The sequence below is a fragment of the Heterocephalus glaber genome, unplaced genomic scaffold, assembly GCF_053883595.1.
Source record: "Heterocephalus glaber isolate CG9 unplaced genomic scaffold, H.glaber_assembly_v1.0 deba00001537, whole genome shotgun sequence".
NCBI lineage: Eukaryota > Metazoa > Chordata > Mammalia > Rodentia > Bathyergidae > Heterocephalus > Heterocephalus glaber.
The window spans coordinates 4,202,761-4,345,346 of NW_028258332.1; the positions used below are offsets into that span (position 1 = coordinate 4,202,761).

The 142,586-nt window shown below is 51.2% G+C and overlaps 2 protein-coding genes and 1 long non-coding RNA gene across 4 annotated transcripts; 1 reads left to right on the forward strand and 2 right to left on the reverse strand.

The window, feature by feature from the left end:
• Positions 1-5,020: 5,020 nt before the first annotated feature.
• Med10 (mediator complex subunit 10) lies at positions 5,021-10,117 on the reverse strand. The gene is made up of 4 exons (XM_004845151.4): positions 9,981-10,117; positions 8,743-8,826; positions 6,423-6,525; positions 5,021-5,361 (listed from the first exon to the last, which is right to left on the reverse strand). Exons 1-4 carry the CDS (start codon positions 10,100-10,102, stop codon positions 5,257-5,259), a joined length of 414 nt encoding a protein of 137 aa, XP_004845208.1. The 5' UTR covers positions 10,103-10,117; the 3' UTR covers positions 5,021-5,256.
• Positions 10,118-27,640: 17,523 nt separating this feature from the next.
• Positions 27,641-52,657, reverse strand: LOC110349248 (uncharacterized). Of its 2 annotated transcripts, XR_015442170.1 has the most exons (4): positions 50,494-52,657; positions 49,789-49,928; positions 46,302-46,419; positions 27,641-38,370 (listed from the first exon to the last, which is right to left on the reverse strand). It is a non-coding gene; the product is annotated as an uncharacterized LOC110349248 (long non-coding RNA). The 2 variants fall into 2 exon arrangements; XR_015442169.1 differs by having other exon boundaries at positions 46,302-49,928.
• Positions 52,658-61,695: 9,038 nt separating this feature from the next.
• Ube2ql1 (ubiquitin conjugating enzyme E2 QL1) lies at positions 61,696-96,583 on the forward strand. The gene is made up of 2 exons (XM_004845152.3): positions 61,696-62,507; positions 95,333-96,583. Exons 1-2 carry the CDS (start codon positions 61,770-61,772, stop codon positions 95,462-95,464), a joined length of 870 nt encoding a protein of 289 aa, XP_004845209.2. The 5' UTR covers positions 61,696-61,769; the 3' UTR covers positions 95,465-96,583.
• The last annotated feature ends 46,003 nt before the right edge of the window (positions 96,584-142,586 follow it).

The window sequence follows — 142,586 nt, forward strand, 5'->3', positions numbered from 1 at the left end:
GCTCACTTGCTAGTGTGACTGTAAGGGGCTGGGGCAGCTTCTCTGTGCCCACTAGGGGCTGCTCTAGGCAGAAGCAAAGGTGAAGCCACCAGGAGAGGCCAGGGCAGGGCAGTAGGGACAGGCAGTGGGCATAGCCCCATCTGCTGCTCTAGGACGCCCAGAGGAGGGAACCCCTCTGGTTGTGCACCGATATGGACGTTATGATTGTTATGGTTCAGATCTACATGCCCCGCAAAGGTCTCGTGTGTAGGGAGGTAATCAGATCATTGGGTGCTATACACATCCACGGATTCATCCACCCATCAGTTCAGAGCTAAATGTGATCCTGAGATATGGGGCCTGGTTGGAGGTCACTGGATGTGACCTGAACTGTGTGTGTTCTTGTCTCTCGCTCCTCCCTTCTCTGTCTGCTTTCTGGTCGCCATGATGTGAGCATCTTTCCTCCACCCAGGCCCTTACGCCATCCTGTTTCTGCCTTGCAGCAAGCCAACCATGGACTGAACCCACTGGAAACTGGAGCCAAAATCACCGCCCCCCTTAAATTGCAGGTGTCAGCTATTTTGGGGAAAGGTGACTAGTACAATGGCTTAGTGCTCCCAGAGAGCCCTGTGGCTTAGAAAAACCATCTCAAAAAATAAAATAAAATAAAATAAAAGTGGCTTGGGGGTGTAGCTCAGTGCAAAGTCCCTGGGTTCAATCCCTAGTGTCAAAAAAGAAAGGGGAGGCCAAGGGAGGGAGGGAAGAAGGAAAAAAGAGGGAGAAAGAAGGGGGAACAGAGAGAGAGAGAGAGAGAGAGACTCTGCAGGCACAGCTTCCCCTGAGGACTGCATGAGGCCACACCCATCACACCTGCTCTCAGAGCCTGACGGTTGGTGACCGGGTCCTGGATGCTCTTTGGCCATGATGGAGAACCGTTTGGGGATAGTACCGAGGTCTCTCCATGGAGGTGGTGTCAGGGACCTCGGCCTCCTCTGTATAAAGGCGCCTTCCACACCCGCCCCTCGCGGCTGACACATCTGTCTCAGGATCCAAGGGCTGCGATGGTCGAACATCAGATGACAATGGGATGGTGGGACAACTGAGGGACGCTGCCCTCAGCCCCAGGCTGCGAAGGCCCCCGAGGGGAAGGGGCAGCTGTGTCCTGAGCTGCATACACCCAGGTAGTAGGTCACCATCAAATGGGTCAACGTGGGTGGTTCCAGAGAGTGATTTTGGAGGAAGCGTGGATTGTGGCCCAGTTGCAGCTCCTGAGCTCACACCCCAGGCCAAAATGCAGGGGTCTGAGACAGCAGCCCCAAGAAGCCCATCAGGGCAGCAAGCACGAAGGCTTCAGGGCGAACAGAGCCACCAGGCCCGACACTGCATGAGGCCAGTGCCTCAGCCAGCCCGGAGCCTGGGGTCCTGCCCTGCAGGAACAGAAGGGTTAACTGTATTCGCCCAAGATACTGATGTCCTGTCTGCCAAACTCCTGGAGCAGACATGGACCTCAGGACAGAACTGCCCCACCCTTTAGTCTGCTTGATGCTGGAGCGTGCAGACGTCTGGGGGCGCTGTCCCCGCAGGAGCCGCAAGGAAGAATCTGCCGCTGTGCAGTAGAGCGCTGTGGTCTGTCACGGGAGTCACTGCACCAGCAACGGCCCCCAGACCAGGACCAGCCTCCTGCATTCCTGACGCGTTTGTTCGCACTTAAGGACACGCGCATCCCATCTCTATGTGTTTGCCACACACACCAAACTTCCAAGAAGAAATGGCCCATGTGTGCCACGTCTCTGAGCCTGTGCTCCCCAGCTTAGGAAGAGAGCCCTGGTGTGTACCCGGGGTTCAGTACCCGAGGCGGAAGCCACATCTTCATACCCAGCCTTTCCCCTTGCAGGGAGCCAGATGCGAGCATCCTGCTCTCGCTCTGCCAGGGAGACCGCGAATGCCCTCCACACCCCGCCCTGGGCTCCCCGATGGACCCCACAGTGCCCGGCTGCCCTCACTGGCAGCTCCTTCCTGCACTGCCCGATTGTGCCTGCACATCTCCACCTGTCCTGCCCTCAGCAAATCTGCAATAATGAGGTTCTCCTGAAGCATGTGAGTCTCAAGGCTGTCCACGATTCCTGCTCTCAGCTTTGGGTTCCCACTCACCCACAATACTGCTCCTTTCCCTTCAAGTCAGAGAGAGAAGACAAATGGTTTCTTCTGCCTGTGTGGACAGGCTTGAAGGCAGTGTTTCTGCCAGGCTTGGTCTACTCTGGCAACTCTCAGGCCATGCATAAGGCTGGGAAGAGCAGAGCACATTGCCATGGGAGCAGCTGAGCCCCAGCGGGCCTGGAGCACAGGCTGAGACCTGCCCAGCCCGGCAAGGCCACTCGACCTGGGAAAGAGGTGTCTGATGGCCAGACCCGAGGAGATGGCAGTGGACAGGGCTGGGTGGTGGCACCCCCACAGGCTGTGTCCACCGGGAGTCTGACTGCAGCCTTATCTGGAAAAGATCTAGAGGGGATCCCAGAGGAGAGACATGGCAGAGACAGCGAAGATGCAGCTGTGGCCCAGGAGCGCTGCAGCCACTGGAGCTGAAGAGGCAGGAAGGAGCCTCCAGGGGCAGTCAGAGAAGCCCTGACCTCCAGGCCGGGGTGCAGGCAAATCCGGGCCGCTTTACAGCCCAGTGCATGGCTGTTTTGACTGCAGCCCCAGGAACCAACCGAGGGCAGCACACAGGGACCTGGGGACGCAGGACTCTCAGCTGTCCCTTCCACCGCAAGGGCTCCTCCTCCGAACACAGGGATCAGAAATACAGTAAAAGTAGAATTTTAAAAGATTTTATTATATAGTAAAAGATAGACTGCCTTATCCCCCCTCGAAGTCCTCCTTGTCACTTAGGACACATACATCCCATCATTTTTGCCACTTTCTGAAACAGTTCTGCAGTCCTTTTTCCTGAGTCTTCATGATCAAAAATGTGGTGAATGCTGCTGCTGTGAGCTATCCAATGGAAAGCCAGACTGGTACAATGATTAGTGTGTCCTCAACCACCTTACTCACTGAACTGGCACCGTGCTACCTCTGGCTCTGCCCCAAAGTCAAAATGACCATGAAAGGGAAATGTTTTGAAACAATTCAGGACATTGAGGCAGCCAGGACAGCACAACTAGACACTCGTATTTTCAAAAACAGTAAAGAGTCGGCCTCTTCTCTCTCGTGTCCCTTACCTGCTTGGGCAAGCGGGGTGTTCCTTTCTCTTCGCTGCTGTAAGACATCACCACACGCCTAACAATGGGAATCTATTTCCGTGCAGGAACATCAAGATTTCTGCAGGGCCACAGTTCTCCTGGGGGCTTTGGGGGAGCTTTTTCTTGTCAGAGCCTTTCACCCTGCAACCTGAGTGGGCCGAGGGCCAGGCCAGGGGGTGAAGTGTGACACAGGCATCCACAGGGCATGCATGTGGCAGACTGGGAGAGGAAAGGCCAGCAGAGCTGGTCAAGAGGGGGAAAGAGAAAAATGGGAAATTCAGGAGACCCAGCCACGGCTTTGCTGCAAGGACACAAGTGGGAGGGACAGAACGGAAGGTGGTACAGCCAGAAGGTGGCACCATTTGCTGGGGGAACCGAGGTAGTGGAAGAGGTCAGTCCAGTTCTGGGGCACCACGTCTCAGACTCCTGGGAAGTCTCCTGGACAGCAACCAGAAGTTGGGATGGTGACAGGCAGGACTCAGGATGGATGGGCAGAGTGAACCCAGGATCTCAGCCCAAGATGGTGCCTGGGGCCAGGAGATGGATGAACCTGCCTGTGTAGGACCAGGCAGGCTGCTCCCAAGGAAGCCAAGGCCGAAGGGGCAGGAGGGCACAGCCTCGGGCCAAGAGAAGAGGGTACCAGACAGCCGCTGAGAGGGCTCACGACTGGCATGTGACAGCCACAGGCAGACCGCCTCGGGAATCCCTCGCTGTCATGGTTCCTGAACAGCACGTTGTGGGGGTTTCCGGTTATTTAGGGTGGGGCTGGGGACCGACCCAGGGCCTTCACACAGCGCTACGGCCCCAGCCTTTTTTTGAGACAAGGACTAGGTTGCTAAATTGCCCGGGCTGGGCTCAAACTTGGGATTTTCCTGCCTCCACCTCCCAGGGTATGTGCGAGGCCTCAGGCAGTGTGGTGGGAACCAGCGCAGCTTCCCATCTGTCTCTCGCAGGTTCCTCACTGTCACCACTGCGCAGCACTGTTAGAGGCCACAACCTGAGCCACAGCCCCTTTCTCTTGCTCTAGCAGCAGCAGAGCAGAGAACACCTGTCCCTTCTCAGTGGGGACACTGACTCCCGGCCCGGAGCAGTGAGGTGACCTCATGCTGTCCGAGCGGCCCGGGCCAAGGCCCGTGTCACACTGCCCACTTGTCAGCAGGCCGGGCAACAGGGGGCAGCAGGGACCTGTGAAGGTCCCTGGCCCAGCCCAAGCCTGACTGCAGAGCACAGAACTGGACCTCTGCACTCTGAGGAACGGGTCCTGCCCAGCCCAGAGCAGGGCTCCCGGGGCCGAGAGGGCAGCTCTGCCACCCGTGCCGAGTCTGGAGCGCGGTCTACAGCTCCCATGTGCCCAGCGCACCCCGAAGCTGCAGTGCAGTGGCCTGGGGCATCTTCCGAGTTCCAAAAGCATCTGTGGCTAACTGTTCTTTAGTGCTTCTCAGGGTCTCCAAAGAATTGGAGAAAAACGTGAAAATTCTGCATTTCGTTCTAGCTTTTCCTGCCTTTCATATGCCCAGAGAGAAAAAAATTTCTCTCATGATTATTACTAACACTTTGAGGAAGTAATAATTGTGTTCATAAGATATGCTGCAATGTCTTGTAAAAATACGAAGAAAATAATTACATGGAAAGAGCCATATAAATAGGTAAAAAAGACTTTACTATCCACATGTCTAATTGAAATTATGAACAGTTGCATAGTCTTATGCACTGCACTTGAAAATGTAAAATACAAAAACATTTTTTTTAGCTTTCTGATGCCACAGTAGAACAGGACAGAAAGAATACATAAAAAATTCAAATGGCATTTTTAAATTTTCAATTTATCGAGCATATGGACTATTTCCAAGGCTGTGTCCTGTGCTGTCTCTGAGGACCAGGACCTCCAGGCTGAGGGCTCCAGGACAGCAGCCCACAGCTTAGGCCTCTCCAGCTCAGCCATCCCAAGGTCACACGATCAGTGGGGGTGGGGATAGCCCAGTCCACGTCGGGAAGGAGGATGGACGCCAACAGTCCTGGGAATTCACGCTGACCTGGGGTGTCACACACAGGATGGCGGGTGGTCCTCCCCCCGGATGCTCCGGTACTTAGCCATGTCTTCCGGAAATACTTTGGAAAGCTCTTGAATCAACAGGCTTTTAAATTTCTAAGAAGAAAAATACACACTGTCAAAACATTTGCATTTGCGACCCAAGACACCGCCCAAAGGAGCCCTCAAAATTCAGCCAGGTCCCCAGAGGAGCAGGAACCAGGCTCTTCTCCAGGAGACCAGGGACAGCTGCCGTGCGCCTGCTGTGCAGCTGCTCCCCCAGTGCACACAGGGCTGGGGACCAGTCACGGAAGCGCATGTGCAGCTGCAGGTGGGATGGCTCTGCAGGCAGCGCACGGAACAGGAGCCTCAAGTGATACTTAGCTGCGCCCTCACTCACTGGAACCACCCTAAACACTGTGTGCAAAGAGCTCAGTGAGCAGCACGCAGATCAGCAGCACGTTATCTACCGCAAACCCCAAGGCTTTGGAGGCGACTCACTGCCAAGTTTGCTGCAATCCAACCTTAGGAGCAGTTAACTCTACCAGCAGGCAAAACTGTTCTTACAGGCGGTGCTCAGGCATGGAAACAGGCCACTTCAAAGTCCATTCCCAGAGCCCCTCCAGTCTGCCACTACGTGACTACTAAGTCATTTAAGATGGAACATACAGAGGTCCACTGGCAGGAGGCGGCCACAACTGGGACCTGAGACCCTCAGAGGACTCGAGCAGCACGCGTGAGGGGCAGATAAAGCAGACTCCCTGGTCCCAGCCGCAGGACGCCCCTGCAGGGCCAGAGCCTGGAGCTCACTGGGCAGCCAGGCCAGGTGCCAGACTCCACAGGGAGGGTGATGCTGTTGGTGACAACTCAGTCACCTTCACCGGGGGCTCGAGCACTGAGACACCACGGCTCGCTGCTCACACAGCTGTCGTCTGTCCTCCTCGAGTAGAGCAGCCAGAATCAGTACAGGAGGAAAGAGAAAGCATCAATACTAACACAGGGCAAAGCTCCCGAGCAGACTAACGGAAAACACCCAGGTAGCCGGTGATGATTGCGGTCGCCAAATTAACCTAGGTCTTCCCCACAGGGAGGCTACCGAGCACACAGAAGAGCAGCAGTCTGTGGGTAAGGTCTCCTGAGTGCGCGTTCTCACAGCACTTGCTCTTCATGAGTCTCACCTTCATCGTGTCGATCTTGCCTTTCACTTGCTCATTTTTGGCTAGAGCCCTCTCCAGACACTCCTTGGTGTAGAGCTGTGGGTTCCGACCTTGATCGATGTACCTGGAACAGGCAACATCCCAATCAAATGCTCAGGGGAAGCCGATTCTCCAGTCGTCTGGGCACTACAGCCAGACACAAGGTCACCACCTGGCCCTCCCATGGCCCTGCGGGAGCCAGAAGGACTGGGACTCTCATTTCCACCGCATCTCTTCTTGTTTCTTAGAAGAGCTCAGGAAACCAAACCCAGACAAGCTTCCCACAGCACAGCACCTGACGTCCCCAAATGCTGTCATGCTGTGACCTCTGTGAGCCCACAACAGCCAGCATGGCAAGGAAGCTCCAGACAGACAAGCAGGGGTGCCGGTGCAGGGGTTCAGGCCTCCGGGACAGAGGGCTCCACTAAGCTATGGTGGCCCCTCCAGGACCGCCCCGAGGCTCAGGACGCAGTGTGGAGGGCTTCAGGGGCCACCAAGAGGGAACAGAGGGGACAGCCACAGGCAGAAAGGCCCCAGCCCTGGCTGCCCCGAGTCATTTTACAAACTCTCCAATGCTTTAAAAATGAGAAGGGATGAATCAATATTACTTTTTACTACACTAAGTAGCTGAAAAACGAGAGATTCTCTCCAATTATTTCTAAGCAGTGCAAAATTGTTTCCTGACAGTTCAACACTTCTCCCCAAGATATCACCATTACCCTGAAGATTCCATAAATCATACTGCCTAGGTCAACATCTGAATTTTACAAATACAGACAACCTGCTCATTTCTGTATTGTGAGGACATCCTATCATTTAGCTAAACTGAATTATTCATTATAGAAACTATTTTTTAAAACACATCACACTAACTCTGAGTCCTATCTATTTATTTACTTAAAAATAGGACAAAACATGGTATAACCACTTTGGGTTAGTGGAACCATTAAGTGGCAGTAATGGTATAAAACCTGCCCTCTATCACTGATAGGAGAACATAAATAACAATTTCTCGAAATTCCATTTTATTTTAATGTTTGTGAAATGATGTAATGAGAAAAAATTTCATTTCAATCAAAATAAAATGCATCCCCTTTTCAGGAAATGAGAAGGAAAGAGCAGACAGGCTCACACTGGACACGCATCTGGCTCAGTCTGGGAGCAGCTCCTGCCCCTGCCAGCACACAAGCTCTCGAGAGGCCAAGGGCAGGGCCGAGCTTTATTTCTGTCTTGGTGTCAGTCTCCACGAGTCAGCTAACAACGCCACAGGGACCTGCTGGCTCCTCCTGTCCCGAGCCCACGCCACTGGCAGTGTGCAGAAGCCCCAGCATTTGCTGCCAGGAGCCCACCGCCTCCTTCCGAGACCCCAGACTCATCCCCGTGCCACCCCCCCGCCCACCACCTTGGCTGCTTCCGCTGCCCCGAGCAATCTCCTCCCCTCAGCCCTGCTCCCATCGGCCCCACTGCATCAGCTGTGAGCCATTAGTGGCTCCTGTCACTGCACCCACCACACGGATTCACAGCCAGAGCTGCACTGATAAAGACTCTTCCATCCCCGCCAAAGCCTGAGAGCCCAGAAAGGTGCCACCAGTGCGGGTGCCAGCTGCGTGGCACAGGGCTCGGTGGGGTGCACTGATGGAGAACAGGCAGGGAGCGCTGGCGGGTGCCAGCAGGCCGAGGGAGCAGCAGAGACCATGAGCACCACAGCCTGCGTATTCTGCCTCGGTGGCAGCTGCACAGCTGTGTTCTAACCAGAACTTGTATCTCCTCTGCCTTTCGGGGTGAAACACGACCACAGCTTTCCCTGTGTTGTGCAAAGAAGTCTAGTGCAAGTCTCAGTGCCAAACACACTAGGATGCTCTGGCCGCTCGGAGCCGGGAGGGTAAGGCTGTGCTGCAGAGCAAACGACAGGCACAGGGGCGACTCCCAGGGTTCAGCCTCAGCTCTGCCCTGCAGGCGCCAAGCAACCCCGACGCTGCCCTCAGTCCTTCTACCTGTGAACCCAGATGCGGCCGAAGAGTGGGATGAAACCTAGCACTTCCTTTCCGGCAGGTGCTCCGGGCCAAGGCCGTGCAGGGCACAGGCACTCCAGGGAGGAAGGGGCCCTTGGACCTGGACCTCTCTCCTTCCCAAGAGCAGTAACGCCCTGCCCTCAGCTCAAACACCGGCTGCTCCCCAGGGGTGTCTAGCGGTCACGTCCCTGTCTCAGTTTCCGGCAAAGCCTACATAAAGGCTGTTTACCTCTCGGGAAAACACTGGACCTGAAGGTTACACCCAAGATTAAGGCAAGAGTACTACTTACTCAAAGACTTCCAAAGGAACAGTAATGTCATGAAGCTGCTGCCTGCACTTATCAATATCCTGTAAGCCGGTAACGATGAAATTCCTGCAGAAAGGCAAAAACAGGCATTTGGTTAATTCCAGAGGCAGCTTAAGCACCTCTACAGGGCCACCAGGCCACACCAGTGCTCTAACAACACACAGCTCACAAAGGCCAAGTTATAAAATACAGTGCCCTCAAATATTTGATTTTTCCTTTTAAACTAGGGAAAGCCAGTATGGAGGAGGCAGCTTTTTGAGATTCAAATGAAAATAGGAACCTCTCAAAAACAGAAACCCAGTTCTGCGTATGACTTTGTATAGGGTTAGTGACCACTACAGGAGGCTCCTGCTTCAACACTGGCATGCAGACTCTGAGGGAAGAAATATCCTGTGCAGTTTAACTTCAGCTCCCTCCCGGCCACGCTAGGCCAGCCAGCAGCCCAGACCCCTGGTCATTCCTACAGCACTCAGCAGCATATCTGGGCCCCATGTAAAGCGGTGAGCCCTTCTCCAGAGCATTCTGTACATGAATGTGATCAATACAGTTAAGGTTTTGATTTTTTTAAAATTTCTTACAGTAAAGATACATGGCCACGAATCCCTCTCAAAATATTCCGCTCGCTTTGAACACCCTCATCCCATCGTTCTTGCCATCTTCTGCAGCATCTGGGAGTCTTCTTTCTTCAGTGTCTCTAGTTGTGCTGTCCTGGCAGCCTCTAGGTGCTAAATCAACTCAAGTTTCCCTTTCATGGTCATTTTAACTTTGAGATGAGCCAGAAGTCGCTCAGTGCCTGATCTATGAATAAGATGGATGACGACCCAGCCTAAAGGTTTTATGAGTCTGCCTTTCTGTTGGATTTCACTGGGCAGCAGCACTCATGCATTTCTATTTCTGATCACGCCTGTACAAAGGCACTGACAAAAGAAGACTCCCAGGGCTGCTTCAGAAAGTGACAAGAGCGATGGGATAAGTGTGTTAGAAGCGAGAGGCAGTGCTCGCTCGGGGGGACTCGCGGCGATGTCTTCTACTGTAACAAATGTTTAAAACTTTAAACGTACGCCACGTTTCTGATCAGCCTTCGTGCCTGCTTCTTTCTGCCTCTACAGCGCGGGCCCCGCCGCCTGACACCGCCTCACTTAACTCCGGGTCGGCCGTCTGCGTGGCTACGGCCGGTGCCCGCGGGGCACGCAGGGACGCCGGCCCCGACCGCCACTCACAGCTTCTGGTTGAGCCCGGTCTGGCTGCTGGGCTGGAAGTCGCTGACGATGATGCCGAGCTGCCGGATGTTCTCCACGAACTTCTCCAGGTGCTCCTCCAGGTGGTCAAACTTCTCCGCCATCTGCCCGGCGCCCGCCCAGCTCTGCCGCCGCCCGGAGGGTCTCAGGGGTCGCCCTGCTCGCCACTTCCTGCTTCCGCCCGGGCCGAGGCCACTTCCGCTTCCGGGGGCGGGGGAGTGGGCGGGGCTTACGGCCGCCTAGGTTGGCGGTCTGCGTGTGCAGCGATCCCCAGACCACAAACAGCCGAGGAATAGTAAGCTAAGGGTGCATTTTAAAAAGAAAAAGAAATCAAGAGAAATCACTCATACAGAATATTTATTGAAGGGAATGATAAAAGTAAAGACAAATAGTGAGCCAGGCAGGATCTGAGGCTGGAGGCTTGCAAGTTAGAGCCCAGGACAATTTAGCAACCCTTCGAGACCCTGTATCAAGATAAATAGATAGATAGATAGATGATAGATAGATGGGAATGTAGCTGATTGTCCCGGCTTCAATCCTCAGTACTGAAGGGAGGAGAGAGGCATTGACAAAGATGAAAGTTAGTACATTGGTTTTCTTTACGGTGGCCTTAGAAGCTAGAAAGATGAACAGCAAAGGAAAGCTGCCTCGTCAAATGTTGAACCAAAGAAACATCCTTGTGTCCAGTCTCAGGAAGGAACCAGAAAGAAGAGAAAATACATACAAACGAGGAAGGAGATCCAACTCAGTCACAGCCAAACTTGTATGCATGTTCGTAATTTTGAAAACTTGGAGGATATGAACAATTTTCTAAGAAAGTCCAAAAGAACTGACGTAGGAAATCAGAGTAGAGCCCATCCCCTTTCAATAAACTTCCCAGTGAGCGAAAATCTCCTTCAAAGAAAGAAAATGTGTAAGCCCTAGCGGCTTTCTACACAAGGGGCTTTTTAAACCAAACATTAAGAACAAATAATTTCAAACTTCCCTGTGGGACTGTGTGATTCAAAAGTTAATTACTCCCCTAGATTCTGGTGTAAATTTGATGGTTGGAGTGTGTTTGCCTCGGGACAATGGACAATCAGTAATAGGGTGAGGTTACTCAGCCATCTGTTCGCCCTAAATCCAAATGTCCCGGGGCCCAGTATCTATAGGACAATCTGTAAACAGGGTGGTCGTAACTGTCAGTCAGGATGTCTGCTGAACATCAGCATGTGACAATGAGCCACTAACCTTTGTTGTTGTTTTTTTCTGTGAATCCACATGTTAAACCCCACCCCTTAACCCCCTATAAAACAACCTCGGACTCTGAGCCAGGTGCCTCTCTGAGCTATTTTGCTTCAGGAGTGCCGTCCGGCCAGACTAATAAAGGTCTGTTTCCCAACATGGCCGGTGTGTTCCTTCCCGGGTGTGCTTCACTCCAGCTCCTCGGAGCGTTTGGTAAGGCCCTCGGTCTTACATCCCCAGACATAGACAGAGACTAGAAAAAATAGAAACACATCTCATCTCCCTTTGAAAGCATGGTGTGGCTTTGATATGAAAATCAACCTTCAAGGACAGTGGGGAAAAATGTTGGTCGATCTTCCTTATGGAAGTAGGTGCAAAAATATTAAAATATCAGCAAACAGAATCAGGTTTCACGTATCAGTTACGACAAATGTGACTTCCGCATCTCACGTTGCTCTCAAGGCTGAGAGGTAAGCGGTGGGTGACGCCCCAGCACACCTGCCCACGTGTCCCCGGTCACCGAGTGAGCTGAAGTGGCCTGGCTGGGGCCCACCACCCCTCAGGGTGCTGGGCCTTGGCTGAGGCTGGAGACCACGCTGCTCCATTCGAGTCTCGGCGGGGCCGGGGACTTTCTGACCAGGTGCTGTCCAGAGAAGCAGCCCACCTCGCATGGCCAGACGGGAAGCCACCACAGCCATGGAGCATTCAGAATCCCACAGAGGATTCAAAGGAAGATGGAAAACCCCATGCTGTTGGAACAGCCAGCGAGGTGGGGGATCTGTGGAAGCCATTTTTACAAAGCTTAACTGTCACTCAGCACACGCAAAAATAACCATCGTGACCCACTGGGATTTTCCTAGGATCAGATGAATGATTAAATGTCATAAAAGCTATTCATCCAAGCCTATTAAACAATATAGGAGAAAAAGATCTCAGGCAGATTTTTTTTAAAAGATATTTGATAAAATTCAACTACATTCATGATTTTCTTTTTTAAAAATCTGAGAAAACTAAGGACAGAAGAGAACTTTCTAAAGGTAATAAAGGATAGCTACTAAATCCTGCTAAAGGGCCTCAGATTGATAATAATACTTTAGAAACACTGACTGGAAGGTCATGAACCAAATTAAACTCTTTACTGTTGACTATTCAGCGCAGCAGAGGACCCAGAGGGCAGGGTGGGGACCACCAGTGACCGCAGCAGGCAGCCTCCCAGGCTCCTCCCTTCTCTCTCGGTTCCCAGGGCACCATGCCTGAGCAGCTTTCCTCCGCCCAGGTCCCTCTACCAGCCCTTGCCTGACAGCCAGCTGGTTATGGACTGGAACCCTACAGACTGTGGGCCAAAATGAACCTAGGCGTTGGACAAATTGTCCCAGCAATGAGGAAAGTGACTGAGACAGTTGGTCAGGGCTAGTAGCAGTAGATTAGCTCCCCAAAGGCAGGTTGTTATCAACAAAAATATGAAGTCTGGTTCCTTGCTTCCTGTTGTGCCACATGGCCTTTCTCTCCCTTCGGCACATGGCCTGCTTCCTTTCTACTCATCCACCCAGGAGGCCTGTGTACCCTCCTGCCACCACAAGCCACGAGCCACACCAACCTCTTTACTTTTTAAGTTCCCAGCCTCGGATGTTGTGTTATAGCAACAGAAAACAAAGACACTTAGCTTCCTGCTCTATTTTAAGCATTTTGAAGACAGTAATCTAATCTTCCCTAACCCATAGAGTCCAAAACATATATGAACTAGTTCAGCAAATAGCATTTGATCATCTAAAGGCTAAGGAAAAGGCGACTGGAGAAGTGGCAGAAAGAAAGCAAAGGTTGCCCATCCTCCTCCCGTGGATATAACTTCCCTGGAAGTCACTCGCTGTGGACAAGGGCCTGAAAACCAAGTGCCTTTCAAATAATTTAGAGAGAAGGGTGTTTTTGCAGTTGTATCTCATGACCTAGCTGTCACGTCCCCCTGCTGTTTATTCTCACACTTAGGTTGTTTCTGCTGTCTCCAGTGCACGTACATTAGCACCTGTGATACAGCCAGCCTCTCAAGAGCAGCTTTGGCCAGAGAAGTATTTTGTTTGTTTTTGAGACAAGGTCTTGCTATGTCGCCCAGGCTGACCTTGAACTTTCGGCTATCCTCCTGCCTCAGCCTCCAGAGTGCTGGGATTGCGGGAGTGTACCACCACACCTGGCTAGCCAGAGAAATATTACACAGAGATGTCCTCCCAACAGCTGTCCCTTGTCCTTGCTGTCCTGCCTGGTTATGGTCACCTAGTGTCGACAACCGTGGGATCCATTGGATCCATTCCCTAGGGCTCTGTAAAAAATGCCACAGACTGGAGGGCTTGGACCACAGACATTTATCATCTCTCAGATGTGGAGGCTGAGGTCAAGATCCAGGTGTTTGCTGGGTTGGTTTCTTCCAAAGCTCAGAGAGAGAATCTGTCCCATGCCTGGTCCCTAGGTCCAGTGGCTTACTGGTCATCCTCAGTGTTCCTCAGCTTATACACAAGCCACTCAGCTTGTGCCCCCATCTGCCCATGGCATTCTTCTTTTGTATATGCCTGTGTCCAGATTTCCCTGTTTTGTATGGATACCAGTCATGTTGGATCAGAGCCCACCCTGAGAATGTCCTCCTCACTGGATTGGCTCTGCAGAAATCCTCTCTCCCTGAGTTTGGTACCCAGTACCAAAAACAAAAAGTAAAAAGAGAAATCCTCTCTACAAATAAGGTCAGTTCTGAGGTACTGGGAGTTAGGATCTCAGCATATCCTTAGGGGGAAACATAACAGCCCATAGCAGCGTTCCTCATCTTATCAGGCACAGTGGCTGTGTTGTGATCCATGACGACAGGATGGTGAATTCAGGACAAAGTCATGGGGCACATTTATGCTATTAGGCCCTCCTTTTTTGTTGTTGACTACTCATCATCTCCAATTTTCATGTCCACAAATATTTTCCTCCGCTCTCCTCTTTTTGATAGTGGTTAGAGTAAGATCAGAAGCATGAAGTCTTTAAGTCTGGCTTCTGAAACCAGCCCAAACTGAGCCCCAGAGGCATGCAGAGGGTACAGAGATTTACAGCATCTCTAAAGCCCTTGTCTTCTGATGGCTCCAATGCCTGCTCTTCTCTGCTGAAAATGAAGCCATCCAAGCCATCGGGCTCTGCATTGAGATGCTCCCTTCCACCCCTCAATGGCCATCGTGGCTGCTTCTCCTTTATTTAAGCTCCTCACCTCTGTTATTTGTTTGTAGGAAATGTTCTAAAATGTGGACACTCCAGGCTCCACACATAAATGGAATTAGCCTGGAGAATCCCATCGAGCCAAGAGGCATGCCGGGTAGGATGGCGTATGCAAAACATGCAGGGCTTGCTGACTGCGGACGTGGCCACCTTGCTGTCCCTCTGAGGTTGACAGCAGCTGCCACTGGGAGATTTCCTCGTCCCTGATGCTGTGTGACCTTGGAATCAGAGGCATTTTTCTTTCATTTTTAAAAAATTTTCATCATTATTGCTCCATCCACATTCAAAGCCCCTAGTGATGCCATTTGGAACATTTTTGGCCTTCGTTCTAATTTATTTTAAGAACCAGATTCAGCTTAAGATTTTTTTTTAATGTAGCTCGCTTAGAAGAGGGTGAAACAGCTGGTTTCTGCTTTTTATTTTGTGGATTTTCAGCATATTCAAGGTTCAAGCACAAGAGAAGATTTGTAATGCTGTTGCCTTAATGATGACGACAGTGATAATGACTGGATCATACCGATGACAACATCTCATTTTGTGGCGTATGATATGGATGATCTCACTTACTCTTCATAACTCTAAGAGAAAGCTATTACAATCTGCACCACGCATGGTCAAACGTAAGCCAAGACGTTTTCCTAAGCAGAGAATTGGAAGGCAGAATATTGCCAACCGATAAAGGATGATAATGGTGTGTTTCCCCGAGTGCCACATCAACACACAAATGTTCAAGCAAATTAGGTTTCCTGGTTATTCCACCAGGTTCACATAGCAACAACAGCACATAACTTATGCACTGAAGAATAAAAACTGTGACACGCTTTAATACCAACAAGAAAAAGTAAGGTTTCTCTCCTTGTTTCTTTATGTGTAATAATCATAGCTCTACCTGGAATTTTGTATAATGTATGTGTGGGACCAGGATTTGAAAAAAAAGAAAAGATGAGATCACACTGGTAGGGCCTGCAGGTTGGTCTGGGGCCTGCTAAGAAAGGGAGTGTCCAGTTGACTTTCTTCTCAGTTGAGTTTCTCCGTTGAGTCGGAGCTCGCTGAACACCCGAGGACAGATGCGCTGTGCTCGGGTGCGCTGTGCTCCTGAGACAACCCGGAGAGCGAAGCCCTACCTGCAGAGCACACAGCGCACCTGGGCCCGCACACCTGGGCCTGCGCATCTGCTCCGGTTCTGGCAGGGGGAGACGGAGAACCGGGAAGCTGTCCGGCAAGGCACTCGGAAATCAGGAGAATGTGCTTACACGGAAGATGGACACTCAAGGGCCCTGAGGAGGTCTGTATGTCCGGGAAGGGGCCTGGCTGTGAACGGTCAGCACAAGAGAACTGGGTTCTCCTCCTTCACTTCCCAGAAGGAGGCTGTAGCTGTCTGTGTTCCTCTGGCGTCTAAGAAGCACGTTCACTGAAACATGCAGTGATTATTAAATATTAAATATGCAAGATGAGTCTAAATATGATTAACAGTTAAACAGCAAATGATAAGAACTGAATGAGAGGTTTCTCAGAAGTACAGTGAGAGAGAGTGGGCGGGATGAGGAGGGGCTGGCGACCCCCTGGGAAGGCAGGGCGGGAGAGGGGCGGAGCTGGGGCGCCGAGAAGGCGCTCCAGCCCTGAGGAGGTGGGCGGGACCGGGAGGGGCCTCACACCGAACCCCGCCCTGACTCCCGGAAGGGGGCTTGCCTCAGAAAGAGTGCCGTTGATTTCACAGCTGTGAAGCCCATGGCCTTGTCCACCCTGCCGGACACCCGAGAAGCGCTTTCTCACAGACCCCACCTTGGACCAGGAGTCCTGAAAATAATAAGTGGGTGTGGTGGGACAAGCCTGTCATCCCAGCACTTACTCAGGAGGCTGAGGCAGGAGGACCCCAGTGTGCTCAAGGCCAGCCTGGGCTGTATAACGAGGCTCTGTCTCCAAAAACCAAAAAAGTGAAAAGAATAGCCTTGGGGGTAATGCAAGGGAAATGCTGATCACCGGGTGGCCACCGCAAGCCCCAGCCTCCTGTAGCTCGCACTGTAGCAGGGTGTCATGTGGTCACCTCAGTCCTCATCGGGTCCTTCCTGGTGAGCATCCTGAGAACAGAGGCTGCCATTTATATTTTTTGTCTCTTGTGGGGGAGGTGGAGATTGAACCCAGGGCCTCTTCACTGCACTGCATCCCCAGCCACTGGTTGGTTTATTTAATCTTGAGGCTGGGTCTCGCTAGGTCACTAGCTCAGGCTGGGCTCGGACTTGAGAAACCCTCCTGCCTCAGCAGAGCTGGTGAGACAGGTGGGCTCCTTTTCATGCCTCTGCTGAGCACAGGGAAAGATCCTGCTCCATCCTCTGTGCCAATCCGATGGCTGATTCGTCCCTCTTGCAGGGCTGGCCCACCTGAAATCCCTGCTTCTGAGACTCTAGGGAGCTCAGACCCTGACAGCTACCCAGACAAAGGTGTTCTGTCCTCCCCTCAGACCTCAGAGGGCCGGGCGGCACAGGAGGGATGGGAGGGACGGCCTCAGCTACACAGCCCATGAGTTTCTCTGTTGCCCGCCCAGTACTAAGGCTGGGGGGTGCGTGGGACATGCCCTTGGGGGGCCTTTGGTGGGACACAGAGGGGGCCCCTGTCATCACTGCTGCTTCCGTGTGCCCCAGCACAGGTGCGGGAGGTGGAGACCTCAGTGGCCCCGGAGGGTCTGGGCAGCTCCAGCCCTGTCGCCCCAGCCGCTTGCCTCTGAACAGAGCTGGCACGGAGCCTGGCTGCAGGGCTGGCAGAAGAGACCGAGACTGGACGCTACCCTGGGTCAGGCTGCAGGGGGAGCTGAGCAGGGGCCCAGCGCATGGCGTGAGGCGCCTCAGGAATCCTGTATTTACTGTTGCCATGTTCTCCCTCTTCATCCTGGGGCCTCATTCCCAGTGGAATCCGTGCTCACCTGGCGCCACACCTGCTCAGAGCAGGCTGGCGAGGGTTTTTGGTGTGTGGGGAACATCCCCAGGACTCCAGAATGTGCTGGGCCAGGGAGCAGCATGACGAGGGGCCTAAGTCCCGGAAATGACGCAGGTGCAGGGAATTACGCACCTCATGGCGCTCACCTGGCCAGGCAGGTAAGGCCGGCGGGCGGGTGCCAGCACCCGAGCTGACTGGCAGCTGGGCACAGGAAGTGCTCATCCACGGAGAGGGTGCCGCTGCTCCAGTCTTGAGGTCTGGCCCAGACTGCAGAGGAAAGGAGTAGCAACAGCTGAAGACTGCACGCCTTGCGGAGGGGCAGCCGCTCCTCGTGTCCACCTCCACAGAGGGTCCCATCTCACGTGCTCGTGGGGGACACAGGCTCGGGTTGCAGGCATTCCTCTCTGCATGGAGGTCTCGGGGAGAAGAGCCCTCAGCAGCCGGGCAGGAAGGAGCCAGGAGAGCAGATTGCGACAGAGAGACAGGCGGGTGGGTAGACAGGAGGAGCCGCTGTAAGGCTGAGGCAGGAGGTGGAGTGAGAACAGGCAGACAGAAGAAAGCCGAGGAACCAAACAGAGCAAAGACGGCTGCATCAAAATATCAGAAAACCGATGCATAAGGCTCCTGAGTCCCCCAAGGCCCCAGGCATGCGGGAACCCAGAAGGACACAACCCTGGCCCCGCCGTCAACCTCTCCTGCCTGGTGGTGGGGGCTCTGACACAAGGACACTTCTTCAAAAGACCTGGTGTGGTCAAAAGCTCCCCCTCCCACAGGCAGGCTGTCAGGTACCCCTTTGGGCCACGACTCCTGTCCATCCCAGCTTTGGGTCCCCCATTACCCCAGGACCCTCAGGGACCCAGCGCAAGGCCGTATCGGGCCATGAGCACTTCTCCCTGGCCACTCCCACCCGGCAGAGTGGACCTTCGCTTCTTCTCCTTTAATAAATCTCACTTGCTTCTCTTTTCAGTGTCCTGCTCAGCCCTCTGTGCCGGACACCCAGAGCCTGGAAGCCACACCTGGAGACTCTTCAGGGGAGAAGTGACAAGGCTCGTTCCAGCTCCTGGCCGGGAGAGCTTGTGGCTTGCTGATGGAGGGGTTGGAAGGGCCTGGGTTCCATGCCCAGCACCCCAGAAAATAAATAATGTGTAAGAATTAAGGGCCGCAGTGGGAGGCTGGAGTCCCTTCTTCTCTCACTTCTTGGTGCTCTTGATGAGAATAAAGTGGCATTTGAAGGACTGCTACTGACGCAGGCATCGTTTAGGAATGCAACATGGGACAGGCATGTTTTGTTATCACAATACCCCGGGACTATTTCAGTCTGTTGCCACTGCAGCAAATTACAAGCAACGGCTCAGATCAACTTCGCTCGCTCACACCCTGAAGGTCAGAAGCCTGTGCTGGGCTCCCTAGGGCGGGATCCAGACATGGGCAGTGCTGGGCGCCGGCCTTTTTCTGCTGTGAGTGTCGTTGGCTCACAGCCCTGCCCCTCTAGAGAGCCACCATCCGCATTGCTCTGACCTCTGCTGCTAGCCTCATTCCCCTTCTCTGAGTCTGTCCTCCCTGCCCCCCTTTCACTCAGAGACCCTTGGGATTGACCCTCTGGGTCACCCAAATCCACCTCCCTGTCTGCAGTCAGCCGATGAGCAACCTCCTCACACCTAGGACCTTAGTGCCCCTTGTACGTGGTCACAGAAGACGCTCAAGGTGCTGGGGCGCACGATGTCTTGGTGGGGGGACTTTGTTCTGCCCACTGGAGGGTCACCATGAGGCTTCGACAGCTGGGAGCCAAGCCTGCAGGTGATGGTCACCCCAGAGGCCTTCTGAGAAACACAACTGCAGACCTGCTGACCCACGTTTCCTGGAGCTGGTGAGGCAGGAGGATGGTGACGCTCGGCTTTACATGGCAAAGCGCCCCTAACTCTGCAATTACAGCCTGAGGGAGGGAGTGGGGAGTCGGGAGGAGGCAGGCAGGGTGTGCACAAGGGAAGAGACTCAGAAAGCAGCAGAGATGAGGCAGCCACAGCAGGGCCTGGAACCCCCCTCAGCCCCTTCATGGCTGGACCTGGCAGGGTGCTGTGGGCCTCCATGTGGGGCAGGGTCAGAGGTTCAGGGCCTGTGTCCTCCTGCCGGGCTCCATCCACAGCTGGGTCTGGGACTCCCACAGGTTTCCCAGCACCCACCGGGCTCCTTGCAGCCTTCCCTTTCTGCCTTCACTGGCTGTGCGACAGTCACACTGCAAGCTGACGGACACAAGGTTCCCACTAGGAGACATCCCTGGGGCAGTACCCTCAGGACAGGTGGGACCTTATTTATTTGCAGTACTGGGGATTAAGCGCAGGACCTTCACGCTGAGCTACATTCCCCAGCCCTTTTTTTATGTTTTTATTTTGAGACTGGTTCTCGCCAAGTTGCTGAACTGCAACTTCCCTAAACATGGCGCCTCACTCTTGGACTTCCCAACCCACAGAACCTGGAGCCAAGTATCTGTTTGCTGTAAACTACCTACCTGGCAGCCCATGTTCTATAACAACAGCAGAAAAATGGACCAGCACACCTGGTGAAAGGAACCGACAACCCATGAAGAAAACAAAGAGACTCAACATCACGTTTTGCCTCTGTCGACTTTTGCTTGGCAACAGCAGCTTGGCCTGCTGGGGCCCACCATGAGCCGTCCCATCTCGCCCATGAGACAGACACGAGGTTGGCAGTGGGCATGGTATGGAGGAGGCTGCCACCGAGTGGGACTTGGCTCTGTGCAGCCCAGCTTGGCAGATCCCGTGTCTTTGCATTCTAGAACCCAGGCTGAAGGGACAGCCATGTCCAGGGCAAACTATTCCTCCTGTGGAGGCAGGGCCAGACCTCAGGCTCACATGCAAACCCTCTGCTTGGCTTTGGCCAGTGTCAGCCACTTGTTTCTAAGTGACTGGGGCACTTTCTGCAGCCAGGCCCACTCCCCGTGAGGTGTGCTATGCTCTTCCCAGGAGCCGGGGCAGTAAGGAGCTGAGGACTCATATTGGCTCATCCGCTCCCACAGGAGGATAACCCAGGCACTGTTCCACTGCTGCAGATTCTCCGGGGCCTGCTCTGGCCAATCCCCCTAGGTTGGAAGGACTCCCTTCTGCTTCCCAGAGAATTTCTCACACCCTGGCTGTATCTGACTCCCAGATGGAAGTGTCCCCGGCTAGAGGACGCATGACATCATCTCCCTGCAGAAATGTGGCTCCTGACATCTGCAGGCACCACAGCACCCCTACCTCCTGGCTATCAGACCCTCTGGTGGGCTTGGGGGTCTGCTAGGGAGGGCTCCTCAGGGCAACCCACAGCTGCAGAGGATGGAGAAGGGGTACAAGTGCTGGAGACCCCAAATGCACCACCTGCCATGTGGGTAACTAAGGCACAAGGCCCGGCTGCTGCGCCTCTTGGGCCTTCCCTGTCCCTGTCCCTGCCCACATGGCAGGATGTCCTGAGGACCAGGAGCAAGGGCCCAGGCCACTTTCCCTCCCACACGCCCCAAGTCCCGTTTGCTAGGAACCCTGAGCACATGGCCACTGCTTCAGCACAGAACCCAATGTGAACTGATCATAAGGCTGATTGAGTCTTCACGCAATTACATTATCTACACATCTCTCTTAGTAAGTAGGAGTGGATGTGGTTACTGAGTGCTGCCCCCTCCTACCCATAAAACCTTATTTATGCACCATTGTAAGGGCGGCTCCAGAGAAGCAGAACCAGTAGGGATGTGTGTGTGTGTGTGTGTGTGTGTGTGTGTCTGTGTGTGTGTGTGTGCCCACACATGTGTGTACACATGCATGAAGTTCACATCTGCAGGGCAAGCTGGAGGCCACAGGAAGAGCTGGTATTGCAACGCAGGAGTGAACGCAGAGTTCCTTGTTCCTTGGGGAAGGTGTGGGTCCTTTCTTCCTCAGCCTTTTCACAGGCTGGAGGAAGACCACCTCTCCTGAAGAGGGGATTCTGCTTTACTCAGGTGACAGGACTTCACTGTTGATCTTGTCTAAACCACGTCGCCCTCCCAGAAACATCTAGAATAGCGTTTAACCAGATATGTGGACGTCATGGCCACCCAGGGTGACACATAAAACCCTGACCATATTACTCTATAAAACCAGAGACACTACATGCCTGGCAGATGTAGGGTTGTCCCAGTTTGGGGCAACGATGTGTTTTGTCAGCTGAAGCGCAGGTCCTACAAGATGGGGGGACTCCACGGGGACATTTCCCAGCCCCCACAGGAATGCAGGGTGAATGTGGCCCCAGCCCCAGCACAGAGTGACCCTGGATACCACTCAAGTCCACGGGGAAGTGAGCAGGGCATGGCTGGAGGGACGCGGAGGGGGCGGCTGTGACGGTGACCAAGGTGAGTGAGAGAGGCAGGGAAGAGCTGCCCGGGACTCTGCCAGGTTCTGGTTGAACGTGGTACAGAGCGGACGGTGTGCTGCCCGTTAGCCACATGGAGACCGAGGTGCTCGTGGGATGTGCAGTGGGAAGGACTGGCGGGCAGCTGAGTGCGTGGCCCTGTGCCTGTGGGACTGCAGGGCTGGGAGGGCTTAGCGGGTGGCGGAAGCGGGACCACTGATAACCTTGTGGCCTAAGAGGTGCAAAGACGCTCAAGGCAGGGAGAGCTTCCGAGGCCTGGGATGGGATGCAGGAGGCCGGCTGTCCCCAGAAGGGGCAGCAAGGGCCAGCAGAGGGGGCGGGGCTGTGGCGAGAGGAGACCTCCCCACAGGAGGAGCTGCTGCTTCTTGTAGATGCCCCAGATGCCCCAGATGCCCTTCTCTGCGCCTCTCTGAGGCCCAGACAAGCCCTGCCGCCACCATGCTCAGTGGCAGAGCTCTCGCTAGGCATGCAGGGGGCCCTGGGTTTGCTCCCCGGCACCACAAAATAGATAAACATGTAAAAATAAAGTGGAGAAGAAAAGGCAGGTACAGAAGCAAGAGGACCATGGGAAGGAGAGGTGCAGACGAGGGTGGGAGAGACCCAGCCAAGGGCCGGCTGGAGCCAGCAGAGGCTGGAGGACACCAGGAGACCTCTGTCTCTCCCAGAGCCTCCAGAAAGAGCGCCCACACGGCGACTCTGAGCCCGGCCTCGGAACTGCCTCCGAATGCGTCTCTGGGGCTACACACAAGAGGCACCCAGGTTGTGGTCATTTGTTATGGCAGCCACAGGAAACTTAGCTCAGCATTTAGGAGTTAGGATTCAGGGTTCCTAGCATCTGTCCTCGGTCACTCTCGGCTACCTCTGAGACCTGAACCATGTTACCACATCTAGATCAGGAAAGCTGGGTCTTGGGGAGGTGTTAATGTTCCACGCACGATGGGGATGTCACCCTGGACCGCCTCTCTAGAGGTTTTGCTTGCTGGGACATCTGACATCACACCAACAAAAATCAGGTTTTCATGAACTGTGTGAAATGCGACTTGGTGAAGCTCGCCCTTAGTAAGAATGAGAAGTCCGTGATTGGGTGAAGAACTTTCTCAGGCTCAAATGCTCACCAATGTTATAGTGTGGTTTCTATAGTACAATTTTTGCTCCCAACACCCAAACTCATTCTTGTTACCTGAAGTCATCGTGTCCTATGGCAGGAGAAATGACCAAGAACAAGTCCACCACCCACCAGGCCACATGTCCTAGACCCTCTGCTACCCACCTCCTACATCCGGGGCTCAAAGATGCCTGAAGTACCTTTGGGTCTAGATGCCCCCCAAAGCTCCTGCAGTCAGGGGTGGCTGAATCTGGACTGTGTGATGCTGGGATTAAGGGCGTGTGATTGCTAAACCACCATACTGACTGGTTTAGCCCCGCCCTAATCCCAGTAGTCTAGGTAAAATAAAAGGTGCAGAAAGATGCTGTTAAGGTCCCTTGTTGCTTTTGTTGTCTTCCGCCACCATGAACTGTTGCCCCTCTGCCATGTGCCACCCTGCCTTGAGCCAGCTGACCATGGACTGAAACCTCAAGTTGTGAGCCAAATAAACCTTTCCCCCTTTAACTTTGGGTGTCGGGTATTTGTCTCACAAACGAGACAAGCAACTAACACAAGCCCAAAGCCGCGGCTGCATCCCTCCTGTATATGACATCCCAGATCCCCTAAGGCCTTTCCAGTGTGTGCAGCAGTGAGCTGTAGAGAGTGCTTCGCAGAGCTGGATGTTGATTCGTTTCAATACCATCCTTCTTCTAGATCCTAAACAGAGATCGAATAATTTGTTGAACACATACAACTGCTAAGGAACTATCACAAAAGTAGGGCTGAGGGTGTAGCCTTGGTGTCCGTTATACTGAAGTCCATGTCTATATATATATACATATATCTATCTCCACAGGCAGAACATCACCCTCATCTCAAGAGCTGTTTTTCTTATCCTTTCATCTTTCCATGCTAATCTCCAGCCGCTGATGTGTGAGGAATGTATTTCACAAGCATCATCATGGTAGAAATGTTCCAGCTTTGGTTCTGATTAAAGACGTAAGTGACACTTTTGTGCCTAATCACCACACCCACTTGAGCTAAGAAGTAGCTGGTCATTCTCTTCTCAGAGACTCTTGCACTTAACACAAAAACACTCTGTCCATTGTCTCTCATAAAGTATATATTTTATCCAGCTTCTGTAATAATGGCTAGCTTTCAGGATTCTATATTTTCCATATAGAGTGTGATTTCTCATTCCTTGAGAGGGTGAATTAACACTTCTCAAAATGCAGCACCATTTATAGATGCTAAGCTGGGGACCGGGATTCTTATTTTTCTGTCAAGGATTAAAGAATTATCCTGTGGCAGGCATTTTTACATGTGTTGTTGTAATTAATTTTAGAAATCCCCCCTTGCTTGGGGCAGGTCCTTGAGTTCTCATCTTCTCCTTCCCTTGTGATGTGCTCTGCTTCATAGGTCACCTCTGAATAGAGCCACACAGGACCCCAGGACCCTCTGCTCTCAGGCACTGGATCCTCTACCTTCGTGCTGAGGCCCGGAAGCTCACAGCTGATTAATGAGCAGTGCAGGAGTGAGCCCTCATCTCCAGCTTGCTTAGATGAGGGAGCCCAGCATGACTAGGAAAAGTCCCCTGAGGCTGTGTCCTTGAGGACCCAGAAGATGCCAGGAACACACACACTCCCCATGCATGTGTGAGTGTATAAAGAGTGCATGTGTGAGTGATCATGTGAGTGGGAGAGTGTGTCTGTGAATGCCTGTCAGTGCGTGTGTTGATGGGAACATTCTGAGTAGAGGAAGCCACAGCACTGGCATGAGAAATAGTCTTTCAGTCTTCACTATTTCTTCACTCCACAGCAAGGGTGGATGCACCTACTATACAGGTTCCCTTGGGCATCCAGGAATCAGGGCAGGATGAGGGCCTTGTGCCCCTAGAGGAAACTCGCATAGGACCTGACACCTGTGCCTAGGGCACCAACAGCTCCCTAGGGTAGGTGGCCAGGGAGTGGTAAGCAAGGGCTTGGAATCCAGACCCAGAGCTGGGATGGACACCGAACAGACAGGTTCACGTCCAACCCCACTAGCTCAGCGTAACCTGACAGGAATCCTTCTGTTGTTCTTCCTCTTTGTGTACACAGTTGTGAAAATTGTTAAAGTTCTATCCAATAATACAGAGTGAATGAATTCAACACTCCAGTATGGCAGCAGGGCTTACAAGGAACAAAGCTCCCTGGAATCTGTGAACTGTGCCCATTCTTAGCTCTTCTGGTGGCTCCTGCCAGCTAAGAAATATGTTTGTATTAGCATTGCTTAATTCACCAATTAAAGCATTATCTATTGATGGCATGCTTTGAGATGTTGAAAGTTTAATAATATATACTCTACTGCTACACCCAGACATGTACATCACATCACCATTGTTCCTTTTCCTGTTGGTTTCTTTGTAAATTTCAGTAATACACAGTCCTTTCTTACTCCATTGTGTAAGCTGGAGTTGCTGACCTTCAAATGTGCAAGCTCCCACACCGTGAAATCTCCAGTGCCTTGTCTATGAGCCTGGTTCGAAATGTTATCAATCCGTCAACAGTTGGAACTGTTATGCCAAGTCAAACAGGGAGCTTTGATTTAACTTCTTTTGTTGTAGCATTTATTGCTTTTCCCAAACTTTCTAATGCCTTTTACTTGTTAAGAATTTCCCTTCTTCACTTCCTTTTTTAAAGTGTTTCAAACTCTCCAGGCTCCATTCTATGCAGCTAACTCCTCCTGTCCTCTGAAACCCTCAGAAAGATTTTGTCCACCTTGGATGCCTTTCCAGGCCACAACTTCTTACCCCAGAGCTTCCCACTGCCATTGTCTCCACTCTCGCTTTACTTGAATATAAACTAAAGTGCCTGTCTATGAAGAACACAGACAGGTAACACTGTCAATCTATACCCATCTGAGGTGTTGCTAACACTGCATCATGCTTTATTGTTAGTTTGGCTGGGTAGAGAAATCCTGGCTCACAGTCATTGTCTTACTTACTTTTCTCCTTCCTGAAACAAAATACCTAACATCCACAAGATAAAGGAGAAACCGTTTATTTTAGCTCACAGTTTGTAGAGGTTTCAGTTCATAGTTGGCTGGCTCCAAGGCAGGGTGGCATGGAGGAGGAGAAACAGTCCATGGCAGGGTAGGCAGGAGGCAGGAAACAGTGATCTTTCCTTTCCCTTTTATCGCATTCAGGCTATAAGCCCACTGGATGGTACTACCCACACACAGAGTGGGCCTTCCCCTTAATCACATGGAAAACTATGCCAAACCAATCAGTGAACTAATTTAGTTACCACACATTCTTAATCCATATTCATACACCCTAAATGCAGCCACCCCAGAAAAAACTCCACCTATGAGCCATGAGGCTTTGTGGGGACATCAAGATCCAACTACAATAATCACTTTCCTTCAGAACTTGGGAGATATTACTTCATTGCTTTAGCATCCACTGTAGATAACAAGAAACCTATGTCAAATAGATTCTCATTTTCAGAAAGAAGCTTCCTGCATATTTGATTTTCTGAAAATTTCCAGGAATACATCTGGGCCTCGATCTCATTCCTGGCTCTGGGAACTCAGTGGGAATTTGCAACCTAGAAAATATTGACCTATACTTTTTATGTGATCCTTCCACTCTATTTCTTTTCATTGGCTTTTATTGGCCATATTTTGGATCTTATACATTGTTCTTCCAGATCTTTTACTTTTTATTATATATACTCAATCTCTTTTGTTATTAACTCTCTTGCATGGGAGATTTTTCCCTACCTACCTTCCAACACTTCATTAATATCTTTTATTTCAACAACTCTTTCTTGTACTCTACTCTCTTTTCTTATAAAAACTCTCCTTTTGCTTAGCAGAAGCAATTTATCTTGAACATTTGAGAAAAGAAAATATGGAGTTTGATTATTTTTACTATAAAAAAGAGTGTTTTTTATTCCATGGTTTAGTCCTGTTTTCTTTGCTCTATTTCTTTTCTTGTCCTTCTAGCTTGGTCTCTCTAGTCCCTGACGTAAGTTTTCCTCATCAGCTGACTCTGACCCATTGTCCATTGAGAACTGAGCACCACACAGTGCCTGTGAGCTCAGTCCATGAGAGGGGAGCTCACCATCTGGCCAACTTTTCTCATTTCACTTGTCTGGGAAGGGGGAGGCGCACCATCACACTTCAGGGTCTCCAAATGCCAGAAGACAGCATGTCCACCAGATTCCATGATGAGTTACCTGCTGTGTTCTCTCCAGATATTTCACAGAATTTCTTTGGAAAATAATTCTTCTTCAGAAAGAAGTGTAGATGAGGCTATGGGATTATGTGTGATTATGGTTGTTATTGTTGTTAAGAATGAAATTCCTAGGGACTGGAGAACATTTCATCCTTAGAAAATATAACATAGCCTACAACCATGTCAAAAAACCTTATAGTAAGGTGCAAGGAAATTGAATTAGATATTTCCATGAAATGAACAAAATCAGTGGAATTCAAACCCAGGCTGAAAACTGGCAGTGAGAAACTCTTCCAAGGGCTTCCTGGGACCTTAACAACAGGTGGTTGCATTGAGAAAATATTTTCATTTCATTTCTTCAGAAATCCACTCTGATTACTAAAGTGTGATATATATTTACTAGTTAAGAAATATATTACTTAAAATACAAACAAAACAAAAACAAATGGATTACTATTTTATTATTATCTTTCTTCCATTTGGTTTGCAGTAAAATTCTGTGATGGAACAAAAGTCAATTCAAGAGTTTAACTGAATTTGGAGGAATCACCTTTCATTTGGAGCATTTGAACAGGACTATATTATACACTTACAGGGGACATTTATACCGCTACCTTAAACATTTTGTGAATTATTAAATGAATGTTCTTCAGGACACAGTATCTTCATGAGAAACGTTTACTTACCAACTGGCACCCACAAATCGGGCCTCGACCCAGCCATCCAGCCCCTCCCACCATCCCTGGCTTGAAACAGGTAGTTTCTCATCAGAACCGTGTTGACCAAATATAGGAGATGTTTTGGACCATCCTGTCTCATTATTCCTGACCAACGTTTGTAAAAAGTGATCTGAAACTGACAGACTAAGAGGAAAAAAATGTCAAAATATAAGAAAAGCAACTTTGAGAATAATAGGAGCTGGGGGCGGGGCTGCCCAGAAGCTATTTCTGAAGCCGCAAAGGCCCCATCACCCTGAGCAGACAGTGGCGCCCTGGCCACTGCCATCAGCCTCACCTGCACCAGCAGGGATCCACTCACTGTGGCTGCCCGAGTGGGTCACCTGCTCGGAGCCCCGGGCCTGTCCTCCCCTCAGCATCCCGTGCTTCTACAGCACAGTTTAAAAATTATTTTCCATCAAAGCAGCTCAAGTGCAAACCAATTCAATGTCCCACCTGGCCTTTGCAGCAGTATTTTGAAATGGATCCTGCAGAGTTCTTTACCAGCATGCGCAGTGTGTTTCGGATTGCACAAAAGTTGAAAATTCCACATACGTGGGTGAGAAGTGCATTACAAACATCTTAAAAGCATTCGTGTTGACTTCAGTCTTTATTTCAGGCTCATATTTCATCTTACATTGTGATGTTGACATTGAATGATAAATACACTAAGTGCAAATATATATACCCAGTTATCTAATGCAAGTGAGTGATGTTATTTAAATAATTAAGTTCAGTTTTTTAAAAAACCTCAAGCATATTCATGGACATTCATATCAGCACTTTGAAAGTGGACAGGATGACTCACATTGTGCCAAAGCCCTGCAGAGCTAAACCTTGGTGATAAACTCACTTCCTCCCACTTCAGTGGGGTCCAAGTTAATGACATGGTCCATCTCAGCTGCCCTCAGCCTTAGCCAGGCGACAATTGACTTGTGAAAACAATACTGGAGGGGGCCAGGAATTTAGCTCAGTGGTTCTGCCTCCTGCCTTGCAAGCTCAAGGTCCCAAGTTCAATTCCTGGTACCAAACAAACAAAAGCAATACTAGAAAACAATTTGATCAGGTATTTTGTTTACAGTACACTCCCCAGGCTGGGGGGTGTCCTCCTGAAGGTCACACAGCTGTGTTACCCCCACATCTCTGCAAGGACACCCCTAAAGAGGCATCTGGCCCACAGCCTCCTCCTCACTCACAACTCCAGTGACTCCAGGAATGTCCAGTCTAAGCCAAAACTTTCTCTAGAAAAACGCAAGTTAAACCAGAGCCACCTGCTTGTTGGGCAGTGACCAGATCCAACATCACAGCAAACTGGACAACATCAGGCTGGAGCTGGTGACAAGAACAAAGACCCCAGGGAGCCACCCCGCTCGGTGACGCCCACTGCATCTTGTGAGCCCTCCGGACTTGGCTGCTTTGGGGACCCAGAGGGTTCCACTCTAAAGAAGAAATGAATTTATTCAAAGACTCACTTTAACAGCAGCTCAGAAAACTCGCGGGAATGAGTCGTTTGCCATAGACAGAAGGGCGCTTGTTTTCAGGTGAAGAGAGGAAGAGAATACCTCTCACAGCCTGGCAGTCAGCTGAGCCTGCCCCGGCCCCTGCACCCTGCCCTCAGCACCCTGCAGGGCCACTGCTCATCAGACTGAGAACAAAGCAACCCTGGTGTGGAAGGGAAGAATGCTCCTGCTCCCAAAGGATCTCACAGGGAACGGTTGTCTTCTCCCCATCACTCCCCACAGTCCCTCTAACGTGAATTCCTCTTAATATTCCAATCCCAGAGCAGCCTGTCTTGAGAAAAAAATAAGTCAGGCCAGACTAGCAGCACTGATGGAGCAGGCTTGGTGTTCGGAGCCACTGCCCTGTTTTCCACGATCTTGGTAGGATGATGTAATCTTACAGTGTCACCAGCCCTGAGCAGCAGCAAGGTACAAATCCTGCCCCTGTCCACACCACATCACGAGCCTGCACAAGCAGCACAGAGGGACAGAACAGCGGAAAATGAGCACTCAGGCCTGGGCTGAGTGTCTACGCCCCACAGGGATGACTGTGTCTGAAGAAATATGAGCTTTTGCTTTTCTGTCTTCCAGGGGTTATCAACGGGCATGGCCTTCGGATGAAGATGCTTCCCCTCCCACAGAGTGATTCAACAATAACTAACACCACGATTAAAAGCTACTGCACCCGGAGGGTTTAAATCAGAAAAACAGAAGCCAAGACTTCCTAGGCAGAGCTCCGGGAATGGCTTCCAGGCTCCAGTCAATTTTTGCTAACACTGTTGATCTTCCCATGCAAAAATTAATAGGAAGAAAATGCATCTAAAAATGTTGGTATTCCAATGAGGTTGCTCCCAGCACAGTTAGCTGGAATGATTGATAAAGACATGAAGTGGATTTGCTTTTCTTTGAACTGTCACCCTCCCATGGAAGACCTGGATAGCCGTTTAACGACATAAGTGCTCTGTTGTACAAGTATGAAGAGCCAGCCCTCTCTGTGAGCAGGCATTCGAAAGTGACAACCGAGATGAGAAGTAATGTCTGTGACAGATAAGTTTGGGTACGAAGGATTGGAAAGATAGCATTTCTCAATTGCCTCTTTCACGATTGCCTTGGAAGAGGAGGTGGTGAGCTCTACCTCTGATCAGGAAATGGTGGGTGATGACTCCATTAATTGTGATGGCTTACACTGTCGGGGAGGCTCTCTTTTCCTGTACACCACGAGTGCCCGGTGGGGGTCTCAGGCAGGGGCAGAACTTCATTCCACAGTCAGTGGTCAGTGGTCTGCAGGGCATCCTCTCAAAGTTACACAGCTCCAATCCTTACCTTCAAACAGATGTCCCTAGTACCAGTGCCATACTCAGCACTGGCCACCAAACAGCAAATGCCGGTATCTGTCACGCTATAGGGGAACAAGAGCTGTCTGACTCACTTACGTTTTTGTCATCTGTTGTTTGCAAAAAAAAAAGTAAGTTCAGGAAACACTGGGACCTAGCTATCAAAAAAATAATATATGTAAGTATTTTTCCTCTTTGGTGTGGAAATTAGCATCTCCTATACCACCCTTGAGTATGGACTTCTTAACTAGTTTCCAAACCGCAGAGCATGGAGAGAGGAAGTAGTAATGTGACAGTGGTGGAACCTGACAACCACCACCCACACCAAAGGGCCAAGGCTATCAGCCCCGAGACGCCATGGTGATGCCCTGGCCCCCCGATCTGAGGCAAGGCGAGAGAGCCTTCGCCCTTGTGGTATTCATTCCCCCAAATTCCCAGAGCCCCAGAATACACAGAGGAAAACATCAGAGAAACAAAATCAAGGGAAATTCTATAAAGTGCCTGACCAGAATTTCCAAAAATTGTCACAGTTGAGGAATGCAACAAGGGGAGACGGAGAAACTGTCACAGACAAAGCTTAGGAAACATGATGAGAAAATGCTGTGCACCACCTGGCTGGGTTCACTGAAAAAACAGTGATGTTCAAAGAGTCTGGTGTTTAGTTATTAGTAATGAACCAGTGTTCGTCTCTTAGTTTTGACTAATGTCCTGTAAGACGCTAGCATGAGGGGAAAGTGGTGCATCTGGAGCCCAAAGCTGAGACCACAGTGGGCCGGCCAGATGCCTACCATGCAGATGTAGAGAGGCTCTCACTCTGAGGTCCTGCGTGTGCAGCTGTGGATGCATGTATGCTGTCTTTGCAACTTCTTTGCAAGCCTAAAATTGTTCTAAAACACAGAGCTTACTAAGAAAAAGGCTCTAGAATCTTGCAATTTTCTCTTGAGGATATGAAACTGGCACATTCTTGGCAAGGGAAAGCAAAAGTCTGACACACCATGTCCAGGCGGGTCCAGCCTACTCCTGGCCTGGGGTTTGGGATCATCCTATTGTAGCTGCCATTAGGGGCACCTGGACCTGCAGTAAAAGGTGTGGCTCAGAGACAACAGTGTTAGATGTTCAAACAACCAAATCTTGGGCTCAATTGTCAACTGGGAGCTTCCCAGAGAACATACTTGCATTTCACAGTACCTAAACGGATTCCTTAATGTGGGACACATGTGGCCCCAGAAGAGTATTATGGGCTACACTAGCTGTTCATGGGCACCCATGGATGTATACCGTGGGTTCAGATAAGAATTGCCAAATGGCTAAAATCTATAGAGTATGACAAAAGTAGTATTAAGAGGGAAGTTTATAGTGACAAACACCTCCATCACAGATGTGGCAGTGTCAAATAAACAGCCTAACAGTGCAATTCAAGGAACTAGAGATGCAAGAACAAACCAAATTCAAAATTAGTAGAAGCAAAGAAACAATAAATACCAGAGCAGAAATAAATGACACTGGTACTTTAACATACAAAATACCAACAAAACAAAAAGTTGGATTTTTTTAAAAGATAAAACTGACAAGCATTTAACTAGACAAAAAAGAGAAGATTCATATAAATAAAAGAAGGTAAATGGGGAAAGATAACTAGTACCACAGAAATATAAGGTGTCCTCGGGGACAACCTTAGGAACAACTTTGTGTATGCAAAAGAACGGAAATCCTGAAGAAAGTGTATACATTTCTAGATGTATAACCAGCATGGAACTCTGAAGAAAATCTCAATAGACAAAGAGCAAGCAACAAAGTTGAAGAAAATCCCAAATCACGTGGCTTCATTGCTGAATTCTACCAAACCTTTAAAGAGTCTCCTCAAACTATTCCAAAAGGAATTGAAAGAGAGAGAATTCTTTCAAATTTGTGGTACAAGACCAGATTACCCAAATACCAAAAACCAGACAAGGACACAACCAGAAAAGAAAAGTACAAATCAGTATCTTCTCAATGAAGATAGATGCAAAAATCTCCAACAAAATACTAACAAATCAAATCCAACAGCACATGAAAAGGATTATACCCCGTGATCCAGCCATTGACCCTAGAGGTGTAAAGATGGTTCAACATACACAAATCAATAAACATGATACATTGCATCAACAAGATGAAAAATAGTATGATCATCTTAATAGACTCAAAAAAGCTTTTGGAAAAATTTAACACCACTTCATAAGAAAAGGAAAAACTGTTGACAAATTAGGCGTAGAAGAAATATACCTCAACATAGTCAAGGCCATATATGACAAACCAACAAGTAATATACAACAAGGAAAAGTTGAAAGCATTTCCTCTAAGACTAGAAATGAGAAAAAGATACTTTTACCACTTTTGTTTGGCATAGTACTGGAAAATGCTTCCCACATCAAATAGGCAAGAGAAAGACAAAAAAGAACATCTAAATTGGAATTGAATGAATCAAACAGATAAGATCTTATGTACAGAAAAATTAAAGACTGCACAAAAACTCTGCTAGGACTAATTGAGAAATTTAGTAAAGTTGGAGCATACAAAAATCAATATATAAGAATGACTAGCATTTCTATACATCAATAATGGATTATCTGTAAAAGAAATCAAGAAGTAGTCTCATTTACAATAACTACAAAATTAATAATGAAACAAATGAATAAATATGTAAATAACTAAATTACCTAGGGATAAAATTAACCGAGGAAGTGAAAGAACTCCATAATGAAAACTATAAAAACACCGGTAAAAGGAATCAAAGAGGACTCCTCCCAAAATAGAAGGACATTCCATGTTCATTACTGGGAGAATTATATTGTTAAAATATTCATACTATAGAAAGCAATCTATGAATTTAATGAAATCCATCTCAAAATGTCAATGGCATCTTCACAAAAAATAGAAAACATTCAGAACCATGAAAAAGCACAAATAGCCAAAGCAATCCTTAGCAAAAAGAACAAAGCTGGAGGCATCACAACACCTAACTTCAAAACATAATACAGAGCTATAATAATAAAAACAGCACAAAACTGGAATAAAAATAAACACAGAGACCAATGGAATAGAATAAAGAAGCCAGAAATAAATCCACATATTAAAAGTCAATTGATTTTCAACACAGGCACCAGATCATATTTTGGAGAAAGAACAGTCTCTTTAGTAAATGGTGCTGGAAAAGCAGAGTATTCACATGTAGAATAAAACTAGACCCATATCATTCATCATTTACAAAACTCACATCAAAATGGATCAAAGACTTACATGTAAGATATGAAATGATGGAACTACTAGAAGAAAACATAGAGAAAATTCTTTAAGACATTGGTCTGTGTGAATATAATTTGTATATGACTCCAAAAGCACAAGCTACAAAAAAAATGGACAAATGGAATTATATCAAACCAGCTTCTTCACTGCAAAGGGAACAATTAACAGTTAAGAGACAATGGAAGAATATATTTACACACTGACAATGGATTCATATCTAAAATACATAAGTAATTCAAACAACCCACTAACAAGAAAAAGCAAAAAGAAAATTACAATTTTTTTAATTAGGCAAATGACCTGATTATGCATTTCTCAAAAGAAAACACAAATTGCTAACTGGCATATGAAAAGAATGCTAATTATCTGAGAGATGCAAATCAAACCCACAATGAGGTATCATCTCAACCCAGTTAGAATGCCTAGTAACAAACAAGATTAAAAAATGGAAAATATTGGCAAAGATGCAGAGAGAGGGGAATTCACCTATACTCTTGGTGGGGATGTAAACTGGTACAGCCATTATGAAAAACAGTGTGGAATTTCCTCAAAAACCTGAACTACCATCTGACCTAGAGATTCCTCTATATACCCAAAGGAATATACAGAGCATCCCTATCAAAGAGACTTCTGCACACCTGTATTCACTGCAGTACTGTTCACAATAACAAAGATATGAGAAACAATCTAAATGTCCACTAACACACGAACAGACAAAGAAATTCATTGACCATGCCTTATCTGTGCAGTGGAACATTATTCAACCCAAAACAAAACAAAACAAAAAACTATGAAATCCTGTCATCTGGGGCAACATAGGTGATGCTGAAGGATCATATTATGTGAAAGAAGTCAGGCACAGAAAGACAAAGACCACATGTTCTCCTTATATGTGGAAGTTTAAGAAGTTGACCTCATGGAAGTAGAGACCAGAAAAGTAGTTACCAGGTGTTATGGTTCATGTCTAGATGTCTTCCAAAGCCTCATGTGCACAAAGGTGGGCCTTTTGGGAAGTGCTTAGATCCTGGAGGCATGATGCTCATCCGTGGATTAGTGATATTGGGAAGTGGTGCCTAGTTGGAAAGGTGGGTCACTAGGAGTGTGGCTGGAAGGGTCTGCCTCCTTTCTCCTCCCTTGATCCCTCTCTCTGCTTCCTGCTACCCTGCCATGAGCTGTTTCTCCTCTCCCATGCTGCCCTGCCTTTGGGCCAGCTGAGAGTAGACTGAAATCTCTGTAAACTGTGAGCCAAAATAAACCTTCCCTCCTTAGAGTTGTGAGTGTTGGGTACTGTGTCTCAGTGACGAGGAAAATAACTAAGACACCAGATAAAATGAAATGGGAACAGAGGATGGTTATCAGGTACAGAGGTGCAGTTGGATAAGAGAAATGACTTCCACTGTCCTATAGCACAATAGGTTTACCATGGTTGACAGGAATTAATTGTACATGGCAAGGTGGAGAGAAGTTTTAGTCCTCCCAATACAAAAAAATGATAAGTATTTAAGGTGATGGGTCATTTACTCCATAAATGAACACAATTATGATGTTTATTTTTTTAATTTAAACATTTTTTTTAAAAAAAATTTCATCTTGTCTTCCATAAAAGATCTAACTAGGTGGACAGTGTCCAGTTGGACCCTGGCTTCTGAGACTCATACTTCTCTGGCCACATCCAATGTGGCCCTCTTAGGATGCTGCTTTGGGGTGCTCTGGCTAGGGAACCTCTCAGCCTGCACTTGGTTGTCATGACTGTGAACCACATTCATCCTAGCCACTCATCCCCGGAGGATGAATGCTCTCGTTGGCTGCGTCCTTGTTGGAGGACAAGCAGGTATGGAGCATGACAAAAGAGAGAGGGAGAGAAAGAAGATATTCAGATTCTTTGGGAGAAAGAGTCACCTCCTACTTCAACTGAGAGCTAAAAAGAGTTCGACCATGTGTTCAGCGCCACGTAACTTCCGGTGGAATGCCACCAACACCTACATGTGGAACTTGGAGTTGCCAGTTCCTCCTCCTCCTCCACCATCCAGCTCTGAGGAGCTGAGGGGAGCCAGCCACCTTCTGGTGCTCGTGACAATGTGGACAAAACAGTGAACAAGTAGTACTTTTCTTCAATGACAGGGGGACAAAGAACATTTAGGCGGAGAATCTTGCCTGAAGAACAGCTGAATGTCAGTGAGGAGAAAGAACATCATATAAACCCAAAATACGTTTTCAAGTAGGCCCCCAAATGCCTTCTGCATAACATTATATCTCCTTCTGCTGGAACTGCCAATTTCGAGTTTCTCACTATTTTTATTTTCTTGAGAACTGATCATTTTATAAATAGCCTTTTAAATGTCAAACTAACTGGCAGAATGATGTATCTCTTCTTCCTATCCTGTGCAGGTTAACCCTTGCATCATTTTCTTGGTCCTATCTAAAGGGTTGCGAGAGTGAGATGCTCAGATAATGGGCATTCAGAGTGAATGGTTCTTTGGTTTTCTCCTCTCTTACTGCTGGGGCTCTCCGGGGCAGGTGGTGGTCAGCTTCTCAATGTCCCGTTTCTGCTCGGCTCTGATTGTTCATCTTCGCCACACCGTCAGTCAAAGTCAATCGAGGCAGATTGGAACCACCAACATGCAACAAATCTGGGATCACAGAAGCTTCCCTCACAGCCACAGCAAGACCTTGGCTTTTGTTCTTCAGGGCAGCAAGAGGCTGCTGCCCTTTACCCCTGCCCAGGACCAGGCTAATCTGAGAAGACTTCCAAAAACTCCCATTGAGTTGTCTTCTCATGTTTCTCTGGTATTATTTCTCAGGTAATCCTCATGTGCAACCAAGGTTGAGAATCAGGGACCATGGCCCTTGTTTCTTCCCTGGGTAGACATTCCTTTTCTCCCAGTGTCTTAGTCACTTTCTCATTGCTGGGACAAAATACCTGACACCCATTACTTACAGATGTTTATTTGGCTCACAGTTTCAGTGGGTTCAGTCCATGGTTGAAGCTGCTCGCAGCATGGTGGCCAGGAAGCAGAGAGAGAAGAGAGGAGGTGGGAAGGGAAATGCAACTATCTAGGTGACACCTCAGTGACCTGCCTGCCTCTTCCAACCAGGCCCCTCCTCCTGACAGCAGATTGCGCTATGGGTTCCCAAGACCTAAGCTCCTTCTCAACATGTAAGGTTCTAGGGGGACACCCCTGATATAAACCTTAACCCCTAGCAGCATCTGAAATTACCTCTGAGACCACTTTGGGTGGAAGCTGCCCCCAAAATACTTCTCTTCTAAGTGCTTTGGGATGCTCTGGGCTCCAGTTGTCCCCAGTTGCCTGAGCCTGATTGACATGTCAAACCTGTCCCCATTCCTGCACCCACCCTAGAACCTGGAGTCACAGGGAACAGGGAGCTCCTTAAGAAATGCCTTCCAGGACACCAACCTCCTGGCCTGGCTGCCTGCCAATGCCCTCTTGCTCGTGGCATCCTTCTTCCACACAGCAAAGCAGGAAAGACATCTCTTTCTCCTTCAGTGCTCCCTTTTTGAATCCAGGAGCATCCCTAATGACAGTAATTTCATAAAAATCCTTAAAATAAACAATCCCAAATTGCATTTTAGCATAGCAAGATTCACTATAATTAAATTGCCCCAGTGGATGTAAATGACCTAGAGAAAACCAAGGCCTCCATTAAATTTCCAAGACAAGCAAGCCTGTTCTTATTTCCAAGCTGCTCCTCTCAGCTCTTTTCCTCCAGGGAGCTCTCCTTGGATTTCTCTCAAGGCAGGTGAAGTCCCTGGTCAAAGGCCTCCTCTGTGTGTGGACCTCTTCCAGGCACTGCACCGAGTCTGCAGACCTGAGTCCTCTGAGATTTGACTCCTTTCTCCAGCAAGCACAGGGCAGAACTACTTGGCTCCCTCTGTCCCCAGGGCTTGTGAGAGTGGCTGACACACCTGTCAGTTTGCCTCCAGCTCCCAAGAACTCGTGTTCTCCTCCCTTCCAGCAGCCTCTCTGGCAGACGGAACAGGCTGCTCCTGCAGGAGGGTCCATGGGAAGACGGCTCTCCACGGAGGTTTCAAGGCCGGGCGAAGGACAGCGCTCCTTCCTTCCCAGCAGCTGGCTGCTGCACAGCACGTGGCCGTGGGTCTGGGCCTGTTGTGTGCCAGGTGCCTTCTGCTCAAGGTGACCAAGCATGTAGCAGGAAATACAACGTAACTGTGGGGATCAGGTCCTGTGCTTGGGTCCGTCAGAGAGGCCAGGCTGCAAGAGGGCGTGGCTCCAGCCTGCCCACCTCCCTGCCCTGGCCAGTGCAGGCCGTGCTCCGGCTTCTGCAGTGCCCAGCTTTGACTCTCTCCAAGTCCCCAGCGCCTGGCTTCGGTCATGGCTGCAGATGCACATTTTCTGTTTGCAGTTGTTCTCTGTATTGGTCAGCACAGGCTCAGAGGGTCACCACACCCAAGTGAGTTAACAGAGTCTCTGGAAATACAAGACAAATCCATTTTCACTGGTTGTTTTAAAAGGTAGTCAGACTCTGAATTAAAAAAACTACTGTTCCACTTGCCCTCACACCAACCTCTGACGGGGCTGGCACCAACGACCAGAGGAGTCACTGAAAACTTCACCCTTTGCCCTCCAGCCTCACCCACTGTGATGGAAATCGCCAGCGTGGGGCGGGGGGAGCACATGTGCTATCTCAGCACTTTGGGAGGTTGAGCAGGAGGACTACAAGCTCAAGTCCAGCCTGGATAACTTAGCGATTTAGTGAGAACTTGTCTCAAAATAAAAGATAGAGGAGAGCAGGGGATTTAGTTCAGTGTGAAAGTTCTGGGTTCAATCCCAAGGACACGGAGAGGGAGAGGGAGAGAGAGACTGGTAAAGAGCAAAAAGTAAAAGAAAAAAAAAAAACCAGAGCAAAGCATTGGGGAAATTCTCTCGAACAGCCAGAGTTGCATTGTAAAATAAAAACTGATTTGTTTTTCCGCACGCCGCAGCTTGCACAGGTAATGTAGGTCCCAGAGGGAGGATTCAGTGACTGGTGTGTGGGTGTGGTATCAGCACGAAGCACCTGATCATCGGCATCAGTCTGTGGTGTCTCACAGACATCACCCACGGCACAGCCTAAGTCACGCGCGAGAAAGGAGTCAGCCTTCCCGAGGCTCGGGGGTGGAGCCAGCTCCAGGTCTTCCAGTCCCGCCGCTCCGAGAGCCATGGCCAGATGCTGCACCAGTTCAGCGACTCCGAACCCAGGGCTCCATCACCCACCTGCGGCGTGGGCTGGACTGAGCTGGAGGACGGGTACTCACTCTGCTCCCGTGCTCTGCCCTAAACTCGGTGGCTGCAGAGCCAAGGGACCGGCAGCCCTAATCCCAGGAGTCCACGGGGCTGTGCCCTCTCCGGAGCTCTAGGGCAGGGTACTTCCTGCCTCTTCCTGTTTCCGGGGTCCAGGCTTTCCTTGGCTTTCAGCTGTCTCGGTCCATCTCTGCCCCATCTGCACTTGGCTTTCTCCTCTGACCCTCTGCGTCTTCCTTGGCCTATTATAAAGATTTCTTGCTGACTTAGGGCCCACCCTCATCTGATATGATACCGTCTTGACCCTGATTACGTCTACAATGACTCTTTCAAAATAAAATCCCCTTCTGATGTACAGGACGCGCCTTTGGGAGGGAGGGACACAGTTCAACCCCAAATACACTATTCATGGGCAAAATAGCTGCTTGGACCCATGTTGCACTGAGGACATCCATTACTGAAGTTTCTGAGCAAAAGCCCTGGCTTGGGGGTCTGCCAGAGACACCTGCCCCACAGCAACCAAGGAGAGAGGTGCTGGTTAGGGCAGGAAAAGGAACTTGAATCAGTACAACCAAGCAGAAGGCACCACAATCTGTCTCTGAGAGCCTGGCAAAAGCTTTGGGGTTTTCTAGCAAAGGGGAACCAAGGTAAGAGGTGGGGATTTACATCACTGTCAGTTTAGACCGTTCTGGTCAAGCCGTGGGCAGGCGCATGGGTGCCCAGGACTGGTGCTGGGAGGTCCTGGGAGACCCAGGGGTCCTTCTGTTCCTGGGGTGGCTTCCGATGAGGGGCGGCCCTGGTTCGCCGTGCTCTGAATGCTCCTACTTGGAGGGTGACCTCATCGTGGGGTAGTCGGAGAGGCTCTGCTTTTTCTGGAATCCAAGGTGGCTGTGGGATCAGGACAATGGCTGGGGACATTCCAGGGAGTCTGGAACTGCTCGTTGTAAAAGCTGTGGTTGCATGTCCCTGCAAACCCTGCAGATTACTTTAGTTGCTCTTATCTTGGTGTCCTCAGTCTGAAGGGGGATGACACAGCCAGGCAAATTCACAGCCAGGACGCTGTGTCCTCATGTGATTCCCATCCAGTGCTGCTTGGGGACCGAGGCAGAGATCTAAGGTAATAGAGGAGACAGATGTAACAGGAAGGCAGAGACGAGCTTTGTCCTGCTTTTGATGATGCACTGGGCACCTGCAGGCCCAGGGCCCTGTACAAGTGCATGCTAGTCTGGCCAAGGTGACACTGAAAGGTCACCTGCCTGGTGGCCCCTCTGCTGCAGGTTCTAGAATGAGTCCTTGGCTGTGTTTCATACTAATGATGCTATGCTTCTCCATAGCTTCCAAATGCTCATCCCCAAGAGAAGCCACCCACACCACCAGTTCTGCAGGACAGCTGCGTCACCACACCAGTGGGTCTTGGAGCTCCTCGAATGCAGCCCCCCAGTCGAGCTGGAGGTCAACGCCAGCTGTGCCCGGCAGAGCCAAGGGCATGCTAAAGCAGTCCCAGAGAGGCAGGCTGATGCCCTGGCCATGCCTGCTGCCTGGGAGGGCAGGGAGCCTGGTGTCTCGGAAGGAATCCACAGCATACGTGCATAAAAGGGGGAGAAAGTGCCTTTCAAGTTTCCTGTACTTCCTGGTCCCATGGGCCAGAGCACAGAGAGGAGCACTGTTCTGTTCATTCAGAAGCATCTAAAGAAACCACGTTCCACACAGTACTTCTGGCTTAACTTGAGACATCTTTCAGCTCCCCAGCACCCTCCACCCCAGAGAGGGGCCTTGAGGCTTTCACAGAATGGACATCCCCATCCAAGGCAGGTCACCTGCTGCACTGCTTTTCCTGTCCTGCACGTGAAAACCCAGGAGCTCCCCAAGATGCTGCAAGGGAACCTCCGGGCCAGATATGCTGGGACACCAGCTGCCCATCTCCAACGGGGCCAGTGCCCTGCAGTGAGCAGACTCCTAGCCATCCGTGTGCGGCCCCACTGGGGGTCCCACAGAAGCCTCCTGAGCACAGTACACCCCCGCTGTCCCCAGCAAGACAGCAGCTGCCCCACCCCTTCTCTGCACCCTCCCTGGGGAGAAGCACGTTTTCCCTGAGAAAATGCGACTCACTTGGAGACCTGGATCTGCTCCTCCCTTCCATCACAACCAAGCCTGACCAAAGCCCTCCTGGATGAGAATCTGGAGTGGACTTCCGGGTGGTGGACAAATCTCAGTGTCCACGACAGTCTTTGCATCTCCTACAAAAGCGCATCAGTAACACATATGCTTTCTTGTTTGTTTTAGGGAGGTTCTTTCCTGTCTCTCTTTCCCCGCTTCTCTCCTCTTCCCTACAGACAGTGCGATGGTCTTGTGGCTAAGCTCAAAGCTTCTAGAGTGATGCGGGACCACTTGCTTCCGCATCCCAGACTCTAGTCTCCAAATACAAACTGCAGCTCATGTGAGATAAACCAAGGAGCTGGCACACAAGGTTAAATTAACCCAGGTCATTCCGAATGTGTTCCACAGGGCGCGGAAGGACAGGGAGGGGGTCAGAGTCAAGCCAACATGCAGGCAGGCAGTGTCTTCTCTAAACATCAGAGAAAGGGTATTGTCCACGGGATCAACAGGGATTCCTCGGGAGAGCAGGCAGGGAATGGGCCTCTGCCTTCGATAAATTTAGTGGCAAGTTCATATATTTACATCTTACTTTGGCGATTAAAAGTAACTCTGTGAAAGGCCAGTGAGGTCCTTTGGCCCTGACCAGAGGATAAAGCCCCCTCTGAAGGAGAAGGGCAAGAAAGGGGCTCTGAGCCAGGCTGTTCTGGGGATGGCAAATCTGAGCCAAAAAAGGAGGCTCGTCGGGAGCAGGGCGGAGTCACGTCCACCTGAGCTGGCCTGGGGGGAGCAGGCCAGGCAAAGCTAGGGCCCCCGGAAGCCAAGGCCTCTCTCAAAGAACACCTAGGAAGGGGCCGTCCAGGGAAAGGGTACTTAAAGGGAACAAGGGCTCAAAACGGGGAATTTTCCCACGGATGCAATTCTGCTCAGGAGGCCCTGGGGCACGCTCCTCAGCTGGGTAGGAGGGACCCGCAGGACACTAGCTCTGTGAAACTGTCTCGCAGCAGCAGAGGAGGAATGGGGACAGGAGGCGTGCTGGGCTTGTCCAGAGGCCGTGAGCGAGGCCGGCGGCCCTGCAGGAAGGGGCGTGTCCATTGGGGAGGTGCCCGGACCCGGGAGACGGGCCGAAGACAAACATGGCAGGACCCAGACTCCAAACAGGGAGGGAGTTGGACCACCCTTGACCCCACTGCCCACTTCACAAGAAAGCTAAACTGGAGGGAGCACCGGCCACACGGGACATTTGGGGACTAGGAGCCACCAGCCCACCCTAATAATCTCTTGAGATCACTTTGAGGGCAAGAGGAAAGCAGGAGGGCAAGGTGCTGGGTGACTGACGAAACCAGCTGTGGGTCCCAGCCTGCAGTCCAGGAAGACCTGCTCAGCCCCTGGCCTGACACGGCCCCTCAGACCTAGGGGCCCTCCTCACCAGCGATCTGCACCACATTTCAGCATTGCTCACTCCCAAGGCCATGTGAGCTGATGTTGATCCTCAACTAACTGACGGGTGATCCAAACCAACTTACCTGGTAGCCCTGGGATAGACTGGTTGCTCTGACTGGAGAGCCCCAGACAAAATGTCCCTGAGTGCCACCGTGGGGCAGAGCCTGTGGGAGGACAGAGCCCCTTGAGATCCCCTGTGACTGGCTCCATCTGGAAACAGTTCTGCACAGAAGTATAATCCTAGTACTCGCCTCAGCTTTATCAGTAGCTGTGTTTGATTTCATCACACGAAACCAGGGAAACAAACAAGACAGCCGACCTGGCCAAGCGCCCACAGATGGAGGCACACTGATCTTTCTCATACTCCACCACCAAGCACTGCAAACTGGCAGCTGAGATTTCACCGCAAATCCGACCTCCACTCTCTCCTCCTCACCTAACCCTTTGCCCTGTTCGTATAGGCCCCTGACTCCACCTGGGCAGAATTTTGCCTCTAAAGCTCACCGGGCAAGGTCTGGAGACACCGTAGCCATCACACGGAGAGCAGCTGTGGCTGCTGACGTCTAGCAGCTGGGGCACGCGATCCTACAAACACTGTAAGTGCACAGCTGGCAGTGGCCCACCCCGAACCTCACAGTGCTTCCTAACTCCAGATTCGTTCATTCCAACCAACCCAAACTACCTTACCTATTTAAAGAATGATATTCCAGAAACCAAGGAGCCTGCTACAGACAAAGCCCACAGGAGAAAGGGGAAAGGCAGGCAATAATTAATCATTAACTTTCCAGGTGGCTGTCATTAAGACAGGACCATCAATCTTATCCCAGCATAATGTAAACAGGAACCAGGTCCCCAGTAAGATAGTGTTCCTCCTGCCTCTACCTCGGGCCCTCGGCCTTTCTCCTGACGCATCTCACATTAGAAAACATTCCAGGGGCCCAGACCACATGCGCCCTGTAAATACAACACTGACCAGAGGAGAGGCATGTCATTACTCCAGGCAGGAGACAGAGCTTACCAAATGACATGTTTTTCCAGCTTCCCATTTTACAATTTAATAACATCTGTAATTATACACTGCGTGTGACATCACAGATGCCGTCCAACTCCCTCTTTGGAGGGAGTTTCAGCAGCAGTGCTGCGCTCACATGCCTCCCCAATCTTTGAGATGTGCTGCTCTTTTTATAGATCCAACTAATAAGAATAGAAAAAGAAACCACAGGGAGGCTGCTAAAAAGGGCGCCTCTGCGGCGAATGTTTCTGTTTTCCGCGGAATCGACTGCATGTCACTTAGGATCTGACGCTGCTCCTGTGCAGGGCTCGGGCAGAGACCCTGCAGGGAAAACAGCCCCGGCCCTGCAGTGCCAACCCCCACAGTCCCTTCAGTCCCTGGTTGATGTGCTGGGACGTCACAGCAGCCCGCAGACGGGGATTGAAATAACAGAAAGGTCCTGCCCACACTTCTAGAGGTGAGATGTCAAGATCGCAGCTGTGGCTGGGCCATGCTCCCCCCGGAGGCTCTGTCCTTCGCTTGTGGACAGCCATCTTCGGCGTTCCATCTCCTTGTCCTCTTCCCTTGGAGGTCAGTCTCTGGGTCCGAATTTCCATTCTTCATAAGGACACGGGTCATATTGCTTTAGGCCCACTCTGATGACTTTCTGTAATCAAGTCATAATCTGTAATACGGGAGGTCAGGGTTTCCACTTGGAGGGACACAGTTCAACTCACGACCGCGCCTTTCCTTGGTTCTTTCCTTGACAAGTGCGCTTCGGGGAGTGCATTTGCCCGTGAACTTCCAGGCGTCAGAAGTCCTCAGTCCACATCTTCAGATGTGATCCCACCATGCCGAAAGTTGACGCCCACTTGTATTAAGTGACATGATTCGTTCACTCCACTAGAAGTTGTAGCACTGGGATTAGAAACTGGGTCTCACCAGTTGTAAAGCTCATGCCCTTCCCACTCCAGCCTGCGCTTCCTGCTGTTTCTCTCTCTCCTTGTAATTAAACCAAACCAGCTTTAATTTAGCTCTGATGAGCGCCAGCTTGCCCTAGCTCCTCTAGAGAAAACCAGAAACCTCTGTGTGTCACCAATGTGTCATCGGGAAACTCCCTTCTTCAATTTTATATTTTTACCTTAGGAGGAAAGTATCAGCCTTCGCCTTTGTCATTATTTTTCTAAGTCCAGTTATTATGAGATTGGAAATCCTGCCTGTGATTATCTGCTTTCGATTTTTGACTGATGCAGCGTTCCTCCCCTTTGGAGCAGGAGTGGTGTTAGGCAGGAAACCCGTGCTGCGTCTGAGGGAGGGCACTGCCCAGGGCAAGGCCATGAGCATGTGGACGGCAGAGGGCAGGTAGGTCCAGGAGGTGCCATGCAGTGCCCAGCCCGAGCTTGGAGTCAAAGTTCCCGCTGAAATCGCCGCTTTCTTTCTCCCTGGTTCCTGTTCGCCCCAGTTCTGCCCACCAGTCTGGGCACCACTCAACCTGGAGGACAAACCATGTGCTTTGCCCCACAGAGCAAGATATTTAAATTCTACCAGTGACATAATGCTGTATTCCCGGATGAAAAAGCACTGGGATGGAAATCAGAATATGTGTCATCATTTCTTGGGACACAGCAGACGACGAGAGCTTGCAGTTGTTAGTACCTCGTCTCTGGCGTCTCCTGGCCCCTGAAATCCTGCACACCACTGCACCGTCTCACTTATTCCCTGCCAGCTTCCTTACAAGCCATCCCATTCATGTCTGAGCACTTTCTGTTGCAAGTGGAGTTGTGGCCCCTGAGGATATGTGAACGTCCTAACCCCTGGGACACAGAAACGTGACCTTGTTTGGACATAGGCTCAGGTAAAGATGAGGTCCTCAGGGCAGGGGCTGGTTCCTCCCGAGAGAACGGAAGTGCTAAGTGACGTGGAGACACACAGGGAAAGCAGTGGACAGTGACAGCCACGTTCGGGCTGCGGCCCGGCTGCCCCCACTGGTGGGGCACAGACCACTTAACTAAAGATCACCCTCAGAAACTTTGCTGGTGGTAAGAAGCTGAGTCCGGTTTAGGGGAAAAATAGATTATTTACTCTTTTACAGGCAGAACACCACCATATTCCACCACTGCCTGCAGCCCACGGGTTTTAGGGGGCAGCAGCGGGCATTGGCCGTGCAGGCTTTGGGAGTGGCAGGCGGCCCCAGGCACGCTCAGCGCCACAGCCCTCCTCTGTCCTGCACCCCTGCCCGCGTCACCAGGACCCCGAACAGCACTGGGTCTCTGCCTGGCCCAAGCTCTTCCTCACCAGGGAGGCTCTGACCACAGACATGAGAGACACACACTCTGCCGACCAAAGGGGGACCCAGAAAAGGCCACTAAAAGAGAGGCAGAACCCTGAAAAGCACATCTATGGATGAGGTGGGGTAGAAAAAGGTAGTGTATGTTTCAACATTTTAAAATCTCTCACAGTAAAAGACACACGGCCGTGAATCCCTCTCAGAACACTTCCCCTCCTTTCAAACACGCTTCTCCTGGCCCTCTTTCCTCCTTCTGCACTGTCCTGGCTGCCTCGGTGTCCAGGATTCATTCAAAACATTTACCTCTTGCAGTCACTTTGAGTTTGGGGAGGAGCCGGAAGTCACAGGGTGCCAGATCTGGTGACTGAGGTGGATGAGGACGCCGTCGTTTTCTAAGAGCCTGCCGTCCCGTTGGATGGCTCTAGGTAGCAACATTCAGAGCATGTGTGACCACTGTAAAGACACTCAGGGAAGAGGACTCCGAGATGCTTCAGAAAGTGGACAGAATGATGGGGAGAGTGTGACTGGAGGGAGGGAGGGCGTTGAGTGGGGCTCTGGGCGATGTGTCTTTTACTCTAACAACTGTTTAAGACGTAAGCATTTGCTGTATATTGTGATCACTCCACTTCTCCCTGGCAGCAAGGCCTCCTGTCCCCCCAGATGTCCCTCCGGGTCACCACGGACCCAGATGTGCCAGTGCTTGTCTGCCAGGCTGCTGCGTAACGTCCGCTAATGCCCTCATGGTCAGCCTCAGGAAACACAGGGGCAGAAGGTCTGACGGCTTCCATCTGTCTCCACAGCCCCCAGGGAAGGCGCCCAGCACCTGTTGTCCCTGAGGAAGCCCCTGTCTCTGCCTAGGATTCTGGACCAGAGGCAGTCGGTTCTCCCTCTGTCCTTGCTAGGCACATCAGTCCCCATCCAGGGCAATGTGTCTGCCGCATCACTGAGACAGAAGCAGGCAGCAGCGACCTCGAGGGCCCAGCCAGCTCCCTCCTCTGTGCCGCTGCTGTGCTGGCTTGACCGCCTCTCAGAAGCCTTCCTGTACCCAGCCAGCTGCCTGCAGGGCCCTGGAGCCCGGGAATGGCCCTAGAGGAGGGTACTGTCCACGCCGGGCCCTCTGAGCAGCCACACCGGCCATGCAGGACGCTGGACCAGGGAAGGGCAGGTGTGCAGGTTGGACTTGGCAGACTGCGTGCTCACAGCACGCCCCGCCCACCCTCCTGCTCCAGTGCAGACACTTGCTGAGGCCCTCAGTGCCCCCCAGCCCCTCAGAAGCACCCTGCTGCCTGTGACAGCCATCAGCCCTCCCTTGGGGAGTCGTGTCCCCCGCCTCTCTATGGAGGCTCTGACACCAGCCTGGCCATGTTTTACACCTGAGGACATCTTCAGATTACCTGTGCTGCGCCTCCCTCGAGCAGATGAGGCTGGTTAATGAGCCCCCGAGGGGCTGGGCTTCTGCAACATGGCCCCACACCCATGCAGCAGGGGTGCCGGGCCAGAGGGAAGTCCCAGGAGGCCACGCGGGCTCTGTTTTATTCTTTCCTTTCCCCTTCTCCCTTCCTCTCTTCCTACCTTTCTTCTTTCCATTATAAAAGACTAGCTCAGTCTGTCACACCTGACAAATGCTCAATGCATGAATGAATGAAAGCTTTCCTTGCTTCCTCAGTTTAAAAGGAAGAATTTAAAAGCAGTCGTGTCCTGTGTATGGAAATGTGAAGGTTGCTTGTCTGTCAAATTCTGACCATGTAGAACTTGCCATCTGACACAAAAGGGCAATGCTGTGCGAAAAGGGACAATGCATTTTTCACACCTGTAGAACTCGTTAAAGGCGGACCTCATTCCCACGTAAACCCAAATAATTTGATGTTGCAGTTTTGGAGATAAAAACCACAACTTGCGAGAACAGGAAGTAGATGAAAGCTGGGAGCAGAAAGCCTTCCTAACAGGGACATTTGTAAGTGTGGCAGTGACACTGAGCACACTGCGGGTCAGAGCCTGCAGCACAGCCGCTGATTGCTCTCACTCGCTCTTTGTGCAGCAAGAGCCCCAGCGCATGACATCTTATTTATCAAACTTCAAACAAATGGGGTCTCATTAAACCCAAACATTTATGCAGTGTGGGGAAAAATATCCACTGGACAAGCAAAACATTCTGAACCGATTTTGAACACGTATGAAGCCTGAAAGAGAAGGGAAAAGATTAGATGATTTTGACCAAGGCAGGGTCTTCCCAAAAGAGGGTCCAGCACAAGGCCATGGCTTACAGTGAGCTAACTGAGCCTGCAGGATGCAGGGTCCCACAGAACACAGGGATGCATGGGGAAGTGTGTTTTCATGAGGAAAACAAGTCTCCATCTTTGTTCTCCCTCGGGAGCAAACATGTACACTTAATGTTCTTATTTCCAAGTCCTCCCTGTGTTTAAATTACTCCGTGCTAATTCACACGCCACGCTCCCTGGGGCAAGATAACCTTGAGAACACTTGCAGGCTCAGTGCCCAAGGCCAACTGACTGGGAAACGCAGAGCCAGAGAATCTGGTTCTAATCCCATCATTATGACGACATACGCAGGTATGCATTGGGCATATAAATAATCATGTATTACAGCTTTGCACACTCAAGTGTATCAACATATACAGCAAAGGTTTCAATTGCATCAAGTAAAAGGCAGACTGCTATTGCTCCCCCTCCCACTAGTCCCTCTCACTTCCAACACACTTATCCATCATGTGGCCACTTTCTGAAGCAGCTCTGGAAGGCCTCTCTCATGAGTGTCTTTATGAGGTGTGATCAAAGCACAGAGAAGGCTGCTGCCTAGCGCCGCCCCACAGAAAGGTGGGCTCATAAAAACATGACGGTGCATCCTCAGATCCCTCAGTCAACAGATCTGGCACTCTATGACTTCTGAATCTTCTCCGAAGTCAAAAGGGCCATAAAAGGTAAACACTTCAAATTAATTCAGGACATCGAGGCAGCCACCACAGAGCAACTAAAGACACTCACAAATAGAGGACTGCAGAAAGTGGCAACAGCGATGGGATAAGCATGTTGGAAGAGGGGCAGTGTTTTGAAGAAAATTTGTGGCTATGTATCTTTACTGTAATAATTTTTTCATTTAAACATTCACTGCTTTTCAATCACACTGCATATATACATATATGGATGTGTGTGTGTGTGTGTGTGTGTGTGTGTGTGTGTCATCTTTAAATGCAAATCATACTGGAGATCCTGCAGCTCCCTGCACGTAACTGAGACACATTTAGCCTTTTGTGTTTTGAGCTAGGCCATTCCTACAGACCTTGGAAAGATGGACGGATGGATGGAAGATGGAAGGTGGATGGTGAATGGTCTACTGATATCCAGGCTCATCTCATGAACCAGTGATATTTGTGACATAGCAGCACTATAAAGGTTATCATGCTCGGTACAACTAGAGTTTATGAAATAATTCTGTCATTTCTCTGGAGAATTAAGGATGGTCAGAGGATCTAAAGGGTGGCAAGATCCCGTGCCAGCAATGTCCTGTAGAGGCAGTCAGCACCTCAAAGCTGCACATTTCTCTACTCACATTTCTTACCCTACACTATTGGACCCCAGGGTGGTTCTGGACAGGTCTCTCTTCTGTTCAGCACCTTTTCCTCTCTTGACCATGTCAGGTCCGGTAGAGACAATCAAGGAGGCTCGGGGTGCTGTCTGGGGACCCCTCAAGCCCACCATGAGCCTCAATCTACAACTATTGGATTGGTCAGCTTTCTGCTGCTGGGAAAAAATACTTGAGGTAAACAACTTACAAGGAGAAGTATTTGTTTTGGTGCACAATTTCAGAGGTTTCGGTCCATGGCCTGCTGGCTCCATTATTTTTGGCCCCGTGCTGAGGCTGAAATATGGTGGCATGGACTGTGAATGGATTAAGATGTTTACCTCCCGGCAGCTGGGAAGAGAAAGAAAGAAAAGAGCATGGGATCCCAACATCACCTTCAAGAGTTCACACACAATCACTACAACCTCCTAGCGACACCACAGGACAGTGACCGAGCCTTTACACACGGGGACATTACAGACTCACCCACTTTGGGGTAGAGCAGAGGCTTTTAATGGGGTGACCTTGCTCCAAGAGGCTGAGAAATGTCCATGACACTTTACGTTGTCCTCATTATGGTTGTGGGTGCTACTGGCTTCTAGTGAGTGGAGTGCAGGGAAGTCACTAGATGCCCACTAGTGGGCGAGACACCTCCCCAACCAAGAATTTCTGCACCTGAACTGTAAGAGAGCCGAGGAGGGAAAGTCTGGGGCGAATTGCTGCAGACTCAGACATCTGCGATGAAAAGAAAGCTGGAGGGAACCATCATCTGTGTCTTTTGAACACTCTGGGAGGGACCGCGGACATCTGCTGAGTGGCTAGTATGTCACCTATGTGGGAAAGGTTACCATACATAATACCTACAGCAGTCACCGTGAGTAGCTATTATCCGTATTTCACTGTTGAGGAAACTTACATTTCACTGGAGGTAAGTAACTCTCAGGGTGCTGTCCAGAGAACAGACGCCACAGAACAGCCTCTAAAGCCGGCACTTCCAATGCTTCACCAGAGCATGCGTGATGCAAGCTTGAGGAGAGAGGGAAGGGCCCTCTCACAGCAGGGCCCGGAGGTTGGCGGGGGCTGAGAATGAATCCGGCCGGAAGGGGCTTTGTGAAGTCCTGGAGAATGGTGCCCATGCTGTGCTCGGCGTGGGAGAATCTCGGTCTGGCCACAGTCGTGACACTGATGTCAGAAAGGAAGGGCACATCCTCTGGAAGCTATGAGGCCTAATCGTGTATCTCATAGTCAATCGTCAATCAACCACAGCTTGTCCGAGTCATCTGAAATTCCTGGTACGCACTAGTACGAGACAAAATGAGGTTGAGTGCATCGTGGATTTTTCCAAGCGTGACACCTTGTGCATTCAGATATTCCCATTTGGAAAGAAAGGAACGAGAAAGGAAGGGAAGAAGGGAAGTGGAGGACGAAGCAGAAAGGAGGGAGATATTTGAACTGGACCCAGATGAGTTCCACTGAGCAGATGGCAAGACACTGGGTAGTTAACTTCGTGATAAATAAACAAACCTCGCACAGCAGTTCAAAGATCTCGTCCTTCAGAGGGGAATATTTTCAGGCTTGTTTTCCACACTTCTTCTGCTTAAGCATTCCTAGGTTAATACTGTTCCCAAACCTGAATAGGTACAAATTTTTGAATTGTATACAGTCCAGTAAATCTTGACCTCTCAGAAGCCTGTCTTCCTCCTTTGGTATTCCCGACCTCAGCTGACGTGAGGTCTGGAGATCCTCACAGGCTGGGCCGCGTCTCCTCTGCACGCAGCTTGCTCTGTGTCACAGCGTCGCTTTGGGAGACAGCTTTTAAAAATAGCCCGGTTGGGTTCCAAGCCCGAGCTGGCTCATCACTGCGTCGGCAGCTCCTTGGAGAGTTTCCGAGGCTGGGGCCGGCACGGAGCAGTCTGCAGAGCAGAGCCCTGTAGGTCCGTCAGCGGGGAGCTGACGGCGCCGGAGCGCTCACAGACCCTGCGGCGGCCTCCGACCGGGTTGCCACTTGGGAGTGTGTCTCGCAGGTCAGCTGGGAGACAGGGTGGCCCCGAAGCCCATTCTCCAGCCCTGAGCGAGCAGCTCTCCTTCTGGTTGGAGGCCTCCTTCCTCAGTCCTTTCCATCCGAGCCAGGCAGGGCAGCAGAGGGACGAGCTTTGGTCTCTGGCTCCCGGGGGAGGGGCCGGGGAGGAAAAGCCAAGGCCTTTGTCCCGCCTCCTCACGGTCACCTTTGGGAGCACAGCCCCGTCGCCTTAGCTGGGAAGCTCCTTGTGAGCTCTCACGAGGGCCGCTGAGGGCCGCCGAGGAGATGAGATCCTGCTCACAAGCAGCTCCAACCTCCTTAGGGGAAAAACTGGGAAGACCAGAAACCAAAAAGTGTTGTCAAATGGAAGGACATGGAATTACACAGGACTGCAGCTACACCCAGCCAGGGAAGACAGCTAGAAATGGAGCCCCAGCTTTCCAGAGTAGGCAAGGAATCTGCGCTGAAGATGCCAATTGCCATTTGGGCCGACAGACAGACTCCTTGGAAGCTGGTATTCGGCTGCTCACGCTGCCATAACAGGATGCCACGTGCTGGGGGTTAAAGAATGGGAAGTTAATGCAGTGTCTTGCACTCCAAGACCAAGGTGTGGGCAGTTGCCGATTTCTTCTGAGACTACTTCCCTTGGCTTTTAGAGGTCCCTCTTCTTCCTAGGACTTGCCATGCCCTTCCCTCTGTGTCTGTGTCTGATCACTTCTCACAGCCACAGCTGTCATTGGATCAGGGCCTACTTATGACCTGCTTTGACCCTAACGTCCTATCTAAAGGCCTTGTCTCCAAATATTGTTACATTCCGAGGAACTAGGGGTCAGAACTTCCACATAAAAACCTTAAGAGGGGCACAGTTCATCCCCTAAGAGAGGAAACTGTGTACTTGAGAAAGAACAGGGTAGTTACAGTATTTCCCTCTTCCCCATCCCGCGTTCATTTAAACATGGTTGTACTGAAACCAAATAAATTTGGATTAAGCCATCTTCCATGCCTGGATGATGAGGTGGGCCCAAAGCAACCTCCTATACATGATAAACTATACCCTAGCTTGAGGTGTGAACAAATTTTCATCTAACCTAAGTGTATACTCTTGTAACCAAGCAACAGAATTTCAGCCAATCACAGGCTGCCAGTGATCAGACCATGCCCATATAAGGAAGGTGCTCATTGCAGCCAATCAGGTTGTTTGTGTATCCCACTTCCTCTTTGGCGACCAATAGAACCTGCACTGGTGGTGTGGGTGCATTCGGATCCAGCTTTGCTCTGGACTGTGGCTCGGTTCTAGAGCCTTTCATTCTTGCTCAAGTGAACCGTGAAAGTGAGCTGCTCTCCACTTTTAGGAGACCGAAGGTGGCAGAGGAAAGTGACACGAGCTGATCCCAGGGGCAAGTCAGACGCTTGAGGCTATGGGTGGATCGTTTTCCCCATCCGAGAAGATAAGCAGGAGGAAGGCGGGAAGAATGGAGGCAGTGGAGGAGGCGGGCAGGAGCAGAGACAGTGGGGACTATGGGAAATGAGGGTCGGGTCTCCCTCGGCTCAGCCCAGAGCTGCCCCTGGTGCAGGGAGTTAACACGCAGCTGGACACGTGCGCTTGCTGTGAACAAAATGGAAGATATCGATCAAAAACGATCGACTTCTCAACTTGAGTAGCTCCTCCACCCCCCAAAGCCTTTTCAAAAATAGGAACATCTCCAGAAATGCTCTTCCCTGCAAGAAACCTTCTCCATCCTAAATCCTTCTGGTGGAAAACCAAATGCTCTTTATATAATGAGTTGGAAAATAAAAAGGAAATATTAGAAGGCGTTCTTTATGAATTCTGATAATGATATTATTCTGTGCTGTGGCATCCTAATTATAAAGCTGCACAATAAAGCTCAATCCCAGCGGAGATTCTTCTCTATCAGGCAGATGGTAATTGCTTTTAAAATATATGTCTGTGTGTACAACTCTTATCTTATCTGTTTAACTTATATATTTTGAGAAAATAATATCTATCTTTTTAAATTGCCTAATTTTTTATTCTGCAGACTAACTCTGAATAGAATCTCTTTTCAGAAAAATGTTGCTGGCCTAGACAAAAAAAGGAACACTTAAAAAACACAATATTTTCTTAGAATAGATGAAATTGCACAGTGGTAAGATTCAGAAGGGGAAGTATTTATTATAAGCTTTTGGTCCCAGCTACTTGTGAATGCAGAGAGAAAAATTAAGATGTTTTTAGCTATTCTGTCTATAAATGCACGCTGGGCAGGTTGCAGTGGGCCCTGGGCTTGACTGCACCCCAGGTAAAAGAGGTACACGTTAGGAATAACTTAGTGTGGTTACTCCTGAGTCTTACTGGGACAATTCCCTTTCTTAAAAAGATAGCTTCACATCCATACCCCAGAATAATACTGGCCCACCTATAAAATGTTTCATAAAAATAAATATTTGGTGAGTGTGTGGTGAAGAGGCTGTTTTATTAAGGAAAGATGATGTAGGATTCTATCACTGTGCATAAAGCCTATCAGATAGGAGTGAAGTCCATTTAGCATTCTCTAAACAATGCAATACATTGGCACCTCAGTTCATGAATTTAATTTATTTTACAATTTGGGGGAAGATGGCCATAGTTGTGTTTGCCACTCAATGTGGAGTTTGTGAATGGAAGCAAATTTCTGGTGAACGCTTTTGTTTGTAAACCGAATCATTTGTGAGCAGAAGCATTCATGAACCAAAGTGTTACAGTGATAGGATGCTCTGAATTGGATTAGGATAGGACAAATAAGAACATATCTCAGTGCCTGGCTAACAGAAAGGATAAGAGCTGTGACCTTTTCAAAGTTAAACAACAGTTCACTCTGGGGTCCACCCACCCATCACCCGCCCTCTGAACAGGGCTAATGCTGCCTGATACTGTTTCCTGCTAAGACAGAAGGAGCTGTGACAATTAAGTGTCACATCCCCGACAGGACACCACATGCTACAGCGGGAGCCCTGAGGTCGGACGGAAAACTGCTCGGTGACCGAAAATGACAAACGGGCTGGCCTGGCTTTGTCTGCGGCTTCCTGAGCAGGTCTCAGCAGCAACCGAAGCAGCACAGTGTCCACACGCAGCGACACAGGCCACCTTCCACACGTGAAGGAGGGACGCTGCAGACACATTTGAGGAGGAGTCCATCCACTTCTGATGAAGGACTGTAGATTTTTCTCATCATTGTGCATGTGTAAGTTGGAGCTCACTCCATATCCCCTGTGTCCGGCATGCATAATTTCTTACATAAATGTTGGTGATTAAAATTTACACTTTGAACAAGATAAAGGACATCATGAAGCTTCAATATGGATACAGAGGCAACTCAAACTCAAGCCAGGCAATCCAAAATATCATTTATTTCTAACATATGTATTTGAGATCTCTACTCAACACCAGCATCTCACACCTCTACATATTCAGATTTCATTCAGTTAAATAAATATTCTTGAGCTTTGACAAACTATTAGATTCTAAGTCACGATGAGACAAGACGAGCCATAAGCCCCAAAGATGACTCTCCAAAGTGGCCATCATGTTTGGCACATTTTTCCCATTTTTTCTACTAGTTAAGATTTTACCTAAATTAAGGTAAAATTCAGTTCATTGTTCTCCCCACACTTCCTGGGCATGTGAAGGGCTCCGATGTGTCTATCAGTAGGGTCAAACTGCAGGGAGACAGGTGCTTTCTCTTCCACATACTGCAAACTGTTTGTAGGGGCACAGCCGCCAAAACAAAGAGGCCTTTGCAGGAGCAGCACGTCACAGGAACCAGGACTCACACGGAGAACTGCTAATCAGCAAGTGCAGAGGCCAGGGTGGGCCCGCAGTAACTGAATCGGCACAGTGAGGACCCAGAACCCCACTCCTCCCTTTGGGTCTGCATGCGGGAACCAGCTCAGGTCACTGGGGGAGCATTATGGGTGGGCATGGGTTTGATTAGGACCCCAGCTGCACTGTGAAGTGTTCATCTGGGGCTCATCACTGAGGACAGTCGGTCATCCAGTAGGAATGCGTTCTGAGATGTTATGCACTGAAGTTAGCAGGCTAGATGTTAATGCATATCTCTCTTGGAGATATTCCTTGCAGAGATTAAAATCCTCTGTTTTCCTGTAACTCCATTTCCTTCGGTGTTGCGTCATTGGTCAGGGCTGATTTTCCTTGGGCATTGGTGGAGTTGTGTTGCCTGCGAATGTTTGGGTGTCTGGGGTTGCTGGAGGCTGGTTCTGTATTTCTCATCTTCCACTCGCTCTGGAACAGCTCCAGCCTCAGTTGCAGAGGTCTCCTGGCTCTGTTCTCTGGCTTAGCTGAACCTATCTGCTGCGGTCTTCAAAGGATTCCTCCCAATTTCATCTTCCACATTTTCTAGCAGTTATGTTGGTGGGAATGGAAAACGCTACAGTTAACTCAGAAGTTTCCTATGACAGTCAAGTGTACCTAGCCTTTCACACAGCAATAACTCTCTCTGGGAGGTAAAAACATGCATCCAAAAAGACTGTGTGTGACCCTCCTGCAAACAAGGAAGCAACCCACATGTCCTTTGGCAGGATGACAGGTAAACAGGTCATGGTGGATGCATACCTAGGATACTACTGACCAGCGAAAACCAAACTTCCAACACACAGGAGCACACAGCCTGGCCTCACCATGAACTTACATATCGATTAGCTATTATTTGATAGGAGCTAATTAAAAAGCACATACTGTATTACTCCATTCCCATGACACGGAGAAAACCAACAGAATTAATTTATGGTGGTAGACATCAAAACCAACTGCACTCAGGGGAGAAGTTCAGATGGGCTTTATCAGAAGGAACATCTGAGAACATTCTAGAATGATGGAAGCAGCCTGTGCCTTGACTGGGGTGTAAACTGCACGCGTGCACATAGTTTTCTAAACCTACCAAGTTGAGATCTGTGCAGGCCAGACATGGCGGCTCACATCTGTAATCCCTGCCATGCTAGGAGGCTGAGGCGGGAGGCTTGAGCCCAGCCTTTGCTACATGTTGACTTATCAAGTCCCTGTTTTGAAATAAGCAGCCAAAAATGCCTGGGGATGTAATGGAATGTGGAGGCCCTACATTCAAACCCCAGCACTGCCAAAAAAAATCTATGCACTTCCTTGTATGTGCGTTACTCCTCCATTTAAAACATTTCTCAAATTAGTTACTATTTTTGAGTACCAAAGTTGGAGAATTTATTCTTAATTATATTTTTTCAAAGCTGACACAGGAGCAATAAGACATTTACTGTCATGTTCTGCCGGTAAGGTAACCAGCAAAAATGAACTCCAGGGACTCCATTACATTCTGATGCTTTGAAAATGCATGATATAAATATAATACATGCTTTCAGTTTCGACTAATTATAATATTTTACTCACCACCCCTCTGTGTGCTAGGAACGGGAATCAAGTCCCCTTTCTCACAGTACTGCACCTGGACCTATATTTAGTCCCACTGTTTAAGGTAGGTTGAATAGAGATGCCACCTTGACAAGATCTCAGCTGTCATTTCAGACTTCCCCACAACCAGAAAGGTGCTGTCTTTGCCTCAAGCAAAGATGAAAAGGACAGGGAAAATGAGATTATCATCTCTGGAAATCTCTTTAGGACCAAGCAGTTTCTTCTTCAGAAAGGAATGTCTGACTCATTTCATCATGCAAGAGCTCCTTCAACTGCCAGAGAAAATCTTCCTAATTACCAAGCCATGTCGGGCCCCTGCTTCGCTGCTCAAAAGCTAAAAAGAAGCCATCCGTAGTTTGTCACCGAGGTGGTCCACAGGGAGGCCATGCACACAGCCGCGCCCCAAAGCGGCCTCCTGTTAGTCAGAGTTGCCAGAGGAGCTGGCGATGCCGCAGTGGCAGCGGACGGATGCACACTGTGGCCCTAGCAGCCAGGGTGCCAGCCCTCTGCAGTCCCCCATGGCTCTAGGTGTGGGCCTTTGCTCTGGGAGGTCGAGGTCGGCAGCTGAATCTCCTCTTTCGCCGGCTTCTTCAGCGCTTCGTTTCTCCTCTGGGCCTTGAACATGTCAGCGTTTTTGGAAGCAATTACCCGGGCTGTCTCTGCTGTTGGAACACCTAGCATATCCCATGTTCCTGACTGGACCTGGCTGTCCAGGGATCCAACCCAGAAGCCGGTTCAGAGATGGAGAGGAGTAGGTAATCAACCTGGACCTTGAGCCCCGTCACCAGGGGGACAGCAGCGGTTAGCAGAGCAGGGGGCTCTCGGTTCCACCATGAGCAGCACCATGGCGACCTGAGGAGAAGGACACGCGGAGGAGAAACTACAGAACAAGCAGAAGATGCCTCACTTGACCACCGTACAGGGGCCATGGGGGACGGCCCACCTCTGCCTGCACCTTTAAAAAGCAGTTTTTCAAGAGAGACGCGAACAATGATGCATTCCTTGCCACCCTCAAGCTCTTCACTTTCACATCTACACAGCAGCTGTCTGCAGGGCAGTTGGGAGATGGGGAGACCTCTGCCCGGGGACCCCAGCTCCAGGAGGGCAGGGCTTCTTCAGAGGTAACTGGACACAGCAAGCACTCATGGGGCAATGAGGGCAGGCACCCCCTGGGGCCACGCTGTGGGCTGCAAGCCTGGCTCTGCCCAGTGCTCGCTACATGATTCGGGGCCAGCTTATTTCCCTCTGTGCCTCAGTTTACCATCTCTACAGCAGGGGTAGACACATAGACTACCTAATGGTGACACAAGACTAAACAGGTCCAGTATGCAAAGCACTCAGGACGGGCCCGAAGGCACGGAAGCACCATCCAAATGCAGGCTGTGCTCCTGGAGAAGGGAGTGGCACACTTGGTGCGATGACCCTGCAATGTCACCGAGCCACAGGGGGTGCAGCTGTCAACACAGACCACTGTCCGTGACCCCTTAGTCCAAAAGTACAGACCACACGTACACTCTTGGAGCGGTTAAGGTCTTGATGACCTCATGAGACTGGGCTTCATGGGGAAACAGGATCCAAAAGAACTGCAAGGGAGTCCTTTGAGAAAAAAGAATAAACAGACAAACCTGAGTTCTGTCTCCTTCTAGAAGCTGGGCTGCAGAGGGTGGCACCTTGGACCATGGGCTAAATGCTCACAGGTGAAGCCATTGGCTGGTGTCCAGCCTATGGTGATGACCAGCTGCCTCCCCCGGCCCTCCTTGCTAGATGGGTTCAGGCTGTGGCTGCAGGTTCCTTACCCATTCATTGTCCCTACCCCATCCTGGCTGAGACCCATAGTCGTCCTTGAAGATTATTTCATTGGGCACAGTGCCCGAACTTCAACTCTCCCAGTGTTGCAAACGTAACCTTTAAGACAATCATTTTTTAAATTTGGTTACAATTTTTTCACTGTAACTGCAACACATTCTTTTCCTGAATTTTGAAAATCAAGTAACTATAACAACAAAATGTACCCTGTCACCATCAGGCTGGACAGATACTGTCTGCTCATGACTCTGGGGAGGTGGAACTTTCTGTGATCTTCTGGAACGAAGGAGGGGAAGTGAGGGACACCAACCGTACCATCCTGTCTCCGGAGTGGCTGTCTGGGCAGAGAATATCTACCCACTCTAACATCATTCAAAGTCTTCTCCCAGTGTTTCTTCCAAGCGTTCCATAGTCTTGCACTGAGCTACAATGTAGCAATAGCTTTGCACTCTGATCTCTTAAATTCCCTCCTAAAATTATGGAGATCATAAATATTTCCATTTTTGCTATGTAACCCTGTGTTATTGCTGCATAACATACTCTCAAGTGGATTAGATTTTCTCTCTTAGAAAGTTGCTTGTTTCTAATTTTTAACATTTGGCATTTTTTAGCAGATTTGAGATTCTAAAGGGAAATACAGAAGCCACGGCCCCCATGGGTCAGCCAGTCCCAACTGGGCCTCTTTCCCAGCACAAGTATTAATCCTGATCTTTTCACTCTGGAACAAGGTTTACAACCAGACGAGTTATTGAGTCGCTGCATTAGTCTCCATTCTGTTGCTATGATGAAGTGCATGAGGCCAGATGACTTGTAAAGAAAAGAGGTTCATTGGGCTCAGTTTGGGAGGCTGAAAGTCCAACAGAATGGCACCAGCTCTTTCGGGGCCTGTAGGCTATGTCGCCTCATAGTGAGCAGCCTCCCAGTGGGAGAACTTTTGGGAGGAAGAGACCACGGGGAAGACAGGAAGCCAAAGACCAGGAGGGGACATCCCCAGCTCCCAGCAGGCCCCCCGGTAACTTCGTCACACGAAGAGCCGCATGTCCAACACATGAACCTCGGCGACACACAGCCTACCAAGAGATTCACTCAGAAGCGCAGAGCGTAGAGGCAGCTACCTCCAAACCACACCCAGTGCCGATCCCGCTCCCTCCAGGTGGGCCTAGTCCCCCTGCTGCAGAAAGTCCCCGAGGCCTGGTCTGCGGTCCAGGCTGGCCCCAACCTAGTGACGCCCTGCCTGTGCGGGTTTCTCTTCCCCTGAGTCTGAGACTCAGCACGCAGCCGTCAGGGCAGCTGGGTCAGAACTGCTGGGGACGGGTGTGGGTGCCACTCAGCTGAGCTGGGCCTCCTAGAAACTCAGTTTCTTCACGAATAAAATGGGTTGGACAAAAACCTGGGGGAGCTTCCATGGAAGTGGAAAACAGAGTATGGAGTGCCTGCCTCCCTCCCCCCTGTCCAACTCCTTATGGAAGTGAACTCCCCGGCTCAGCAGAAAGCAGGGTTAGATGAAGTCCATGATCAAAACAAACCATGAGGGCAGGACAGACATCTGTTGTACCCCAACCTGGGTCTTCCTGGGCCACCCCTGGGCCAGCCAGTCTTCTTGACCTTTCCGTGTGTTTGTTTTTTGAGACAAGGTCTCACTGTGTCATCCAGGCTGACCTTGAACTCACTATGTTGCCCAGCCTGGCCTCGAACTCAAAAGGATCCTCCTGCCTCCGCCTCCCCAGCACTGGGATTACCCAAATGCAGTAGCATTCCAGGCTCTCTTGCCCATTTCTGCAGTGCCTGGGAGGGCAGGTACCCCCAAAATGTGGGACCCCAAACCCTGCAGGCCTGCAAGCGTCTCCAGGGTGGGCTGGGGTTACTTTCACAGTGAAAATGTCTAAGGATTTGGGAAAAGTGAAAAGGGTGAAACATGAAGACCCCAAGGCCAAGCCATCGTGTTGGCGCTGCGCTCTGCTCCGATGAACCAGACTCCACTCCAGAGAAGCGCGGGGTCCCAGAGGTCACGGCAAATCCCAGCAGCGGGGAGCAGCCTCCTGAGCCGCCGGGCTGTGCCCACTGCCTGCTGCGACGGGTCCAGCGCGCCCGGGCCGCGCGCACAGCGGGACACGCGCGGCCCCCTCCGGCCGCGGCCCAGCCGGAACTCGTGGGGAGCCCTGCAGGGTGCGCCCCGGTCCCCGCCAGCGCCCCCCCCCCGCTCCCGTGCAGCGGCGCCTGGGAAAGGTGCCCGGCTCGCTCGGCAGTCCCTTCCCCGGGACCCTGCGGCGCGGCCGGCGGGAGGACGTGCACTGGCGAACCACTGGCCTTTCGCAGCGTCCTTTCTGGGGTGCGAGTAGGGGCTCTGCGTCCCGTTCCCGCCCTGAGCTCGGACCGTGGATCGTCTCAGACTGCCGGGCCCCCCCCCGGGGCGGTGGGGCGCAGGGAGACGGCGCCTTGGAGACCCCCACGCCGCCGGGCCCCTGCCGGAGCCGCGCCCTCCCGCCCCGGAGCCTCGGAGCCTCGGAGCCTCGGAGCCGGGCCGGCGCGCGCCAAGGTCGCCCCCCAGCGGCCGAGCGCGCGTCGCCGCGGGAGCCGGGCGCGGGGGCGGCTCGGCGCGGGCAGCCGGCAGCTCCGCCCCGCTCCCCCGCCCGGCCCGCGTGCCCCCCCCTCCGCGCCGCTCCGGCTCAGACGGAGCCGCCGCCTCTGCAATGTCAGCAGGCGCAGCGGCGGCGACGCGAGCGGCAGCGGCCCGGGCCCCGCGCTAGCCGGCGGCCCCTCGCTGCTCCGGGCACCGGCTCGGCTGCGGCCGCGCACAAAGCCCCGCGGACACCGGACCCCGGGGGCCGCGCGCTGTCCACGCCGCTGCGCCACGGCCGCCGGCCGGGGGTGGCCCTGGCCGCGCGCGCTGAGGGGCCGGGAGCCCGGGGGAGCCCCGCGCCGGCCCGCGCCTAAGATGGCCACGCTGCTCCGCAAGATCGGGCTCATCCGCCTGCACAGCCGGGACACCGAGGACCCCAAGCACCCCCACAACCGCGGCGGCGGCGGCGGCCCACAGAGCGCGTCGCTGCGCGGCAGAGGCGGCGCCAAGAGCGGCGGCCACAAGCAGGCGCCCCTCCCGGGGGGCGCGGGCGACGCCAGCCCCGGGCCCGGCAAGGGCAAGGGCAAGCGCGCGGCGGAGCCGGGCCCGCGCGACAAGCAGCCGCCGCCGCCGGGGGCCGCGGGCACGGCGGGGGCCTCGGGCGCGGGGGGCCCCCGGGATCGGGCGGCGGGCGCCAGGGCGGGGCCCGGGCCCGCGGCGCGGCAGCAGCACTGCACGCAGGTGCGCAGCCGGCGGCTCATGAAGGAGCTGCAGGACATCGCGCGCCTGAGCGACCGCTTCATCTCCGTGGAGCTGGTGGACGAGAGCCTCTTCGACTGGAACGTGAAGCTGCACCAGGTGGACAAGGACTCGGTGCTGTGGCAGGACATGAAGGAGACCAACACCGAGTTCATCCTGCTCAACCTCACCTTCCCCGACAACTTCCCCTTCTCGCCGCCCTTCATGCGGGTGCTCAGCCCGCGCCTGGAGAACGGCTACGTGCTGGACGGCGGCGCCATCTGCATGGAGCTGCTCACGCCGCGCGGCTGGTCCAGCGCCTACACTGTGGAGGCCGTCATGCGCCAGTTCGCCGCCAGCCTGGTCAAGGGCCAGGTAAGGGGCCGCGCGCACCTGCCGGGTGGAGGGGCCAGCCGGCCGGCCGCCTTCTCGCCCGGGCTCGGTTCGGGTGGGCTCGGGCTCAGAGCTCCGGCCCGACCTGGAGCCTGGCGCCTGCTTCTGAGCCCTATGGCTTCTCTGTCTGCTCCCTCGCTTTCTCTCTCCCCCCTCCTCCACTTTTCCCTTCCCTTTCTCTCCTCTCCCCATATTCGCTCCCCTTGCTCCTCTGTTCCTTTCCTTTCTCCACCCCTTGAGTGTCCTCCACTCCCCTGTCCCTCTCCCCCTCTACCTCTGCATTCTCAGTCCTCCTCCTGGCCCTGCGGTCTCTGAGGGTGGGAACTTTTTGTGTGCATCAGGGTCTAAGCGTCCACCCTAGTGTCTCTCTCTCTCTCTCACACAGAGGTTTCCTCTGCAGACCTCTCGGAGCCAGCTGCCTGCTCTGAGCTCTCTCCCGTGCCTCCTTCTTCTGTGAGGTGAAAATTGTGCTCCAGAAACCGCTCCCGAGAGGCCTGGGTGTGGGTCGAGCCCTTCCTTAGGGGGCAGGGCTGGACTCCGCCCGCCCGGGCACTGCGTTCTCCCGGAGGGCTTCCCCTCCGGCCTGGTACCTGTCCCCTCCTGGGCTGTCACCTTTGGGCTAGACCCCGGGGGCTGGTCTCCTCCTTGTTTCCTTGTCCCTGGGGCAGGGGCATTTATCTGGGCGGGGCAGGTCGCTGCGGCTTCTCACCTACCGCCCCAGGGAGCAGCTTTAGGGAAAGAAACCCGAGTCTGAGTTCGAGCGCGAATGAATGAATTCTCTGAGATGTGGTCTCCTGGCTGCAGCCTGGGGCGCGACGGTTTTGTCTTCCCGTGTGTTCCTGACCGAGTTCCGCTTCTGTGGTGTTCTCCTGAATCAGCATCAAACCTTACTTACTGAGGCTATATTTCTGCACAGGTGCCTTTAAGATTTGTGGAAAATGCTTATTTCCTTGAAAAGCCCTGGAATGACCGACCTCCTTTTGGTCTTTCTGCAGCCGGCTTCTCAGAAGCGATCGGTTCCTCCTGCCTGCCTCTGTCCCTTTCAGTGCAGGCTGCTTCACGCTCATCAAATGGTGCTGGTTCTGCCCATTGCAGGAGAACTGGAGCCCCTGGGACTCCAGACAAATAGCCTCCTCGCACCAGCAGAGAAGGTGACCTAAGTCTTGAGCCGTCCCGCGCGTCCCTCTTTTCTGGGGTTCGGGTCGTGCCTGTTTTTTGAGTCAGCCAGCGGTAGGGTGTATGGGACTGCCCTGGGAAGACACCTTCAGCAGGCAAGGCTGTAATGACAGACGTTCCTTCCTCACCCGCCCCAGCACTGGCTTTAGTGCGTGCTGTGTGGGCTTCTTCGGTACAGGCTGGGGGTGCTCAGTCTAATTTTTCAAGCAGGACTTATTTAGCTCTTGTGGAGGAATATGCCCCCAAAATGCTGAGGTTATCTGTTTCTTACATTGTTGCTGATGAGTACTCTTTGGAGCAGACCTTTGCTGTCTTCCATTCTTCACAGCAAAGATGACTTCGGGGTCGAGGAGGAGGAGCAATGTCACTTTGTCTTCTAGAGTCTCAGAATCATAGCATTTTAGACTTGGGCCAGATCTTAGACTATGTCGTTGATTCTAGAAGACTTGGGGAAATAAATGAGAAATGAAATTGTTTTTAAAAAAGAGACGTGTTTTAGTAAATTAAATATCTTTCTATTTTTACGTGAATGTCACGAATAATAACAGTCCCTTTTGGTACCTGCATACTTCTATTAAAATGGACAGGTCTTGGTGTGTATATTCCAAAATCAAAACCTGTGCATTCATTTTGCAAGTTAGATGCTTCAGTACTGAAAACAATTATCAACACTTAAAAATCTTAATTGGACCCAGTTCCTTCCTACGAAGGAGTATTCCCATGAAATATCTGAAATAATGGCAAAAACTCAGCACTTTGTTTAAAATACCAGTTCAGTTTGTTTGTATCGCCTGTACTGGTTTTCACACAGAGTTCTCTGAAAGAGCATGGTGTATGACACACATGAAATATTCAAAATGCAGGGAAAGAATTGAAGAGATGAACAGTCATTAATGTTTCAGGCTTCTGTGCCCAGGAGGACCTGGTGGTGTTTCAGGTAACTTGAGCATTATTCTGCCTTTTCGTCCTTTGGCGAATTCATGACCCCCAGGTTCCTTAGCACCCACAAAGTAGTTACCAAGTGATTTCCACAATTCAAGGTAATGTGCTTTGGAAAAGCAATCAAAATACCTGATTAGATATTCAAAGGAACCAGGAACTGCCAGGCCAATAATGACTTTAAAAGAGAGTTGTTAGATTCCAGTCATGTGACTCTGTTCTTGGGATTTCTTTTTTGAAATTCATTTCTTAAGCTATAAAGTTCACAAAGGTTTGTTTGCCTCTTTCACAGAGAACCACACTCTGTGCTGGACTCAACTTCCTGAGTGGAAGAGGTACCTTTCTGTACCTTTAGAGAAGCCTCAGAACAGTTCTAATCATTCCATGTGTAATGTTATAAAATACCTGCTTAACAGCTTTGTACACAAAATAAGTAGTTGAAGATTATCACATGGTATGAAAAATCTAGTCACCTGGTGAGGATTTTACCTGATGACTCTCTGCCCTGTGTTGAAATCGGTGTCCTGATGCAGTGTGAGTTGTGGTTGTTTTAATGAATATATTAATGTCTTATATGACATATTCTCTGTAGAAATGGGAACATAAATCGCTGGCCTATTTGTCTATGACCATACTCCCTTTTGATTAGATAGAGGTTTTGTAGGTAGCTCTTTCAGCTCTTTAGTTAGATGAGAAATTCTTTAAAATGAACCAGGGAAAATGTGGAAAGTATACTTTCAGAAAATTGTTGCATCCTTTATCACTTACTGAGCCAAACAAATACAGAATGACACTCAAAGGTATGTAAGGTGGGGCTGGAGGTACAGCTCAGAGATAGTGCTTGCCCGGCCTATGCAAACCCCTGGGTTCGATCCCCAGAACTGGGGGGCGGGAGGGGGGGAGCTGTAAGATTTTTGTCTGGCAACTAAAGGAAACTGTAATGCTGGCTCAGTGCTCACATTAGTCGACAGCATAACCTACAGAGCTCATTTTTGAGATTAAGCTAGATGAATGAGCACCGCAGTAGCATGGCTCTGGCCATGAAGAGCCATTCCCACTGTCTCCCCTCCGGGTGTGCAGCATTACCAGCTGCCGGAGGGGCCAGCACCTGCTCTGGGCTGTGTGAGCAGCAGGGTCCAAAAGAGCCACCACATTGTCCCCTGACTTGGGATTCTGCTTCCACACTTGCACACCTCCTGAGGGTCCCCCTTTTTAATTAATTGGACATTGCTGGTGGCGGGAACCAGATGGCAGCTGAGTGCCAGTTGCTCAGCCCTCCCCTGGCCTGCAGGCTAACCATGCACCTTGGCGTGGGCACGAGGTTGATGGCAACAGTGACAGCAGCAGCGGCTCATCTTCCTGTTCACTCAGGGCCAGCAGAGCCACAGCACACGGGGCGGGGCGGGGGGGGGGTTGGCTGAATGTCCCCAGAGCTCTGCTCTTCCCACGGTCATTGGCCGAGGGAGGAAACTGCACGCTGTGGCCTCAAGTCCTTAATACCTTGAGACGGAATAGCTTGTGAGTGGCACGGCCCTGAAAGCCCAGCAGCAGCAGCAGCAGCAGAGCTGTCAGGAAGGGTCATTGGCCAGCTGGGCACCTGCAGCTTCTGGTGGCTGCTCATCAGTGGTGACCTGCATGATAACCCTACGTCCACAGAGAGGAGACCCACAGCCAGTCATCAGCAGAAGAGGCACAGAGTCACGGCACCAGAACGTGCCCAGGTCTTAGAGTTTGAATTAAGGTTGTGTGTTTGCCTGACGGTGCTAGTCTCCCGGACTCTGCTGAGAAACTAGCAGATGTCACCACCTGGTGACAGAGCAGAGGTTGTGCAGCTCAGCTGGGTTCAGTGATGAGGTGCAGCACTGAGGCCCCCTCCAGAGCTGACCACGGTCCACACCAGGGTGTGCCTGAGAAGTGTGCCAGTGCATGCTTACACACATGCACACACGCACGTGTAAGGGAAGCCCATCTTTAGAACGCCTCCCAAAGTCCTGGCCCCAGAGACAGCATTTCGCTGGGGAGCGACCAGGTGCTACACCTTATTATGGAGTAAGGGAAAGGATCGGCCCGCTGGGGTCCTAAAGTCTGTGGCCTTCAAACCCACTGTCACCAGCACAGCACATTGAAAACCCTGCCCTTTGCCAGAGTTGCGGAAATAGTCTTAGAGACCAGGCGGCTTAGAGGACAGAAACCGTGTTCTTGAGGTTCCAGAGGCTGGTGTCCCCGGCTTTCGCTGACACTGTCCTGCGTCTCTGCTTGGTCTCCCTTTTCAAGTCTGTGTCCTCATCCCCTCTTCAGCAGGCACAGGGGTCCCACTGTCGGAGGCCACCCCATGACCACACTGGAACTGGATCCCCTCTGATGGCCCCGCCTCCAGACAAGTCACCCTGAGGCACTGAGGGTCGGGCTTCAGCACAGAAACCAGGAGGGAGACACAGTTCGGCCATAACCAGCACAAACCAGCACTTATTAACTGATCTCCACCTTGCTTCTCTAGAGGTTGTTGCTGATTTGAAAAGCAGCACAAATGAAGCCGAGGGGAGAATGGCAATCATGCTAGCAGGGGCCTTCAGCAAAGAAGTACACACAATTAGAGGGGATCTGGGGGAACCCAGAGCGTATACAGCCCTAGCCAGGAAGCGAGTGCCGCCATCTGATTCACCCAGAGACTCTGATTAGGTCCCTGTGAGTCATTGTGTTGTCCTGTCCCGTGCATGAGGGGACAGAGGTAATTATGACCGACCGTGACTCTGCAGCTTGAGAGTACCTCACTGTTGGGAGAAAAAATAGCTGCTTGTCCTGCCATCAAGTAGGACAGGCTGGAGGACACAGACAGGACTCTGCATCCTAAAAATAGCCCCATGCCAGCAAGAAGAGCTCCAGGGAGACCTCTTGGTTCCTGGGTTCTAACAGGAGCCACTCCCTTCGCCCGAGCTATGACTTGAGAATCGGAACTTGAAAGCAAAGGATAGAAGTGCGTTGTCATTCACTCCTCTGCCCTACGTGAGATGCTTGGGGTGAGATTTGGTTTTCTTCGGAAGGGACGGGTAGGCTGGTGGCTGTCGTTGCACAGGCCTGCCCACGTGAGAGAGCGAGGCGAAGTTCTTAGGGTAGCCTGCTCCTCAGCTGGGGGCCTCCTCTCTCATCCCCAGGAAGTGACTTAGCTGGCTCCAGGTTCAGAATCCAGCAGGCTCCCTAGTACTATGTTGGGGACAGATAAGGAACCAGTCCAGCTGGCTTTTGTGTTGATAATAACAGTTTGCCGAATATCCAGGCTGGAGTAGTGGGTTCTTAGGGGCACATTTCAGGTCTCTGAATCAGACAGAGGTGATCAAAATATATAGTGAATGATCAAATTTAAAGTCGTATTACGGTAAAAGATATATTTCCAGTAATCTTCCCACAGTACCCTCTCTTCACACTTATCTGTCATTCTTTCCACTTTCTGAAGCAGTTCTGGAAATCATCTTTCAAAAGTGTAGGCTGGGGATTTAGCTCAGTGGTTCTGCTGCCTGCCTCAAAAGCTCAAGGACCCAAGTTCGATCCCCAGTACCAAAAAAAAAGTGTCTTTATGAGGTATAATCCAAACTACAGTGAATGCTGCTGCCACGTGCGGTTCAGCAGAAAGGCAGGCTCTTAAAATCCTTAGTGTGTTCTCGTCCACCTTATCCCCAGATATGCCACTGTGCAACTTACGGCTCTTCGAGAATGTCAAAGTGACATGAAAGGTAAATGTTTTGAATTGGTTCAGAACATCAAGGCAGCCACGACAGCTGAACTAAAGACACTCATGAAAGAGGACTTGCAGAAGGGCTTCAGAAAGTGGTAAGAACAATGGGATAAGTGTGTTCCAGATTGGGGGGGTCGGGGGTTGAGGGGAATTAATGGCAGTGTGCCTCTTACTGTGATGAATTTTCAAAACGTTAAACACAGGCAGTATATTTCAGTCAGATCACACAGAACTTGCTGTCCTGGACATATTGATAAGGGAGAGTGGGCGGAAGAGACACTAAGCGCCGTATTAGTCTTTCCTCTGCCGGGGCTGTCGGTCCCGGTGGTAAAGCAGGTGCCCTGGGGAGGCTGTAATCTATTCTAGTGCGGGCCTGCAGAGCGTCTGCCTCCAGGGGCAGAATCAGGCCTGGCAGGGGTTCACTGGGAGTCCTCTGAGGTTCTGCTGGGCACTGGGGCTGCAGAGCCATCCAGAACCGTGCATGGTCCAGGGCTACAACCTCTTCCACCAGCAGCCCCACCAGAGAGCTCCAGGGCGTGGGCCCCTTCCAGCCACCTGGGCTGCACTCACTCAGCTCTGACTCTGCCCCCGGAGCCCTGGCTCTGTGGAGAAGGCCACTCTAAGTCCTCCCAAGGCCTGCCCCACCCACTTCCACAGACCAAGCCCTGACAGAGAAACTGTGCCCAGGACACTGCGCTCACCCCTCAGTGAGGCCCGCTGTGCAGGTCGGGAGCAGAGGCTGCGCAGACCTGCGGGTGGCTCTGTGATTAACAGTGCTTGCTACTGAGGGCTTGCTCCAGAGTGGGGGTAGCTGGGCAACAAGGCAGAGAAGATGCGTGTAAGGCGCCTACCAGGCAGGGCTGCTCCTGGGAGTAATGCTCGGCCCAGCCACGCCTGTGCATGCAGTGCGCTGCAGTTAACTCTGGGGAAGCGTTGGGGCCTGGTTCATCCATAGACCTCACATCTGGCAGTGGCGTGGGTATGGATCGGGATTTGGGCCAAGTGAGGTCCTCTGGTGACATCCTGGAGAGCAGAACCCCCTGCAGGGTGGCCAGGGCTTGCCTTGGACATGAGTCTCTGCCCGTCCTTCTGAGCAGGATCGCATTGCTGATGAATGGAAGATCAGACATTTCTCAGGGCCCACCAGAGAGCTGTGTAATGTGAAATACTCTCAGTAATGACTCTGCTCCCTGGCTGGTGAGTCAGCAAGCTCACACTTCACTGTTCAGTACTTTTCCCGTTGTCTCTCACGTCCTTCATTCAGTCATTCAGCAGCACCCTTTGGCCGAGAGGCCACTGTGACGTGGGCTCTATCTCAATGTGACCCTGGGACTCCCGTGGTGACTCCTCCCCGCTCTGTGTATTGTCCCAGGTCCTCTCCTTGACCCTGAATTCTGTGAGGCTAGGAGAGTAGCTGAGCAAGGTGACCTAAGACATTGGTTTGGGAGAGCAGTGGAGGAACAGATTTGAGACCAGTCGGGGCTCCGGTGGACAAGGAGGCTGGCGGGGCTGCAGAGCCAGGGAAGCAGCTGCCGGGTGAGCAGGCCTGCCCTCTGCTCCACCCCTGGGCTGCAGCCCTACCCACCTGGTTCCCTGCTCCTCCTGCAGAGCCCACCCTGTCTCCCAGTGCCTGTCCCAGCAGCCCATCCTGCCTGGAAGCCCCTGGCCCTGTGCTCCAGGCAAGCACCTGGCCATGCAAACCCTGCCAAGATGACCAGCTCCTCTGCAAAAGGCTCCCCAGTCATTCCTCAGATCAAAGCAGTGCCTCCTCGTACCTTCTCCATCACCAGGAGACATTCACTGCTGTACCTTTCTAGGTTGCCCTCATACACTTATCTCATGGCCCATCACTGTGTGTGCCCAGCAAGTGTGCTTGTGGCGAGATCTGCTAACCCCAGCAAACACCAGGCACTCGCCCTGCCCTTCCTCCAGAGCAGCCTAAGAGCTGAGGACGAATGACAGGTGCTTTCTGTGGCTCACCCCCTTAAATCCGCGTAACGGCCCAGGAGCCGAGCGCTGTCGAGACTCCCATTTCACAGACAAGGAACCAAGACCAGCAGAGCTCGAGTGCTATGCCGCATGGGTACAGAGCTGCAGAGCTGCGCTGCCAGACAGTGCCATCCCCTGAGTTGTTGATTGGGAAACAGTAGCCACCAGCCAAGGCCCACATGTAGCTTGGTTGGTCCTCTGGGAGCAGACAGGGGCACCCTTGCAGCTACACCGCGCTTGCTTCAGCTGCAGCACTCAGAACTGACCCAGGAGGCGGGCACTGGGCCCCATCAGAAATGACACAAGGTCCTGAATCCTCGGCAGAGTTGGACCAGTATATTCGTCCAAATTCCCCATTAGCTTCGAGTATCTATTGTGTGACACAGAAGAGTTTTAATTCCTTTAAACTGTGGGGGAAAGAGAATTATTGCTGTTTGATTTCTTCTGTATACAAAAGAGAGAGGCATTTTAAAGATTCTGAAAATAACCCAAGAAAGAAGTACTTTTTGAACATAATTATTACATTGGCAAAATCGCTCCAATTGAAGAGATTACTACTTTAAAAGTAATTTCTGTCAAATAAACACCAACTCTCCATCACAGTATTCAGTATTTGGCCCACCCTCCAGCCACTGCCAGGAGCTTCTGGATGAGGAAGGTGCTGTGCGCTCAGGTAAGGGACCTGATTACCCTCACAGGGGAAAGGTATTCCGTCTGCTTGGACACTGAGGGGCATCCCCAGGAAAACGCCGTAAGAGCACTTTCCATGCTCGGATCTTGAAGAGCAGTGATTTCTAAAAGTCAGAATACAGAGTTAGAGAGCGGATTGTGTGGTGGTAGGGATGTGGGTGCGTTGTGCACGCAGTTGTGAAAGCAGTCGCTTTAGGCTCCCTGACGCGCGAGTGTTAGGGTGATTTCTGAGTGTCAGGCTGGATGCCCATATTGCTACCTGTGACAGGTCCGTCAGGAATTGAATGTAATTGCATGAAATAAATACTAATTGCTGCAAGGATTCGTTTGTGCTGAGCTCCTTGGAGATTAGTGACCAAACCTATTCAACCCTGATTCCTAGCCAGCGAAAAATAGAAATATTAGGAAAGAAATTTACCCAGAACTAAGTTTGTTTCAAGCTTATGTTAATTGCAAGTAGTGGAATATTATAAGCCTTTAAAATGCTACTTGTTTAGGAGTCTTTCAAATAGCATATGAATCACAGTTTCTTTAGCTTCACCTTTACCTGCAAAGGGTACACTGGCTCCCCCCAGCCTTCCCTGCAGCCCGGGTGCCTGAGTCTGAGCACACGCTCTGGGACCCCCACCTTTCCCCCCAGTCCTTCCTCATCTTCCCTCCTTGCCCTCACCTTCCCGAAGAAGTGAAGGCCAGGACCCAGAGGATCCTGCGGGGACGCCCATCCTCCCCAGTAGAAGCAGGGAGACCAGAGAGGAGGAGCTGCTGTAGGGTCTCCACACTGCTCTCACCTGCAGATGTGAGAAACACTGGACCTCTCTCCTCTTGAGGACCAAGCTTGGAAAATGACATAAAGCTTAAAGGACCTTGTTGTAACCCATAAATAAAACTAGCCTAATAAAAAGTGAGCTTAAACTCTATGGAATTGAATTAGGGTGATGATTTCATTAGTAATCCTCTTTGGAAGGGCATCCTGGCATTTGCCTTTTTATTAGTAAGAGAGATGGAGCCTCTTACTGGTCATTCCTGAGGATGAAAGAACAGGAGACCTGGATGCCCCGCCTGCTGCCTCTGATCCTAATGAGCTCACCTCCTAGAAGAGCGCTTTTCAGAGCACACCATGAAATGCGTCGGATTTCATAGGAAAACGAGCGGGCTTAATACAGTTATCACGTTTTTCAAACTATGATGGCTGAAAAGTGAAAAAGCATTAACACCTGAGTATCTCGATTAAGAAGCACATCCAGCAGTCCTCCTAATCCAGCAGTAACAAGCATCAGTGAAGTTTCCAAATAGGTAGGATGTGATTTTTAGAAATCTGGGATTTCTATTGTTGACAAAGTCAAAGCATCGCTCATGTCGCTGTGGCCTAATGCACTCGTCATAATGAAAGGACGTGAAAACAAAGACACCTTCCGACCCAAACTTATAAACCTTGGGAGCGCGGGCCTCGGTGAGGGCTCCGCAGCCGCGAGTCTCCACGCGGTGTGGTCTTGGGAGAGATGGGTTCTCACTGCAGATCCTGCAGTTCACAGCCAGACCCTTGGAACGAGGCTCGGGCCCAACGGTGCCTCAGTTCTGCCACGATTGTGTGGCTGGGGATGGAACTGGAGGTGGCGGCCACTCACACTGGCTGCTGGCCCCTGGCCAGAAAGATGGGGCGCAAGCCCCACCACATGGGGAGTCGTGACGCAGAAAATAGGGTGCACACTTGTGAAGGGCACCACAGATGCCTCCTGGGGAAGTAGGAGGCTTGTTCACTCAAAGACAGAAAACCATGACCGAGATCCGGCACCAGGGTTACGTCCAGCACCCATTATGCGGAGACGTCTGCCTTCCTACCTGTGAGCATTTCCGGCCACTCTGATGCCCCGTTGGGTCCATTTTTTCCTTTTTTGCACCACAGTTTTACAGATATTCCCGAGAAACCCAAGACGGCCTTGCTTCTGCCCTCTTCTTTTAAACTGCCGCCTCTCGCTGTGGGCTTTTGTCTTTCCCACACAGTGTCAGTTCGCATCTGCTGATGACCATGGCCATTACTGGCCTCCCACAGGTGGACTGCGGGTCTTTGCTGTTTTAAGAACCCTATTTTGTTAGTAGCATCTTTAACTTTGCTTTTCTTTACTGGTGTCAAATTAGAAAAGTAGGAGAACATTATTATTTAAAACATTAGGCTCTTGAATCTCTTAACTGCACACCAAATATCCATGATAATCATTAACCGCTGTTGAAATTCTGTGTTCAAAAATACAGCGTAAGGGCCGGGGATTTAGCTCAGTGGTTTCACCGCCTGCTGCGCAAGCACAAGAACCTGAGTTCAATCCCCAGTAACCAAAAAAAAAAAGAAAGAAAGAAATACAGCATGCCCTCAGAAACTCTGTAGCCACCATTTTAAGTTGAAAAACTGGTTGATACATCAGTTGTAGAATTTTCTAGAAGGTTGTGGTCTTCAGCAGTTAGCGCAAGTAACCCAGCGTGAACACAGATCATCTCATCAGAATTGAAAGAGGACTTCGCTGTAGACCGCAGGGCCCTCTTAGAACCTTTAGGAAAGGCCTTTTCTCTAGTGGCATCAGGGACACCTTGCTGGCCACCTGGGAGCTGTTGAGGCAATTCCTGGGAAGGAACACCTGTGAAGTTAGAGGCAGAACTGGCCAGCCAGAGCTCCTAGCAATAAAATGCCAGTGTGGCTTCACATTCTCCTGATTGCTTCCTCAGCAGGGGTCTGTGGGTTGGCTCAGGACCCAGCAGGGCTTTGTGCCCTGGGCAGCAGCTCGGCCGCCAGCTCTGGGGTTCACCCAAACCTCAGGACTAGGCTGGGTGTGATCAGCATTCTCACTAGCAGGGCCCTGGCCCAGCCAGGTAGACCCAGGTCTGTGTGCGGTTTGTGTTGTGCTGCTGACTGTTTCCCTGTGCTTTACTGGTTCTGAAGCATCTGCACCTGAGACCCTTGTAAGCACAAAACATTCTCCTGTCCTCAGTGCTGCACGCCTGTCCTCAATCGAATCCTAAGAGGAGACTTTATCTTTTACGTGGAAATGGAGGCTACAGCAGTATCTGCACCAGCTTGGGGACCCAGATTGTGTTGCCATAACTACCGCTTAGTGTTTGTGATGTTTTTAGCATCGTAGTAGAGAAATAGAAACAGATCTACCCAGCTACTCAGACTATTTTCTCGTATTTGTGTCTCTTTTTCACTCCTGTTGAACATATTATTTCACTGTCATCTGATGTCTTAGTTGAGATCATGCCAGCTGCCCTTTCCTAGGGGAAATCTGAGTCCCCAGTCCCCACCCTGGCTGCAGCCGTGGTCTCCAGCTCTGAGACCATTCAAGGTCTTGGGCCATGCTGGGTGTCCCAGCTCCCACCAGCTGCCCCTGCTGTCAGCCTCAGGACCCTCCCAGCACTTGGCCCTGTCTTCCAGGTTGGACAAGGTGAACCCAGTAGACTCTGCAGCAGCTGGTAGTCAGCACTTAGCATAGTTCTTGTCCCTGCTGAGCGTCCTAGGCTGGACCAGCACAAGCAAGGATGACCACTGTTTAGCCTAGAGGTTGCTGGAGGGTCCTACAACCTCAGTGGCCAAAGGCAAGCGTGGACGTCAGAGCTTGGTGTCCACAAGAGATACCTGCAAGCCAGGACCCAAAGCCTGCATGAGGGAGGAAGAGTATGAAAGACATGGGAATTGGCTGCCATGAGAGGAGTTGCAAGGAATGGCTGGACAGATGGGCTTGTCAGAGGACCTGCGAAGCAAAAGGCCACGCCATTGCTTCGTACGCGTGGAGGAACAGGGTACCCACCCACAGTCCCCATGGTGCTGTCTCCATAGATTGCGGTGGAAACTTCCATACTTGGCCATTAAATTAGATTGCCCAGCAAGCTAGAGGAAAATGTTCAGATTTCCGCCACAAGGAAAGAACGCTGACATTTCCACCCTGAAGCCTGCCGCGAAAGGCTGTTTTGTAGTTGGTCTGATCTTTACAGAATAATGCAGTGATATTAGCTGGTCTGAGAAGTCAAGCCCAGGCTGAGTGGATGGTAAAAAGGTGGTGGTGCATTGTACACAGGCAATCTTGCCTTTAAACGGTGTGGGAAAATCACCCATTTCCTGGCTGTTTAATGCTTTCATTTTTTTTTTTTTCTGTATAACTGCAGTAGAGATTTTTGCTTCCTTCATTTCCTTTCAGCCCGCTTCATTTCACTATTCCCTACTATCTTAAATCAATGTGTCACAATATTTACAGATCAATAGTGTTTTCAAAAATGGGTTGGAGGATTCCAGAAGGTTTTGCTCTGTGATTAGGTAAGCAATGTAACAGTGATTTTTTTTCAGAAGCCTGAAAATATGCCACACTTTACATGTATAATACAGTGATTCTAAGGAAAGTGGAGAAAGAGTGGTGGGAAGTGAAAGGGTCACCTAGACCATGGAGAGGCGTGTGGCGTGTCCTCCTCGGGAACAGCGTGACGTGGCACTCCCACTGGCTCCGCACGTGGGCTGCATCGTGCAGTCGGGTGACTGTAGTGTGGCTTGGGCTCCTAGGCCAGCCTGTTCCCAAGATCCACAAAGCCCAGACATGCTTGGTATTGGTGTTGTGATTTTATGTTGAGGTCTCGTCCCAGAATATCCAGTATCTAGAATCAGATCAGATAATCCCCGGGCAGAGTTGGGAAAATAGGGGCAGTGAGCAAGGTCAGCTGGAAACCAGGGTTCAGCAACGTTCGTTGCGCTGCAGTAATGCTGAGCAGCTCCTGGCCAATGGAGCCAGTTCCCTTCCCGGTACGTTATGGACGTAAGTTTCACAAAAGACTTAAAAGCCCATAGGCACAGGGTCCAAAGTCGGGGAGCTGAGGTGCTGTGTCATAAGTAGCGTGAGGGGCACCCCAGTGGCCCCCATGCTGGCTGTAGTGTGACTGCTTCAAGTCCTTGGGTCCTCAGCAGAGGCAGCTGGTTGAGCCAGGCCAGCGCAGCTGAGGGGTCTTGGCTCTGCTGGCCAAGCTCCCCAGGTGGAGGAGGACCGGAAGGGCTCAGGGCCGAGACAGGACAGGTGGACAGCTCCTCATGGCCACGTCCCGGCAGCCAGCACCGTGTGGAGAAGGAAGTGCCTTGTGCGTGGCCTCGTTGGCAGGTCCCACAGCAGCCTCGGGAGCCCAGCGAGGCATCAAATGCCTTGATGATGTTTCAGAAATAGACTCACTTGGACAAAGGCACAGCTATTTTCTGCTCCAGGTGTTCTAACCCTTGCAGTGACCCGAATTTGGAGCTCTGTGGGGCCACTGATCCTGGTGCTGAGTTGAGCAGCTACAACTCCAGTGGGCTAAGAATGTCGTCCTTATCTGGCTGTGGTGGTAGCACACACCTTGCAATCCCAGCACGCTGGGAGGCTGAGGCAGCAGGGTCTAAAGTTCAAGCCCAACCTGGGCGACTTGGCAACTTAGAGAGACCCAATCTCAAAAAAATTAAAAAAGGGTTGAGGATGGAACTCAGTGTGAAGGCCCTGGGTTCAAGCCCCAGTACCAAAAAAATTATAAATGTAACTGTCTTCATAGTTTTTGTACGCTGTTTCTTAATGGATATTCAGCCTGAAATTTCAAGGCCAAGCAATGAGGCAGGCAAGAATGAGATGATGCTCCATAAGAGTCAGTGTTTTATTTTATTTTTAGTATTTAAATTGTTTTAATTTTTGTAAGTACCTGTTCGCAGTACCAGTGATTACATTCATTGTGGGGAGTTAGTTGGTAATTGTATATAGCTCACCTTAATTCTCACTTCTCTCCTCCGACTCCTGATCACCTCCCCATTTGCAAAAAGATCTGTCTCCCTGTTTCCTACCGTCTATCTTTTATTTGCTCTTTCATGTATTTATACTTTGGGTTTCTCATATAAAAGAAACCACACAATATTTAAGCTGTCCGTCTGACTTATTTCACTTGACATTACAGTCTCCATTTACCTACAAATGCCTCAAGTTTATCGTTCTTTGTGGCAGAGTAGTGCTCCATGCTGTGTAAATACCACTTTTTCTGTATCTACTCATCTGTTGATGGACATACAGGCTGCTTCCAAGATCTAGCTGCTGTGAGCTGTGCCACTATACACATGGGTGTGCACAGATCACTGTACCATGATGACTTTAAGTCTTTCAGGAAGATACTTGGGAGGGGACTAGCTGGTTGAATGGAATCTCTACTTTAGTGTTTTGATGAATCTCCACACAGACTTCCGTGGTGGTTGCACGAGTTTACCTTCCCAACAACAATGTGAAAGGGTTCGTCTCAGCAGAAAGCTTAGTGACATAAAACATACTTGTCCCGAGTCAGTTATCTCAGGGCCCAGTGGTTCCCTACCTCAGTTCTGCTGCCCAGTGCAGTGTCAGGCCGGCTCCATGCAGGGCTGTCTGTGAGGCTCTGGCTGTCCCCACCTGTGCTCCTGGCCCATCCCACCTTTCGGTGCAGGGAGCCTGACAGCAGAGCGCACAGAGCACCAACTTGACCTGGAGAGGCAGCCGCCATGTCCCCACAGTGAGGGTCACCTCCCATTTCCTCCTCCGGAAACTGGAGCAGCGTCCACACTTCCGGCCCCAGGGGACTCGGTGTGCTGGGGCGCTCACTGAGGCTCCTCTCAGCTCCCGGGCCGGGGTCCCACTGAACCCCATCCACCCTCACAGGCTGTCTCCGTGTCTGTCCTTCCCTCTGCCCAGGCCCCACGCTGTGCTTCCCCTCGGTGGCCATGTGCCTGCCCCGGGACCTGTGCCGTTTCCCCACAACCAGGCTGGATGCTCCCAGGCAGGCAGGAGGATGGGGCCCCAACAAGCCCAGACCCTGCACCTCATGGTGCCCCACAAATGCTGCGGCGGGGTACCGCGGTGTCCTTCAGGCCAAGCACGACCACGAATCGTCAAGGGAAGATTGAGGGTGTGGAGCAGTTGTAATTGCAGCGCCCGAGAGTGAACGTTTTTAACAACATAGCGACGGTCCATCAAAGGGCGTCTCCTGGTTGACACAGAGGACAAAGTAATTTCGCTCCTGACCCTGAGTGCAGTTCACATGATCTGAATTTTGTTTCGCTCACTGTCATATTTATTGGTCCTGGTGTTTCAGTAATGAGGATTGGTTGATGGGGTTTGGTTTGTAATCATGTGCCTTGAAAGGACATCAGACATCACACTCCTGGCCAGAACCACCAGCAGCGGGCCACGAGGACATTCCATGGGAGGGCTGCGCTCTCCGCTCTCGGGAGTGCCAGGAGCCCGCTTCTGCCCATGGGCTGCAGCACATTCGTTCTGGTGTTCGTTCTGTTGAGGAGTTTAGGGCAAATGGTGTCACTTTAAAACCTTCTCTGCGAAGATCTTTAGCTTTTGTTTTATTCTTTTGTGGTCTTTCCTGACCGGGGATGTTATTTGCTACCTGTGAATTCATTCCTTCCTCCCTCCCTGTCTGCACTCAGCTATGATTCTTATTACTGAGGTATCTGTGAGCCTGTATCATTATTGGAGAGTGTCTTAGTTACTTTCTCATTGCTGAGACACAATACCCGATGTCCTCACCTTAAAGGAGGAGAAGTTTGTTCTGGCTCACGGTTTGGAGAGGTTCAGTCCATAGTCGCTGACTCAGGGCAGCATGGTGGAGGAGAGCTGCTCACAGCATGGTGGACTGGAAGCAGAGAAAGTGAAGGAATGAGCCAGGTAGGGAGATGAACCCTTCCAGGCCACGCTCCAGTGACCACCTCTTTGGAGCAGGCCTCACCTCCTACCAGGGAGTCGACTCTAACCCCCCATAATCCGTCACCTCCCAAAGCCCCGCCCATGAGGGACATCCAGATATAAGCCATAACAGAGGGTCCACGGGGCCTCATTCTAGCTTCGTTGCCTCTGTAGACTCCGTTTCCAGTTGCGGTCATATCTGAGATGCTCAGCATCAGGACTTCGATATGAATTTGAATTTGAATTTGGGGGGCTGGAGGGACACCATTCAGCCCATAGCAGAGCTTTTACCAAGCCTCTGTGGGCTTTGGCTGACGTGTCCTCCTGTCTCTCAGCTTTCCTGCCTCTGACCTCTTCTGTGTCCTCATCGTGGGCCCATCCTCCCTCCCCACCTGGCCCCCACCTGGCCACCCCCGGTCCCCCGCCTTAGTGGCTGGCCTTCCTCCTCCCAGGCCCCTTTCCCCTTCCCCTCGGACACGTTCGTCCTGGACTTGCGATTTCCCAGCCTTCTGGTTTTCTCACTTGTCTCACCAACCCTCTCCTGCTTACTCTGTCCAGGCCACCATAATTGCCCTTATTTTTCATATTTACTTTTCCTTGCCAGCTTACGGCTTTCTCTTTACCTTGTCAGCAGTGACTTCTTTCTTGCTTTTATTAAAATCAATGAACGGAGCCTGTCCGTCTTCTTTGACATTTCCGTTTATTACTTTTTCTCCTGCTTTATTTTGTCATGGTCTCTGTAAATCTCCTCCGCTGTCCTTATTCTCAGGCTGCTCCTAGGAATTTGTCCAGTTCCCAAGCAGATCGCCCCCCGCCCCGTTTCTTTCCAGCCACTGCTGCACTAGGAATGCCCTGGCCCGAGGGACTGGTCCCCAGCCCGAGCCTCCTCAGGGCTGAGTGTTTCTTCCCCTCTGCTGATTGCAAGGGAGGCTGGGCATCTGCCCCCCGAAGCCCAGCAGAGGGGCCCAGAAGACACTGTACCCCCTTCGCTTCCCTGTGGACAGAATGAGAGTGTGGGAGAAATGGGGTCCGGCAGGCGGTACAGACGTCCGGGTGGACCAGGGGGAGCACAGAGAGGTGGCCGGATCACTGCAGGCAGCCACCTTGGGGTCGGTGTCCGTGGGCAATGGCACAGAGGACCAGCTGAGGCAGAAATGGCCGTGGTGAACAGCTTTTGTCTGGCTGGCTTTTCCGCTGGTCTGCCCGAGTTGATGCTTTCTTTGAATCAAGTTGTTTTTATCATTCAGGTGCCCTTAAAATTAGAGGTCCCATGCTTTCTGCAAGCCCTTGATTCCACTTTGTGTAACAGTCTTTTGCTCACTCGAAGTCACATCAGAGACAAATTGGTAATTTTATTCATCAAAAGGCTGGAAGAAGCACTTACCAAGAGTGGGGGCAACCAGGCTGCCACCACGACCGGAGGACAGCTCTCCGTTAGGGTTCCCGGCGGAAAGTGGAAGAATCCGTGTCCGCACACCCAGCCTTCCCTCCCTCTGTCCTTCCTGATGCCTCCTGTCCTGTGCGGTCCAGGACTCAGCTCCCCAGGATCCCGGCAGACCTGAGTCCTCCTCACATCTGCAGGCGGGCGGAGCTGCTCGGCTGCACATTTGGCCCCTGAGGGTGGCTTGTCCCAGATGTTTAGGAGTAGAGAGTCTCCATAAACCTCACAAACACTGCAGCCTATGAAAATATCCTTAAGACTGGGTCATTATTATACACACATGTGAGGGCTGATCATAAAAAAAGCTGTCACAGTGTAAGGCACATGGCCATTAGTGTCCTCAGAATCCTGCACCTCGCTTTGAACGCACTCATCCCACTGTTCCTGCCACTTTCTGAAGCAGCTCTGGAAGTGCTCTTTCATGAATGTCTTCACAAGGTGTGAGGAGCAATACAGTGAACACTGCCTGTCATCCGGGCCTCTAAAAACATGATGGCACACCCTCGTCCTCCTTCTTCACTAGGCCTGGCATTGTGTAACTTCTCACCTTTCCCAGAAGTCAGAAAGGTAAAAATTTTGAATTGATTCAGGACACTGAGCTAGTCACAGCCGTGCAAGTAAGCACATTCATGAAAGAGGGCTCCAGAGCTGCTTCAGAAGGTGGCAGGATGCTGAGGTGAGTGTGTTCACCGTGAGAGGGAGGACTGTGAAGAGAAAGGAGAGCAAGCATCTTTTACTGTGTTAATTGTTTTTTTGTAATTCTAAGCATTCAAGGTACTTTGTGATCACACCTTGAATATGTGTATAGAAACAGGACTTTGTACAATGAAAGTGCATGAGTAAGGTATTTACATAATTTTTATTCAAACAGCATACATTTAGATATTTATATTTTAATTTCAGTATGACATCCCTGACTTTTACAATATCATAATTAAAATGACTTGTAGATGCTTTTTGTTCCTTTAGATCCACTTAACCCAAAAGCCAATTAAATGCAAAATAATACAAACAAATGTGCTCTGTTGCTGGCAACTTTGATCTGCCCTCATGTTGAGCACAATTTAGTACAAAAGTAGACTGCTCTGACCCACTTCAATTTAGCAGACATTATTGAGGTGAAATCAAACGCCCTTCTGTAAAGAGAGTGAACACGGGAAGTTTTGTTTCATGTGCTTGCTTGTTTTTTTCTTTGTGCAATCCTAAGGACTGAACCCAAGTCTTTGCACTGAGCATGCAGCCCTTTTTTATTGGTTATTGATTTTATTGATTATTTTGAGGTGAGGCCTAAGTCACTAAGCTGCTGAGACTAGGCTCAAACTTGTCATCCTCGTGCCTCAGCCTCCCAGAGTGCTGGGGTGAAGGCGTGTGCAGCACTGCGTCTGGCTGGGGATGTTTTATGGCCGGCTCTCTCCTCACAGGGCCTGGCGTCAGTCTCCAGCACCGTGGGCCCGGAGCACATTGAGGAAGCCGGGCCTAGGGCCTCGCTGTGGTCTGTGCACCAGCACTGGGCTCAGTACTGCTCCGGAGACCTGGGATAATGTAGAAGATGGAACACAGCTCCATGTCTTTGACCTTCAAAGGAGCAGTGGGCCTCCAAAGACCTGTCCTGCCAAGGGCACTTGGGAGAGGGAGCCTCTGTCCCCCTCCACTGGACCCACTGCTGCCCGGCCCTGCAGTGAGCCGCCATATAATCACATTCATAGTCTCATCACTTATGTACAATCTTGCCCCGAACACCAGGGCTCTGGCATTTCGTGCAGGGGCCTGGGGCGGCGCTGACTGGGATAAGGCACTGGTTAGTGGCATGCTCTGTTGTTCAGCACCCCCAGCCCTTGAGAGGGTTTTGTGATTTCAACGAACAGTGCCTGCCTGTTGTAGAAAGTTTACGCGGTACCTGAGGGACAAGGTGGAGAATACAAAGTTCCAGGAGTCCACCTGTCAGAGGCGATGGCTCTCTCTGCGTGTGCACGCGCACACACACACACACGCACACACACACCACTCACAGGTGTAAGTAACCTCTCTCAGACCTGGGACCTCGCCCCTCCTGAAGGACTCAGGTGTGCCGACACCTTGCACAGGGGCCCAGCCCATGGCCGTGGTCAGCCAGGCCTTTTAAAGGCTGTGAGCCCCCTGGGGAGCAGTGCCGTGGGCGATGGGCCATCCACTGTCCCTTCCTGCCCTTCCCTGTGGGCAGCAGCCTAATAATGTCCTGTGTGGAAGCTTAGTTCCTGGGCCTTCACTCCCCACAGGATACCTCACAGGCTGGACAGTGACAGCCACACACTGACAGGATCCATGTCACCCTTGGAAATGCTGCCCTGGAGACCAGAACCCCGTGCCTCTCTACCCTGAAGATTGTGGGCTTCCTGACCTCCCTGGCAAAAGATCTTCATTTCTTTAATTTACCTATTTGTAATTGTATTGAGGTTAGCATCTTTCATGGGTAGGGATGTTTTATTCCTTTGTTTAAGAGGTGTTTGGAAAGGAGTGGCCACTTGAACTTCTTCTTTTGCCATCTGCTCAGTTTTCACCGTGTTACTTGGGAACTTTTTCTGTCAAGTCCATTCGTGAGCTATTGCTGCATAACAAATTAGCCACAAACTCCTGGCTTAAGTCACAGCTCTTATCTCAGTTTCTGCAGTGCAGGGCTGGGCACCTCTGCTCCAGCTCTGCCCTGAGCCTGCAGGGAAAGCTTGGGCCTGGGCTCCTGTCCCATCTGAAGGTTTGACTGAGTTTCCATGGGACGTCCAGGATGCAGAGCCCAAGGCCTCAGTGGTGAGGGCCGGCTCCCCATCCAGGAGGGTGTCACCAGACACCTCCTCATGCCTGGCATGTGCCTCTCCACAGGGCCACCCACCCAGGGAGCTGTGTCCACAGGAGCCAGTCATAGGTCCCGCCCATGTGGGAGAGCAGATGGAGCCCCCGGGGCCTGAAGGGGGCCTAGGGACACTTGAAGGCAGCCCACGCAATACGTGTTGGTTTGCGATTGAGATCCTCTTCCCATTGCACCATCTCATCCTTACTGGTCCATCGGGAAGCTGTACAGTTTCCCTGGCCCGCGGACCGAGCATTCGCTGTCCAGAATGGGCCACACGGCCAGCACGGGTGAAGGAGGACAGAAATACAAGAACACGTGGCTGTTCGTGGAGTGCTACGGCTCTCTATCAAATCAGGGTCCTAGAAGATAGCTGGGCTTTTACGTATTTCTGTGTACGCAACTCTGTCTTCTACAAGGATCGAAGTTAACACGACGTTGTGTCTCAGTGACAGAGAGAAACCTCCAGTCCCACTGCAGGAGGGCAGGCAAAGCCAGGGCAGACTGTGTTTGCCTCTTCAAACATAAAGATTAAAGGAGCTTGATTTTGTTATCTTTGAGTCTTCATCTGAGACAGTGTAAACAGCACATTAACAAAGCCAAGAAAATTAATTTCTTATGCCAGGGTGAAAACACGTGCGATTAACTTCCATTCCGAGGGAAAGGGCAGCTTTGACGACTTACTCCGTCACGCTTACGTGTCTGCTATAGGACCCTGCACAGAATCCCCGGCCGCAAATGTCACGTGGCCAGCGTGCTTTCAGTGAGATTGGAAGATTTGACTTTGGGCTCCAGTTTTCGGAAAGTGTTTGCGTGTAAGAGACGCTTGCTGGGAAGTTGCAGCCTGCATGTGAAGTGGGTGGAAGGCCGGGGCCTGTAGCGCTGACAGGACACCCATCGTTGGCCTGTGCCCTTAGGAGCGGGACAGTGGCGACCCTGCGTAGGCTCTCGGTGGGAGCCGGGCTTGCTGTAGCCCAGCTCACTGGGAAGTCTCGGCTCAGCGGAGCAGTCCAAGAATCCCGACAGCGAGCTGCTGTTCCTTGTGACTCCTGATTTCCGGCCGGGACACTGCCGCTGGCTGCTTCCACTGCCCAGGAGTTGTTTGACCCCAACTTCTGTACTTGCTCCTAGAACTGCAAATGCACCTGGCTTTTGGGTTAAGGTCAAGCCAGATGGCGTGTATGAAATGCCACGCGGGACCTGTGTGCTTTCCTTCCCTAGGAATCCTAGCTGCGCGAGGTCCTCAGACCAGGGAATTCCAGAGGTCCGTCCTCCATTGCCCACAAACACCGAAGAGCACCCAGCGGGTAGGGTGCTGGGCATGGGTCTTTCGATGCTTTACAGTGAAGATCTGAGACCCCCAGGAAGGAGTGGCCCTGCTGTCCTCCTGGGATCTCATTGTGACCATGAAGAGAAGTGGTCAGGAGAGGACTGTGGCCTTGTGCCTCGGTTTCCTCATCGTGAGGAGAGATTCTGAAAGCCTTCCCTGGGGAGGGTCAAGGGAGTTCATGCAGGTAAAGTCCTCAGCACAGGGACTGACAGCAGCTTTGCGTATCACATTAGACAGTATGTGTGGCTTGAAGATTTCCAGCAATGCTTATAAAAAATCTGATTGGATTATTTTCTCTGCTTGGTATGATTCTTACTTACGCAGACAGCAAAGACTGTATTGCCTCACCCTCTACAAATTAAAGAACTAAAATCAGAGCATCTCCCAGCGTAATGACCTAAAAGCAACAATAGCCATCGCAGTTGCTTCTAGAAAAATCTTTTTACTTTTATTAGGTCGAACAAAATCAGTCCCTTGGTTTTCCAAGCTTTCCAACCAGAGGCTGAGGATTGGAATTTAGACCCAGCTTCCATGCTTGACTGCGACCTCAAGACTGTTTCGTGGTCACTTTCCACGCGATCCCCACGTTGTTTGTTTGGCCACAGCGACTGAGGTATTTGAGGCCGCGTCTCTGCCCTGTTTCGCTGCAAGCACGGAAAACGTCCTGGGGTTTGTCCACCCTGGAAGCAGCGCCAGCAAACGCAGCAGGCTGGAGTAAGCGGTGGGAATCCTTTCCTGTGCACCGACGCTTACAGCATAGTGCAGTGTTGCCTGTCCTGGACTTGCAGATCCGATTGAACAGGAAGTGGAGGGCGGTGGGTGGCAGGGCTGGGTGACGGAGAGGCGGAAGTGAGCGCAGCTGGAGGAGCGAGTGGGCCCAGGGCGAAGGCACACGGACCCTGCCCCTGGAAGGGGCTCTGTGCCCCGCAGGACCAACCAGAGGTGAGGCGGCTTCCCGAAGGCTGCAGCCGCCCATGACGCGGGATTTCACCACGAGGACGGCGAAAGGGCAGGCTCTGGGAAACCCACTCTGTCCAGAAAAGTGCATGCGGATTACTCGTGCTATGTGCATCCGCCCATGGAAAACTCTCAGGATGCTAGGGGTTCCTGGGCGTGGGGGTGCCGGCCCCGCGGAGGTGGGGGGAGCCTGGAAGCCAGCGCTGGTGCTGACTGCCGAGGGGAGGTGCAGTATGACTGCCCAGCCCCCTCCTGCACCTGCAGCCGCGCCTTGTTAGCGCCTCGTTAGCACGGAGCAGCTCCCGCAGAGGGGGAGCTGACTTGTTTGCCGCGCATAGAGGTCTGATTTTCCCACAGGGGAGATCGCGCTGTGGAGACCACTGGGCTCTGCCCTCCAGGTCGCGGTTGCGCTGCGTGCTAAGAGCTGCAAGGCTGAGTTGCTTATGCTCCTTAGGGGAACAAGCGGATGAAATACTGCCTTCGCCCTGAAACCGCTCCGCCTCGCTGGTGAGGGTCCTGCTCCGCGATACCGGGTGTGCCGTTGACCACAGGTTTGGGGTCTTCTCTTTTAATTTTTTAAATTTAACTTTAGCTAGTTGTTGGTTTGGGAGTTTAAACCACTGAGCCACATCTTTTATTTTTTGTTTTGAGACAGAGTCCTCAATTGCCTGGCTGACCTCTCAATCTTGTAGTCCTCCTGCCTCAGCCTCCCAGAGTGCTGGGGTGACAGGCGTGCACCCTGCTTCTTTCACTTCCATTCATTTCTCTTTTTTTGAGACAGGGTCTTACTTTGGAGTTCAGACTGGCCTTGAACTCACTATGTAGCCCAGGGTTCGAACTCACAGTGATCCTCCTGCCTCAGCCTCTGAGTGCTGGTATTTCAGGCCTGCGCCACCACGCCCTGCTCAGTTCCATTCATTGCACCATGTCGCTTGGGTCCTGGCCTGTTAGGGTACTTCCTTCCTCAGCAGGAAGCAGGGTGAGTGGAGAGCAGACCCCGCTGGCTTCCTTCCTGGACACTCACAGCCATCGGTAACGTTACCCCGCTACGAGGGCAGGCGTGGCCACTCCAGTGCAGAGGCGAAACGTGCCTTCTCCTTGGAAACCAGCGGCCGGCTCCAGGGATTCAGTCCCGATCAGTCCCGCCTCCCCAGGGCAGCCGCTTGGTCACATGAGGGTACCCCACCTCCTGGGGGCTGGGCCACCAGGCCGGGGGACGGGGCAGCAGTGTGGAGCCCGCGCACACATGGCTGCCCGCAGCCCTCCGGAGGGGCAGAGAGGACCTGGCGCCTCCCGGGCGTCACACATCAAGCGCGGCCTGGCCGTGCCCTCCCTGGCCCCCGCATGCGGAGGAGCTGCCGTCTTGGCCCCTGCATGGTTTCCCTCACCGGATTCTCAGCAAGTGCCAGAGCCCAGTCCCTCAAGCTGGGGTCCGCTGTGGAAGCTGCTGTCCTGGAAGCCACTGGTGTCCTCCACCAGAACAGCCGTGGCTGAAGCCCTGCAGGCCCCACCTCAGCCCCCAGCCGGGGGCTCCAGCCATCGGCAGGGTCCTGGTGACTTTAGAGCCCTTGGAGAAACGGTTGGCTGGAAGTCGGATTGGCTTCATTCAAAACCAGGGGCTTGCGTAGAAGCCTCGGGCAGAGAGCGGATGAGGGACAGGGCAGTGTCCACGCAGAGACAGTGCCCACAGTGGTGCCAGGGCTGGCGGGAGGCGGCCGAGCAAACTGTCAGCGGGCGCGTGGAGGCGGGAGTGTGCCTGTCAGCACCCTACATGGTGTGTGCCCTGCAGCTCTGTGGTGCGCACCGGGCATCCACACACGCTGCCTGCCCCAGCACCTCTGCAGAGTTGGCGGGCAGCTGCCAGGCGGGCCCCAGGGCCTCGCGGCTGGGTAGGAGTTAATCCACATGTCTCCCGGAGCACTGGACCTTTTCGTGAAACCGGTAAAGTAGAAAAGAGAGGAAGCCAATAGTCTATGTCGAGTCTTTTTTATTGCTGTTGTTACAGCAAAAACAGCCTAGTCTAAACAGTTATTTATAGGTTTGATAGAAGCTGGTCCCCAAGCGGAACTTTTCACACTGGAGCTTTCCCGGCCTTCCGCGGACTGCAGCATCTGGCCGGCTGCTTGCCGAGCGGTGCGAGCGTTCTCTGCGCCCAACGGCCCCGCGCTGTGACGCAGGGTCAGCGCCGGGCTGGCCTTCCGTGGGTGGGGAGGGGCCTTGGCCCAGCTGCCCGTGGAAGCCTGGGCTCCCTCTCAGAGCCGTGGCTGCGGGACCCAGTCTCACTCCGCTGCAGGGTGGCCGCCCACTCCTCTGCCGGGTGCACCGGTGGAATCTCCAAGTACCACTTTGGCGAAGATCATCTGATACCAGTTCCATTTTTAGCAAAAAGTTCCTTTTGTGGTGTTTGCCTCCTCCAAGATATGCCGCCTGTTTCAAAGCAGACTCGCAACTGCTGGAACTCTGGGAAGCGCAGCGGGAGGAGATGCATCTGCCCTGGGAGCCTTGGTGCCCACGTGGCTGCAGGACCCTGGCAGCACCGTCGTTGCTTCGCTTTCATTTCTGACGAGCAGTGTCGGGATGCAGCCAGAGCAGATGCTGTCTCTGTCCTCCCGAGAGGGTGTGCAGGTCCACGACTCAATGTCCCAATGTGCGCGTTGCCCAGTAACTGGGGACGCACCTAGGGAGCCGGTGACCCCATAGGGTTTCTCTGGGGAAAGGGTGAGAGTGTCCTGGAAGGAGACAGTTGCATCCTGGATGTTTTCCCTGACTTCGCCCTGAAGACAGTCCTGGGAGAGCTGCAGGCCCAGCAGGCCGGAAACCACCCCATGCCCCCTCACCGCTGTGCTCGCTCTGTCCGTCCATTCGTCCAGCCTGGCCTGGGCCACGCCCTGTGAGCGGGGTCTCCAGGAGCTCAGCCGGGGCCCCTCGAGTGCCAGCTACCCAGTCAGCCTCTGGAGCCCCAAGCTGCTCTTTCCACTTCTTACTGGCTAAGCTACCCTTTAAAATATCCCTAAGAAGTAAGGGCAGGAGGAGTCTCAGGGTAGTGAAGTCACTGTAAGTGCCGCAAACATCAGCTGTAAGGGAACTGGTCCCCGAGGGCTGCTCCAGTGAAGCCTCCCTGGTGTTCCCACCCATGCATGCTCGAGCCCCGTGGGCCAGGGCAGGTGCGCCATCGCTGCAGGTGCCCCACACCCTGCACAGCCTCCTCCAACCCTTCCAGGAGGAGCCTCTCCCTGGAGGCTGCTGGCCACCTCCATGGGTCCCTGCCCTGGCGCCTCCTCTCCTGGGCCCCCAAGGTCTGTGGCTCCCTGTCCTTCAAACCCGGCTCTTCCATAGCCTCTGACAGTTGCCGAATGGAAGTTCCCGTCCTCAAGATTCTTTGCAGATCGGGGGACACAGTGTCAGCATCAAAATGGCCACGCTGTCGCCACTCGCCAGCAGGTACCAGTTAGCAGTGACCACCACCACAGGCGTGTTCGCCCGAGACCCTGCGTGTGCTTATCCTTGTCTGCACCCCTTCTGCCCTCCTGCCCCGCAGCGTCCCCTTCCCTGCCATGGCTGCTGCTGGGTGGAGCCCAGGACGGCCAGGGACTTCCCACACCTGATGTCACTGTCGGGCTCTGGTGAGCGGCCGTGGGGCTTCAGGGAGCTCACCTGCTCCTGAGGTGCCAGTGCCACCCCCATGGACACACACGTGTGCATGCACACCCACATGCTCACGTGCAGTGTGCTACTGCTGTGCACACCATCACACACACACGGGCAAGGCCCCCATACACGGAGCACGCATGGCTGTCACACACACACACACACACAGGCCCGAAACGGACTGCATCTGCATCCGATCCCCAGGGTCCTCCTGGTCCCGGGCTGGACCAGAGCCTGCCAGAGTGCTGCTTCAGAGGTCCCAAGAAAGACACGAGCACACGGGGCAGAGATGGGACTGAGGTGACTGGGACCTCGGACACAGGGACCACCAGAAGCGGGAGGGGCAAGAAGGATCCACTCTGCCGCCTCCTGGATTTCCAAGAAAACGTTCCTGAGCATCCTGGCTTTGGTCTGTGACCGTGCTTCTTTGTTTTAATTTCTGCTTTCATTAGCACGTGTTTGCGCACGTGTGTGCACAGCACATGTGTGCACAGAGCAATGACTGCATCCCCGTGGGGAGCTGCTGCGTGGGCATGACACATCTTCACTCTTTTCACAGCCCCGCTCCCTCCCTCTGCCCCGTTTCTTGGTTTCCTTCCCATTCGCAAAATATCTACCTCCCTGCCCTATGAGTTTTATTTTGCTTTCACTTATTTATACTTTGGGTTTCTCATATAAGAGAAACCATTGCCATGTTTAAGCTGTGTGTCTGAGGTACTTCATATAGGGCCTCGAGGTGCATCCATTTTCCTGCAGATGGCCCAAGTTCATCTTTCTTTATGGCAGAGTAGTGCTCCATGGTGTGTAAATACCACATTTTCTTTATGCATTCACCTGCTGGTGGATGTATGGGCTGCTTCCAAGATCAGCTGTTACAGGCTGGCTGCCATAAACAGGTGTGTGTGGATCAGTGTGTTCTGATGTCTTTAACTTTCAGGAAGACACCTAGGATGGGAATGGCTGAGTCAAATGGAATTCTTTTTTTTTCCGGTACCAGGGATCGAACTCAGGAACTTGCGCTTGCAAGCCAGGCAAGGTGCAACTGAGCTAAATCCCTGGCCCAAAAATCCTACTTCTAGTGTTTTGAGTCTTCCTACTGATTTCCACGGTGGTTGCGCTACTCTATACTCCCAACAGCATGGCCAGGCTGCAAATGTACATCTGGAAGCGGCCATATCTGGCAGGGCCTCACCTTCCTCCAGAAACACAGACTGACCGTGTCCAGGATTGGCTTTGAACGTCTTACATTGCAAGGCAGGAGAAAACCGCTGCCTGTCCCAGGGCACTGTACTGGGTGCCTGTGGACAGCCCACTGCTGCCCAGCTGAGAGCTGTAACACCACGTGGGGCGAGGGCTTGCTGAGTGGCTTTTGATTTTCCAAGGGGAACTTTACAAGGGGAGTCTGGACGGCTTAACTGTATTTGAGGAGCTTAATTCACAGACAGATGAAATGAGGGTGCATGTTTGTAAAGCAAAAGAACCACCAAATCAGGTGAGAAATACATAATTAGGGCATCAATATCAACTGTTTAAAATGCACAGTTTAAAGGACTGAGAAATTAGCCATCCATGCAGTGTATTGGATTTGCCTGAAGACATTTGTGTTGTCAAAAAACCAAGCTGTAATATCCACATGAAAAGACGGAAATTTCTTGTTTTTTGTTTTTCAAAGAAACTACCTCTAACCCGAGTCCTCGACCCTCCGTGATAGCTTAAAAAATAAAAAGCCCCACTTATTGGATTCACCCTGGCTGGCACAGGGCCAGACATCATGTGTGCTGAAGATGATTAAATCCTTATTTTTTTAAGGAAGTGTCCTGTGATACTATGATCATGCTTATCTTGCTGATGAGGAAACCGGGAGTCGGAGAAGTTAAGTAACTTGCCCGGGTCCCGCAGCCAGAAACCCTAGAGGAGGGATTTGAAGCCCACTGTGCTTCTGTCGCATTCAGCGATCCTCCTTCGGTGCTCACAGCCAGCGCCTCAGGAGATTCCTGTCCAGGCCCCAGGAGCAGCTGCTCCTGGTTCTCAGACCACAGGCGACAATTTGGAGCCCTCCCTCAGGGCTGTATTTCAAGACCCTAAAGTGCCACCGCCTGGAAGTTTGTGGGTGCCCCTCCTCCCCTCTCTGCCTTTCTCTCTCGCCAGGAGGGGCCCTTCAGACCCTGAGGGCTGCGTGTTCGCCCTCGGGACCAGCATCCGCAGCCCTTTTATTTTTTTTTTGGCACCAGGGATCGAACTCAGGACCTTGCACTTTCAAGCCAGGAGGTGGCACCACTGAGCTAAATCCCCATCCTCCTTTTAATTTTTTATTTCCAGACTGTCTTGCTAAATTATCCAGGCTGGGCCCTCACTTAGGATCCCCCTGCCTCAGCCTCCCACAGAGCTGGGATTACAGGTGTGGGCTCCCAAGGGTGTCCCGCCCACAATGCCAGCAGCACCAGACAGAAGCCTGCTTCAGCAACTGCAGCACCCAGTCATCTCCCAGGGGTGGCGTCATTTTGTAGTTTTAAACCCAACGCCCAAAGTGCAGCATGAGTGAAGAACCTGGGCCAGGACACGGAGACACAGGGACACAGGCAGGCAGCCCGGCAGGAAACCCCAGGGCGCACTGGGGTCCTGGAAGCTACTGGAGGTCGGGTCCACTTGGGAACGGACAGCCACAGGGACAAGTGTCGGATCATGGCTCGCCGTGGTGCCCAGGAAGCCAGGGGTCGGGGCGTGGCCAGCTGGCCCTGGTGGCTTGGGGCGGCAGCAGCCAGGGGCTCAGGACTGCCCGGTCCCCGCCTGGCCAGCTCAGGAGAGTGCCAGCCAGGGGCACTGTGCAGCCCGGAGTGAGCAGCAGATTGGAACAAGTGCAAGTGGCTGAGGAGAAACAAGAGCTGTTCGAAAGCAGCATCTCAGACTGGACGCTGAGAATTGGCTAGATGGAAGCAGACAAGGGAGCGACACTGAGAATTACGAGAAGAAAATCACTTCTTAATTATATGTAGTTCAAGACTCTCAGTGTTTTCAGATTTTTTTTTTTTTTTTTTTTTTGCGCAGTCCTGCGGGTCAAACATGCTAGCAAGCACTCTGCCGCTAAGCTACATCTACAGCCCTTTTCATTTTATTTTGAGACAGAGTCTCGCTGCATTGCCCAGGCTGATCTCAAACTTGCAATCTTCCTACCTTAGCCTTCTGAGTATCTGGGATTACAGGTGTGCATCACTGTGCCCGCTCAAATTTCTTTTCTTACTGGGCATTCCTGGTGATGCCGGAACCTGGGTTTTGCCTGCACTCCAGAATCCAGATTTCATGAGACTATCTGGAAGGAAGCGTGGGACAGGGGATGAGTTGTCCCCTCACCCTTCAGGCGTCTCAGCACTGGATGGAATTCAGCAAGGACAGCTCAGCTGCCCCCGTAGAGACAGGAAACAGAGTGGTTTTCAAGCTCAACGTTTCTTTGGGTATTTATTTATTTTTGGTTTTCTGAGACAGGGTCTTGGCACATAGTTCCGGCTGGGCTTGAACTTACTGTGCAGCCCAGGCTGGCTTCACACTCGAGATAATCCTCCCACCTGAGCCTCTGGAGTGTGGGATTACAGATGTGCACCACACACCCGGCTTCTCGGGCCAGTCAGCAAGGTTGGGCCGTCTGTGCGCTGGAACTGTGGGTGTGAGAGCCGTGCTGAGGCTTCTTCAGGCTCTGTCTGCCACTGGCTGATGGACTCAGACCTCGGCTCTATGTCCATGATTCCCCCAAGAAGAGGAGGAGACAGAGAGGCGCCTGTTCCTTTGGCGCTTTGTTTGTTATTGCTGCAACAATCAGGGCTTTCCCAAAACAGGCAAAGCACATATTCATGCCGCCCGCGTCAGCGTCAGGCTCCTCCGTGATGATTGTGAGTCTGGGCTGTGAGCCTGGACTGACCCGAGTACTCTTGGTCCAGATTCCCAAATCCGCCGTAAGTCCTCAGTGTTACAGAGAAGAGCGATAGAGCTCACTGAAATGTGCCTTTCTCCAGAAATCGAGACCTTGGTGTGCTCTTGCTGGAGCTGCCTGTGTCCAGTGACATCCCTTGGGGCTGGCCCCAGCCAGTGACGAGAGGATGACTGCCAGCCCTGGGCGGCCCTTTCATCCACAGAAGCTCTCCGAGGCTGCAAAGCTCAGCGTCATGAAATTAGAAGTGGGAGTTGAACCTGGAGCCCTGTGGGGTGTTTCCGGCAGTCACATAGCTCTGCATCCTGTCTCCCGGCCTCCCGCCCCCTTGGAGCAGCTGTGATTGAAGCCACAGCCTTGTAGATCGGCTGTCCTGCCTTGGGTGGTGGTGGACAGGCTCCCGAGCTGCACGTAGAGAGGAAGGAGCCTCAGCCAGTGCTCTCAGCGTGGGGAGGCGCTTGCCAGGGGCTGCAGTGCAGGGTCGGAGGCGCTGGGGTGAGGCCCCAGCCCCAAGTGCTGAAGCAGAAGAGCTGCAGAGGGGAGGGAAGGCTCCCAGCATGGCAGGGAGTGGAGCAGCCCGTGCAGGCACCTGATAGGTGATGAAATGCAGCCATCTTCCCTGGGGTGCTTGTGCCCCACTGCAGATGCGCAGCAAAGACACCAGACCTCCAGGAAAGCAAGTGCAGGCTGAGGGGTGACTCGGGGCTCAGCCCTCAAGAGGTTCTGGGGACCAGTGGAGGCTGGAGTGGTGAGAGCCAGCGAGTGTCCGGGCGGAGCCAGCACCACATCCGCTCCCACCTCCCGTTGCCTCTCCAAACGCCGCACCAGCAGTGTCGTCCGGGGCCCCCTTTCTCCCGGTCTGCAGCCTCCCTTACACCCCTAAGGCCAACAGTGCCTCCCCCGAGCCCCAGTCCTCTCAGGGCCAGAACGAGCTGGGCCGCCACAGGGTGTGGCCGTGCCCTGTGCCCCGCACACATCCGGGGCTGTGTCACACGTGAAATGACTCGAAGTGTTAGCAGAGCGCACCGATTGCTCCCAAATGGGATTTTAGAGGTTAGATGTTTAAATGTATTTGTGCAAGTATAAATGTGCACATGTATCTATAAATTGATCTGCACTGCTGTCAAAGAGGAATTCAGAATTATGGTTAAATGGATTCTTTGAAAACAGGAACAAATGATAAAAAGTCAAAATTTCAAAATTGTTTTCCAACTTCAAAGTGTTTTATGCTCAACAAAGAGAGTTGGCACAACATGTCCATGGATCCCAGGGGGCTGCTGGCAGGTGTGTTGGGTGTACAATGAACAAAAGCACAATGCGTGATCGATGCTGCCATCCCAGGGGAATGCAGGGTTTGATCAGGAGGGGAAGAGAGTGTGATACATAGTTGCCAATGGCTCATATACCAGTTCAGTTTCTCTCCTTAAATAGAAATGCATATTTCTCAGAATTGGGAGTGGAAGATCTCTATGTTCTCCCCTGCATTTTCCTTGTTGTATGTAACTGTTCTAGTGCAATGTCAAAAGCACTATGAATTCAGCAGGCCTCTCACCCTCATTAAAGAAAGGGCAGAAAGGGGTTATTTGAGGAGGGGAGGGAGGTAGGAGGTCATTTTGCCTGAGGAAAGGCACGCTGGGCTGCCGTGCTGCTCTAGTGACAAAGCCGGTCCTTCAGCCCAGCCCCGCGTGCAGCAGGGCCAGCTACACACCAAGCCCCACTGTGGGTCTGGAAGGTAATGCTGCCCCCCTAAGGGTTTGCGGTTCCCTGGCTCCTCTGTCTGTTCCGTCCCATGGCTGTCATGCCCCCACATCATCCTGGAGAAGGTTCCCACCCTAACTGCTGACCAACACACCCCACCGATCACAAAGAGAAATTCCTGCAACTGGGTCTGCGGCGTGATTGAGAAGTACAGGTGCTTAAATTTTTAAAAATTACAGTAGAAGACACATTGCCACTCACCCTTCCCAAAATCCTCCCCCTCACTTTGAGCACACTCATCCCACCACTCTTGCCACTTTCTGCAGCAGCTCTGGAGTCCTGTTTCCTGAGTGTCTTTGGCTGTGCTGTCCTGGCTGCCTCGACATCCGGAATCGATTCAAAACATGTACCTTTCATGATCATGTTGACCTTGCAGACAGCGCAGAAGTCACTGGTGCCAGATCTAGTGACTAAGGAGCGTGAGGACGCAGCGTCATGTTTTACAAGTCTGCCTTTCCACCCGATGGCACTCGGAAGCAGCAGTCACCTTACAAAGACACCCATGAAAGAGGACTTCCAGAGCCACCTCAGAAAGGGGCAAGAATGATGGGATACGTGTATTTGACATGAAGGGGAGAGGATTTTGAGGGGTTTAAAAGTTACTGTGATAACTTTTTACAATTTAAACACTCCATATGTCACCCCTTGTATGTACATGGTGGGACCGAGAACTGCCGGATGCTGACCTGGTTTCTCTCTCCATCTCATGCAGGGGCGGATCTGCAGAAAAGCTGGCAAATCAAAAAAGTCCTTCAGTCGCAAGGAAGCGGAAGCTACCTTTAAGAGTCTGGTGAAGACTCACGAAAAATACGGCTGGGTCACCCCGCCCGTCTCGGATGGCTGAAGTCGGCCTCGCCTGGTTCTCTACACACTTCCACCCCAACATCGCCCCACCGCTGCGCATCCTCCGTCCTTTTCTACTCCAGCCGGAACTGCATCGTGAACACGAAGGAGACATTTCAGTTATTTACGAACAGACCAGTTTACAGAGAGAGGGAGCCGACGCTGCCCGGGACCCCGTTTCCATGATCGGTGAATGAGTGCATCTCTGAGTCACTTTAGAACAGATGTGGCCATGTTGACGTCACCCAGCCCGCCCACCCTGTCACTTTGCCCTTAGCTTCTTTCTGTGCCAGCAGCTCCATGGAGCCCGAAGGAAGCCCATTGCCCTTGCTGGCTCTGTTTCCGTGTAAATGGCTCTGTTTCCGTTCATTCTCCCCAGGAGCCCCGGGCAGTGCCAGCCCCTGGTTGCTGTGCCCGGCTCAGCATAGCTTGAAGACACATCCCCATTCTGGCCTGAGGTCTGCTGTGACGACATTTAGACTCATTCGTGCTATGGACTTTGGCTCATGAAAACAACTTCACCTTAGCAGGTCCTAGGGATGGAAGACTACAGCTGCCCACTGGCTTCCGACACGTCCTCCTTGCTGGCTTCGGTGTGTGCTGTTCACAGGTAAACCAGTGCCATTCGGTGGGAGATGGGAGAGGGGGTCCGGGGGCGGATGCCCAGTGCACCCGGGCTCTCGGACACCAGGCAACGCCCCTCCCACAGCGCATTTGTCTTCCTGTCTTCTCTCAACCACCAAAAGCTAAAGACAGTCTCGAGTTTGCTTCGGTCGTCTGACTCACTTTCCTCTGTGCTCGTGACGGGGAGCTCAGAACTGCCAAAGGACACCGAGTGATATGATCATATGGCGATGTGCATGGCCGGGTCTGTTTCTTCACCCAGTAGTCACTTGTGTGCCCCGGGGCTGAGATGCAAGCACCGGGCTGTGGTGTAAACCTCCTGTTATTTAATCTCCCCGCGGTTTCATTTCTTCTCTTCTGTTAGATTACTTAGAACTTTCTAAGAAACTCCATGAAATGAGGAAGTCCTGTTTATAATAAGCGGAAAGAGGTACAGTGTTCATTCCAAGCAGAAAAACTTCTTGGACACATTTTAAATAAAATCATGCATACCTGATACACTGCCTCAGGAATCCGATCATTGTGGGCTCTCCTTCCACTTGAGATACTTGTCAGCCCTATAACGTTGTAACAGTTTGAATACTGCAGAAACACCACACCACCCTCCAGGAGCAGCAGTCCTGAGCCAGGAAATGACTCCTAGGCACCCATAGTCTTCGCCAAAATCTAGTTGATTAAAATCTCCTGCACAGCAGCTGGGAAGATGAGTAGAATCTGAGAGTGTTCAGAGAGGCCTGGGGCAACTCAGACGGGGCCTGCTGTGTCGCTTCTTGCCTCATTGCTGCAGTTCTTCAGGCAGTGTTGGCTGCTGGGCCTGTCCCTTGTCCGAGAGGTTTTAGGGATCTGAAGGATCCTTAAAGGACAGGGGTCGCTCCCCCAGCGTGCCTGGCCATCATCCAGGTCTCCCCATGATGATTACTCTTATTTCTTTCTACTTCCTCATTTGCCCCAGTTACTCCAATGCCGTGGGCTGCCAGGCTGCAGTGAGCATACATGTTGGATACCTGACCTCTTGCTCAAGTCCCTGTGGGCAGTTGTAGTCTGGAACCCGATGCCAGTGAGCGAAGCATTTTCCATCCCCAGTGTAATTCTCCGTCCTGGAATCCGGGGCTTGGGAAGGTGTCTGGGCCCCAGGCTGGTGGCTGTGATGGAATTACACTGGGCGGTGAGGACTCCCAGCCCCTGCCTGGGGAACACGCTTGAGCTCACTGAGTTCCAGGGCTCCCTCTCCTAGTGTACACTCAGAAGTAGCTTCTTTAGTAGGAGAAAAATACATGTGCAAATCGAGGCCCCTTCCTTTCACTTAGGAGCTGACTGGGAACCTTGCACAGTGGTTTCAGGTGGGCTGTGAGGGAGGTGCAGCCAGGAGACAGATGTGCCATCGCCAAGGGGCTGGGCCTCTGCCGTCGCCCATGCCAGGACAGACTTGCCTATCTCTGCTTTCTAGTGCACCTGGAATTTGATTTATTTAGCATGGCATCTTCCACTAGGGTTGTTAGTTATGTAAGAAATCCACGCTGTAGGGAAAGAAATGCCAGTTTCATTGAAACTGGTAAGAATTTCACATTTTCAAAGCAGTGGGAAGGAATTTCAAATGATAGCATTGCTGTGAGTCCATTAGAAGCAGATCTTGGTGTCCACAGCTCAGCCCCAAGTCCACGGAGGAGATGCCTGAGGGTGGGGACCAGCTGTGGCCCGGGTCATCTCCCACCGAGTGAGTCCCCCTCCCGGGAGGCAGCGAGGGCCAGATCCGTGCCTCATCACCCCCAATTCTCGGCTGGAACTCGAGGCAAGCCCAGGCCACAGAGCCAAAGGGACAGCTCGAGGCCACCGTGGGACAACCTCTCTCATTCAGAGACTCCTAGAAGAGCGAGAGGGACGCAGTGGGAGGTCCTGGGTGAGCAGCAGGACCAGCCCCCGAATCTCACACGCGACGACTCATAATCCCTAAAACCCACACACACATCCCACGTGTGGACCCCAATTTTCCAGTCCCCATGTTCATTCCATCAAAATTTAACCTTATTTTTTGAGAGAAAAAAAATCTATGGGCAGTGACATTGACTCACCACAGAAATGCAAACGCACATATGTCTCCCTGCCCCTGGTATGTTGCTTCGCTGCCCAAGCCTCAGGGCCCTCAGCTTGCAGACTTTAAACCAGACTGGCATGAGATTAACCCAGATGACAGGGAAAGCACTTTCAAGACCCACGATGGCCATAGGAACTCGTGTTGTTTTCATGGAGTCTGGTAACGGCCTTTAGTTAGAACACACTAGGATACCTGCCGGATGAACATGTGGCAGTGACCGTGCAGTTATGTTGCAATTACATACTTATTTTCAGCCCTGGTCCCAGAGGGGTTGTCAGCTCCCTTCCCCTCGATGACAGGGAGAGCAGGAGTCAGGATGCACCTCAGCCTGGGCTAGGAACTCCTGACACAAGAGAGCCGAAGGCAGGACAGGGCCCAGGGGCATTCGGAGACGACAGACATGTGCAGGTCCCGGCCTCCCCTCCTGAGCAGGAAGATGGTGTGGAGGAGGTCGGGTTGAGCCAGGCGAGGCCTCAGGAGGGTGTGGTCTATGTCCTCATCAGGAGGGGGCGCTATGGGCTCTGCCCGTCTCCACCACAGGACCCGGTTTACAGAGCCCAGCCCACCTTGACAGCCTGCCTGGCCCAGAGCCGCTGCTGTGTAGACACTGTGTTTTAGCTTTCTCCTAGCAGCGTGCAGAAGGGAAATGGACTCTGCAGAACTGTAACGGAGTGGAACCAGACCTTGCATGTGGGAGGCCCCTGTAGCCAGACTGTGCCCCCTCGACAGTGAAGGGACCTCGCCCAGGGAGGCCGAGCGCCGTCTTGCTGTCTCTGTCCCTTCCTTATGCTGCTCCTGAGACTGTCACAGGTCACCTGGCCACACCCAAGCTCCCGCTCCCTTCCCATCTTGGGGTTGGTGGGACCAGGCCCCCACCGTGCCTGACACACCCCAGGTGACCCAGTCCAGGCCAAAGCAAGCGGAGCAAAGGACAGAGCTCCCACTGCAGCAGCTTCGGGAGCTGCTAGTGATGGGCTTGGAGCTCAGCCTCTGTGATCACAGGCGATACTTTTTAGTTTTGTCTCCAAAAATATTAAAACAATACACAGCTGTGCCCCTGAGTCTATGTCCTGCCTCGTTGTTCTAACGTCTCAGCCTTCAGGTCACAGTGTTGCATGTCGTTCAGCCGCAGGGCCACCTGACCCACAGAACAGTCAGCGTTCACTTGCTTCCGGGAGAGACACAGGAGCCCAGTGTGCTAGCCACACAGACTGAATCAAAGCAGAGTGTCCGAAGAGAGTGTAGATCAAGGAGAGGCGAGATTTCATTTTGAGGTTGTAGCAGGGCCAGGCAAATAGCAGAGCCGATCTAGAGGGTCAAGCTCAAGGTCGTCCATCCCCCTGGGTCGGCGAGACGCTGTGCAGGGAGCAGCTGAGCCTGCGCCTGTGCCCTCAGCACCACCCTGTTGCTGTGCTGAGTAAAAGCTGCCCTGCGCTCTAGGCACGAGGTCATGTTGTGTCGCTAGATCTTGGGCCGTCACTGCTAGCGACATGGATCGAGCCGAAAAAGAAACTGCTGTAACCCGATGGGCTTCACGCTCCCTCCTGCCTTGTCTGCCAGTAATTTTACCCCATGACCTATTGGCAGACTGCTGATTAACAATCTCCAGGTTTCTGTAAACTTCAGGATGCTCACTGCAGTTCACATTGAGGCGCTGGTGTGTCCTCTTTCCAAAGTTGTCCTATAAATGTAATCCTCAACAGGAGAGAAAACGAATGCATGTGCCATAAAAGAAATAGGAAGGAAATGTTTGCCACTGAGCGATGGCGAATGCATGGGTCGAAGTATCCGCAGGCACTGCCATTGCTAATGGGAAAATAGCGATTGGGATGGCAAGGCTTTGAAACCATGAGTGACCGCACGCGGAATGTGTGTGTGTTCCCCGTCTCTGTCTCTGCGCTGTCCCGTCCCTCTGGTCTCGCTGTGTGCTGTCCTCTGTGGTCCCTTGTGGGTGGCTTTCTGTCACGTGGTGCCCTCTGATCTTTTGCCCTTTGATTCACTTGTGTTTTGCCAAATGGAAACTTTGAAGTATGTCATGGAATGCTCTATAAAAATCAATGAAATGTAACTGAACCACATCTAATTATGCATCCATGTAATGTAAAAGATTCCTCCTTCAGCTGCCACTTGCATTATAAAGATTTATAAACATGTTTGCCAAAGAGTCTCGGTAGTTTCTCAATGTAATTGAAATGCTGTGCTTAGCACCAAGCCAAAAAGCCTGCTGAACTGCAGACACTTCTATGAAAAACTTAAGAGTAGCAATTCTAGCAAGTGCCAATTTTCAAACATCTTAAGCCTGACTTTTTTAAAAGGCACTCAGGTTCATTCTTCAAACTGACGTGTACGTTGAGTTCAGCTTTTTTTTGTATGTATTCTTTAATTTATTTATTTTATATCTATTTTATATGCATGTGGTACTGGGGGTTGAACCCAGGGCCCTCACACTGAACTGCCTCTCTGGCCTGTTTTTGAGGCAGGGTTTCACTAAGTTGCCCAACCTGAGCTCAAATTTACAATCCTCCTGCCTCAGCCTCCTGCAGTGCTGGGATTACAGGCCTGCACCACCACGCCTGGCTCAGCTTTTATTTCAAAGTGTTTATCTGAGGAATTTCTCTGCCCTTATCAGTATTCCAGACAATTTTCTGATCAGGAGCACATTTTTTTCTTTTAAAATCTGCAACTGTTATTTCAGTATTGAGCAACGTCAACTGTTAAGCAGCCTTGTGCTCCCTCCACTGCCTGCCACGGGTGGGTGTGGAACTGAGCCTCCAGTTTTCTTCAAAACTGTGAAGGGCGCATGTGCTGTTAGGGCCACAGGGACCCAGCAGGCCACACTTGGGAACCAGACCCTGGGCCGGGTCTGGACCTGGGGCTCAGGAAGTGAGGCTGTTAAAGGGGAAGGGCGGGACTCCCTGCAGTCGGGGCTTGGCTGGCTGTGAGGGCCCCATTTCCGGCTGCTCCTCTCCTCCCAGGTAAACCTGCAGCCTGTCCTTGGGTGAAGGCGTGGAGGACGCACTGTCAATTAGGTGCTGCCTTAACTTGTGGGCGTTGGAGGCGGAGTGCAGCCCGCCTCGCTTTCCCGCACAGCGCTGGCCACCCAGGCGCGCTCTGCGCCCCAACCCCGCCGACTGCCAGGCCGGGTGTGCCCTGAAAGAGCCCCGTGCCCACGGCAGAGCGCCGGCCGCTTGTCACTGGAGCCACGTCATTTTACTCACGCTGAGGGAAACGACAGATACGAAGGCAGACAAACCGTCTGCCCAGGTGGAGTTCACATAGCTTTTGCTCTGCTGCTCAGCCTTTGTTCAAAGACTGAATTCTCTGTGAGTTTTCGTCTCGCAGTGCATGCTGGTTACGCTCACGCCAGGGAGCTGCCCGCCGCGGACCTGACCCTGCTCGCTTCCCCTTACGCCCCCCCACTCCGCTCTCCCGCGCCCCACGTCTTGGTCCCCTCCCCGTTTGCAGAGGACCCGTCCCCGCCTGCTGCCGTCTGTCCCGCATTTTGCTCTTTGCTTACCCACGCTGCGGCTCCTGGGTCACTGCAGCCAGGAGCTGGACAGCGACAGGCCCGCCTCGGCGCGCTGAGAGCAGAACCCGCAGGCGCAGGCTTTGTGAGTCGTTATTTTCCAGTAAGTAACTTTGAAGGTGAAATCCAATCCAATAGCTCTAAACAGCAGAAGTTTATTTTAATTTTTTTCTTTTCCTTCACTTATGGACTTTCTCATTTCACTGAAAACCATATTTTCCTTCCATCTCTGTAGGCAACGCAGCCAGGTGTACTTAGTAGGAAGCAGGCAGTAGGTAGCATGGGTTTTTCTAATCTGATTTTACTAAAACATGGTCGATCACTTTTCCACCCCACTAAAACGTTACACTCAGTCAACCCTCAAGCAATCTTTAAATCCCTTACCTCGGGGGATGTTCTGAGCTACAACCTTCCAAGGCTCACCTGTTTTAAATGATGTCAGTGATTTTGCATGAGTTAGTTCATACTTTCAGCAAGTTCTGTACACACACACACACACACACGCACACACACACACACATGCACACACACACATGCGCGCACACCTGATTTACATAACCACTCTCGTGTTTCCAAGTATTTTCTTATTGCTTTATTTCTGCGGTTGGTGGTGTTGCTTCCCACAAAACATGTCACTTTCCAAAACAGCACACACTTCCCTGCAATCTGGCCTCCCCTCCCTCGATCTCCTGGGGGCTCGGATCTCACCTTCCGGGGACCTCATGTCCCCTGCCACTTGTCCCCAGAGCACTGGACGTCACAGCATCCGAGGGTCAGGCTTTCCCATATCCGAAGATTGGGAACAGAATCTGTGTGTGCCGAGCTTCTTAAATTCACCCCAGCATGCAAGACACAGAAAGCCTTGGGCTTCTGACCCTCCAGCCCTGCCTTTACTAAGCAAATGAACTGGAAAGGGCCTGGCAGCTGCTGGAAAACCCAGCACTGATGCTGAGGTTGGTCTCGCCTGCCTAGGCCGAGGCCTCAGCTGCGAGCTGTCTGGACACAGCCCATGCTGCCTCCCAGTGGGTGTGAAACCACACAGCCCAGCAGCTTCTGCTGGTGACAGGATTCCTGTGACAAGGGAAGTCACGGTGGCCCCGCCCCTCAGAAGGTCTCTGTATGGCTTAGAAAGTGAAGCTCACCGTCCAAAGCCCTCAGCTAACGCCTCAGAGAGCTGGGAGCAGACACTGGAGACCTGTTCCTTCCAGTCACCCTGCCTTCGAAATAGAAAATACATCTCCATAAGTGCACACCTGTGAGAGTTCTACATAAGTGATACACACAGTATGTAAATTGTGTGTCCACGCATGTGTGTGCTGAACAGTGGCCCTGCAAATGTGTGCCCAAGCCCTCACCCCAGAACCAGGGAGGGCAGCGACGTTATTTGGAAAGTGAGGAAATCATCCTGGGCTGGGGCTGGGCCCTGTGCCCACAGGCGATGGCCTTAGAGAGGAAAGGCAAAGGGAGACAGAGACACAGAGAGGGTCCCAGGGAACAGGCAAACGTGGAAGGATGAGCCCACAAGGAGCCTGGAGCCACCAGGGCAGGGATAGTGGAAGGACGGCCGCTTCACGGAGCTTCCCCAGGAGCGAGTCCTGAAAACACCTGGGCTTTGGAATTGTCTCACTGAGAACTCTGAGAACCAAGTTCTGTTACTTTAAACTATCAAATTTCTGTTTGTTGTTTGGTTAGTTTTGTTTTTTTGAGGCAGGGTCTAGCTATACAGTTCAGGCTGACCTTGAACTTCTATGTAGCCCATCCTGGCCTTGAACTCAGAGAAATCCTCCTGCCTCAGCCTGAATTAGGGATTGATGGATGGATGGATGGATAGATGATGGATGGATGGATGGTTGGTTGGAGAATAGAGGGTAGGTGATGGGACTGAGGGATGAATGGATGATGGATGGATGATGGATGGAAAATTGGAGGGATGGGTGATGAAATGGATAGATAGATGGATGGATGGATGATGGATGGAGAACTGAGATGGATGATGGGATGGATGGATGGATAGATGATGGATGGATGGTTGGTTGGAGAATGGAGGGATGGGTGATGGGACTGATGGATGAATGGATGATGGATGGATGGATAGATGATGGATGGATGATGGATGGAGAGCTGGAGGGATGGGTGATGGGATGGATGGACAGTGGGGGAATGGATGGATGGGATGACTGAAAGGGTGAATGGATGGATTATGCCTGGTGGATGGTGGCAATGTAGATGGAATCGGTAACTCTCCAAGGAAACAGTTCCTTTCCCTTCACACTCTCCCAGGGTTGGTCATTCTGTAGGGCCATTGGCCAGGCTGAGAGATCCAGAGGGACCTAATGAGCCAGTTCTTCCTGCTTCCAAAGCATCAAGGCCAGAGGACACAGGTGTTCCACGTTCTTTTAGGAAATGCAGCCGCAGCTCACCAGGGCTCAGGATTCCTGATCCACAGGGCAAAGCCCGAGGCCAGAACATGGCTTGGATAGGTCCAAGTGTTATGCACGAGGACGTCTCCCTCAGGTGGCTGGGTGGTCTGGACCAGGACTGAGGCTTGAGTCTCACCTGTCACATTCTTTTTTTTTTTTTTTTGGTACCAGGGATCGAACTTGGGTCCTTGCACTTGCACAGCAGGCGACGAAACCACTGAGCTAAATCCCCGGCCCTCCTGTCACGTTCTTAATCTAAAGGACAGACGTCTCACTCACTAACAGTTATCAAGCATGCCAATAGTGGTTATGTTTGGCTTCATGATTGGTAAAAATTGCTCATTGTCTTGGCAAATAAATAATATAAGTGCAAAGTAGAATTCTAGGTAATTTCAATTTCATAATTACCAGTTAGGTCCTTACATGTTGTACTCATTCTTGACCTTTGATTAGACTGTCAACATATCATGAGTGTCTATTAGTGGAACAGAGTTTGAAGTTTTATTTTCTTATGACACTTTGCTATCTTTCATAACTACCTCACAAGGGGAGAGATGTTATGCTTCCTCTCCTGGAATCCAGGACAGGAGGCAGCAGGGAGACAACAGATCTCTTTACTGGCTGCTTCCAAACTACCTGTCTAGGCGAGGGCAACTCGGAGCCTCTGGCCAGCAGCAGTCCGAGTGCACCTGTCCCTGCACTGGACAGCAGCGTCCCACTCAGATCTCCTCCAACGTCAGCACGAGAGCCAGGGCAGGGCGACATCCCAGAGCCTCGGGGACCCACCCACGACACACTCCAGGGAGCAGAGAACGAGTTCCCCAGAGGCCGACCTCGGCAATGGGCCAATTATGTAACCATCTGGACGCCAGCCCTTTGAGCTTCGCAGTTTATTTGGAGCTCTAAGAGCCAAGGCCTTAGTGATGGCGATGCTCTCTTCTGTCACAAGCAAAGACCCAAGTGGTACAATGGCCCTGGGGCCCTAGGGGAGGCAGGACGGGAGCTAGGAAGAAATGGAAAGCTGCAGCTGTGATGGCCATGCCTGAAGGTGACCCCCTCCATGAGCCACACCCGGTGCCAGCCCCTCCCCTTATGTGGGGCAGACAACAGTACATGACTAACGCCATGGACGGGACTTCACCTCACGGTAGTCGCACTATCAGGCAAAGATGAAGAGGTTTTGAAAATGTGGTCATGACCCCTAATCAGTAGTTGGCTTTTAGGAAATCAAAACGGACATTACCCAGGTGTGCCTGGCCTAATCAGGTGAGCCCATGGATAGAGCACTGAGAAGTTCCCTGAAGAGAGTCTCCTGAGCAGGAGCTGGGGCGTAGCTCTGAGGTAGAGCTCTCTCTCAGCATGTGCAAAGGCCTGGGCTCCATCCCCAGCAGAGAGAGAGATTCTCCTGCTCTCCGTGGGTAGAAGCTGCCATGTTTGTGAAGGAGCCATATGGCAGGGCACAGTGGGGGCCGCATGGGGCAGAGAGTAGCTGCCAGGACCCAGTGAGCCAAAGCAGACTTCGGGTGGCCGTGGTGCTAGCCCTGGGCTGTCGGTCTGCCCACGTTAGCCGCAAAGGTCTGAGTCCAGCCAGCAGCTTCTGAGCTCAGAAGACCCAAGCTCTGGCAAAGAGCTCGTTCCAGCTGGCACCTGGATTACACACCTGTGATGTCCTGAGCAGAGGACCCAGCTACGTCAGTGTCCAGCCTCCAGGCCCGTTCGAGTCGGGAGATAATAAATGCATGTTATTTTCAGCTGCTACATTTGCTTGGTTGCCTGGTGACTAAGATAGCAGGCAAAGCTCACATTTCTGCCCTGATCGCCCGACCTTGAGACATGGAGGTCGGAGAGCAGAAGGCGCTGGTGGAGGACCACAGCCCAGCCGGGCCAGATATGCTTGTGGGGACCATGTGCCCTCTGCAGTGGGTCTGCTTCCTGGGGATGCCCTAGCAACTCACCCCTAACTGGGTGGATGGAAACAACGGAGGTTCACTCAATGGCTTTCCCACCTGGAAGTCAAGATCCCGGTGCTGGCCAAGCCCTGCTCCCTGGCAGCTGCTGGGGCCAGCGGTACGTACCCCTCACTCTGCAGTCTGCTCTGCTTCCCGTTCCCCCTCCTCTTCCGATTCCTGCGTCTCCATCTGCCTTCCTCTAAGGAGGCACTGTCCCTGGAGTCAGGGCCACCTCCTCATTGCAAGGACCTTAATTTCTACTACACCTGCAAAGACTCTTCCTGAACAAGCTTATGTTCAGAGGGCCTGGGGCTTAGCTAGGACATGGACGTATCTCTTAGGGTGTCAGCAATCAACCCCCACTAGACATCACCGTCCACGCAGTCTGAACCCAGCACTTTCACACAGCCCTTTTCTATTTTTATTTTGAGACAGGGTCTTACCAGGTGGCCAGGTTGGCCTGGAACTTGGGATCCTCCTCCTTCAGCTTCCCAGAGTGCTGGGATTACAGACATTTGACAGCACACGGGCTTCGGGCTTCAGTTCCAGTTCCCAACACCTGTACAACAAGGCCCCCAGCTGGGTGGTGCCATGGTCAGAAGCTTTGACCCTGAGAAGAGAAGAGAAACCCTTACACCCCATACCCGAAGCCCCCGCTCCTAAAACATTGCTCAGCCTTATTTTTACCAGTTTCCCCACAAGCAGAATCTCAACTTCGAGCTGAGGGGGTCCGCACACCCAGAGTGCAATGAGAAGCACCACTCCAAGAAGACCCCTTTGTGCTCACGGTGGTACCCTGCCTGTACACGTCAGCGTGGGCATTTGCACAGACGCCCACACCCAGCTCGTCTGCCTTTGGCAGCAGAGCATGGCTGTCCCCTCCTCTGGGACCTTCAGGGGCCCCCGCCAAGGAGCCAGCAGAGCCCACTGCACCACACACACCCCCATCACCCCAGGCCCTGGCTCGGCTCTGTCCTCCAGCATCTCTGAGCTGGGCAGGGCAGGGGGCCTCTGTACCACCCCAGGGCTGGCAGTGCTGGCCCAGCCAGCAGATGAGCCCACCGAGGCCAGGGCCCAGCAACAAGACAGACACACGGTCTGCTGAGCCAGGCAGAGGCTTCGTCAGGCCACAGGCTCTGCGGGCCCCAGACCACGGGTGCATGGGGGTCCTACACGGACTGCTTCACGGGGACCCTGTAACCGGCTCTGGCGCTGCCTCCTTTGCTCTGAGTACTCCGCTGTTTGCAGCATCCCCAGCCAAGGGCCTGGGCCACCTCAGTCCCACAGGTAATGCCTGTGGGCCTGGCTCATCGGCCTCTCTACAACCTCAGGAGAGAACAGAGAAAGAGTGGGGCTCAGAAGGCTCAGTCTGCTCCGCCTCACCACCAGGAGGAGCGCGGCTGCCCCCGGACCCACCCGCCGCTGCCTGGGACCAGCACAGACTCTGAGAGCCCAAAACGGGGGCCCCTGTGCCTGGGGCCTCTTTCCATCCCAGGTGAGACTGCTCCCCATAGGCGCTGTCGCTCTCTGCTGCTTACAAGGATCCGCGGTCTGGAGCCTGAGCTCCGATCCCTGGGCCAGCAGGAACTGAGGCCCACACAGCCCAGCTAGGTCAGCTGGGGCCTGGGAGCTACTTCGAGGCCTGGCAAAGACCGGAACAGGACAACGAGCCGGGGTTGGGCCAGAGAGGAAGAGGTGGGCGAGGCTGGTGCCACCCTCCCCGGCTGCCTGCCGAGCGGGCTGAGATGGGAGAGCCGGGCCACGACACTCGCCATGCTCCGACTCCAGGAAGGCCTGGACTGGAGGGGACACTGAGTCAGATGTGGGACACTGGAACTGTGCATCCATCGGATGGGAGACCACCCTGCCCAGGAGCTGGGTGCGGGGACACTGGGTGCTATCGCGGGCCGTGGAGGCCGTGCGGCTGTCTGTCTGTCTGTCTGTCTGCCTGTTGGTGCCTTCCCACCCACAGCCCCAAACAGAAGACAGACTCTTCTGAACCCTAAACAGAGCCCTCGCAGCCACAGAGGCGAGATCTGTGCAGAAACATCTGCCAGGGCCCGCCCTCTAATTTACTTTCTCATTTTTTAAAACATTTCTTTCCAAAGCTCTTTCTTCTTGCCTGTCAGGCCAGACGCTGGGCGGAAATAAGGGCCGCAGCAATAAAAGACTCGGGTCCTGCCTGGGGTCACTCGGCCTATCTCCGGGAGCCCAGCGGGCTGTCACAACAGAGACCCAGGCAGGAAGCTGGCTGCGTGGGCCTGGAAGTGAGGGAATTCCCTGCATGGACCCAAACTGCCCACTTGGGCTTCCTAAGGCTCTGCGTGTGGGTTCTTTTGACCATTTTTTTCCCATTTCAGTAAGGGAGAAAGCTGTATATTTCCTGTCATTTTTACTTCAAAGGGAGCAAGGAGAAAGCACCAATGCAAAGAATATACCGCCAGGAGGCTCGGGAGCAGGGTGGGCAGCAGTGGGGCTGCGTCCTTGGCCCTGGGGTCCTGGGCCCTGGGGTGGTCGGTGCTGTGGCCTGCAGCCCGGGCTGGCCCAGGGGAGAGGAGGAGGAAGAGCATGTGCAGCCCCGAGTATGCAAGTCGAGGGGTGTGCGCACTCGCCTGTGTCAGCGCTCCTGACGGTCTCGGCCGGTGACCGGGTGGCCTGGGGGCTGCTGGCCAGGGCACCGCTCCCCGAGCTCCAGTGAGCCTGGAGCTGGGCTCTCGTGGTTAGGATGAACCTGAAAAGCCCAGCAGCTGTGAGGGGTGCAGCCCACTGTGACCACACCCTCTGTGCCGGCAGGCGTGGGGTTGGACAGCACAGGCCTGGCCCGGCAACCTGCTCGGTCCCCAAGGACATCCTCGTGGTCACCGTGCTCTGCCCCCTGCAGATGTGAAGTCCCTGATGAGCCAGGCCTCAAGATCCCTGGGCCAAAGAGGGAGGCAGGGGGGTCAGGGTCAGGGGAGATGCGGAGGCAGCAGAGGTGGTGACTGGAGGAAGAGCCAGGCGCCCGGGCCTGTGGGTGGCCTCCGGAAGGAACCAGCCCTGTGCATGCCAAGACTTCAGGGTTTCTGACCCCCCGTCCCCTAATGTGACAAATGTGTGTTGGTTTCAGCCGCTGAATTTGTGTTCTGTTTGCTGTTGGAGGAAAGCAGCACATCCGGCCCGGCCAGAGTGAGGAATGTACATCACTGCAGGGCCCTTCGGGGTCAATCCGGAGGGGGGTTGGGGTCCCCGGGACAGTGTGGGGGCCTGGGCTGAGGAGCACCTGCCTGAGTGCACCCCACACTCCCGGCCCAAGGGAGCCGGGCAGACTGCAGCCTTGGTTGGTGATGACTGCTCACTGAGCTCTGGGGACACAACAGGCAAATTCCCGGGGCAGGCGGGCCTGTCCCCAAGGACAGTGCGGGCTCAGAGACTCAGCAGACAAAGGCACCGGGGACGGAGCTGGCCCGGGGGGCGGCGGAGGGTCCCCTCTGGACTGCGGGCTGACTCATTAAGTGCCAAGCCACGGGACTCCCAGGCTCGGGACAACTGAGCCAAGGGAGAAGGCTGGGGCTGCAGGAGGCCAGGGACTGCGCCCTGGGGGCCGGAGGGAGCCTGCAGCCCTGCATCTCTCCACGCTCCCCCACCCACACATCCACGGGGACAAACAGAGTAAGGGGCTCCACAGGAGTCCGCGTGGGCCACCCTGGGGGAGTCTGCAGAATCAGGAGCAGCGGGAGAGGCTGCTCCAGCAGACGGAGGTGGATGCACACCGACTGGGCTTCCAACCTGGATCAGACCCAGCACCAGAACCGGCAGAGCCCAGTCCTGTGACGCTGGTTTGAGAGTGTTCACACGGAGGCGCAGTTCAAACAGGAGACCCTGAGGCTGTTCAGAGCCCGAGGGGATGAATTCGGCCCCTCTGCCTCAGGCCCGGCCACGATGTCCTGGCGCCAGGATTGGGAGCGCGCCGTGCACTGAGGAGGCTGTGTGTCAGTTCCAGAGCAGCCTCAGGTGGGGTGTCGAGCATGGGCTCCAAATCCCGTTCCAGGCATGCGCCCCTCCCTCCAGGAAGCAGGAAGTGCCTGGCTGCCAGGTCAGGTAGTTGGGAGCTCGTGAGCTCGGAACACGCTGCTGCGCAGACGGCTGAGCAGGAGCAGGCGGAGAGGCACTGACACACAGCAGCAGCTTGCCAGCCTCCAGCTCTGCGTGTTGCTGACTGAGGAACCCCAGGCCGAGCCCAGGAGGCTGCCGTGTCAGATGAGCACCAAGCATCAAGCAGCTGAACCTCAACTGCACAGACACAAGCTGCTGGGTCCAGGTGCACAGATACCGGGTGCACAGCCTCCCAGTGCAGTTCATGGAGGGTGACGGCCGGGACCCCGAGGTGACGCTGCCCACAGCCCGATGCAGCTGTCCGTCCTGGCCGTCGTGTTATGGGACCGGTGTCGTTGGCATCTGCTGTGAGGACCCAGGGGAGCTGACTGGACCTGCGGGCACCAAGTGTCTTTGCTTGGCGACGTCTGGGGAGGTGTTCTCAAAACCGCCCGCTCCGATGTGCCCAGAGGGGAGAATGAAATTCTAAAAATGCACAGTTGAGCCCATCAGCAAGCAAGGAAAATCAAGAAAAAAGGCCTCCGACTCCACGGAAGGCCCGGGGCCTGGGGTTTTGGAAGCCCTGTACCCGAGCACTGTCACTCTGCAGGGATCCTGGGGACAGGAGACGCCCTGCAGCCTGGACACCCAGAGGACAGCCCTCGTCTGCAGGTGAGGGAGGGAGGCCAGCTCAGACGGCACAGCGGGGAGGCATCCCGGGGAGGGTGCTGACGTCCCAGGTCCAGGGGGGTTGGGAGAGAGTGTGGGGCAGAGGCAGCGAAAGGAGGTCAGCCAGTCCCAGAGCCATTTTCAGCAGGTGACCAAACTGTACACTGAGTGTTTAAATTAAACATCGTTGTAGGAAAAAACATGAATACTCCCCTTTGCTTTGAACGCGCTGATCCAATTGTGCTTGCCCCTTTCCAAAGTAGTTCTGAAAGCCCTCCTTCATAAGTGGCTTTATAAGGTGCGATCAAACACAGTAAATACAGCTGCTGCGTGCCATCCAACGGAGAGGAAGCTCATAAACACACGGCAGTGGGTCCGCATGCACCTCAGTCACCAGATCAGACTCTGTGAGACTTCTAGCTCTTCCCCAAAGTCAAAATGACCACGAGAGGGAAACGTTTTGATTGGATTCAGGGCATCAAGGCACCCAGGACAGCACAACTGAAGACACTCAGGAAAGGGGCCTTCAGAACTGCTGCAGGAAGTGGCAGGAATCCTGGGACAGTGTGTTCAAAGAGGGGGCTCATGGCAATGCGTCTTCTACCGTTATCGATTTTTGATTCAGCATTTACCATATTTTACACTACACGGGGATAGACTCATTTCGAGAGGATGTGGAGGCGGAACCTTGTGGCTCAGGGAGGGCGGAGCAGTGAGAAAGGCGAGGCCCCCGGCAGAAGCCTGGCCTCACACTGGGACTAGGAAGGAGGAGAGTGAGAGCAGGCTTGGGGGTGCAGGCCTTGGCGCACAGCACCCCACCCGGTCCCAGAGAGGCCCCAGGGTCCTGATGGGGCTCAGACAGGCAGGACAGAGCGTGAGGGTCGGAGCGTGGCCAGAGCCACAGAAACAAACGGTATGGTTCTCACTCAGAGCCACCTCAGGGTGGTCAGTGAACCCACAACACCACAGGCAGGCGGTGCCTGCTTTGGCTTCCACAACACAATGCAGCAGACTGTGGGGTTCGAACTACAGAAAAGCACCTTCTTAACGTTCTGGAGGCAGAAGGGCCAAGACCAAGGCACTGGCCTGCGAGGTTTTTCAATATTTATGCCCTGAGCAAGACAGTTTTGTCACTGCAGGAGAAAGGGAGAGCGGGCACCGGGAGGTCACCAGCCTGCGTGACCACACCACGGACCTTTCCCCAGTGGCCACCAAACTGAAGTGTTCGCTTGCAGTTATCAGAGCAGTGTTTTCTTTCTTTAAAGGAAACTCTGAAGGGCTTTCTGTCCATGGGACACAACTCCCAACACCAGCAACTTAAAGGAGGAGAGACTTGTTTCGGCTCAGTTTTCAGAGGACTCGGTCCATGGTCTGGCCAGCTGCCTCCAAGGAAGAAGTGGCCTGGCAGGAGGGCGTGGCGGGCGTGGCAGGCGTGGCGGGCGTGGGTGCTCATCCCAGGCAGTAAGGAAGAGGACTCACTCCACCAAGAATGACACCAGCCGGGACACAACAACAACCAATCCTGGCGGGGCTCCAGGGGGCGGGGGACCCTTCTGCGTTTCTGGTGGGAATGTAGCTGATATAACCACGATGGAAATCAGTGTCCAGATTCCTCAAAGCACTGCAACTAGAAATTCCATTCGACCCGGCTACTCCCCTTCTAGGCCTCTTCCGAAAGAGTCAAAGACAACACATACAGTGATCCCTGTATACCTGTGTTTATAGCAGCACTGGTCATAATAGTCAAATCTTGGAGGCAGCCTATATGTCCATCAACAGATGAACAGATAAAGAAAATGTGCCATTTATACACAGTGGAGGACTAGTATGTCATAAAGAGGATAAAGGATAAACTTGAGGCATTTGAAAAATACTGGGTGGATCTTGAGAGCATAATGCTAAGTGAAATCGATCAGACACAGGTTAAATATTGCACTGTTTCTCTTATATGACAATCCGAAAACAGAAATAATTTAAAGAGCAAAGTCAAGGAGAGCTGCTAGGAAGCAGGGAGACAGACTGCAGATGAGAAGAGGGCCTGAAGAGGGGCAGAGGAAGCAGGGAGGACAGTCAACATGACCAAGACGCAATACGCATCGGTTCAGTGGACCCTCAAGTTTCAACCGACCTGATATATGAGCAACTTGGCTTATGACTGGAATTTTAGTTTTAATTTATGACCAAAGTCTTGAGTTATGGCCACTTGTGCTTCCACATGGGCTCAGATACCAATCTAACCCTTAAAGAGTTCTGGAAAGAACATGACGGCATCCTTTCCTGTGTGGGAAATCCTGGGCCAGTATCTCTCTGAGGACACTGAGCTCTGCCTGTGTACAGCAGAGAGACTTTGAAGGCTGCAGAGAGGACCCCGAGCCTTCACTGACCAACTTCCTGGTTACTAATTGCAATCTTATCTTCTATATCTGAAATTCTGTCCTCACATTGGCTTATTCTGCTGTGTAGACTTTCAATGGAGTTTTTCATCTCCTGGAAATCTATTTGCATCTGTTTTATGGATTCCATTTGTTTCCTATGTTGGCATTCCATCATGTTCCTGAGCTCCTCTCTAGATTTATTCATCATGTCTTGCACTAGGGGCACAATTTCTCCTGTTATCTGAGAAATTATTTCTGATTTCATTTTTTCCAAATCCCCTTTTGTTGCCAGTTCAGTGGGTCCAGGTGGTTGAGTATCAGAGTGTTCCATCTCATTTCCCTTTGGGGTTTCTGTAGGTGATCTGGAAGTCTGGTTTTGAGACTTATTTACCTGTTTTCTCATTTTGACTGGGGGGGGGGCGGGGGGGTGCTGTTGACGTCTGTGCGGCTCACCTCCTCTGAGCTGGGAGAGGTGGGCTAAGGGCCAGGAGTGACCGTAGGGATGGTGGCCTGGAAGCCCCTTCTTCTGGGCCGGGGGCAGTGGGACGGCGGCTCAGAAGCCCCTACCTCTGGGCAGGAATTCTTTAAATGCTGAGAACTTGATTAGCTCCAGTACACTGGTCTCGTGGTCCGGTGTCCTCTGCGTCTTTGTAGTGTGGAACCAGGTGGCTGTACAGAGAAGAGGCCAAAGGAGCAGGGTGGGGGGGTCCAGTGGATTGCTGCTGGGGCGCCGGCTGATTCGATGTTTTCCAAGCAACTCCTTCACTGACCAACTTGAGTTACAACCAGACCTCTCAAACGAACTGAGTTTGTAAGTCAAAGGTTCACTGCACCAGTTTCCAAACGTGAGTGTAATTATCATGCATCATCAACAAACACTAGCAGAAAACAAATGTAAAACATGGGGTGGGTGGCAAGAGAAGCTGGACGAGCCGAAGGGGTCCTCCTGAGGGTGCCGGGTGGGCCCAGCGCCCAGGCCCAGCGCCCAGCCCCAGCCCCAGCCCCAGCCCTGCTGTGGCCCCATTCTAGGCTTCTGACATCCAGAAGCCAGAGAGGGGAAGTTTCTGTTGCTAGAAGTCACCAGCCGATGATACTTTGTTGCAGCTGCTGCGGATGTTTCCAGTCACCAGCTGGTGGAACTTTGTTACAACTGCTCCTGGAGCAGCTCAGTCCTTGTCACCTCAATTACTGTCTTCAGTACTCATTAGCAGGAAACAGAACCTGGGAGGGGGGACCTCCTCCTGCTCACACCATGCTGGCGCTGGCGGGGTCCCAGCTGCAGGAAACCCTGCCGCACGGCCATCGTTGTCCCCATGGGTCTCTTGCACAGAGCTTGACGATCCTGTGTGGCAGAATCCCCTCTAGAGTCCCCCAGACCAATTCATCCAGGACCCACCCAGCCCGCGCCATCTTGGAAAAGCCAGGATGGGAGTCCCAGCACCACGCTGGTGCAAAGACAGGCCAAGCCCAATCCTGCTCCTCTGGACACCTCAGCTCTCCCTGGTGAGACGTCCTCTGGCCTCTGTCACCACCTTCCCATCCATGGTCATGAAAATGGGAGCCAGCATTTCCACTGTGCACCAGTGACACACATCATGCAGACCTCCAGCCACTGTCCTCTCTCAATGCTAAATCAATGCCTGTCTCCCAGTCCCATTCTACCGAGTTTCTCCCCCATCCACTCTCCCGGGACTTAATTTGTCACAAATCAGTGCCCTTATCATGACCCAGTGATCACCGTCCTCACCCAGTATGTTCTCCTTCATCCCTTCACCCCACTGGCTTCTGGCTGTTTCTGGGCCATGTGCAGCACACACCAGCCTCAGGACCTTTGCACGGGCTTCTCCCTTTGTAGAACATGCCGGGTATCCACAGGCACCTGCCTCCTCTATGGTCGCCACATCTGAGGTGCTTCGCAGCACCCTCTCTGAACAAATAGGGCCGTTTCCTTCTCCTGCTGTTGTTTTCCTCCTGAGCCAGAGCTAAGCTACTCCACAGCACCCACCAGCGATGTATGGCCATGCTCTGCAGCCCCAGGACACGAGGTGGGCAGGGCGACACCAAAGGAAAGGGAGCCGTGTCCTTGGGCTCATTCCCAGCGCTGGAGCCTCCGATCTGTGCCCTGAGGAGCAGGGCCTGTGGGTGCAGCAGCCCTGGCACTAGGGACGAGGCGCCCTTCCTGCCGTCAGTGCCAGAGCCCAGCCCTGTGTCTCTGTCTGTGGCCGGCGGCCCCTGACCTCACTCCTTCCCGGCCGGCACACGTCACAGGGGACGTTAGGGACGTGAGACACGGACTCTGCTTTCCCAGGGGAAAAGACAGCGCTGGACTGGCTGAGCTGAGCTTGGCCACGGCTGCAACTGGAAACAAAAACATGCAAAATGAGCAAAACTGGGGGAGACTCCCTGCTGGTTCTTCGAACACCCAGATTTTAATAGAAATCTTCTCTACTTTCTGCCACTGGTGTTCTGTGACATCCACCATCCGAGAGGGACCGGGACCTTGGCATTGCGTTTTATGAGCACTCAGCACTTTCACAGACTTGACAGATACGGACGCTTCACGGTAACTGTGTTGCTGCGTTCTACGCACAAATGGGCTTCTGAAGAAAGGCGCGATGCCTGTGCCTGCCCTGGTGCCCGAGACCTCCTGGGTGCAGCTGGGGACAGCGGCTGCAGGGCTGGATCGGGCTCTGGCACCTCCGCGGGCTCCACAGTGCGCTGCCACCTAAGTGTGTTCCCGTCCAAATCCAGAAAACAGCTCGGACCAGAGCCAGGCCTCCAGACACAACTCCCGAGGGTGAGGAGGACTCTGTGCCCAGGCTGCCCCGGAGCTGCCCGGTTCCGCCCAAGGCCTTGGTCCCACAGCATTCGCAGGGCGGGCTCTTGCAGCGTCTACACCCCAGCAGGTGCAGCCCAGCGCCTCCAGCTTCATTCCCCGCTCCCTTCCCTTCCCATCCGCCTCCCTGTCCTGCTAAGCCTCGGGCCCAGCGCAGATGGAGGGGCTTGGAGCAGGGGCAGCGTGGCTCTCCCATGCCAGGGTGCACCCCCTGCCTCTCCCGTTTCTGGTCCCTCAGAAACATTCTTTGAGGACTGAGGCTGCCGCTCAGGGCTTGCTGCGCATGCAGGCAGCTCTGCGTTCCATCCCAAGCACTGCCAAAAAAAAATTTTTTTTTTCGCAATACTTTCTTGGAAATACCTAAGACCTTTTAAAGACAGCTTTATTGAGATACAATTCACATCTAATACACTTTTTCCATGGGACGTGCATAATTCAATAGTTTTTAGTATATTCAGATAATGCACTGCCGCAATCAGTTTTAGAACATTTCATCAATTCAGAAAGGAATCCCCATGGATCATGCCCCTTGGGCCCCAGCCTTAGGCAGCCACTAATCCACTGTCACCTCGACAGGTGATCTATTCTGGGCACGTCCTACAAGCAGAGGCATAAAATAGCAGCCCTCTTGGGACTTGCTCCCTTCACAGAATACTTTCCCAAGGTCTACCTGGACCCTAGCCTGTGTCGGAGCTCTGTTCCTTTTTCTGGCTGAGTAATATTTCATTGTGTGGATGTAGTACATTTCGTTTGACAAACATGGGCCATTCCTACCTTTTGGCCGTTATAGATTATGCTGCAATGGACATTTGTGGGTAAGTTCTGTGGTCATAATTTTCATTCTCATGGGCACAAACCTAGGAGTGGAATTGCTGCTTGTCTTAGTCACTTTCTCATCACTGGAGCAAAATACCCGACGCCCGCAGCCTTAAAGAAGAGAGGTTTATTTAGGCTCAGTTTCAGTGCCGAGTCCTCTGGCTCCAGGACAGAAACAGCACGGCGAAGGGCATGGTAGCAGAAAGCTGATCTAATACTGGGGCAACCCGGAAGCAGCGCAAGAAGGGTGGAGCCAGAGACAGGAAGTCCCCTTCCAGGCCCCGCCTCCAGACAGGCCCCGCCTCCTCACAGCCGTCGGCTCTGAGGCTTCCGTGGTGGGTCAGCTGACCAGCGCAGCGCCCGTGACCCAATCAGCTTCCACACACGGGAGGCCTCGGCACCACACGGCTGCCTTCCACGTCCCTCGGGGCCTAATCAGGGTTTTCCAAAGTGCCCACGCCGCTTTGCACTCCCCCCAGCAGTGGGGAGGGAGTCTGATCTCCCCATGAAACGACTTGTCGTCCCCTGAGACCCTCATTCCCGTCGCCCGTGTCTGTGCCCGGACTCAGCCCCGGCCGCAGTCCATGCCATCAGGCTGCCCGGAGTGGCTGCCAGCCTGTCCACATGCTCACCGTGCCCCTGAGGGTGCCGTGGTGGCCTGACAATCACGAGCCTCACTGATCCCGGCCGAGACTGGCCTCGGCAGCTCCAGACCTGCCCTCCCCTCTGCCTACCAAAGGCCACTCTGCGTCCTTCCTGTTCGTCACCCCGCGTCCACAAGGCTGCACAAAACCGTTTTATCCATGACCTCCACTATCACTGACAAATATTTCAAGGTGCTCGAGGAGCTCTGGATCTCCTGGACATCACAGCCATCCCTGAGGGGAAAATCTGTGCCCATCGTGGAGACAGAGGCCAGCACAGGACGTCTGCAGTGACCGTGTCCTGAGATGAGCCCCTGAATGGCCCCGGAGGAGCCAAGCGCTTCGGGGGAGAGCTCCAGGGGAGCACAGAGCTGAGGGGACAGGGCTGGCAGTGGACTTGGAGGCCCGACCAGCATGCGGGTGGCAGAGTGGCATGAGGAGGGATCTTCCTCCGGCCTCAGGGTCACTGTCTCCTGTGGCAGGGCCCTGGAGCCTGGCTTGACCACAGCAGTGGGGTGGGGCCTCTGAACTAGGCAAGTGGCAGCCCTGAGCTTACAGGAAGCTGCACAGGGTGACTGGTTCCATTTAGCAAGGTGAACGTCACTCTGACCTCCAGTGCAGGTGGAGAGACGCAGCAGGGATGCCTCGTCTGGACTGGTCAAGGGCACAGTAGCTGCTGCTGCTGCTGGTGGTGGTGATGGTGGTGATGCAAGCTGACATTTAATGAGGACTTGGACATTCGCATTTTGCTGATGAGGCTGTTGGCATAGAGAGCGGAAGCAGATCATTCCAGGTAGCGCAGCTGGAAAGTGAGCTCAGGGTCTCTGGGCTGCTGTCCCTGGGATGTGTCTGGACCTAGAAACATCCTAGAGTGGGGGCCCAGTGCCCTCTGCCTGCATTCAGAAAAGGAGGCAGAGCAAGCGCTATGCTGGGATGGGCTCAGGAGAGGCAGAGAACGGAAGTCCGGTTCTGTTTGGAACCGCAGCTTCTTCCCATCACCTTGGGCAGGAGGTCATTTAACCTTTTGTTTACATGCATTGTTCCCTGGTTTAATTGTTAGCCCTTACTGAGGAGCCTGCAAACCTGGCAGCAGGGATGTGGAGAGAAGATATCGCCCGTCTTCCTGCAGATCTCCACAGCCTGGTGGGAAAGCCGGATGAGTCCCACCTCACAGGAACACTGGGGGGCAAAGGAGCACGGGGTGGACACAGAGCCCTGGGAGCCCGGCGGCAGGTGGGCCTCCCCTCCCAGGAAACCAGGGAGGGATCCACAGGGGTGGGGATCGGGCACAAATAGGGAGACGGAGTTCACAAAGCAGCTGTGTGTGGTCTATATGTGTGTAGCATGGCTGTGTAAATGAGCAGGAGTGTGTACATGTGTGTGTACGTGTGCATGAGCTCACACAGGTACCACACTGGGGGAGGGGGAGGCGTGCAGCTTCTCCGGGTGACCAGCAGGGCCGAGGCATTGGGTCTGGACAGAGACACACAGGCAGACAGGAGGACGGGGTCACACTGCGGAGTGCCTCGGCTTTGCAGATGCCAGCAGACAGCACCATTCCCTTCTCACTCCCCAGGGAAAAGCAGCCCTGTGTGAGTGTGTGTGTGTGTGTGTGTGTGTGAGAGAGAGAGAGAGAGAGAGATGGGGCCATGAACCCAGGACCTCACACATTCTAGGCAAATGCTCTACCACTGAGCTGCATCCTCCCTTCTCTCTATCTTTTGGAGAAAGAGTCTCACTGTGCAGCCCCGGCTGGCCTCAATTTGCGATCCTCCTGTCTCAGCCTCCTGCATGGCTAGCATAACGGGCCCCTCCTCCCCCATCCAGCTGAAGAAAAGCTTTATTTTCCCCCTGTTCATCCCCAGCAGCTTGTGCTCTGAACAGCAGAACCATGCCCGGCGGAGTCCCAGGCAGCCGCCAGCGTGGGGCCCGGGCTGTGCATGTGTCCCCTGTTCCCCGGGCACCGGGCACCCGCTGCAGTGGTTAGAGCTGTCTCAGCTCTGCCAGTGTGACGGTGCACAGTGACATCTCGTCGTCACTGTGACTTCTACTTCCCTCGTACTTGGTGCCCAACATCTTCTGTGTTGAGTTTGCTGCTGTTTTGATTTTATTTTCAGAGCCTGGGCTTCCACTAACCTTTGTCCATTTAAAACATTAGGTAAGGTTTCTTTGGAGATTAGACCCATGGCCTTTGCACTATGCTGAATCGTTAGCCCTTTTCATGTTTTAATTTATTCTTTATTATTATTCTGAGACAGGGTCTCAGTCACTAAGTTGTCCAGGCTGGACTTGAACTTGGAGTCCTCCTGCTTCGGCCTCCCAGACTGTGGGGATTACAGGTGTGCGCACCACCACAGCAAGTGAGTTCTCTTTTATAATTTGTAGATTAAAGAAATTAACATTTTTGTCATCTTTCTTACAAGTATTCTGTGATAGATAGCTGTCATCTGAACATTGCTGGTGGCTTCTTTTGCCATACGTAAATATTTAACTTGTTACATGGTAAATATAAATTACCAGATTTTATTTCTTTTCACAGAAGTCTTTATTCCACCTAGAACTCACTATTGTCTTGTGGGTATGATGAGCGCCCACTTTCTTTGCCCCCCATTAGCCACTTGTTCCAATGCATATATTCAATCATCCATATTTCTGCCAATCACTGTTGCTGAACATCAGCTTCTCAAGGAGGTGGAAAGCTACTTCTGACTCTTCCACGGGGCCACGTGCTACCTGCAGCATCTGCCTGCTTCTGTGCCTTCAAGGCAGGGTCCCAAGTCCATTAAGCACCTCTCCCTCAGGGCTCTTTAAAATCTTGACTTTTGTCCTCTTTCCAGTCTTCTCTAGAATTTCAGATCGATCAACCCCATGCAAACCCTACTGGAATATTCATCACAGTTGAATTTGACTTGTAATAGTCCTGGAGATGCACTGCTTTGTGATATTAAGCTTTCCCATCCAACATGATAATTATGCCTTCCATTCATTCTGATCTAGCTTTATGTTTTTTAATAAGATTTTATAATTTTCTTCACTGTTTATAGTTTGTTATTTTAACTCCTAGGAACATATTGCTAGGGTAGAAAAAAGCTATTGATGATTGCATGTTTATTTTGTAAACAAATTCTTGTATCAATTCTAAGAGTCTCCTGGATGTCCTAACATACAATCTCTTCAGCAGAGAGATGTAGTTCTTCACTTTTCCCCTGTGTTTATGCAAATTATTTTTTTATTTTATTGCTGCATTTTAAGACCTCCAAGACAATTTCCAATGAGTGATAAAAGCAGATATTTCTGTGTAACTCCTGGTTTTAATTAAAATAGTGGAATATTCTGCCACTGAAAATAACATTGCTAGTGATTTTTAGCATGTGTTCTTTATTGTAGTTAGACTGATTTTGTCTTTCTGACTCTGGCTTCGTACACATTGAGTTTCTATGGATATATCATATGATTTTTCTTTCATGATTACTGATGTAATTAATCATGAATTTTGTTTGGGTTTTTTATTGTTGCAGTTGTATTTTTCTGTGTTGTTTTGTCTGCAATGCTGGGGATCCAACCCAGGGCTTTGCACACACTACACATGCTAGGCAAGCACTGCACCACTAAGCTACATGCCTGGTGATGAAATGTGTACTTCAGTAGATGTCTGGGTCCTTAACCATTCTTGCAGAAATGGGTTGGCTGGATATGACAGACAGATATATGGATAGGTGTATGAGTAACTGTCATATTAAAAATGAAGATTTTTAAATTATAAAATAAATTGAAAATATATCTGTCTTTTCATATGGCCCATTCAGAACAAGGAGAATGTTTAGTCTTCAAAAGTGGTCCTGGGGCCTTTTCCATCACAGTGCAAATGTAAATTTGTGTGCTCAGTTTTTCTGTTTCTCCTTTTAGCCACGCTTTGACTCAGCTCAGAATCACATGTTCCAGACAAACCTGCCACACTGGTCTCCTTGGAGTCTCTGCTTTTGAAATTATTTATCCTTATTGCTCTCCAAGTCATTAATTTCATCTTTCTACCAATTCTCTCTCGGTGTTAGAAGGCTTGTGTTTGTTATTCTGCAAATGTTTAAAATGAATTAGAAATACTCTAGTGTTCTCCTCTTTATTATTTCTACACGGTCATTTTCTTTTTAATTCCTTGTTGATCCAAGAAGTATCAAGAAATGTATTTCTTATTCCCAAGAATCTGAAGTGGTTTATTACTAATATTTTCAGCTTCCTTGGCTCAGGTTCAGGAAATGTGGCCTGACCTTTAATTGTTAGAAGATGTCAGGATTTTCTTTCTGGCAAAATACTGTTTTTAAAAAGTTTTCCTTGGACATCAGTGGTGTTTGCATACCTTTCAACAGGTCTATGACTTTCACATCTCTTATATAAAATTTTCTGATTGCATTTTTTAAAACCTTGATATCTTGATTATTTTGTTGCCAGTGAGATCTAATTCTGAGAAAGATATGTGGAAATTCTCCACTTCTATTTTTTATCAGATTATTTTGTCTCTAGGAGTTTTTATTATAATTTCATCAGCTAAGACTTTTATCTGTACATAACATTTACTGTTTATATGTGTAGCACTCTTAACATAAAATTTAATATTCTGCGATATACATGGATACTAATGTTGTCACTTCTGCTTCTTTTCAATTGGCACTGCCTTGTGTCTTTGCCCCTCTTTTATCTCAAAAATTTATTGTTCTAAGTGTGCCTCTTAGACTTTTCCTAATAACTGCATGTCCTTTAGCAGTTCCTGTAATGGTAAAATCATCCCACTCCTGTGAAATGTAAGGCTCAGTGTTCTTGATTTCATTAATCTTGTTGCCTTAGTAATTCTGATGGTTAATATTGGTTTCCAATTTGATTAGACTGAGGAATGCCCAGGAAATTTGTAAAGCTCGCTTCTTGGTGTGTCTGTGAGTGTTCCCGGACATAACTGGCATGCAACATAGCACCCTAAAGGGACAGACCAGCCCTGAACGTGGGTGGCACCACCAATAGGGTGGGGGCCCTTCTGGAACAAAAGCAGGAGGAGGAAGCCCACCAGCACGTGCTCATGCTCTGCTTCCAAGCTGTCATGAGGTGAGCAGCTTTGCTCTTCCATTTGCTTCCGCCATGATGTTTCTGTCTATCCCAGACCCACAGCCATGGAACCAGCCAACCATGGACTAAACCCCGTGGAACTGTGAGCTGAGATAAACCTTTCCTCCTTTAAGCTGTGTATGACATGCATTTTGTCACAGAGATGAAAAGATGACTAACACAGAACTTATTTTAGATAAGTGCTTTCTATTTTTCCTACTCATTTGATCTGTTGATTTGACCTGGCTGTCTTTCATTCCAAGTTTCTCCTTGTGAGTTTTGATGGCGTTCTGTATTTTCCTGCTGATGTCACCGTCCACCTCTGCTGTGTCGCTGAGATAAGTATGACTACCTTCTGGTTAGCAGTTTGTCAGCTATTTTGCACACTATGACTTTTTTAACCCCCGCCCCATTTTCTTAACTATGATTTTAAAGTAGTTTTCCTTATCCCCAGAAGAGATTTAGAAAACATTTACTTTCTCTCTGCTGTTCATAATTGTTGCCCTAATATTGTGTTATTTATAGAATCTCTCTTATAATCATACTTCTTATCGTGAGTTCTCCGTTAGCAGTTATATGACACATTCTGAGCTCAACCCAGGTGGGTCTCCTGAGTCTCCTCCCTCTTCAGGGCTCCCCATGAAAGGATCTGTTACAGTTTAGATCTAGATGCCCCCAAGAGTCTCCTGTGTTCAGAGGTGGGGGTTGGAAGGTGATTGGATCTTAGGGTGCTGTGCTCATCAGTGGACTTACTCTCTGATGAGTTCGTAGCTGAATGTGCTGCTGGCAGCAGGACCTGGTTGGAAGTGGCCACTGGGGCACGACCTGGAAGGGTGCATCTCCATCCCTGGCATCTCCTTCTCTCTCTGCTTCCTGGCTGCCGTGATGTAAACAGCCTTCCTCTGCACCAGGCCCTTCCACCGTGCTGGCTTGGAGTTGGCCAACTATGGACTAAAAATGTGAGCTAAAATGAACCTCTCTTTTAGTTGTGTGTATCAAGTATTTTGTCCCAGTGACAAGAAAGTGACTCAGGCAGGTTCTCGGGAGACATTCCCTTGAAGATATTGCTCAGCCCTAAGCATCTTTCCCTCACCAGATCGGCATCCTGGTCACATAGCACTGTGGACTTGTGGTCCTTCTGTGGATGCAATTCCAACTTGCAGCTTCTAGTGTCGTTGCTTAGGGATCTCACTGCAGTCTGATTTTTTTTCCCACCATAGTCATCTTGCTCTTTTTGGCCAGAAACTTGCAATAATTTTTCTTTCTTAGGGCTTGTGGTGGCCCGAATAATGGCCTCCAAAAACATACATCCAAGTCCTAATCCCCAGTGTCTGCGAATGTCTCCGGATGAGATGACCCTGGCCTTGGTGTGAGCATGATACCCAAGGACTGGTGTCTTTAAGAGAATGGAGCAGGGGATTTGGAGCACACAGACATGGCGACAGAGCCTGTGAGGGTGAAAGTGGAGGTGCACTGATGGTGTCAGGGGCCACCCAGAGCCTCCAGGAGCCAAAGGGGCAGGGAGGGTGGTCCCTGGAGCCTGCACAGGGGCTCTGTGTCCTGTGCTGGGCAGGGGAGGAAGGAGACCAGGAATGACTCTCTTGCTCGGGACTGTCGCAGGGCTCCTGTGACACCCCCGCCCAGTTCAGGCTGACATCCAGGGTCAGCACCAGCAGCTTCTCCTGGCCCCCGGAGGCTGCGCTCTCTGTGAACCAGCAGATGACAATGGGACACAGACAACGGGGTGCTGGCCTGGGGCCGGGGCTGTGCGAAGCCGCCCTCACAGCAAGGGCTGGTGCTGCTGAGCTGAGGCCGAGTGTTCCCCACTCCGCCACAGTCCACCCACACGGAGCCATCAGGGTCTGGCCCTCCCAGCTCCTTTCCAGCGACCAGAGGCCGGTGAAAGCGCCAGGGGAGAGCTGGCCGAGACCCCTTCCGGGCACGGAGTTAGCACCTCGGCCAGCTCCCGGGGGCCACACCGCCTGGGCCGCCTCCCCCTCCACGTGATGTGTGACGTAGGCTGCGGCCAGGCGGGCTGGCCGTCCAGACCCCAGCAGGCCTGCCCGGAGCACCGTGCAGAAGCTGATTCCCACGGAGGCGGGGCTTTCCTGACCTGACCGAGATGGGAAGGAATGGCTGTTCAGCGGCCCGGCGCAACCCCGGGCTGCACCCCTCGCCTGTCCTCTCCATCACAGAGACTGGAGAACCAGCCTCTGCCCAGAGCCTCTGCGCGGTCCTGAGCCCAGCCACAGGCGGTTTCCGGCTCCGCCCTAGCCCTGCCCTGCCCTGGGCACAGAGACCCGCTGCTCGGCACTGACCTATGACCTCCGAGCCCAGGAGCCTCTGGGCCTCGCCCTAGTGACCAGCCCTTCCCCTGGCCCCTCGGATACCCAGGTCCTCAGAGGCAGGACCAGTGAGTTCCCAGGGGCCAAGACGACCCCCTGGTCCCCACCCCAGCGGTGCTGCTCAGAGGGGAAGTGGACGCTGGGGCGGTGCTGGGGCTGCTCTCAGCCTGGCTCCTCGTCCCAGCTGGCCTCCTGCCCCTGGTGGTCCCACGGTCTCCCGTCTCTTGGTCAGTCTGGGGCCCCTGACCTCTGCTGAGGACTGGCTATCCAGGGACAGCTAAGCGTGGGCGCAGGTAGCACTCTGGAAGCTGAGGCAGGAGAGTCGCAGGTTTGAACCCAGCCTGAGCAACTTAGTGAGGCCTTGTCTCAAAATCAAGAATAAAAGGGCTGGGGAGGCAGCTCGGAGAGGCGCTGAGTTCAATCCCCAGCCCTGGGGAAAAAGCAAAGCACAGGCCCGTGGCAGTTTCGTCCCCTCCAGGCTGCACTTCAGTGGTGCCTTCGGTGGCCCTGGGAGCTGGGCCCTCTGCCCTGAAGGCTCGGGGCCCTCGCCAGCCAGCACCTCGAAGCCCCATTTTACCTGCCTGCCGGGAATCAGCACAATTGTCTCTGTGTGCCGGACCCCGGGCAGCTTCACTGTCATGGTATCAGCAGCAGCACATGGCCCAGGGCTGTGAGGCCACTAGAAACTCGCCGAAAGAATGAATGAAGCCTGGTGTGGTCGGACACACCTGTTATCCCAACACTCTGGGAGGCTGAGGTGGAAGACTTGCAAGTTCACGTCGGCCTGCACAACTTAACAGCTTAGGAGGACCCTGTCTAAAAAACAAGAACTAGCTTCAGTGTGGAAGAAACTTCCCGCTGTCAAGCAGGTTAACAGTTGCCAAGAGCAGGCAAGGCCAGGGAGGGCGAGGGGAGCTGAGCTGTGGGCAAAGCAAGTTCTTCGCGTAGCTTCGGGCCACCCTTCTGCAGTGGCGGGCTCTTGGAGTGTGGACTCCGGGCTTCCACTATGCCGCTCCTCAGGGGTGGCTTGCTTCCTGCTCCCAGAGAGACAGAAATAACCAAAACAGTTCAAGGATGCCCAGGCAGCCGCGGGATTCTCCATCCCGGTTCCGTATCAAACGAAATGCAGGAGCTGCGCGGAGCACGGGGGCATTGCTGTGGGGTGGTCCTGGGGTTGCCCGGCAACTTTCCCAGCCTTGCATCTCAAGACCTTTAAGTTGTTCTCAATCTGCCCCTGGATCAAGAGTGGCCATTCACCTCCGAGATGGCCCCGAAATCGGCCAATTCACGAGCTTCATCAATATGCAGCCTTTGTTCCTGGGATTCTTGACGCTTGGCAGCTCGGACAATGCAGGTTTCTTTCTTTCTGCTTTTTCTTCTTTTCATTGACCCATTCCCGGATGCAGCGTAATCCTTGATGCAGCTTACACTAGGTCATTGGTCCGTCTATGTTTTGTGTCTGTATAATACTTTGGCCCCGGCCAGCCCAAGAATGAGAGTACCATAGAGAATCCACCCTGAAGTATATATTCCCCAATTGTCACCTAATCTCTCCCAAGAGGCAACTGTTATCTGGAATTTAGGGTTCACCACTTCTCATCTTGTAGTGTTGTGGTGTGCATGTCTAAGTCCAGGCATGTTTTGTTGAGCTGTGCATTTTAAATAATTTATATAGTAGTTAGAACATGTAGAGAAAAAAAAGAAAGACACTCAAATAAGAAAAGAAAATTCTCTTTTTGCAAATGTCTTGATTTTCTAAGAAAACCTCAAAAATTGCAATGTGCAAGTGAAACTCGAAATTCCATCTGGCCCAGCTATTTCCCTTGTAGCTAGATATCTTCCTAAAAGAGTTAAAGACATCACATTACAGAGATACATGCACATCCATGTTTACAGCAGCACAACTCATAATAGCTAAATCTTGGAAGCAGCCTGTATGTGCATCAACAGATGAGTGGATAAAGAAAATGTGCCATTTACACACCATGTAGTACTACTCTGTCACAAAGAAGGATAAACTTGAATCATTTGTAGGTGAATTGGATACACCTTGAGACCATAATGTCAAGTGAAATAAATCAGACAGACAGCTTAAGTATCACATGGCTTCACTAATATGAGAAACCCAAAGTATAAAATAAAGAGCAAAAGATAGAAAATAGGAAGTAGGGAGACAGAACGATTTCAAAGGGAGGAAGGGACCAAGAGGTGATGGCATGGGGACGGTGGGGAGGAAAAGGGGATGGGACAAAGAATGAGGCTGTGTTATGTACATATGCCAACTCCACACAAGGAATGGAAACGTTATGCACTGCAAACATGCTAATCAAGAAAATGATCTGAAAAAACAAATAGTAAAAAAATCCTGCAGTATGCATTTGTATGATGTATCAATTGAAGTGGATTTTAAAATGCCTAGCAGATCATCAAAGCAGACTTCTGGGAGTGTCTGGGTGGGTCCTAGAGGCATGACCAAGGGCACCACATCTGCTCCCTGGCCCTTTCCTCCCTGGCACTGTTCCCTGCTCTGCTTCCAGCCACCATGCACTGAGCAGCTTTGTTCCTCCACACCCTTGTGCCATGATGATCCTGCCTTGCAGCAGCTGACCATGGACTGAATGCTCCACAACTCTGAGCCAAATTAAATCTCTCCTCCTCTAAGTTGTGGGTGTCAGGTGTTGTGTCAATGAGAAAGCTAACTAATGCAAACAGAACTATTGGAATGGTAAGAAAATTCAGTGAAGTTTCAGGATATAAAATCAGAATCATTTTTATACACTAACAACAGGATTCTGAGAATGGACATTTCTCCAGAGAAGATATACCAATGGGTAAGGGGTGTATGAAAAAAAATCCAATGTCACTATCATAAGAAAAATGTAAATCAAATACGAATTATCACTTCACACCTGTTAGGATGGGTATGAGAAGTATGAACCATAACAAGTCTTGATGAGGACATGGAGAAATTTGAGCTCTTCTGCACTGTAGGAGAAATGGAAACTGGGAAGCAATATGGAGGATCTTCCAAAATTAAAAATAGAAGTGCCATATGAAATACCAGTATTGAGTATTTTCCCAAAAGAATTATAATCAAGATCACAAAGAGATATTTGCACTTCCACACTTGTTGCAATATTATTCACAATGGGTATGATGTGGAAAAACCTAAATGTCCATCCATAGATACTTTCATTTTTTAAAAAGTGACACATATGGACACCCTACCGAGGTCCCCAGTCACACGGAACACATGCCGAATCAGCCCGCTGCAGACAGGCAGGTCTGTGCATGCCCTACCGAGGTCCTGAGTCATGCAGAAGACACCGAATCACCCCGCTGCAGACAGGCAGCCACCTGATTCCACAATACAAAGACGCAGAGGACACCAGACCACCAGACCAAGGTACTGAGTCCCACTGTTCCCGGCCCAGAGGTAGGGGCTTCTGAGCCGTCGTCCCACTGCTCCTGGTCCAGAGGAAGGGGCTTCCCAGTCACCATCCGTCCTGCTGCTCCCAGCCCAGAGGAAAGGGCTTTTGGGCTACCTTCTGTCCTGATGCTCCTGGCCCAGAGGAAGGGGCTTCTGAGCCACCATCCCACTGCTCCTGGTCCAGATGAAGGGGTTTCCTGGCCACCATCCCTCCGGCTGCTCCCAGCACACAGGAAAGGGCTTTTGGGTTAACATCCCTACCTCTGCTCCCAGCCCCTGTCCCACCTCACCCAGCTCAGAGGAGGTACTCCTTGCAGGCACTAACAGCCCCCCGCCCCAGTCGAAATGAGAAAACACGTAAATAAGTCTCAAAACCAGGCTTCCAGATCACCTACAGCAACCCCAAAGGGAAATGAGATGGAACACTCTGATACTCAACCACCTGGACCCACTGAACTGGCAACAAAAGGGAATCTGGAAAAAATGAAACCAGAAATAATTTCTCAGATAACAGGAGAAATTGTGCCCCTAGTGCAAGACATGATTAATAAATCTAGAGAGGAGCTGAGGAACATGATGGAATCCCAACATAAGAAACAAATGGAATCCATAAAACAGATGCAAATAGATTTCCAGAAGATGAAAAACTCCACTGAAAGTCTACACAGCAGAATGAGCCAATGTGAGGACAGAATTTCAGATATAGAAGATAAGATTGCAATTAGGGACCGGGAAAAGAAAAATTGCTTCAAAATTATAAGGGAACATGAGAAATCAATCCAGCAGCTGCTAGATGATGCAAAAAAGAATAACATAAGACTGATTGGAGTCAATGAAGAAACAGGAGAGAGTGGAGATGACATAAAAAACTTCTACACAGAAATAATGGCAGAAAATTTCCCAAGCAGGGGAAAAGAGCTTGACATACAGATAAGTGAGGCATATAGGACTCCAAATAGCCTTGATCAAAAAAAATCTACACATAGGCATATAATTGTTAAGATTCCAGAAACACAACAGAAGAACAAAGTTCTCTAAGCAGTTAGAGAAAAGAAACAAATCACATACAAAGGAAAGCACATCAGAATCACAGCAGACTTCTCAACACAAACCATCAAGGCAAGAAGACCTTGGAGTGACATATTCCAAGCCCTAAAAGAAAACAGCCTCCAACCCAGATTGATGTACCCTGCAAAACTATCTTTCAAAATGGATGGAGAAATAAGATACTTTCATGACAAAGAGCACCTTAGGAACTTCGTGAATACCAAATCAGCACTCCAAAGAATTTTACACAATATCCTAGGAACAGACATTGAGGATCACAACCCCAGGAAGCAAAGCAGAATGTACCCATCTGGCATGACAAGAAATTAAATGTAAAGGGGGAGAACCCAACAAAAAGAAAAAGTCATGGCCATGACAAGTCAATACGTTTCAGCTATAACCATCAACGTTAATGGTCTCAATTCACCAATCAAAAGAAATAGACTGGCAGAATGGGTCAAGAAGCAAAATCCAACAATATGCTGCATACAAGAAACACACTTAATTCAAACGGAAACTCATAGACTGAAAGTTAAAAGGTGGAAAACAATACTCCATGTGACAGGAACCCCAAAAAAAGCAGGAGTAGCTATCCTCTTGGCAGATCAAGTAGATTTCAAACCAACACTGATTAAGAGAGATGAAAAAGGACACTACATCCCTGTAAAGGGAACAATCCAAGAGGAAGAGATGACAATCATAAATATCTATGCACCAAACACTAGTGCACCCAACTATATAAAACAAATACTAACAGACATGAAAAGTCATATATGCACTAATACAATTGTAGTGGGGGACCTCAACACCCCACTGTCACAAATAGATAGATCAACTAGGCTAAAAATAAGTAATGAAATACTAGAACTCAATCGAACTCTTGAACAAATGAACTTAACAGATGTTTAGAGTCTTCCACCCCACAAAATCAGAATACACATTCTTCTCAGCTGCACATGGGTCATTCTCCAAAATAGACCACATACTCACACATAGAACAGGTTTAAGTAAGTGCAAAGGAATTGAAGTTATCCCTTGTAAATTATCAGACCATAGTGTGATGAAATTGGAGATCCATAGCAAAAGAAACTCAAAAAATTTCATAAACATGTGGAAATTGAACAACACACTTCGGAATAACCAATGGGTCACAGAGGAAATTAAAGAAGAAATCAGACAGTTCCTTCAATTAAATGACAATGACAATACAACATATCAGAATCTATGGGAAACAATGAAAGCTGTCTTACGAGGGAAATTCATAGAGTGAATACGCATATTAGGAAAACAGAATGATCCCAATTAAACAACCTGATGTTGAACCTCAAGCTTCTAGAAAAAGAAGAGCAGGACAACCCCAAAGCTCATACAAGGGAGGAAATTATAAAGATCAGAGGAGAAATCAATGCAATGGAGACTAAGAGAACAATACAAAAAATCAATGAAGCCAAGAGTTGGTTCTTCGAAAGAATCAACAAAATTGACAAACCTTTAGACAACCCTGTCAGAAAAAGGAAAGAAAAGGCCCAAATCCATGCAATTAGGAATGAAAAGGGTGAAATGACAACAGACCCAGCAGAAATCCAGAGGATCATCAATACCTACTTCCAGAACCTATACGCCAATAAGATGGACAACACAGAAGAAATGGACAGATTCCTAGATACATATGAATTACCAAAGTTGAACCAAGAAGATCTAAAAATTCTGAACAACCCAATATCAACCAATGAAATTGAAAATGTAATTAAAAACTTATCATCTAAGAAAAGCCCAGGCCCTGATGGCTTCACTGCTGAATTCTACAAGACATTTAGAGAGGAACTGCTGCCACTACTGTTTAAACTCTTCAATGAAATTGAAAGGGAAGCAATACTCCCAAATTCATTCCTAGAAGCAAGCATCACCTTGATCCCCAAAGCAGAGAAAGACCCAACTGAAAAAGAGAACTATAGGCCAATCTCACTAATGAACATAGATGCAAAAATCCTTAATAAGATACTGGCAAATAGAATGCAGAAGATCATCAAGAAGATCATACACCCTGATCAAGTGGGATTCATCCCAGGGATGCAGGGATGGTTCAATATACGAAAATCAATTAATGTAATACACTATATCAATAGAGCCAAGGACAAAAACCATATGATTATCTCCATAGATGCAGAAAAAGCATTTGACAAAATCCAACATGCATTTATGATAAAAACCCTACAAAAAATTGGAATAGATGGTCTCTACCTCAAACTGATAGAAACCATCTATGAAAAACCAACAGCCAATATCATGCTAAATGGTCAAAAACTGAAATCCTTCACACTAAAATCAGGAACAAGACAAGGATGTCCACTATCGCCACTCTTGTTCAATATAGTTCTGGAAACATTAGCCATGGGAATTAGACAAGAGAAAGAAATAAAAGGAATCAAGATAGGAAATGAAGACGCCAAATTGTCATTATTTGCAGATGACATGATACTCTATATAGAAGACCACAAGAACTCCAGCAAAAGTCTTCTAGACTTAATAACCAAATTCAGTCGAGTAGCTGGATACAAGGTTAACACACAAAAATCAATAGCATTCCTCTATACCAATGACAGACTCACTGAGAGAGAAATAGGGCAAATAATTCCTTTCACAATAGCATCCAAAAAACTGAAATACCTAGGAATCAACCTAATGAAAGAAATCAAAGACCTCTACTCTGAAAACTATGGCACTCTGAAAAGAGAGATTGAAGATGATATCAGAAAATGGACAGACATCCCCTGCTCCTGGGGAGGAAGGATTAATAGAGTGAAAATGGCCATACTTCCAAAACTGCTATATAGATTTAATGCAATTCCAATTGAGATCCCAGCAGCACACTTCATGGACCTTGAGAAAACAATCCAAAAATTCATTTGGAAGAAGAAGAGACCCAGAATAGCAAAAACAATTCTAGGTAACAGAGACATGGCAGGGGGTATCACAGTCCCCAACCTGCAACTATACCACAAAGCTACTGTGATAAAAACAGCATGGTACTGGCAAAGAAACAGACCTGAGGACCAGAGGAAGAGATAGGAAGATGCAGAAACAACGCCAGACACACTTAGCCATCTCATCTTTGACAAAGGAGCCAAACGCCCTCACTGGAGGAAAGATAGCCTCTTTAATAAATGGTGCTGGAAAAACTAGGCTTCAACTTGCCAAAGATTAAAACTAGACCTATATCTCTCACCATACACTAAACTAAAATCAAAATGGATTAAAGATCTAAATATTAAAATAGAAACTCTGAACCAGTTGGAACAGAGGTTAGGTAGAACCCTTGAAGACATCTGTGTAGGAAAAGATTTTATGAACAAAACCTCAGTTGCCCGTGAACTAGCACAAACAGTCAACAAATGGGATCTCTTCTTATTAAAAAGCTTCTGCACAGCAAGACAAACCACCAGCAGTGTGAAGAGACAACCCACAATGTGGGAAAAAAATCTTCACCTGCTCTTCCTCAGACAAAGCTCTACTATCTAGAATCTATAAAGAACTTAAAAAGATCAGACCTCTCAAATTTAAAGACCCAATCCAAAAATGGGCATCTGAAATGAACAGATATTTCTCACACAGTAGAAATAGGAAATAAATACATGAAAAAATGCTCAACATCACTGGTCATTCAAGAGATACAAATGAAAACAATGCTGAGATTCTACTTCACTCCAGAAGGAATGGCTGCTATCATGAAATCAACCAATAAGCAATGCTGCCAGGGCTGTGGGGAAAGAGGAACCCTGCTCCACTGCTGGTGGGAGTGTAGACTGGTGCAACCACTGTGGAAATCAGTATGGAGATACCTCAAAGAACTAGGACTGGAAGTCCCATTTGACCCCGCTATTCCACTGCTGGGGATCTTCCCCAAAGAATTAAAAGAATCATACCACAGTGATATATGTGCACCCATGTTCATAGCAGCACAGTTTGTAATAGCTAAAACTTGGAAACAGCCCACATGCCCATCAACTGGAGACTGGATAAAGAAAATGTGGTTTTTTCATAAAATGGAGTGGCCATCAAAAATGAGAAATTAGAGACATTTATAGCTAAGTGGATGCACATTGAGGCCATACTCTTAAGTGAAATAAATAGGACACACATGTGTAAATACTGAATAGTTTCTCTGGTGTGAGAAACTGAAAGTGTAAATAAGGACTAAATGTATAATAGGTAATGTGAAATAGGAAGAAAAGGGGCAAAGGGGAAGGAAGTGGGAGGGCTGGGGAAAGGATAGAAGGGAATGGGATTAATATGAGAAAATGGAAAAATAGGAACAAAATCTTTGTAAATAGGGAGGACTGGAGGGGTTGAAGGGAGGGCTGGGCAAGGGTGAAAAATAAGAACCAAGAGAGAATATGTAAAGGTGCAAATTTCCAATGATGAATGTCATTATATTGTGTACCTAAATTGTACCAATGATTAGAATGAATAATCAATAATGTAAAATAGGAAGAAAAGGTCCAAAGGGGTAGGGGTAGTGGGAGGGGCAGGGGAAAGGAAAGAAGGGAAAGGAAAAATGATGAGAAATGGAAAAAATGGAAATAAAGTCTTTGTAAATAGGGAAGGGTGGAGGGCATGAAGGGAGGGCTAGGAATGGGGAAAAAATAAGAACCAAGATGTATCATGTAAAGGTACAATTCCCAATGAGAAATGTAATTGTGTTGTATACCTACAATGTACCAATAAAAGAATTTAATACAAAAAAAAAGTGACACACATGAATGTGCAATGTACATGCACATACACACAATGGCATAATTTTAGCCTTGAAAAAACTGTAAGACATTATGCTAATATAAATAAGCTAGTTACAGGGAGACAAATGCTTTTTGATTTCGTGTATGTAAGGCATCTAAAGTAGTCAGATACACAGACGCTGAGACTGGCAGTGGCCAGGGACTGGGAGGTGCTGGAGCAGGGAGTCGCTGTTTAACAAGCCGAAAATTTGAGTTGTGCAAAGTGATTAAGTTCTAGAGATCTGCTGTATAATGTGTGTCTATCGTTAATAACATCTCACTGTATCTTTAAAATTTAATGAGAGTAGATCTCATGTCAGTTCTTATCACAGTTAACAGAAACTATATAAAAAGGGTAGTATAATATAGAAAGTATTTAGAACATGCTTATGTAACATTGTTACTTTCTTATGTAATATGTGCTGAAAATGGCTGTAGTCTTCTTTTCAATCTTGTATACAGTGTTGCCTGAACAGACTCAAATTTACACAGGCATTTAAAATGTTTCCAGTTTTTGTTTCTGGAAACAGTGTTGTTGCAGGTATTCTAATTCATAACTTCTTGACTGATAGATTTTTTTTTTTTGGTACCGGGGATTGAACTTGGGTCCTTGCGCTTGTGCAGCAGGCGGCAAAACCACTGAGCTAAATCCCCAGCCCCAATTCCTGACTTCTTACCCGAGGCTGCAAACATTTCTCTTAGACACAACCCAAGAGAGTAGTTGTTAGGTTGTAAGATGTGCTGATGTTCAGATTTGCAAGATTGATTTTCAAAATGGTTTTACCAACAAATGCCCCAACAGCAGCGTACAAAACATGCTATCTGTGGACTTTCCCTCCGGTATTTGCTACTATGAGACTTCAAACATAACTACGCAATGGGATATCATTGTGTGGCTGACATGTTCTGATTACTAAGGTGTATCATAGTCTTATAGTTTACTAGACCCTTGCATTTTTTCTTTTGGGGGCACTTCTTTGCCTGTCTGTGTATCTTACCCAATACTAAAAATCCAATTGTATTTTTCTTACTTGTAGGTGCTTGATTCACCTTCAGTCTATGTTGATAATATATGCAGAAAATATCTTCTTTGCCCTAACTTGGCAAATTCATCAATGTTTTGTGTCACTTTAAAGATTTTTCTCAGCCTAGGATCCTTCTAAAATTTTATGTTTCATTTTTTTGTATTTCTGTTTTCATTCAAAATAAAGTTAAGTTTTGTGTATGTTTTGAGGTAGGGATCCAGTTTTTTTGCTCTCTACACATGCAATGGAAAATCAGCTTTCCCAGCATCATTTGCTAAATAATCTTCCCTTCAACTGGAGATCTTCCATCCCCGCCATGTCGTATGCAGACTGGTTCTGTATTTCAGGCTCCAATTCGGGTTCTCTGTTTTGTTCCATTAGCCAGTTGCTATTCTAGCACCATACTGTCTTACTTGCTGCAGCTTCATGATAAGACAGCATGTGTGATGGGTAAGCTCCCTATCCGTTCCTCCTCTTTAAAACTTTCATGTTGAAGCATTTGATTTTTTTTCCTGCACATGTTAGGATCAAAGAGTGAAGTTCATGGAATACCTGTTGTGATTCTGATTGGAGTTGCATTAAGTCTTGAGATCTGTTTGGGGAAAAAATTTCTATCATTTTGATAGTATGCATCCACATTCACAAGCATAAGCTATATGTGGCCTTTTCAGATCTCTGTGTGTGCAAGTTTTCCAATTATGGGTTTTACACATGATGCCCAAGATTCATTCAAGATGGTTTAAAGTGATTCTTTATTATAATTTTTTGGCAATGAACTTTTGTATCCAGGCACCTTGCTAAACACACATTTTTTCGAAGAATTTATAGAATTTTCTTCTATCTCTGTAATCATATGATACAGAAATAATGATTTCCTCCTTTTTAATCATACACTACATTTTTTCTGTATAATGTCTGAATGAAGCATAGTGAAATGGGACCTCCTCATTGCTAATTTTAACGTAGATTCCTCATCATTAGAATGATCTTTTGCATATTTTTGATAGTCTGTCAGGCGTGTTACTTTACATCGTTGTGGCAAAAATACCCAAGATAATCAAGTGAAAAATAGGAAAGGTTTATTCTGGCTCACAGTTCCAAAGGTTTCAGTCCATTGTCCCCATGGTCTGTTGGCCCCATTCCTTCAGGCAGTTGTAGCAAGGCAAATGATCATGGCAGAATCATGCAGTAGAGGAGGCAATCAGGGCCACAAGAGAGAAGCAGGGAGCAGCAGGGCCCAGTGTCCCCCAAGGGCACCCCAAGTGACAATTCCTTCCACTGCAACCTACCTCATAAGGGCCCTACCACCTTCCAGTAGCACCACAGGATGACGATGAGGTTCAACACCCAGGCCCTTGGGGGATGTTCAAGATCCACACTGTAGCATGAGGTTAACCATCACTGTTACTCATAGTTAGAAAAGAAAATGTTTATCTTTCACTTTGAAAGAGCAATTTATCAGATGCTTTTCTACATCTACTGAGATGTTTTCTTCATTTAAAACAACAAGTTTGGGATCCTAGGCAATTCCTGGGTCTCAGTTATCATGACATTTCTACACTGCAGGTGCAGTTTGCTAATAGTTTGTCCGATCATTCGTCTGACTTCATCAGTGAGGCGGACCTGCAATCTGGCTTTCTCACGCAGACCTTGCTTAGCTTAGGTTTCAGGGTCAGATGTGGCTCAGAAAATGAGCAGAGGACAGTTCCCTCAAAGAAGTTCATTTTTCTATTTCAGGTTGTTGGGCTTCTCAAATCAATCCACCTGCCCCAGTGAGCAAGACAGGAAAAAAATTTCGAAAAGGCCAAGAAGAGTATTTTACAAATTATCAATACATAAACAAGCACCTTGTTTTATGCTATCTGGTTTTCAACCCCAGCTGCAGGTGAGCTTTTTCAAAACATGCTTACAGGGGTGTGGCTGTGGCTCAGGGTAGAGAGCCGGCCTAGTATGCATGAGGCCCTGGGTTTGATACCCAGCTGATATAAATAATAAGATAGTAATAAAAATGCTTACAAGAGACCCACCCAGGTCAGTGAAATCTGAATCACCAGGTTGGGCCCAGCCCTCAGTCACTGAAGTCCCCTCAGTCTAATCTGCAGCCAGGATTAGAACACTGGCTCAAAAGAACAGAGATTTTTCTTTCCATGTAGCAACCTCATACATCATCATTTTATAATGAACCACACTGTTAACTTATCCCACTGCCAGCATATTTCTGAGGACACGTCAGGCTTGGTGGAACTGATGGGGTCTGGGCCATGGGCCCTGTCTCCACGCGCAGGCTCAGTGAGAGGAGAAAGAGCCCACTTTAGCCCCGGTTAGACAACAATGGACTGAAACCCATGTGGCCACAAAGGTGCTGATGGCAGCACAGACCCGGATACGCCACGATACGCTAATCCAGATCATGGTTTGCTCAGTCAGTGAAATCTACCCAGCCATGAAAAGAAAGGTACACAAAGATGCTAACAATCAGCTTTTCCTACGGCAGGTGCTGACAGTAACATTTTATAACATTTTGATGCAGTAATATAGGAGAAAAAGTTGAATAAGCAACAAGTTGCCATGTTAATTGTTTCGTGTGGAAAGAAATAAGTCTTAGCGATCTTTGCACAACTTGGTGACAACAGTTAATAAGAACCCATCATAGATTTGTTTTATCCACTATACTGCTCTACACTTCTGTTTATCTGCTCCTTCGTGGGTGGACGTTTGCCTCATTCCTGCCTTTTCACTACTGTGAACAATAAACTCCACTGCTGTTTATTTTGGTTTTCAGGACGGGCATGGGCCAGGCGCAGCCTCTCCATCCTGGTGGCTTAGCTGGAAATCGGCCTCCCTGCGTGGCCTCCTCCTCCCGGGCTGGGAGAGGCGGCCACAGAGCAGCCCCAACGGCCCAGGACTCGGTGCTGTGTCCAGCTTCACCCGGCACAGCCGAGGAGACCGGGAGGTGGAGACCCCAGCGACAGCGAGAGGAGAGCAGGGCGGGCCTGGGCTGCCTGTCTTCCCACACCCTGTCCCCACCCTCAGGCTGTCCTTCAAGATCCTGGCCCACGTCCCTCTGAGTGACCTGTTGACCTCAGAGGCCTCAGGTCCCCACTGCCCTTGGCCCAGTCGTCCTGAAGGTCCTGGAGGCCTCTACAGGGCAGCGTGGCTCCGGGCCCATGACCTGTCGCCTCCATCCCAGGGCACTGCTCATTGAGCCCCACTTCTTCTACCCTGCACAACACTCCCAGGATGTCCCGGCAGGAGCAGGACTCAGTGTCTCTGGCCTCCCCGGGCCCCTATGCCCATCCAAGCAACTATTAAGCACCCCCTGGATACCCGTGGCTTTCCGCAGCTGTTTTCCCTTGTGTGGCCTGGAATGTGGCCTGGTGGACACCCCAGAGCAGCCATGGATGCATGATCTCAAGAGAGACTTTTCCAAGTCCATGCTCACATCATTTAGGCCAGGCGGAGACTCGTTACACAAAACCATGACACTGAAACGGTCTCTGTTTTCACGGCCGTGAAGGGCAGTGTGAGTTAAAATGCATCAGCGCCCTCAACATTCACCCCAACAAACAGTCTTCTCAGAGCCGCTGTCCAGGCGGAGGGCCTGCATGGTAGAAACTGTAGCATGTTTTCTAGAAGAGCGTTCTCTGCTTGGGTCTAAAACACATGGCTACGTTCATCCCGTGGCCTTGTAACACTTGTCCAAGTGTTAGGAGAACTATGCTAAAAAATGTCTAACTATTTTATTGGACACATTGCTCTATGCCCATTTGTTTGCTGTGTTGGTTTTTTTTGGTACCGGAGATTGAACTCAGGGCCTTGCGCTTGTGAGGCAGGTGCGGAACCACTGAGCTAAATCCCCGGCCTGTATGCCCATTTATGATGGGACTCTCCATGGAAAGAGACAGGCATGTCCAGCAGTCACCCCGCAAGCCTCCTGCACCCCACCCAAGGGAAACACTCCAGCCGCCCCAGCTATACTGGCTCAGACTGGGCCCTGACCTCCGCTCACACTGTCCCCAGCACCAGACTCCAGTCCATGGGCACACAGCAGTCTGGAGCGGGAGGGAGGGAGGGGAACTGGGGTGCACAGCACCATCTGCGCAGGAGCCCCAGGTCGGAGTCTGAGCTGTGTCCCACCCAGACTGGTCATTTCAGTTGTTTGTTTCTTTGGTACCAGGGATTGAACTTGGGACCTTGCGCTTGTGAGGCAGGCAGCAGAACCACTAAGCTAAATCCCTGGCCCAGGCCATTTCAGTTGTACCTTCCCCACTCACTGCGGGGAATAGCGAGACAAATAACTCAGAGGCAAGAATAGCTGTGATCCATAAATACAGCAAAGGATGATTTCCTTTGTATTCTTTTTCTTTTGCTGCCTCAAATATTACTGAAAACTTAGCAGGTTGGGACTCAAACCAAGGTATGTGTGCACCAGTGAAAGCAGCAGCATTGTTCACAACAGTGAAAAGGCAGGAATGAGCCAAATGTCCAACCACGAAGGAGCAGATAAACAGAATGTGGTCCACACAGATGCTGGAATATTATTTAGCCATTGTATTAGCCAGTGTTCCTGTGGCTGGGACAACAAACCCAACAGCCATAACTTCAAGGACAATATGTTTAATTTGGCTCACAGTTTGGGGGGACTCAGTCCATGGTTGGCTGGCTCCGTGTAAGGCACACACAACATGGTGGAAGCGCACAGCAGAGGAGAGCTGCTCACCTCTTGGCAGCCACGAAGCAGGGAAAGAAGGGAGGCTCCATGGAGGAGACAGGGAGATGCACCGTCCAAAGGCACGCTCCAGTCGCCCACCTCCAACCAGGCCCCACCTCCTAACGGTGCTCATCAACAGGTCATTCATTGATCAGTATGGAACCCCGTGATCCAGTCCTCCTCCCACAGCCGCACTCTGAACACAGTTGAATTTTGGGGGACATTCTCAATCTAAACCACAACAGCCACACACAAGGAAGGACATTCCGACACCTGCTACAGCGTGGATGGACCTTGAGGACATTACACTAAGTAAACCGAGCCACTCACAAAAAACCAACGCTGTATGTTCCCACTTACATGAGATGCCTAGAACAGGCAAACTCACGGAGACAGAAATAGAGGTGGCCAGGGAGGGGGGAGGGTTTTGTTTAATAGCCATAGAGTTCTGGGTCACCATGATGAAAAGTTTTTGGAAATAGATAATTGCACAGCACTGTGAATGTACTAATGCCTCTGAGTTGTAAAAGAATTAAAATGATTAGGACAGTAAAGTTTGTGTTCTGCTCCTTTTACTGCAAAAGAATATAAGCAAACGGAAAAGCCCACAAATCATCATCTCACATTTTCATACGGTCTGGGACTCGGCTCACGAGGCTGACGTCTAAGTGGCAAGAAACTGGCCCTGCCTGGAATTCACTTGGACAAGATGCATTTCACCTGCCTCCAGGTCGCTGGTGGAATTTAGATGGATGGAGGTCCCTGCGGTCTTGCTGTTGCCCAGGGACAACTCTTAGCTCCCGGAGGCCCTCTCCTCCTGGCTCCCCCAGAAGCTCCCCCTTGTCCAATCTCTTACTCCAGGGAGGGCTGGGTCCCTTGTATGCAGTCTCTTGATGAGGTCAGGCCCACCAGGACACTCCTGCTAACTCAAGTCCAGCAGATCATATAACCCCTCACAGGCACAACATCCTGCCACATCCCTGGTCCTGCCTGCCATGAGAAGGCGTGAAGCAGGCCATGCGCACCAGGGGGCGGGAATCTTCACAGCCACCTAACCAGGGGAAGATAGTTGCAAGCTGCATGTCTCTGGCTGGGTTACAGGGACTCTTGGAAAAGACTTTACTGTAAGATGCTGAAGGAATAAAAATGTGTCTTCAGGTGGGCCCAGTGTTTTTGGGTCCTCGGGCCCTCACCCGTGAGACAGGCAGCGTGGCTTCCAACTAACTGTGCTTGCAGCTTCGCTTTGTGGCCCCACTCCAGCTGCTGCCTGGACTTGAAAGGCAGAGAACTGGGCCACACGATGATCCTGGCACCCAGAGCGGTCGGTTCTGCCCACCAGTCTGTACTCCGGATGCGGCAGTGCTTGAGGACAGGCCTGCTGATGGCTCTCCACGGTGGCCTCCAGCAGGGCCGCCTGGGGACCTGCGTGCCCAACCCTGACGTGGCAGACTCTCTGGGGAGGGTTCTGAGTTTTCTCACAGCCGCTCAGGTGAGCCTACTGGCCAGGAGGGTGAGGACCACGGGGTTGGATAATGATTTGGGAACAATTAGAATACAAGCTGGTTTCACTGAAGGGTTCCTCAGCCTACTAGACCAAGAAGAGCAGCCTGCCAGGAACAGAAAGGCAGGGTGGAGAGCAGCTGGCTGGCACAGCTCGGGGAGGAAGTGGCATGATTCGGGATGTGCAGACTCACCCGGAGCAGGTACTGGCCACTCCCGAGCGTGGGGCGCTGGAGCTATGGCCAGCTGCAGTCCAGTGGGCATGCACCCTGCCTCCAGGAGGCCACTGTCTCCTGGAAACGCATAGCAGCAACATGATGCGTCCTTAACACTGCCGCAGGGAGTAGATTCTTTCATGGGAGCACAAGGAAACGCAACACTGCCATCCTGGACTTTGTTTAAAAAGAGAAAGGTGCAGCAAGCACAGCTGTGTAAGAGGAAATGCTTCCTATCTCCGTTTCTCCTGGGCATGAACTGCATGAATGCAATAACTGAACGCCATGCGTGTGTGTGTGTGTGTGTGTGTGCATGACGCATGTGCAAGGGCATAACAAGACTGGCCCCGCTGTCCCTTGCTGGGTACAGCTGCGTGGCGGCTGCGTAAGGGTGCTCATCCTACCATTCTCTCCGCTTCCGTATGTCTGCAATTTTCCATAATGGAATATTTGAACAAAATTATTTTTTTTTTGATACCGGGGGTGGAACTCAGGACCTTGGGCTTGCCAAGCAGGTGCAATGCCGCTGAGCTAAATCCCCAGCCCCAGAATTAAATTTTATTAGGTTGATGACTCAAGAGACAAAATAGTAACATATCACTGAAAACCACAAAGGTAAATTTAAAAAGAAAAAGTCAGAAGTTCAGAGAGCAGTGGAGGACAGTGGCAGTGAAGCAAGGCTCTCAGCAGCTGGGCGTGTCCAGGGTCTGACAAGGACAGGACACACGGGTGCACTAGGAAGCAGCTTCCCTGCTGACCCGGGTCACCCGAGCCCCCACCCCCCGCCCTGTGCCAGGACCCGCTGGCTCCCTCCCGGCTGAGACTTCCTAGCCGTGTGTGCCCCCCCCCCGTGGCCAGGGTGCTCATGGGAAGCATTGTTCAGGGCCCCTGGGTGCTGCACCCAGTGCTGGGGACAGCTTGCTGCACGGAGCAGGTCTGGGGAATGGGGGTTATTCACTGCC

Excerpts from the sequence above, each read along its gene's own strand:
- Med10 (XM_004845151.4), bottom strand. The coding sequence starts at position 10,102 with ATGGCGGAGAAGTTTGACCACCTGGAGGAGCACCTGGAGAAGTTCGTG. Across the intron at positions 8,827-9,980 it reads ACCGGGCTCAACCAGAAGCT|GAATTTCATCGTTACCGGCT; the intron begins GTGAGTGGCGGT and ends GCCTTTCTGCAG. Across the intron at positions 5,362-6,422 it reads GCAAGATCGACACGATGAAG|AAATTTAAAAGCCTGTTGAT; the intron begins GTGAGACTCATG and ends TTTTCTTCTTAG.
- Ube2ql1 (XM_004845152.3), top strand. The coding sequence starts at position 61,770 with ATGGCCACGCTGCTCCGCAAGATCGGGCTCATCCGCCTGCACAGCCGG. Across the intron at positions 62,508-95,332 it reads CCAGCCTGGTCAAGGGCCAG|GGGCGGATCTGCAGAAAAGC; the intron begins GTAAGGGGCCGC and ends CATCTCATGCAG.